Below are 120056 nucleotides of genomic sequence, written 5' to 3' on the forward strand. Positions count from 1 at the left end.
CATTCCTAAATTCAGTGCTTAATACAAACACAGCTGTGTTTTCAGCTACATGTTTTGGCCTATTTAGACATGATTAATATTGTCCGTGAAGGCTCACTCTTCAGTATTAGACATATGTGACACTCTTCAGTCACATATTAGACATGATGTCATAATATGTGACTGCGAACGGATTTAATTCTTTTTCTAGTATTGTTTATTTATATCTTACAAATTATGTTAAAATTAAGCGATAAAAAATGAGCTAACAAAATACAATATATAGGAGCTTAAAATGCTAACTTTACGGAAAAATGAAAAACATACTTTAATTAAAATAAAAAAAAATTTTCAAAAATGGTGGCCGATAGAAAGATTCTGAGTTCATACTTAAAACAGATTAAAATCATGTTTTACATGTTAATACACAAAAATTATGTTTATCAGTGTAATCAAAGAGGAACTTCTATTGTTTCAGTCACTTATACTTAGAGAATAATAGAAGGGCACATCAATAAACAATTTGAATACATCAGGACGGTTTAGAAAGGGAAGTTAATGAACACAACAAATAGTTTGTATAAGATTAATAATCTGAGAAAGTATGGTGAAATATAAGAACTATATAATTATATTTTAAAAAGGTATGCGATTCTGCTGGTAGAAATGGACATAAATGTTAAACTTTTTAACTGAACAATTTCCACGCCTTTTCTAAAGTTAAATTTATTTTGAATTATCAGTACCATTAAATTAAAAAAATGCTTAAGGTAATGAGATTATGGTCCCTTTTAATTGTGTTCTAGATAGTAAAAAGAATGGAGGAAAACTAAATGCGGTAGGAAAAGTTTAGTTTAGAAAAAGGACAATCTAGAAATTAGTAAAATTATGAATTCAACAGTCATATGAAATCAACAGTTTCAAAAAATAAAGACTGTACCCCATTTTTTATATAAAATTTTGATTTCTTCAACTGCACAGATTATAAACTACATAAATTTCATTATTTTACGAATTTGTGTCATATATTTACTAAAATGGGCACCCTGTCAACTACTAAAAATAAATATGATATCCATAAATTAAAATTTACTTCGTCTAGACAGCAATTCGTTGCAACACCTAGATCGCTGTATGCCAGCAAGTACCTGTCCACCATATTAAATCGCTTGGAGCCTTAATTGGCTCCAAGCGATTTAATATGGTCAGCCATATACGTATACGGTCAGCCATATACGTCTCTAGGTTAGCTTCACACAACAGTGCGGTAGGAGCCTTTTCCCTTAGGTAAACTACTGATGTCGGTTCAACGTAGAAACCGCACCAAGGAACTTACACACAGTCCGACAATGCGGCTCTCGCCGCTTGTGAGTGGCCAATTTTACTCTTGACCTCTGAAGTTCCAGGGTGGCCCGGTCTCTGCCCTCCTCCCCTCCAACAAGAGCAGGGCAATCAAACATCAGGTGTTCATTTGACTGGACCTCCACGCAGACGCATAGATCATCAGCTTCAAGAAGCAACCGAAACAGATATTGGTTTAAATTAACATGGTTGGTGAGGACCCGGGCACCCGTTGTCCTTAAAAACGAGCTCCAGGGAAATCATCCCCCCAGATCCTGTATAAACTTATACAACGATCTACTCTTAGTCGTAGTGTGCCATTCCAGCTGCCATGCTTCCATCACGAGGCTAGCAGCTTCTTCCGCGGGCGGGAGACGGGTTTAAATGAACGAAATTTAGATCCGGTGCATTGTGATCACCGTTCCGCTCCGGTACAGGCCCGGATCGAAACCGCATCCAAGTACTTCTTGGCAATCCCGACCTCTTCGCAATCTCCACATAGCTGCCCGAACTTTACCACTAAATCGAGTGGAAGAGCCTTTCCTAATATAGTGGTAGCCTTGTAGGAGGTTGTTTTAAAAATACCAGTGCATACAATTAAGGCTCTGTGCTGGGCACTCCTTAAATTTCGACAAGTGCTTTATTCATATGCAACCTAAGCGCCCAAACTGGCGTCGCGTATGAGGTCATGCTTTCGAAGACTCCTCGGTACACCATGCCCAACAACCCATAGCGTTTCCGAGCAATCCTCCTAAGTTTGTGCATTATTGAGACGGCGTCCGCCGCTACTTGCCTAATGTGATTGCTAAACAGTAACTTTTCATCAAACAAAACACCTAGGTACTTATGAACTCTAACACGGCTGATTTCACAGTCTTTAATGTGAGGGTTACGACTGTACGATAATTTGTCTGCATCCTTGAGAAACATAAACAGTCTTGGGCACAGAAATCTTTAAATTTTAAATGTTCATCCAGCCCTCTGCGATTGACAAGGCCGCCTGCGCCCGGTCTTTCACCTGCGGTCGTGAATTACCACGAACTAAAAGAAGACAGTCATCAGCGAAAGACTGAGCCGTAACCCCTTCTGGAAATGTCAATCCCAGAAATCCATCGAATACCAGCTTCCACAGCAGGGTACCGAGAACGGAAACCTGCGGGCTTTCGCTGGTGACGGATTTTTCCACAACAAGGTACGCATACTTAAACAAGAGCCGTAAGGTTGACAAATAGTCACGTACCACGGACTGCAGGGCTACGGGAACATTGCGTTCCAACTCGTAGAGGACAGAACTCCAACACAAGGAAGGAAATGCTGCCTGTATGTCTATAAAAATTGCTAAAATATGTTTACAGTTAGCGCTTTCCACCTCGGAAATATAATTTAAGATGCAATCCTCGGTGCCAACCCCTTTCGTGAAGCCATACTGGCCTCGATTTAGAAAACAGTTCACCTCAATGGTTTCCCAGAGCTCCACGGGTTGAATATAGCTGATAAAACCGGTTGTAAGAGGAAATTTGAAATTTAAAAAGGAATTTTTTTTATTCGTGGACACACAATGAAGAGTTGTAATTACAGACCGGATACAATATTATTATTATTATTATTATTATTATAAGTTAACAATATCAAATGTAAAACTTAAAAATTGAACAACCATAATACAAAACAAATAAAATTAATAATTAAAACTTGCAATATCACAATGAAATAGCAATAGTAAAAATCTAGATTAAAACAAAATTACAATCTGGTATACGCCAAATAACATAAATATACAAAACACTACAATAACAAAGTATTCGAATACAGATGCAAGGTCTTAAGAAATTACAACGCAATCTATAAAACTGACATATTATTACCTGAAATATTTCTAAATATTTTATTTAGTTAGCCCTAATTTAAATTTCCGATGCAATGCTGCATAACAAACACAGCCATAAGGGATGTGGTATCCCTTACTGTTCTTAACTGGGTGAAGTTTATTGCTGATGGTAGCATTCCACTCACTTTCCCTACACTCATCATGAACCATCCTCTTCAGAAAACAGACAAGATCATTCAAAACAATGCGATCAGTGAAAGCAGCCTGCAAACAAGCTGCTGTTGTGGGCTATCAACGTGCCCGTTGGCTGAACTTGTGTTATGGCTAGGGAAGCAGCAGTAGCTCACACTTGTATTACATTAAATCATCCCAGAAATAACAGACTGAATCTCACAGGGAACAGGTAGTTGAAAGTACAAGTTACTAATTGCCTGAAAGGAACTCATGGAATCTGAACAGAAAAGTACGTGACGATATGTTTGTAATTATATTTAAGCCTTATTAATAGCACAGCTCCACAACAAAACACTGACGATGCTGGTAAGGCCAAACATTTATGTTCTATGTCAATAGACATGCTTTCATAGTTTGACAACTACAAAAGCATTACCGTGTTTAGAGCGATCTGTATAAACTATAGCATCCGGATTCATATTATTTAAAATAATATAAAATTCTTGTTGTAAAATAACCTGATTCATATAACTTTTTATGATATTGACAAAAACTAAAGCAGTAATTTATAAAAAAAGAAGAGAGAGAGAGAGAGAGAGCTGCCAAAGATAATAATATTGAGATCTGTAGATAATTATATATCTACAGAAACCTAGGCGGTAAGCTCTGATGCCTAGCAGGGCACTAGTCTGGGGTGTTCCTCATATTGATTACGATGTGGGATGGAGAACACCATGTCAAAGGGGTTGGACAAGCCATATAGGAGCACATCATTTAGTTTGTCTATACCAAAGAGTTGGCTTACTACTGTTCACTAAGAGACATACAACAGTGCTTGAACGAAACGCACCAGTAGCAAGATGGGCAAATGAATGATGGACTGCCGTGAGCATCCTCGTTCGAGTGGGGGCTTGTGTAGACAAATAAGCCACACAAACATACTCCAAGAAGGAACGGACCAGAGCTTGGTAGTATCGTAACATTCATACTTGATCAGCCACCCAACAAGTATTAGACAGAAACCTCAGCATGTCTAGCATTTTTAGATATTTTACCTTCAGCTCCTTTATGTGACAATCACTGGTCAAAACAAAATCTTAAAATTCTAATCTGGATGCATGGTTCAAATAGTTCACCACATAAAAACAGATGAGGTCAACATCTTCACTCAACCGAGAAAAGCAGATGCATTTTGTTTTCTCTGGGAAAACAGGCAATGTTTTAATAGATCCCTTCACAGAGATCATTGTTGTTTGCTGTGTTAATTGGTGTATTGAATTTTATATAATAGCGATTGATTGAAGTGGTTTTTAGTAAACCAGTATTGGTCTTAGTAGCAGAAGTAACCATTCTCTCCTTGCCTGTGCTCAATGTTACATTAGCAGATGTGTGAGACTTTACTTAGTCTAAAAAACCCTTTACCATTCTGGTTAGTTTTTTGTACATTGTTAGAGAGAGCCTGGACAAGACTAACACCAGGTTGTACAAGATTTCTCATGGTGGGCGATTTTCTGTATTCCTGATGAGCCAGAATTTAGGAATGAATTAATTTTGTTCAGTCTTATTGATGTCTTAAGTTTATTAATAGTGCAGTGTCATAATGCCTCGAAATTGTGTATATGATGGGGGTGGCCTTTGTTATGTATGTGGCGAGTTTACCGTAAAATCAAATAGAAAAAAACATTTACACGTTTAATTAAAAAAGCATGTCAATTGAACTTTCGGTGTAAAATTGATCAGGATAAGATGCAGGCTCCTCATATAGTATGTATTAATTGTTCTGTATGTTTAATAGGATGGCTGAAAGGTACACAAAAGGCTTTGCCATTTGGTGTACCTATGGTTTGGTGTGAACGATAGGATCATGTAACCGATTGTTACTTTTTTTTAACAAGTGTGTCTGGAATTTGTAAAAAATTCTAAACATACTGACTGTAAAATACCCTTCATTGCAATCTACAATCAGGCCTGTACCTATAGTGAAATTATTCTGGTTCCTGAGCCATCTGAGAATGTATGTTTGGAAAGCAGCGATGAAGAATCAGGCAGTACTGAAGAAAACAACAATGATTTTGATTTTGAATTATCTTCCAATAAGACACATCTTATATCACAACGTGAATTAAATGACTTGATTTGGGATTTAAATTTATGAAAAGATGAAGCTGAACTGTTAGGATCAAGACTACAAGGTTGGAATTTACTTTAAAAAAATACAAAAATTTTAGGCTTTTGAAGCCGACAAAAAGAACTTTCTCAGTACTTCATTGATGTACTTTCTGTTAGGTTAAAACACTTGTAAAAACTTGTGTAAAAACAACACATGTAAACAAGAAACGAACTGAAAAAAAGAGAATGAAAATGAGTCAAAAATAAAAAATAAAAAAAATGCTGGAACAAATTATCTTTAAATTATTATCCATAACAAGAAAATAAAGTAACATTACAATAATGATAAATAAAAGATTTGCCCTGAGGTAGGTAATCCCCACGTCTGGAACACAACATCTACATTCCACGTCCAGGGCGGCAACAGCTGTACTTATGTACAATACGTATAGCTGGCTAACGGGGCTAACGAGTAAATTCCTCGGATGTATTACTTTATTGGCCATGTCTCACAACAATGATAGAAAGAATCATCGATTCCAAGATCGAGTCGACTCATCAGACACAACTAAGTAAACATGAGAAGGCTCATTCCCGGAATGACATCGTTGACATAAGACCCGTACCAGCGCAGTTTAAAAAACTGGCAAAACCTTCGATTATAACGCCATCAATAGACGTAATGAAGAAAAGTCTTGATTTATCTGACAAAGATCAAAAGATCACTCTGACGACGAGTCAAAGTGATACTGTGACAAGAGTACAAGAAAAATCTGAGTCAACCAAAATGAAGGTGCAAGTAATTATTGAAAAAGCACCAGACGATAATAAAACTGTACGTACAGAGGCTCCAAAAGCTCAGAGAACAGCTGTGGCGAGAGCATCTGTATCAGCCGGCCCAAGCACAGCCTTAGACATTGAATCAAGTTCATCAGCCGCCAAAAGTGCATCGCTTGCGAGTTTAGATTCAATTGCAACGATGCTTACAGCACCAATGAAGCTTTCATCACCTGATGTAAGCCGGCAGAACGTCATTGGCATCAGAAAGAGAAGACGATGCCATGTCCGAAGCCTCAGACACACTGTCATCGGAAGTTGAGGCCGTTCGCAGAATGGAAAAACGCAAGAAAGGTTGGCTGAAAGGAAAGCCTAGGCGGTAACTTTTGGATTTGAAATTATAGAAGAATGTGAAATTTTGATCATTTTTTCATGAGAATGTGTTTATTGAACCTTTTTTTAATTTTTTTTTTTGAAGTGGGATGGGGCTAATGACCGAAGTATTCGATGCCCCTAAAAACCTCTAATTATGCCCCTAAAGACACTTAATTACTATTTGATCACTAAAGATAAAAAAATGATATTTTTATAAATGCTGCATCTCAAAACAATCCATTTTTTGATAAGATGCCACCAAAATCAGAACTCCACAGTTGGAACACTAAACATTTAAAATGGAAAGGTTAAGGTTACAGAAATCCAAGGACCTGGATGTACACATACTTTAGTAACACTTTCACCATATGTAGGTTGGGCAAAAAGGGTAGCTTAATTTAGTTTTAATGATCATAACACAAAATATTTTTAATAAACTTGCATTCAGTCACACTAATACAATCTATTTATTTTTATAAAAAGGAATGTTTTAAATAAAAAAACAATCTGTTTTCTGTAAAACTTTGTTTATTAGATTAAAAAATGAACCACGTGGAATGTACATTTGAAAATTAATCGATAATACAACTTTTAAAATTAAATAAACATATATAAATTATCATTTAATCCATAAGTTTCAATTTCACAGATATATTAAAAAATCAAAATACATAATTCTGAAATATTTTATATTATAAACAAAATATTATTATCATCACATAAGAATTACAATTATATTTTATACGTGTATTTCTAAAACTGAAATTTAAATAAATTGAGATTTTCATTACAATAAAATAAGTCTACTACTCACAAAGAAAATTAATTTCTAAAAAATTAATTGCAGATAAAATTTAAGTAAAAATATTTTTAATTAAGTCGAATAAACTTGTGATAGAAAAACTTTAGCAAATTATTATGAAAAACTATTGAAACAGCTAAGAACCCCAAAGAAAAGCTCAACTGTTTGAAACCAGTAACTTAACTAAAAAACTCAAATCCCCCAAATAAACAAAAAATAAAGAATATATAATCATATTTCTAAAAAATAATAAAGCATCTGGTGAGAATAACAATGCAATGTTTAAAATTATGAATATTAGATAATTAATATATGATCTATTAGAGAAATTATTTTTAGAACATTTGGGACACAGAAAAAAGAGACAAAATGGAAGTTAATAATTTCAAAGGAATTTCTCTTCTTTCAGTAATCTATAAAATCTTACAAAAGTTGTAGAGAATACACATTGCACATCAATAAACAACTTTGAGAATACATCAGGGTGGTTTAGAAAGGGAAGATCTTGTGCGGAACAAATAGTATGTGTAAAATTAATAAGCTGGATAAATTATAATCTTTTAAACTGAACAAACAATTTCTATTGCCTTTTCTAAAGTTTAATTTATTTTGAATTTTCAGAACCATTAAAATTAAACGATGGTATTCATAAAAGCATGGAGGAAAACAGTGAAACTAGTTGCGGCACAGATATCAGATAAGTTAACTTTAATATAAAATCACAATGAGGCTTTAAATTCATTCATGTCACTGTTATTTGTGAAAATGCACTTGAGGAAAAAATGTTCAAGAAAAACACATGTAACTTGTGATTTGTATAACAAGTCTCACTTAAGAACTTTACACACACCTCTTTACACAAAATTTTCTGATTGCCATGGTTCTGGACTTAAAATGTTCATAAACATACCCACACATTATAAAATACAGTAATATATAAATTGAAACCTCTCCACCTTTAGTTGCAACATATAAAAGTGAGAAAAATGTAATGTTAAATAAATTATAAACATTAAATAAATTTTGTTATCCGAATCTTAAATTACACACACTTGAAAGAATGCTATTAATTTTTTCTTAATCAATTTTCTTACTATAAGAATTTTAAAGGTCATAACGATTCTCTAATAAGAATAACGTTAAGATGTCTTTCTAAAATATAACTCTATTAAAAGATTTTTTATGTATAAAAATATTACATACCAATGTGCCATGCTTAAAAAACTTAAAAGATTTTTGATAAATGTTACAAGCATTAATTTTTTTATTTAGAGTGGAAATAAATGTGTTTTTTAAAATCACAAATGCGATAAAACAACTTTTGGCAGAAGTTACAAGTAAAATCGTCCTCTTTTGTATGAATATTACGATGTCTCTTTAAATGATTTTTATTATTAAACGACTTTTGACAAAAATTATAAATATATTTTTTCCCCTAGTATGAATTCTTAAATGTGATTTTAAAGTAGAATTTTGATTAAAAGACTACTGACAAAAGTTACAAACATAATTTTTCTCTTTTCTGTGAATATTTAAATGTACTTTTAAAGCATAACTTTCCCTGAAAGACTTCTGACAAAAGTTGCAAACATTATTTTTATTCTTTTGTATGAATATTTACATGTCTCTAAATTGCTTCTGGCATTAAATGATTTTTGACAAAATTTACATACATAATTTTTCAAATATAATTACGTTACAAATATAATTTTTCTCCTTAGTATGAATATTTAAATTAGAAATTTCATAAAAACACTTCTGACAAAAATTACAAATATAATTTTTCTCTTTTGTATGAATATTAATATGCGTGTCGAAACAAGTTTTATTATTAAATGACTTTTGACAAAAGTTACAAATATAACTTTTCTCCTTAGTATGAATATTTAAATGCGATTTTAAATTAGAACTTTGATTAAAAGACTTCTGACAGAATGTACAAACATAATTTATCTCTTTTGTATGAATATTTAAATGTAATTTAAATATTATATTTTATGTATTTAAATATATTTAAAATAGAACTTTGATTAAAAGACTTCTCACAAAATGTACAAACATAATTTTTCTCTTTTGTATGATCATTAAGATGTCTCTTTAAATAGCTTTTACAATTAAATGACATTTGACAAAAGTTGCAAACATAATTTCTCTCATTTTTATGAATATTAAGATGTGTCGTTAAATTGCTTTTAATATTAAATGACTTTTGACAAAATTTACATACATAATTTTTCTCCTTGGTGTGTAAATTAATATGCATCTTTAATTAAGAAACATCACTAAAACATTTTTGGCAGAAATTACAATCATAATTTTTCGTTTTTGTATGAATATTTAAATGTGATTTTGAATTATAACTTTGATTATATTCAATGGATTTTTCTTTCATAATTCCATCATATACTGAATTATTTATTTACACATCTCTTTTGAGTAATGCGATTCTTGGTACTTCCCTTGGAGGTTCCTGTAAATAAAAAATTACTAATAATTCAAAGGTAATTATGAATAACGTAAAACTATTTGAATTACAATAACATTAACACGTATAAAAAAATTGAATATTTTAAAGATATATTCATAATCAAAGTGGTTTTGGATATTAATTAATTATAAATGAATTAACTTTATTATAATAAGGTACTTTACTTATCTTATATTTACACATTTGGTTGAAACTTTATTATCACAAGTATGTTTTAGGAAAACAAAACTATTTTGCAAATTTATAACAGGTAAATATATTTATTATATACGTTTTATCAATATGCATGTATCAGACCTACCCATGTGTTTTATATACAGGAAGTCTGGGCTGAAAGCATCCAAAACTAATTGCCTACATTTAAGAAAACGGTCATAGTAATCTCTTAAATGTAGGGTCAAATGACAGAATGTATCTCAAAAATTTGTTCAGTATACTCTTAGAGTCAGCAGCATATACAAACCGAATTGAATGCAATTGTAGTAGTCCATCAAGATGCAGACCCCCACAAAAAATATTCAGTTCATGCTTTGCTTTCAATCAGTTATGCATTTGTATGAACTGAATTGAATGTCAATTCTCCTACATCCAAATCTATTGTATTCCAAGGATATGAACTGGAGACTAGAAGATGGGTTTCACAAACTGGAAATCATCAGAAGGTTTCAGTTAGTTAAGAGACTGTGCATAAAGTAAGCGATATGTTCACTGCCCGATAAGTCTATTACGCGATCTAGTTACGGACTGAAGATTCCTTTTTCTACTGTTCACGACATCGGTCATAAGCACTCCATTTGGAAGTGTACATTACAACTGATTCTTCACATTAAACCAAATGATTACCACCAATTATATCAGTTTGCTGCAGAGATAATTATAGAGGTATTAAAAAGAATCTTAATAATATTTTATTTAGTGATGAGGATACTTTTCATACATTTGGGATAATTAAAGACAACTGTCAAATTTGTTGTACCGAAAACAAACCCCATACAGTAATCAAGAATGAAAGGAACATACTGAAAGTAAGTGTCGGCTATGATGGGGAAAAAATGGTGTCGGAGAAGTGTTTTTTTCATAGAGTCCACTGTGACAGGGCACACATGCGTCTACATGTTTCAGATGTTTGCTGTTTCTAAGATTCCTGGAAGATTCAGTTTTCAACAAAATGGTGCTCCACAACACTTATCATGACAAAACACTTCTCCAGATATTGGATCAGACGAAGTCCAACTGCATGGCCACCTACATCTCTCAGATATCACTTCTCTGGACGTTTTTGCTTGGGGTTTTATTGAAAGTTACAGCAAAGATAAGTTTGAGATTTGAATGATTTAATACAAAAAATTTTAAAGGTGGTTGGTCTAATACCTCCTCTATGAATCATGAGACCTTGCCGTTGGTGAGCGGATTCAGTGCTCAGGGATACAGAGTAGCTGGACCGAAGGTGCAACTATATCGGAGAGGTATCTGTTGAGAGCCAGACTAAGGAATGATTCCTGAAAGAGGGCAGCAGCTCTTTCAGTAGTTGTTAGGGGCGTGAGTCACAATGACTTAAACGGCCAAATCAACATCACTCAGTCCTCTGAGTACTGCGCAGCTGAAAGCAATGGAAAACTACAGCTGTTTTTTTTCCAAGAAAATGTGGCTCTCTGCATTTTCAAAAGCAATAATGGAGGCGCCTTCCTTGGTAAAATAGTCCCCCGTTCGGATCTCTGGGTGAGGACTACTAAGGAAGGGATCACCAGAAAAGTAAAAAATAACATTCTACGAGTCGGAGTGTGGAATGTTAGAAGCTTAAAAAAAGTTGGTAGGGTAGAAAATTTAAAAAGGGAAATGGATAGGGTAAATGTGGATATAGTAGGAATTAGTGAGGTTCGGTGGGAAGAGGAAGGAGACTTTTGGTCAGGCGATTTTAGAGTAATTAACTCAGCGTCAAATAATGGGCAGGCAGGAGTAGGTATCGTGATGAACAAGAAGATAGGGAGGAGAGTGGAGTATTTCAAGACGCATAGCGATAGAATCATTGTAATAAGGATAAAATCAAAACCTAAACCAACAACGATTGTTAACGTCTATATGCCTACAAGCGCCCATGATGATGATGAGGTAGAATGTGTATACAAAGAGATTGATGAAGCAATTAAACACGTAAAAGGAGATGAAAATTTAATAATAGTTGGAGATTGGAATGCAACCATTGGAAAAGGCAAGGAAGGAAATATAGTGCGTGAATACGGGCTGGGCAAAAGGAATGAAAGAGGGGGCCGACTTATAGAATTTTGTACAAAGTATAATTTAGTAATTGCCAACACTCAATTTAAAAATCATAATAGAAGAATATACACTTGGAAAAAGCCAGGCGATACTGCAAGGTATCAGATAGATTATATCATGGTTAAGCAAAGATTTAGAAATCAACTCGTCGACTGCAAAACTTACCCTGGAGCAGACATTGATAGCAACCATAATTTGGTGATAATGAAATGTAGATTGGGGTTTAAAAACCTGAAGAAAAGGTGTCAGATGAATCGGTGTAATTTGAGGAAGAGGAGGTAAAGAAGATTTTTGAGGAGGACATCGCAAGAGGTCTGAGTAAAAAAGATAAGGTAGAAAATGTAGAAGAAGAATGGGAGAATGTTAAAAAGGAAATTCTTAAATCAGCAGAAGCAAACTTAGGCGGAATAAAGATAACCGGTAGAAAACCTTGGGTTTCAGACGATATATTGCAACTGATGGATGAACGTAGAAAATATAAGAATGCTAGTGATGAAGAAAGTAAAAGGAACTATCGGCAATTAAGAAATGCTATAAACAGGAAGTGAAAACTGGCGAAATAAGAGTGGATTAAAGAAAAGTGTTCAGAAATGGAAAGAGAAATGAACATTGGTAAAATAGACGGAGCATACAGGAAAGTTAAGGAAAATTTTGGGGTACATAAATTAAAATCTAATAATGTGTTAAACAAAGATGGTACACCAATATATAATACGAAAGGTAAAGTCGATAGATGGGTGGAATATATTGAAGAGTTATACGGAGGAAATGAATTAGAAAATGGTGTTATAGAGGAAGAAGAGGAAGTTGAGGAGGATGAAATGGGAGAAACAATACTGAGATCTGAATTTAAGAGAGCATTAAAAGATTTAAATGGCAGAAAGGCTCCTGGAATAGACGGAATACCTGTAGAATTACTGCGCAGTGCAGGTGAGGAAGCGATTGATAGATTATACAAACTGGTGTGTAATATTTATGAAAAAGCGGAATTTCCGTCAGACTACAAAAAAAATGTTATAGTAATGATACCAAAGAAAGCAGGGGCAGATAAACGTGAAGAATAAAGAACAATTAGTTTAACTAGTCATGCATCAAAAATCTGAACTAGAATTCTATACAGAAGAATTGAGAGGAGAGTGGAGGAAGTGTTAGGAGAAGACAGATTTGGTTTCAGGAAAAGTATAGGGACAAGGGAAGCAATTTTAGCATTCAGATTAACAGTAGAAGGAAGATTAAAGAAAAACAAACCTGCATACGTGGCATTTATAGACTTGGAAAAGGCATTTGATAACATAAACTGGAATAAAATGTTCTGCATTTTAAAAAATTTAGGTTTCAATTACAGAGATAGAAGAAAAATTGCTAACATTTATAGGAACCAAACAACAACAGTAATAATTGAAGAACAAAAGAAAGAAGCTGTAATAAAAAAGGGAGTTCGACAAGTATGTTCCCTATTCCTGTTACTTTTTAATCTTTACATAGAACTAGCAGTAAATGATATTAAAGAACAATTTAGATCCGAAGTAACAGTACAAGGTGAAAAGATAAAAATGCTACGATTTGTTGATGATATGGTAATTATGGCCGAGAGTAAAAAAGATTTAGAAGAAACATTGAAAGATTTGGAAGAAGTTTTACACAAGAACTAGCACATGAACATAACAAGAGCAAAACAAAAGTAATGAAATGTAGTAGAAATATTGTAGATTGGCCGCTGAATATAAAAATTGGAAGAGAAAAGATTATGGATGTAGAAGAATTTTGTTATCTGGGAAGTAGAATTACTAAAGATGGGCAAAGTAGGAGCGATATAAAATGCAGAATAGCACAGGTGAAATGAGCCTTTATTCAGAAATATAATTTTTTTACATCAAAAATTAATTAAACGTCAGGAAAACATTTTTGAAAGTTATACTTTCAAGTGAAACTTGGACAATTGGAGTACCTGAAAAGAAAAGATTAGAAGATTTTGAAATGTGCTATAGGAGAATGTTAAAAATCATATGGGTGGATAAGTGACAAATGAAAAGGTTTTGCGACAAATTGATGAAGAAAGAAGCATTTGGAAAAATTTAATTAAAAGAAGAGACATATATATATATATATATAATTTTTTATGACCACATAATATCATTTTGGTCAGCCATTATCAAAGTCTCTTTGATAGGACTGTTTGAGCCTTGCGTTCTTGCCAGAACTTTTTAAGTATAGAACAGTACAGAAGAGTAATAAGATCGGTTTATAATTTTTATTAGATTTTCATCCTATGGAAGAATTGAATGAAATGAAAAATAAGATTGGATCAGTAAAGAAATATGAGTGAAGTGGTAGGCCATCAGTACTTATGAAGACATATCGACTACTATGTGATGTAGTCTTAACAAATTCGTACAAAAGTTAGTTTAACAGAAAAACAACTGCAACAAGGGAATTTGTAATACGCTCAGTCTTGTCCCATATAAAGCGATTCAAAAGTTATTGGCCAGAGACTGTGCAAAGAGAATTCAATACTGGGAATGGTTTCAACAGTTTCTAGACGATGTTTGTGAGCTGCCAACAATTTAAGCACAAATTTAATTTATTCTACCGTTTAAATATGAATTCGATTCTCTGTGAAAAGAAACTCTAAGAAATTAAATCATTGGCCTTCTTGGTTAAATGTCATCTTCAATTGATGATCACTTTTAAATTGTGAAAACCATTCATAACAGTCCAATCGATCCAGACCATCATCTGCGTAAACTTGTTACAAAAGTTGAAACGTCTCTGTGAAAGTTTTCCCAGTTTCACACAAAATTTTATGTTGCATCGTCGCTCCTGAAAATCACTCATCACAAAAATGCGGAACACAATTCTGCCAACTGCACTCAATTAAATTTCTCCATTGGCATGTAATTTAAAATGTTCAATTTTTCTGAACAGACCTAATATTTATAATATAAAAATATACATTGTTCAAGGAATACAAACACCAGCTATAGCATGTTATTACTGATGACAGCATATTAGTAATAATGATATTACTACTAAGAGATGGATGAAAGCAATAGCCTCCAGATCTTAAGTCTTCAACTGTCAGTCCTGATGTCCTCTACAAACTATAGCAAGAAGTGGACTACACCACACTGGTGTATGAAATATGACTCACGCAGCTCACACTGAATTTTACTGAACACAACATGAAATCTTAAAATGTTTATCCTTAATTTGCCCTTGTTTCATGTCTCCCTCTTTTTTTTTCTAAATTGCAATAATTTAAAACTGCACCAGACTTTACGAATGTAAGCTAAAGACAATGAACAAACTTTGCCAGTGAATTCTTGGCAAAACTCAAACCCATCTAGTAATGTTCAGTCATGTGATGCAAAATTTCAGGGAAAAGCTTGAATTACATAGCATGTTATTATATATAATAATCCAAGAATGTAAACCATTCGAATGACATAATTTATTTACAGTAAATGATCAAAAATTATTTATGGACAAAAAGAATAAATAATTTTTTTGGCTATGAAATAAAAATTTAAATAATATCTATAAATGTTTTTGTTGTGGGAGATAATTCTCTTGGACCCTATTTATGAAATAGCGAGGTTTTATAAAAAGGTGTTTGTATCAGTGTAAATGAAATATATGTATATATAAAATTATATTTTAATATTATTGTCTATTATTGTGAGGATATTTATATAGGTAAAACCAACAATCATTTAAAGCCAGATTTTATGAACATTTTAGGCTGCATTTTAGACTGCAGCACTTTCATAGATATTATATAGAAATTTCATTTACTTAAATAGAATCAGTATTGTATTTGGCTGACCACATGCATGTTACCTAATTGACTCCATATACCTTGCATATATGTTTGTATTTTAATCTATTATTTTTTAACTTTTTAATCTTTAATTTTAATATTTTTTTACGTTTAATATGTAATTATACAAAAGGTACTTTTTTTAAGTACAACTGATGATATGGGATTCTATAAAAGTACAACAAAATAAGGTAAGATATCTCTTAATTCTGTTCTTGGGTGGATCGAGTTGATTTACATTATATAATTATTAGTACACAGGTGACACGGGTTTTGAAAGGATTGATTTTTAAAAAATAAATATATATATATATATATGCCAAAGACAAAAGTATAAAACAATTTACCAGGAAGAGTACAGAATTTATAGACAAATACAATAACAAATATATATATATATATATATATATATATATATATAAAATAAATACATACAATTGAATTCAGTCACAAAATCTTCATCATCATCATCATCAGTTTCAATGCCAGGTTTAATAGTGACAGCATTACGTTTCCCTTGAAATGATATAAATACTTTTCTACGAGCGGGTAACATAGAAGCTGCTTCTTCCCAAACATCACCACCAGGTGCCCCAAGCACAGGTGGTACTATAATATCAAATCCTCTTCTAAAATTATTAAATAAAAATGTAGATTGGACAACAATAGCTCTTGAAGTTAATTCTGGTGATACAGGTACATATTTTAATGAAAGATCCTGCCTTGAGAAATAAAGTAGTAAATGATTTCTTCCTGCAATACAAAAAAAAAAAAAACATTTTAAATGAAGTGATAAATATATTCTTATCTAAAATATAACATATATTTGCAAGATATATTATCCTCAGAATGAGTTTTCATAACATAAAAGCAGTGACCAGATCAAAGCCTGGTGTAGACAAATTTAGACCACATAGACGAAATTAGAAATTCTAACTTTTTCATTATTACAATGTACTACCATTTCAAAAAATTACACTAAAACCTAAAAAAATATCCTTTTACAGTACTCTTTATATTTTGACTTTAAGAAGTTAAAGTCAAATTTAAAAAGCTGACAACACAGTTGTAGAACTTTCCCGGAACATGGCGCCATGTTCCGACAAAGTCCTACATCTGTGTGATTTTGCAAAAAAACGTTTTTTGCAAATATTGTTATTTTTTAATTGTTAATAAACAACGTTCCTAAGAAAAAATATGACCTTCATTAAGCAAAATCTCGAGATATTGAGAATGACCTTGTTCTACAGCCTCACTCTCTTGACCTTTTAAGTTGAAAATTTAATAGCATCAATGCATTATACGCAGAAGTAATCTGACCAAGTTTGGTCAAATTATTTATGAAAATCATAGCAATATTAACCTAAACCTTATTATTTATAATTCAATACTGCTTAATCATAAAAAAAATATATTCTTCAATCAGAAGATTAAAAATTAAGCCAATTTTTGACAAAAACTTTTTCCCTTTAAACTATCAAAATTTTATTTTTTCATTAAATAATTAAAGATAAACCATATAAATCATTCTATCTGGTGAACAGTAATATTTAATATTCATTAAAAAAAAAGTATAATATGGACCTTCTCCTTTTATTGAAGTCAGTTGAAAAAAATTATCCTAAAAAATGGCTTCACTCAAATAAAGCTACTAAACAGAACTACTTATATAATAGATAGTACAAAGTTTGATAAAAAAATAACAAGAACTTTTGAAGTGCATGCGATATCTTGTGAATCTTTATTCTATATACTGATAATACTGTCAGTGATGTACATGTCAATTTTTAGCCAGCTGTAACATTCAGTTTGTGTTTGGTAAGCAAAAAAACAAGATGTACGTTATTGTGTTTGGTGATTTTTTGTGTGGCGAAATGATGGATCAGAGAATTTATCTGAAATTTTGCATTAAACATTTAATTAAGTGCAGCAAAGCATTTAAAAGGTTTAAGGTCTTTGGTGACAATGCTACGTCACAACCATAAGTTTATGAGCAGTACAAACACATTCATGAAGCGCAAAAAGACATGTTGGATGACACGAGGTCTGGGCACCTTAGCACATCAATCACTGATGAAAATGTCAAAAACATTAATGATACTGTGCTTGCTAATGACAGAATCACCATTAGAGAAGTTGCTGAAGAAATAGGAATTTATATTGCTCAAGCAAAGCGATTTCTACTAAAGTTTTTAACATGAAACAGATGGAAGCCAAATCTGTACCAAAACTGTTAAATTTTCAACAAAAAAACACTGTGTAATCACCACTGAACAAATACATACTGACATAGCTGATGCCCCAGACTCGGTCAAATGCATCGTAACTGGAGATGAAATGTGGGTATAAGTGTAGGACATCGAGACGAAGGCTCAACTGTCTAAATGGAAGTTTTCTGAGGAGCCAAAACCAAAATAGGACTCAAGTTTAGTTAAATATGAAGATCCTTTTAACATTTCCTACAATAAAATAAAATTCTCCACATGAATTCCTTACTACAAGGACGTAGAGTCAACAAGGAGTTCTACCTATTAGTTTTACACAATCTGCATGAACCAACTTTGGAGGTGAGGTGACCCAAACTTTGGAGGGACAACTAGTGGATTTTGCACGACACCGTGTAACACTTTACTTATCCAACAGTTCTTGGTAAGATATAACACTGTTGTTGTGATGCCACAACCACCCAATTTTCCAGCCCTCCCTGTGTTGTTTTCTTATTTCCCAAAATTAAAAGGTCAACACTTTCAACACTAGATGAGATAACGGTAAAATTGCAAGCTGAGTTCAAGATGATAAAGAAAGAGCATTTTCACCAGTGTTTTTTAAACTGGAAGTTAAGTTGACATAAATGTATAAAACAGGGGACTACTTTGAAGGGAAAAGCATAAATTGAAGAAAGAACAAATACTTTTGGAGAAAATAAAAAATTCTTGTTACTTTTTGATTAAACCTCATAAACATTTAAAAAAAAACAATGCCATTACGCTTCCACTGTTACTGAAAAAAAATTAACAAATTAATTAAAAATTTAATGATCAAAAACATCTAAAAATATTTCAAGGATGAATTTTTAAATAACAGTAATTAAACAGAAATACAATTTAACAGAACATTTTAAAAATTCAACAGAATTTTTTTGTTTCTTTACAATTACTTAAACTTAAATCTTTCAATTAACATTTTCTAAATTTCTATGTTATAAATAATATTATACTTTATTAATTAAACTAATTTTATTCAACTTCACATAACTGCATCACTATTATTTCACACAATTGATATTTAAAAAAAATTAAATACAGGCTATACTAGTAACTTCTTTCTTTTACAGAAAGTACGATATTACTTTCAGTAACATGGTGTGAACAGGAGGTGAAAATGAATCTTCTTTATGTTTTTAGGTATAAATAATATGAACAAAACCATTCAGTTGAATTATGGTTTAAACACGTTAAATATGTATGTTTAAAAACATTCATATATATATATATATATATATGCACACACTTATAGGCTTATTTATAAAATTTTGTGGCTTGAAAATCTCCAAAAGTAGTAGTTCAATTTCTAGGTATGCTGTACTAGTTAGTGTATGTAAAGTTGGGCATGGACATCTAAAAATTTGATGAAGATTAGTTAAGTAATTTTTGAGTTAAGTTCAATTTAAGGTCAAAAAACATTTGAGGTTATGTTGATTGTGTTTTTCATACGAGCTAACGCAATGAGTAGTGGTGAGCGAGTTGAAACTTAATGCTTGTATGTTGGGTCTAGTGGTTAATTGAACTTATGTAATGTATTGTACTCTGAAAAATCAGTGCGTTTCTTACTGTTAAATAGAACAGCATCAGAAACAAAAATTGTTCTTCTGGCACAGTATTGCGCAGTTTTTTTTTCATTAATCTTATATTTTGTGAAGCTGCTCTGACCAAGGTTTCGCCACAATTTTCTTTGATTACTCAGTGTGTAAAAATATTGGAGTAATTCCTTTTTCAATCATTAGATTAGCACACTTATCAAATGTTGATTAGAGCTACACAATGTAAAATTATAGACTACCTGAATAAGTATTTATTTATAAATTTGCCAATTGACAAACCTCAATTTTCGAAAACATTTATTGGTAATAATTTAATCAGAGCCAACTTTTATCAATTCAACTATACTAATTTAATTTACTAATTTTTAGCAAGAAATTATTATTTAAAAACTTACCATCACCACCCCAATACGGTAATTTCTTAAGATGACTTAAATTAACTGAGCCTTCACCTTCACCAATAAGTACAATATAAATACATGCTTCTTTAGGATTAGATGTATAATGAGGATTATAACCGACAGTCTGCAATATACCAGTACGTAGAAATGAAGAAATTGGTAACACATCATCATATTCATACAAATAAACTGGTAATCCAGATGTTAATGCACATCTTGAGTGATCAAAGCACGATGATAGATGACATGGCGATGATTTAGTTAGCGGTGGAACATTGTATGATGGTGGTGAAGAGGCAAATATTGCTAAAGGCGGTGAAAGATCAGGTGTATTCCATTGTATTGCTTCTCTATATGCCATTTGAGCCTGTAAATAAATAAAAAATTAAAAAAAAAATACTTTTTCATAAAAAGAAAGAAATGTCATTTTTATTAGTTTCCTCCTTCCTTTTTTATATTATATAATTTCAGCATAAGTATTAGGTTTTAATTGTGAAACAAGACTGAAGATGGTCTAAGGACAAAAAGGGATTTCTCCATTGGTGAATTCTGTTTTTTATTAATCCAACAAAAAATTAATTTATTAATATTGATACCCAATAAAATAAAAAGAGTATTATGTTGAGATAATTTTGAAAATTTTGAAATATGTTAACATACATGATTATTCCATTAGTTTATAATCAACCAAGTCTTTTTCACAAATCTAAATGAGGGATTGCAATAAATAGAAAATGTTAAAAAAACACATATTTTACAATATTTATGCCCCCTAAAAAAAATTTAAAACATGCTTTTAGAAAATGGATTACCCAGTAAAGACAAATAAAAGATAATTTTCTTTACAACAAAGTAATATATATAAAAAGTAGTCTATTTTCACAACCACAATGTAAAGCATGGGTCACGTACTCACTTCTATTTTGCACCTTAACTTTTTTAGTTCATCCAAAGAGATTTACTAGACATTGTATACTGAAGCTATCATTTCCATTTTGCATCAAATCCTTTATCAAATTTGAAGAATTTATCAAATACAAATCACAGCAGAAAATTGAAAAATAAGCAATATTTATAAACAAATATTACATGCATTTCTAAAAATATGATGAAATCTTTAAATATAATAGAATTCTGTAGAAAAATAACTTTTTTTTTGTTCACTCATTTGACTGGTTTGATGCAGCTCTCCAAGATTCCCTATTTAGCGCTAGTTGTTTCATTTTAGTATACTCCTACATCCTACATCCCTAACATTTTGTTTTACATATTCCAAACATTGCCTCCCTGCACAATTTTTCCCATCTACCTGTCCCTCCAATATTAAAGCGACTAGTCTAGGATGCCTTAATATGTGGTCTATAAGTTTGTCTCTTCTTTTAACTATACTTTTCCAACTGCTTCTTTCTTCATCAATTTGCCGCAACACCTTTTCATTTGTTACTTTATCCACCCATCCGATTTTTAACATTTTCCTATAGCACCACATTTCAGAAACTTCTAATATTTTCTTCTCAGGTACTCTGATCACTCATGTTTCGCTTCCATGTACAACTACGCTCCAAACATATACTTTCAAAAATGTTTTCCCGACATTTAAGTTAATTTTTAACATAAGCAAATTACATTTCTGACTGAAAGCTCATTTCCCCTGTGCTATTCGGCATTTTATATCGCTCCTGCTTTGTCCATCTTTAGTAATTCTACTTCTCAAATAACAAAACTCTTCTACCTCCATAATTTTTTTCTTCCTATTTTTATACTAAGTGGTCCATCTACATTAATTCCACTACAATTCATTATGTTCTTGTTTATTTTCATGTGATAGTTCTTGTGTAGGACTTCATGCCATTCATTGTTGCTTCTAAATCGTTTTTACTCTCAGCTAAAATTACTATATCATTAGCAAATAGTAGCATCTTTATCTTTTCACCTCGCACTGATACTCCAGATCTAAATTGTTCTTTAACATCATTAACTGCTAGTTTTACGTAAAGATTGAATGGCAGGATCTAGCAATTATTGGAGAAACATCTGCAAATCTTCTTTTGATATACTTTGAGTCACTCCACGATAGATGTCTATAACATCATGAAGAAGATACTCTTTCAATGATAACTTTAATTTTAAAAATAAGAAATAATCGCAGTGAGACAAATCTGGAGTAGATTGTTGAGACTAATACTATTTTTTTCATTTCAAAAATTCCTGGACAAATATATCCAGGAATTATGTGAATTTACGAACTGTCATTAAAATGAAATCAATCACTTGATGCCCTTAATTTGAACCCAACAAATTTTTTTTCAATAAGTGTTCCAGAGTTCTTATAGAAATGTCCATTGACGGTGTAGTATGGACAACAAGGATAATTAAAATTGAAAATACTGAAGGAGTCAAACTGTAGGTAATACAAATTATGCTTTTTTTCTATTTCTGCTGTGTACTAGTAATTAATAGTACAATTGCTTCCAAAGGTTTATCCCTTAGTGAAGTATTTTTTCCTTTACTGTATTTACCAGAATTGCTAAATGGTGACATCCATTTAGCACTGATGTTTAGTATAAAATTATACTGAAAATACAAAGTTTCATCTTCCATCACGATCAAATTCAAATAGTTTTATTTCTAAGAATTTTTATTTCATAGATAATATCTGTAAAATGTATAGTCATCTTTGATCATCTTATAATGAATATTGCACAAACTGGAAAAAAACAGTCTTTTTGCATAAATTTTATTTTCTAAACTAAGATTTGTCAATTAACAACAAAATCAGTTGTAATCATTTTAATAGTCGCACAAGAATCCTCTTAAACTCATATTTTTAGTTTTGTACCTTGTTCCTTGTTACAAACAGAAGTTGGATGTCATCATCTTCTAAAAAAAGATAAAGACATCCACGTGAGAAGATGAAGAGGATTTAAGTTTTCCTTAATCTTCTAAAAACTTAAAATTCACGAACAATATTTTATATACCGGGATATTCAACATCATTCATTTCTTAAATTTTTTTTCTATCGATCCATCATATTTTTGTAATTTATCATTGAAAGAACAAGTGGTATGAACCCTAAAATTACATCCAGTATACAAATACCTGGACTCAGTCTTTCCCTTTTTTGTCACACATTATTTAGAAATACCTCTTCCTATTGAGAAAATTGTTGACCCTAGAAGGGTGTTTGCAGTATCAGCTATTACTTTTTGTACGCATTCATTCATATTTTGGACAATACATGAATTCATCATAAAAAAAGTAACTCAAAATATTTTATAGAAGAATTTAGCCAAACCTAATGACTGTTTCTGAGGAGATACTCATTTTGATAGGTATGCAATGTTTTGATGGACAAATAATATTCTGCTGATGTGATGCAATTACCCTCATGCTCAAAAGAAATAAAAAAACTGATACGTGGGCATATATATAAAAATTGAGTTCATCCACTCTAGTGTACAATAGATTATCATTTTCATCAGTGAAGTCAGCTTCAAAAGTGAATTGTTCTTCATTATTTTCCAAAAAAATGTTTCATGTATTCATGTAATTGTTTAAGATAATTTAATATAAGATAATGAGAAAAAAACTATAATAAAAATAAGACAAACTACTCACAACAAACCAAGCATGAAAACATAAATAAGACGACTTAAACATAACTAAATAAACAAATACGTTGGAATTTACTAGGATAAAAAAATAAAAATTAAAATAAAAGCTATTGTAAAACAATAAAAAATTTCCCTGTTAGTTTCTAAACTACTTTACTATCAAGCAATGTGATCAAGATGGTAAAAAAAAGTGGAGTATTACAAAAAGCCACTTAGCAAAGCTGATTAGTTGCACTGCTAGTGATCAACAGGTTCCAATGTGACTAAATTAATGATTGCCAGTTCTAGGGTTAAGAGAAATAGTTGAAACCAAATAAAAAAAATAAAAAAAAGGTATAAATTAAGATACCTGTTCAACTGATAGTTTTAATCTATCCAATTCAGTCTGTTGATGTAGAAGATCTAATTTCAGTTGATCTATTTTATGATCATAAGCAGCTACTTCTGCTTGTTATCGTTGCCTTTTATTCTCTAAATCTCTCAACTCACTGCTTACTGAACCTGTAAAAAAAGATTCAATTTATATATTTGTAGATTTAATTTGGTAAGCATATAGTTTAATTAATAAAAAAGAAAAATTATAATTTTTTTACAGACCATTATAATAATAGATAGTCTAAAAAGTATTGAGCCTTTTGTACATGTATTTCCATGCCTTTTCCAGCATTAGCATATGCTGGAAAAAATTGAGGAAGACCAGCATGTAAGCTGTCATGACAATGATAAGGACCTAAATATCTATCACCAAACAGCATTAAACCATTCTGAGAAAGCTGGATAAAAAAAGAAGCTCGACATTTGGGTGCCGCATGATTTGACTCCGAAAAATTTATTCTATTGAATTTCTTCCTGCAAATCTCTACTGAAACTTAACAAAATCAAGGTGTTTCTGAAGCAGTTGATCACAAGTGATGAAAAGTGGATAACCTTCAACAAAAATGTGCAAAAAAGATCATGGTCTAAGTGAGGAGAAGGTTCACAGTATGTGGAAAAGCCACAATGATGCCCAGGTAGGTTATGCTGTGCATTTGGTGGAATTGGAAGGGTATCATGCATCACCAGCTGCTGCCTCCAGGCAAAACAATAGACTCAAACCTGTACTGTCAACAATTAGGGCAACTGCAACTGGTCAATAGAAAGGGTTTCGTATAGCATGCTGACAATACCAGACCACATACATCTCTAACAACCCGTCAGAGATCGAGAGAACTTGAGTGGGAGGTTTTAATGTAACCATCGTGTAGCCTGGACCTGGACCTAGCACCATCAGACTATCATTTTTTCAGTCTCTGCAGAACTCCCAGAATGGTATTACATTAGTTTCAAAAGAGGTCTGTAAAAACTGTGTCACAATTTTTTAACCGGAAACCACAGTAGTTCTACAGTGACGGGATTATGGTGTTGCCAGAAAATTGGCAAAAGTCATTGAAAAAAAATAATGCAAATGTGGTCTCATGATGTTTATTTCCCAATATCTATGGAACACACTTATTAAAACTAGAAACCACTGAAGAAACTTCACAATTTGTTAGAGTTATATCACTAAGACAGTCATTATAATTAAAATCTACTTTTGTATAATTCAAATTGTTAGAAGTGTAGACAAATCTAAATTTCTTAGCAAAAACGTTAAAAATATCTTGTCCGTTATCAGCAGATTCATTATTACAGTATAAGGTCAAGGTATAAATCTATAATTATTTTTCTAGAATTAATCCATTCAAGATCCATATCAGCTCTGCACTAATAATATAAATTCAAATATATATGATTCAACTTAACCCACCCAAGTACATATATAAGACAACTCTTACCTTATTTGTATATTTATAATTTTTCATGAAAGTACTTCCATGGAATCCGATATCATCAGTTGAGTGATATTTATAAATTTTATAAAATTACATATTAAACAATTAAAATTGCAATTACATACAAGAGTATATATAGTCATGTAATAAAATATATTAAAAACAAAGTAAAAACATGTATGTGGCCACCTATTGCAGCATTTATGAGTGTGTCTCCTTCAAAATCTGTCTGTAAGTTGATCTGTTTATATTTATATTTTTTTCAAAATATCCAGATTTTTTTTTCAATTTCTAATATTTCTAAATTATTATTAACATCTGTAATGGAATATTTACTGTTTATTGATAAACTTACAGACAGATTTTGAAGGAGACACACTCATAAAAGCTACAATAGATAGCAGCACTTTCACAGATATTACATAAGATATTTATTTAAATAATTCAGTACTGTAGTATTTGGCTGGCCACATTCATGTTTAAACATTTGTTTTTAATATATTTTATTATATAACTTCATATACTTTTGTATATAATCGCAATTTTAATCTTTTAATCGTTTAATATGTAATTCTATAAAATTTATAAATATCACATGACTGATGATGCAAGATTCTCCAAAAGTACTATTGTGAAAAATTATAAATATAGAAATAAGGTAGAAGTTGTCTTTTAACTGCACTTGGGTGGATTAAGTTGAATTATATATAAATGGATTTAGATCTATAATTATCAATATTTTTTACATACCAAAAGAAATTTTTAAATTTTTTGGTAACAGATTCTTCAACCTAATCTCAATACGTTGATTTACAAACTTACATAAATTACGTTCTTTTGTGAACAAACTAAAATAAAAACTTGAGCTTTAAATCTTATACAATCTTTGACACTGACATATCCTTTTGTTAATAATGGTGTTTATAAGTTTTCTTTGCTGAACCAGTTTGGAAACTTAGCATGTTTAATGACCATTTTCAGTACATAATTGATAATTATGTGTTTAGAGTAGTAGTTTGGATAAGACTCCTATGCTAATTAAGATCATTATTATTGAAAAATCAATATTAAATAATTAACAAATATTTTATATAAATATATTATTTTACCATATAAAAAGAATAAAAAATAAATATTACATAATTATATATTATAATTTTATATATTAAAAATAATAATAAATTATTTTTCCATATATATATATATATATATATATATAGTATCTTTCATAAATTTAAGGACAAGTTAAAAATAAAAAATAAAAATAAGAGATAATGCTACATCATTTTTTAAATGTTTAGTATTTTGTACGACCTCCATACGATTTTAGGTATGCTGCTACTCTATCAGGCATTGGTTCAATCAATTCCAGGCATTTTTCTTTCGTCACCTGTTGCCACAGACTTGCGATTTGAAGTCATAACTCGCCTTATTTTTAGGTTTTCTTTTAGGAAGTTACAGTGCCATCCAATTTAATAAATTCTCAATTGGATTTTGTTCAGAACTACGAGCAGGCCAGTCCAAAAGTGCCACATCATTTGCATCAAACCGTGCCTTGGTAACTCGTGATTTATGACAAGGTGCATTGTCTTGCTGGAAGATGAAATTCTCAACCAACAGGTTATGGACACTAGGAAGCATGAATTCTTCCATTGTTTTTTATGTATTGTATGCTGTTCATTGTCCCATCCATTATTCTAAGGTGTCCAGCGCCCTCTGAAGGTATGCAACCACACACCAAGACGGCATCTCCACCTTGCACAGCAGGAATGATGCAGGTTGGTAGAAACTTTTCAGTTTTTGTTCGCCTGACCCTAATTTTTCTGTTTGAATACAACTGGAATCTGCTTGCATCAGAAAAGGCAACCCTTCGTCAAGCTTCTTTCAACCAGTTCTTCGTTTGCTTGCAAAACTGACATTTTAACTTGTGGACAGCGCTGGAAGGAGGCTTTGCTAATGCGAAATGTGATTCCATTCCAGATTCTTTTAAACGTCTAGAAAGAGTGGCAGTACTAACCTGAATTCCATGATTTTGTGCTACTTCTGTCGCTATATCAGGCAAACTAGCAGACTGATTAAGTTTTGATACCTTTATAATTGCTCTGTCTTGCCTCATTGACGTTTTTCGTGGTCGACCAGATCGTAAAAGATCAACAACAGTTTCTTGAACTTGCTGTACATATGTTTTTGATATTTTTAATTGTTCAGCAATGTCTCTATATGTTTTATTTGTTTTCCAGAGACCGATTACTTGCCATTTTACTTCTACACTAACACTTTTCGTACCCATTGTAAAACTTTTCACCAACAAAAACCACCAATAAAAAAAACTTTTCACCAACCTAACCTCAAAGAAACAAATGCTAATTCATCATCGTTTTGGTGGGAAACAGCTGATAATAGTACCAACTTGACATTTTTAATTACTGTTGGTATGCCTGACACTCTAGGTTGGTGTACCTGACACTTTTAAGTGATTTGTACATTTTTGAACATTACTCTCTTAAAAACAAAAATTTCATGAAAATTTTAAAATCATTTAAGCTTTTTTAATTCAATAAATAATTTTTTTAGAATTTTTCTTATTACTCTATTGAAAAACTCTAAAACATAGCTTTAAAATGATATCACACTCATTAGACTAGGTTACATATTTTACGAGAAATAGTAATTTATTTATACAAAAATGGGCTAATTTTAGCTCATTTAAAATATTTAAATGACTCCATAAAATTTGAAGCATCAAACTTAGAAGATTGCGGTTTTCGCCAAAAGATGTATTTTTTAAAGCTGTTACTCACAGACATATAAGATTTGTATGTAGTTCATAAGTTTAGACAAACTGACATAAACAGTTTTTCTAAGGTGTCCTTAAACTTATGAAAGATACTGTATATATAATATTTCAGTCGCCATCCATTGAAATACATTTTTCATACCGCTGTGCTAGCTTTATAATTCCATCTTTGAAAAAAGTTTCCCACTGCTGATTTAAACCAACAAATTACTTCAACAACTAATTTAGTTCATCATTTTCAACCTCTGTGATGCTATTTTAAATGGAAAAAGCAATAACAGCTAGGTTGGGACTGTGTATTAAATGTTCGCGGATTTTCCAGTAAAGTCATTTTAATTCTTCAACTATTTTTATTGCAGTATGGTCAAGCAGTGATGATGAGTTTCACTACTGCATCAACTGGTGCTTATATTAATGTACGATATCCATGTCTCTTTTCTACTTACAATGTAGTTAAGCAGTTCATCTCCTTCATTTTGGTAGTGCAGTATAAATATTTTTCCTCATGTTTTTTTGCACCTGGCTGATATACAACTTTTTCCATTGAAATTTGTAAATTACTTAACACAAAAAGTTGGAATTCATTTTATAGATGTGTATTAAAAAGTTTTTTTTTAAATATTTTACAAAGGTAATTTAGTTATTATTTAATGTTTTATCAAGAATACATTTTAACAAGGTAATTGTAAATAAAACAATTCCTGATCAATAAATGAAGATAGATGATCTAGAACAGGACATGTCCCCAATATAGTGTTGAAATTTTGTACACCCTAAATTTGATTAAAGACCAAGATCAAATCAACCAGCAAATATAACTAAAACAGGTTCACCGTAGAGGAATATTTTACACATATGAAGAAGTTTTGTAATATACTAAATGATAAATTAAAAATATAGAATAAACAATATTAACAATATTAAAACAATAGAATAACAATAGAATTAACAATATTAAAACTGACCATAAACTATATACCACCATAATAGGTGCCACCAAAATTATGCAGAAACTGCTTCTACAGTATGCTAAAAGTTACAGCTATTAAATGCCAAATGAAAAAAAAACCATAACATTTGACTGAAGTCTTGAAAACAAATGTAAAGCTAAAACTGAAATTACTTTCTTGCCAACTCCAATATATAGCCTAAAAATACCAGCTTTTGTATTAGATTGCCTAAATTTTGGAAACCATGAGGCTCAGTGCACTGCTAACACCTCCTTACATACATATTCCCATACAAATACTTCATTTTACCTTAACAAAATAAAGATACATGGACAGACAGACTTATCTGTTCTACCAACGCAATGCATATGTCAATAATTCTTTCTCTTCATTTGTTTATATATTCTGTATTTCTCTAATAATAATTATTATTATAAATAACTTGTATTTCACAATCTAAAAACTATAATTATTATAAAATATATGTCACAAAGAGTACACCATTATAAAAAGTAATCTCTTAATTAATAATCTGTTTAGATAATAAACAAGGAAAACTTAGATTCTGCTACTTTAAAAAAAACCTTAAATCTTATACAACCGCCTTTGAAAGAGTAAAGTAATATGTACAACAGTACTTCAAAATTTGAAATATTATGTTTTGTAAAGATAAACAGATATTAAAGTAAATATTACTTGAATTATGCAGTAATGTTCTTTTAATGAAAAAGTTCCCAAAGTAAGGTTGAAACAATGAAAACAAGTGTAAATGTTGTAGAGTGAGATTGTTTACCGTCAAAATGAAAGATAATCATACTAAAAAAAATTTAAGATAAAGGCTGTACCTTAAATTTGGATAGTCTCATGGTATAACAAATTTTCTAACATAAAAAAATTCATACAAACTAAAGTGGAATGGGGAAATACACTAAACCAGTAAAATTAATAATTATTAAAAAAAATATCAATACTTACATTTGAAAGATAATAATGAGTAAATATTGGCACTACAACTAGCGTCAATGTAACTAGAATGATGATACGAGATAATTTAATATTTGCCAACCAATGGCAACTCAGTTCTTTTATGTATGTCATATTTATAAAATTTTCCTGTAATTAATTTTAATCGAACATTCAACCCATTACTATAATTTAATCATATTAACATTATATGCGAAGATTTAAGTGGTGATATACTTAATACACAAACCATCAATGATCATTACATCCAAATGATATGCACAAATAGATCTGAAAGAAAGGAAAATGTAATTGTAATTTATAGTTTAAAATTTATAATTAACATAAAAAAATTAGGTAGAAACAACATATAGTCCCACCTCTTTAATGTGAATCACCCAATAATAGAAAATAATTTTTTTTTTAGGAAAAACTAAAATAAAAAAATTACTATGCTTAGTTATTATAAAAGATAAAACACTGCAATCAATAAAATCATGGAAAAATGTACGGGCAGAAATGGATTTCATAAATATGAAAGTTAAACTATTATAATGAAAAATGAAAACAGAATTGATAATACAGGTTATAGATGAAATTAAATAAAATGAAAAAGGAATAGATTCAAAAGAAATGAAACTAGAATATGAAGGGTAAAAAAATCGAATAATACTTTTCTACTAAGTTGTTATCAGTAGTAAAGCAGATGTAATTGTATTCTGATACTGTCTCCTTACAAGAAAGACAAATAATAGAAATTTGTATAATGACTACAGAGGATTCAGCAACTTGATTTGTCTACTTCATAAAACCATTTTCCATTAATCATGAAATTCTCCTGCATAAAAATGTCATCATTACTTAACAACTATGGTTGATCCTTTCTTTTTCTATAAAACAAAGGAAATAAATTAATGTATAACAAAATCACAGGTAATATTTAAAGAACTTTACATGCAATTCAAATCAATCAGAAATTATACCATTCATTATACACTTCCACCATTACAATATAATTTTTCAGGTTTTTATTTCTCTTCTTGATGGAATACATTAGCAAAAAGAATACAATGATTGTAGTAAGTGTAGAATGAAGTATAACCTAACTTAAGTAAAAACCTGATTCAAAAACAGTAAGGTAAATTAATATTAACGAATGCAGGTACTCAATCACAAAATATATATATTTGGCGATATTATGCATATATTTATATATATTTATTATTATGCCGAATTTATACATATATTTGGCGATCTCCGTGGAGTGGTAGCGTCCTCTACCTTTCATCCGGTAGTTCTGGGATTGAATCCTGGTCAAGCATGGAATTTTTAATACGCTACAAAATCCCGTTTCCTGCTTACAAGCTTCTTTGTAAGTTTCTGTTGTAAATCAATTCATAAAAAGGTAAATAAGATAACTTTAAGGCAATTCCAAATACTCTCGCTCATTACAATACATAACCGAAAAAAACATGATTAAAACAAAACTGCAAACCCATGAAAATAATCACTAATACAATAAAATAAAACACTAAATATGGCAATTCATAAAAATGAAAAGAAACAGCTAAATAATAAATTTTATAATCATAAACTCTTTTATAACCTCAATTTCATACATAACCTAAACAATTTTTAACAATAAAGAATATTAACGTGTTTGATATATTGATAAATTATTCACAATGAAATACATACTACGAACACATTGTAATAATATTTTTCACATTTTACAATAAAATTAAATACACTATAACGTGTAAAAAAACAGTATTTAATAAAACTACACTACTCGGAGTTGAAATTAACTTGATGTCAATATGAAAACTTCCAACGCATTTTGACCAACCTAAAATCTTCAAGATAAAAGTATAAAAATTAATATATTTTAAATTACCAAAATTAATTTTTTTAAAAAGGTAAAAATCATAATTTTAAAAAAGATTAAGGACTTAGAATAGTGCTGACGATAAGTATGGCACTTTTTTGTGACGAATACTTCTTTGATATAGATTTTCCTTAAAAGTATTAAACTTGGTGGAAATTATGCGTTTAATTTACTGAAGTGCATATACCTTGTAACAAACTAACTAGAATTTGAAAATAAAACATTTTATTGTAATAATTAATTGTAATAAGAACTTTCTAGTTTCTTATCATTACTGTGCACATGGCGCCAACTATTGAACAGTGTTATAAACTGTTAACACAAGATAATATTTTTCTCTTTTAATTTTGGTGGATATAGTGTGAATTTTAGCACTGAAAATCATTCATTTATATATGTACTAGCTCCCCGTCACAGCTTCGTCCGCGCTATATGGTTAAATACGTTTCCCATAGCGGTCAATATTTTTATTATGTTCATTAGTCAAATAACCAGAGGCAGGTGCAGCCAGTCACACAGACATACAGTAACAGTGGCAATGGCTGTGGTCGTTGAGCCACAGCGCCGTATACCTTACCACTCATTAAAAAATCAGAATAAAAAAAAACCGAATATGGTTTTTAAATATTCATCTGAAGAGTATTTACAAGCCAAAATCTACTGAATACCTCGTTTACGATGATCGGAATTGGGAAAATTTACTATTAGTGTTCAAAAATTTTTTTTCTTCATCTCCTTTCAAGGTCGAATTTAGAAATCTAGAAGTTGGTGTACTGACATAAAGATTACACACCAAAAATCAGGTTGATTTCTTCAGTAGTTACAAATAATTAAAAAAATAACAGGGTTTCAAAAAACTTCAAAACTCAATAACCCATGAAACTAAAAAAATGTATAAATTGGTTTTTAGATGTTCATAATCAATCAGTTCAAACCCAGCTCACATAGTGATTAACTCTCACAGCTCACAAATCATTAAAGTTTATGGTTCAAAGGCAAATCTCCACTACTACATTATATATAGATTTTTTAGAGATTTTTCGAGATGAAATATATCAAAAAAACTTCTCAGTTATGCTAGAAACAGGGGTAAAAATTTAGTTGTGAAGGATGGGGTAGTTTTTTGTTTACCCCAAACAAGCATAAACCCTCTTAATATTTATATAATAGTAAAAATATAGATTTAGTTCTATTATTATGTAAATTTAGTAAAATTAGGAAATGGTGTTAGGGAGGAAGAAGAGGAAGTTGAAGGGGATGAAAGGGGAGAAACAATACTGAAATCTGAATTTAGGAGAGCATTAAAAGATTTGAATGGCAAAAAGGCTCCTGGAATAGATGGAATACCTGTATAATTATTGAGTAGAGTAGGTGAGGAAGCAATTGACAGATTATACAAACTGGCGTGTAATATTTATGAAAAAGGGAAAGAACAATTAGCTTAACTAGCCATGCATCCAAAATTTTAACTAGAATTCTGTACAGAAGAATTGAGAGAGTGGAAGAAGTGCTAGGAGAAGACCGATTTGGTTTCAGGAAATGTATAGGGACAAGGGAAGCAATTTAAGGGCTCAAATTAATAGTAGAAGGATGATTAAAGAAAAACAAACCAACATACTTGGCATTTATAGACCTAGAAAAGGCATTCCATAACATAGACTGGAATAAAATGTTCAGCATTTTAAGAAAATTATGGTTCAAATACAGAGATAGAAGAACAATTGCTAACATTTACAGGAACCACACAGCAACAGTAATAATTGAAAAACATAAGAAAGAAGCTGTAATAAGACAGGGAGTCTGACAAGGATGTTCCCTATCCCCGTTACTTTTTAATCTTTACATAGAAATAGCAGTTAATGATGTTAAAGAACAATTTACATCCGGAGTAACAGTACAAGGTGAAAAGATAAAGATGCGACGATTTGCTGATGATATAGTAATTCTAGCCAAGTGTAAAAAAGATTTAGAAGGAACAATGAACAACATGGATGAAGTCCTACACAAAAACTACCGCATGAAAATAAACAATAACAAAACGAAAGCAATGAAATGTAGTAGAAATAACAAAGATGGACAACTGAATGTGAAAATAGGAGGGAAAAGATTATGGGGGTAGAAGAATTTTGTTATTTGGGAACTAGAATTACTAAAGATAGATGAAGCAGGAGTGATATAAAATGCCAAACAGCACAGGCGAAATGAGCCTTCAGTTAGAAATATAATTTGTTTACATCGAAAATTAATGTAAACATCAGAAAATGATTTTTGAAAGTATATGTTTGCAGTGTAGCTTTAGATGGAAGTGAAACTTGGACGATCGGAGTATCTGAGAAGAAAAGGTTAGAAGCTTTTGAAATGTGGTGCTATAGGAGAATGTTAAAAATTACATGGATAGATAAAGTGACAAATGAAGAGGTGTTGCAGCAAATAGATGAAGAAAGAAGCATTTGGAAAAATATACTTAAAAGAAGAGACAGACTTACAGGCCACATATTAAGCCATCCAGGAATAGTCGTTTTAATATTGGAGGGACAGGTAGAACGGAAAAATTGTGCAGGCAGGCAACATTTGGAATGTGTAGAACAAATTGTTAGGGATGTAGGATGTAGGGGGTATACCGAAATGAAACAACTAACACTAGATAGGGAATCTTGGAGAACTGCTTCAAACCAGTCAAATGACTGAAGGCAAAAAAAATTGTGTAAAATATTCATTTAAATTTATATTTATTATTCATTCGATTGTTTTGAATAATTCAGTTTTTTAATTATTAACAGTTAATTAACTGTTCACAGTTCATCAATTCAATTTATTAAAGATTTTGCTTCAACTGCCAAACCTCCACTACTACATATAAACATATACAACACATATTTTTTTTTTTTTTGAGATGAAACAAATCCAAAAACCTTCTCAGTTATGCCAAGAAATATGGATAAAAATTTAGTAGCAATAGATTGAGAATTTTTTTCATTTATCCCAAACAAAAAACTCTCTTCCTCTTTATATAATAGTACAGTTTAATTAATAAATACAAAAAATTACTCAGAAAAAAGTAATGTTAGAAAAAATGAAAAAAAAAAATTCATTATTTTACGATATTACCGATCTCCATGGTGGAATGGTAGTGTCTCTGTTTTTCATCTGGAGGATCTGAGTTCAAGTTCCGGTCGTACAGCATTTTTTCATACCCTATAAAAAAAATTATTCATTTTATTATATTCATCAGCAGTTGTTTGAAGGGTGTAAACCAGAATAAAGAAGAGTAATTGTTAACAGACTTTCTCTTTTTCAAATCCATTATAGACATTCTGCACATTTATTCACTGTTATGAAGAAACAGATTTTAGATATGTAATTGAATTAAAAAAAAATATGTTAAAATATTTGCCTAACTGATGTTATAATGCTGTTTTTACTGGTTCGTTTTTTCAATGATGGAGAATCTTAAAACCCATACTTTTAACAAGAACAAACGATTTCAGACCTAATTCTTTGGGTCAGTAACACTACACCCCCACCATAACCTAAAAAAACCACATTTTTAATCATAACTTCAATACCAGTGAACCAATTTGTATTTTATTTGTACTAAATTACTTGTCATTCAAAGACCCTTCCAGTGAGTTGTTACAAGCTACATCGTCTCATTTAAAATAAAATAAGTTTTCAACCCTTGAAAATTTACAAAACATTTAAGGGCGAAATGTTGTGCTGGTAATTTAAAAAGTAATTTTCACAGTTTTAATACACGAATTAAGATTATTTCAAACGGTTTAAGAAGTAATATCATGAAATTTTACAGTTATTTTTGTTGAATTTAAAAAAAAGTAATACCTCAAATGTTATTTTGCACGTACCCCGAGTGAATAAGTGGATTTTAAATTTCTTTTCACTAAAATTCATTATTTTTTCGGGTTGTCAATTAATGTAATTAATTGTTACCATTGCCATTTATGATTTCGGAGTAGGTGTATCCGAGAGGGTGGGTTCCTCCTCTTTGAAAATAATTTTAAAAAGATTCCCCCAAGAATGGAATACGTACCTGCAAACAAAAAAAACGATGGGACTGATAGCTGGTGGTAACTATTGAAATGATCATATTATATATATATATTCCTATACCTTTTTTCTTTTCCTGTTTAGCCTCCAGGAATTACCGTTCAGATATTACTTCAGAGGATGATATGTATGAGTGTAAATGAAGTGTAGTCTTGTACAGTCTCAGTTTGACCATTTCTGAGATGTGTGGTTAATTGAAACCCAACCACCAAAGAACATGGGTATCCACGATCTAGTATTCAAATACCTATAAAAGCCTTCCTATACCTATAAGAAGGCAGCTCTTTTACTCCGCGTATTTATGGAACGTTCCTTGTTCGTTCCCTTTTCTAGTTTAGACGGTAAAAAATATATGAAACTGGTTTAGTTGTTTTTTCAGTGGTGGTCAGAAGATGGCGGCAAGCAAGGGCTCTCAGATAACCTCATCTGTCCAAAAACACACTGGAAAGGCTAAAGAGAAGCTAATTAGTACAAACTAATTATATATTTGTTTCCACCGAAATTTAAATCAATGGTGTTTTAAAGCGGACATTTTATTATTTTTTTTTTTTGTCTTCAGTCATTTGACTCGTTTGATACAGCTCTCCAAGTTTCCCTATCTAGTGCTAGTCGTTTCATTTCAGTATACCCTCTACATCCTACATCCCTAACAATTTGTTTTACATATTGCAAACGTGGCCTGCCTACACAATTTTTCCCTTCTACCTGTCCTTCCAATATTAAAGCGACTATTCCAGGATGCCTTAGTATGTGGCCTATAAGTCTGTCTCTTCTTTTAACTATATTTTTCCAAATGCTTCTTTCTTCATCTATTTGCTGCAATACCTCCTCATTTGTCACTTTATCCACCCATCTGAGTTTTAACATTCTCGAACAGCACCACATTTCAAAAGCTTCTAATCTTATCTTCTCAGATACTCCGATTGTCCAAGTTTCACTTCCATATAAAGCGACACTCCAAACATACACTTTCAAAAATCTTTTCCTGACATTTAAATTAATTTTTGATGTAAACAAATTATATTTCTTACTTAAGGCTTGTTTAGCTTGTGCTATTCGGCATTTTATATCGCTCCTGCTTCGTCCATGTTTAGTAATTCTATTTCCCAAATAACAAAATTCTTCTACCTCCATAATCTTTTCTCCTCCTATTTTCACATTCACTGGTCCATCTTTGTTATTTCTACTACATTTCATTACTTTTGTTTTCTTCTTGTTTATTTTCATGCGATAGTTCTTGCGTAGGACTTCATCTATGCCGTTCATTGTTTCTTCTAAATCCTTTTTACTCTCGGCTAGAATTACTATATCATCAGCAAATCGTAGCATCTTTATTTTTTCACCTTGTACTGTTACTCCGAATCTAAATTGTTCTTTAACATCATTAACTGCTAGTTCCATGTAAAGATTAAAAAGTAACGGAGATAGGGAACATCCTTGTCGGACTCCCTTTCTTATTAGGGCTTCTTTCTTATGTTCTTCAATTGTTATTGTTGCTGTTTGGTTCCTGTACATGTTAGCAATTGTTCTTCTATCTCTGTATTTGAACCCTAATTTTTTTAAAATGCTGCACATTTTATTCCAGCCTACGTTATCGAATGCCTTTTCTAGGTCTATAAACGCCAAGTATGTTGGTTTGTTTTTCTTTAATCTTCCTTCTACTATTAATCTGAGGCCTAAAATTGCTTCCCTTGTCGCTATACTTTTCCTGAAACCAAATTGGTCTTCTCCTAACACTTCCTCCACTCTCCTCTCAATTCTTCCGTATAGAATTCTAGTTAAGATTTTTGATGCATGACTAGTTAAACTAATTGTTCTGTATTCTTCACATTTATCTGCCCCTGCTTTCTTTGGTATCATTACTATAGCACTTTTTTTGAAATCTGACGGAAATTCCCCTTTTTCCTAAATATTACACACCAGTTTGTATAATCTATCAATCGCTTCCTCACCTGCACTGAGCAGTAATTCTACAGGTATTCCGTCTATTCCAGGAGCCTTTCTACCATTTAAATCTTTTAATGTTCTCTTAAATTCAGATCTCAGTATTGTTTCTCCCATTTCATCCTGCTTAACTTTCTCTTCTTCCTCTATAACACCATTTTCTAATTCATTTCCTCCGTATAACTCTTCAATATATTCCACCCATCTATCGACTTTACCTTTCGTATTATATATTGATATACCATCTTTGTTTAACACATAAGATTTTAATTTATGTACCCCAAAATTTTCCTTAAGTTTCCTGTATGCTCCGTCTATTTTACCAATGTTCATTTCTCTTTCCACTTCTGAACACTTTTCTTTAATCCACTCTTCTTTCGCCAGTTTGCACTTCCTGTTTATAGCATTTCTTAATTGCCGATAGTTCCTTTTACTTTCTTCATCACTAGCATTCTTATATTTTCTACGTTCATCCATCAGCTGCAATATATCGTCTGAAACCCAAGGTTTTCTACCGGTTCTCTTTATTCCGCCTAAGTTTGCTTCTGCTGATTTAAGAATTTCCTTTTTATCATTCTCCCATTCTTCTTCTACATTTTCTACCTTATCTTTTTTACTCAGACCTCTTGCGATGTCCTCCTCAAAAATCTTCTTTACCTCCTCTTCCTCAAGCTTCTCTAAATTCCACCAATTCATCTGACACCTTTTCTTCAGGTTTTTAAACCCCAATCTACATTTCATTATCACCAAATTACGGTCGCTATCAATGTCTGCTCCAGGGTAAGTTTTGCAGTCAACGAGTTGATTTCTAAATCTTTGCTTAACCATGATATAATCCATCTGATACCTTGCAGTATCGCCTGGCTTTTTCCAAGTGTATATTCTTCTATTATGATTTTTAAATTGGGTGTTGGCAATTTCTAAATTATACTTCGTGCAAAACTCTGTAAGTCGGTCCCCTCTTTCATTCCTTTTGCCCAGCCCGTATTCACCCACTATATTTCCTTCCTTGCCTTTTCCAATGCTTGCATTCCAATCTCCAACTATTATTAAATTTTCATCTCCTTTTACGTGTTTAATTGCTTCATCAATCTCTTCGTATACACATTCTACCTCATCATCATGGGCGCTTGTAGGCATGTAGACGTTAACAATTGTTGTCGGTTTAGGTTTTGATTTTATCCTTATTACAATGACTCTATCGCTATGTGTCTTGAAATACTCCACTCCCCTCCCTATCTTCTTGTTCATCACGAAACCTACTCCTGCCTGCCCATTATTTGACGCTGAGTTAATTACTCTAAAATCACCCGACCAAAAGTCGCCTTCCTCTTCCCACCGAACCTCACTAATTCCTACTATATCCACGTTTACTCTTTATTAAGTTATTATCTTATAATTCTAAAAATATTATCCGTATTGACATTTTATTATTTATTCGGTTAAACCGTGTACCATATTGTTGAATGTGATAAAGTGTAGAAATAATTGGGTGAAAAATATTAGTATTATTGATACTAATATTTTTCACCCATTATAATAAAGAATCCTAGGTTCAATTATCAAATATATTTTGAAAAATTTATTATGACCTAATTTTTTGATATGATTTAAAATAGATAAAAATAAAATTAATATTTAATAGAAATGTTAATATAGAATAGTATTAAAATAATTAAATGAATTGTATATGATCCAAACAAATCTGGATTAATATTTCAATATTAGATTAAGCAGTTTAAAAAAAATATTCTTAATTCCAGTTCTAAGAAGTCCGAATTAACAGGGTTCTAACGTTTAAGTATTAGTGAATATTTATATTATAAATTTATTTTCCTTTTTAAATACAAATATTCTAAAATGAAAAAAAAATTGTAAATAGTTATAAAAAATACGAATAATTTACTTAAATAAAATAATAAAACTGAAAAAAAAATTCAAATCGCAAATTCATAAATATTTTGAATTTATTATTATTTATTAATACTAATTTTTTTAATATTGTATAGTATTTATTAATATAAAAATGTTTTACTCAATTCAGTTCAGTCTAGAAATTAAATTTATAAATTTATTGTTTTTCATAATATGAAAAAAAATAAACAGTGAAATTCACCAAACATTAACATTACTCTGCCGAATTATATAAAGGTAGTTACTATACTTTGTATATGGAAGATTCTAGGTTCTAATCCTGGTCAAGCTTGACTTTTTTTTTAATAAATCAAAAAAATTACAGCTTACTATAAAAAAGTTGATAATTGGGCCTACGCCTATAGTTCAGTGAATTAATATATAAATAAATTACAAAAAAAAAAAAAAAAAAAAATTAATAAATAAAATAAACAGGCAAAATTCAGTAGAGAAATAAATGCATGTTAAACAGATTCACAAAGATATTTTGTAAATATTTCTAATTATTTAGGTTTTATGACTTAAATTTAGACTCTTTTGTCTCCTTAGTTCAGAAAAATCTACTGATTATAATTTTTTACTAATTATTAAAACTTAATTACAATTATATTATCTAACAAAAGCCATAAGATGTTTTATAACATCAGTCTGAAGTCATACAGCTTGAGGATATGAAAATAAATTTTATGGGCAGATTTTATATGCTGTGTCATTATCTCGTTAAGTACCTTTCCTATTTATTACTACTTATCCTATACATAAAGTTAACCAGCAGTTTAAAATATCTGTTTAGCAAGGAAAATATCACGATCGTTAAAAAGGGAAAATGACAAGAGGAGAAAATCGGTTCAAAAGAAGAATTTTTAAATCAAGGAGTAATGTGTATTATTATATCAATACTTTAAATATACTATCATAAGATCTCTGTGGTAGAATGGTAGCATCTCAGCATTTCATCCAGAGGTCTTGGGTTTGAATCCCAATCAGACATGGCATTTTTCATATGCCACAAAATTCCATTTTTTATTCCATCTATATCTTTGTAAATTTCTGTTTAATTTCATCAATCAAAAAGTAGATAAGAGAAAAAAGTGAATTCCTATTCTATAAAATAAAAAAATTATATATATACCCGTATATTATATATATGTGATTTGCTGTGCAAACAAAACATACATTTATTGATGTAAGGTCATAGTCATTTATGATGTAAGGCAATGTAAGGTCATAGTCATTTTGACTCCTGTCAACATATCAGGGTTGCCAACTTATTTTGGTTTAAAAATTGTCAGATTCTTGTGACTCATCCTAGAGTGCCTCTCAGCTACAAATCTGGTGGATTTTAATTTATAAAAAATTATGGTATGGTGATCCAAAAATGAAAAAAGCTATATGTGTATTTACTTCATGAACCAAGGATGATAAAAACCGCTGACCAGTTCAAATTCAACAATGATTTCTGAAGACTTGACAGAATATCATAAAAGCTGGTAAAGTATTACATGACTTTCCCTGATGTACCTGCCATTTTTAACTAGATACTTTATAAAATAAAGTATAACTTCTAAATAGTCTGGTTTGTTTATCGATGAAAAAAAATATCAGTTAGTTACAAATTATTGTACAAGAAAAACCCAAAATGGTGGCCTAGAGATCTTGAAATGTAAATGACTTGAAATCTTGATTTGATAGTTTTAAATGCATATCAATTAACTGGTAATAATTTAAAATTACACACAAACTTAATCATATTACTGTCAAAATTTATCTTTTCACAATCTTGTAATAAGATTTCTCTTTGAAAGAACACATACATGCAGTTACGATCACAGGTAATTTTAAATAAATATAAAACAAGTGTAAACACTCAATATAAATGATAAATTGTAAAAAACAGAAAAAATGTAATTTCTTTTTTATTTGACAACAACATACATATCACAACAAACACATTAAATATAATGCCAACTGATTTCATAAATCTGTTATATCAACATTCTTAAATATTACAATAATAATAATCTAAACAAATAGGTGTCCTGTATTAAAAAAAAAAAAATTTCAACACATAAAATTACCTTTTGTTTTTATTCACCAACTATTTCTACAATTCTACTATTTATTAGTATATAAAATAGATTTCATTATGTATATTTTTAATCATAGTTAAATGAGTTATATAAAAATATTAATCATTATATTCATTAAGAAAAATAAAGTTTTGGAAGAGTGACTTTGTATTTATTTTTTTCAACAACCATCACAGAAATATTTCTTACAAATTTATTTGAAATACATAAAAATATGTCTCGTACATATAATGTATAAAATATTACCTATAATATAAACATTTTTAATTATCAAATTTCAATTTTGGGATAAAATTTAAACCTACCGGTAAAAAATTTAGAAATATACTTTTATATAATTTTTCAATAGTTCAAAAATTACTCAGGTGAACCGTTATTAAAACCTGAACAACAGTCAATGATTATCATTGTCCATTGCATAATACTGTAGGATGTGGCTCAAAGTTTGTTTATAAATCATTATAACTGGATAATAAAACCTAAAAATCAATAAAAATACAAAATAAAAAGGAAGAGTGTAATCAGGAAGCCCAAATTGGTTTGTATATTCTATTTTCAGGAATCGATTAACTCATGTACATCTACGTACCTGTAGTAAAACCGTTTTTAATAAAGTTATAAAATTTTGTCTAAATTAGTCTGAAATTACTATATTCTCTGACCAATTTAGATAAAAACATTATCTTTATTTTATGATTAAATCAAAAACGAAGTCAAAAAATTATCTTTGACTTATTTTTTTAAACTGTAAAATAATACTATCTTTGATAATGTCTTAAATTAATTTAAATTTAGTCTATTCCGCTACTATAAGACAAAATTTACAGCCAAAAACTTTTTATTTGTTCGATAATTTTCACATATTTCATCCTACACTAAGCATTGGGAAAATAAATTTGACTACACCTATTAGCACACATTTCCCAGAATATTACGATTTGCTTACCATAGGTATGTTTCATATTTTAATAAAAAAAAATAAAAAACCAATTTATAGAAAAAAATTTATATTAATAAAGTATCTTTTATTTATATAAATATAGTAAAACCCTGTTCATCCAGACTAAATGAAACGAGACACGGTCTGGATGAAAGTAATTCTGGATATTTATGAAATATAACTTAACGTGTAATGATTACAAGTAAAACAGAATAATTTATTTGAAATGTTTTTTAATATATGTATTAATAATAATTTATAACTTATGTTAAAATTTAAACTTGTTTTTTCCCTCTAAAATTAGTACAGTAAATTCAATCTGATACTTGAAATAAGACAGACCAAAATAAAAAAAAAGAAGAGATTCGGAAGTTTCATAAAAAAAATAAATAATGAATTTATTTAAAATAATGCGATTGATTCATATAAAATGGATTTTACAGTAATTATTTTAATGCCAATAAAAAATTTGTATAATTTTCTATGCACGATTATGGAAAATTTTTATATTTATTTGACTTTATTTGTTACTTCTATGAGATAGTAATGTTTAAATTCTTACTAAGTAAAGAAAACAAGGACCAGTAATTTGTAAAATTAGTAAAAAATATTAAAAAAATAGTGTTCGGTTATTTTCTGAACAGACCTGTTATGTTTTTTTTATCCCCCCTGAAGCCAGACCCAAAACCAAGCATGAACACAACTCCAGGGGTGCCATCGCCTCAAACTCCCTAGCCGAGAACTGACGTTCCCCCCAGGCAGCCGGGACTCTGTCTTTAATTAATCGCTATGCCTCTAATGAGGGGACCTCATAGAGATCCCCCCACCGGGAATCCGGTCTTGACACCACACCTAAAATGAGAAACCCCAAAGGGATCCCTCACCGGGATAACAATCTTAATTTGACCCCTCATCAAATTTCCATCGGAACTAAGGTAGTTCCTACCCAATCACCGGCAGCGGGATACCTAAGCGGCCCACCCCTCCTGGAAGACCTCGTAATGTTAAAAGTTCTATACTTAACCATAACGATTGTATGCAATCTGAAATGAGTCACAACCAAAAGCATAACTATTCTCATAAAACAACAAGAATATCATGCCAGGTTCACAAGGAAAATGAGGGATTAAGAGATATCATATTATCTTCTTTACTAAGTCAAATGTATCTGGTTATATAATAAAACAACATTATTGTTAGAAAAAGCAACTCTATACCTTAGGTTTTTTATTTGTTACCGCCATATGAGTGAAGTCATACAGAAGTATTAAAACATACTTGGTTGTAAAAAACTTATATAGTAAGGGGTTTTACTGTATATGAAAATAAATACTTTTTTTAATTACAGAAAAAATATATATAATATATACATCTAACATTTGTATATTATGTACATACAAATAAACAAATAAATAAGAAAAAAAAATTAGCCGTATTTTTATAAATACAAAAGTTGACGTAAAACAATATACATTTATTGCATGCATCACACAATACATAAATCTGAATTTATTCAGGTTTTAAACTACATAATTAAGTTGTCACTTTTCCAAAACTTAAAAACTCTTTTTTTCAAATTATTGTAACTAAACACAAAATAAAAGTAAAGATAAATTACACTTTATTGTTATTACTTTTTTAATTTTTTCATGAGTAATTAGATACAAAATGTGAAAATACATATCAAATGAAATTTTGCCATAAAACATTCAATATATTTTTTTCTAGTACGATCGATATAAAACTTTATATTTAAAAACAAACCAAAGTAAATTTAATTAACTATTTTTTTTTATTTTCACATTAATTTTGTCATTAAAAATTAATAATTTTGTTAAAATTTTCAATGAACTTTTAAAATGTTTTCTCTCTCAATAAAAATAACTTATAACTGCTTCACTATAACAGTATTGTTATTCTTATTTTTATAAGCACATTTATAATATAAGAAAGCAATGTTTTTTTTATTTTTCTTTAATTTAAGATAATTAAAAAATTAAATATAAATTTAATATAATCCGTTGTAATTTTAATGGTAATTGAACTATCAAAGTGTTTTATAATGGTTACATGAAAAAATCTGCAAAAAGATACCAGAGTTGTGGTGAGACAACCATGGTTCTTTCACCACGACAATGCACCTGCACATTCAGCTTTGCCAATTCATCAGTTTTGTGCCAAAAATCAGATAACTGTTCTCCCACAGTCGCTCTACTCACCAGATCTAGATCCTTGTGTTTTTTTCTTATTTCCAAAATTAGAATCAGTGATGAAAGCTGATTTGAGACTGTTGATGACACTAAAGCAAATTCGTCACAGACCTTAAAGGCCATTTCAAATGAAACTATCCTGGACTGCTTCACAAAGTGGAAATACTGCTGGGAAAAATGTGTGAATAGTGGAGGGGAATACTTTGAAGGAGGACCAATAATCTGTAAAATTAATAAAGGGTAAAAAAAATCAATTATTCTCTGAACAGACCTCATACAAACAGTTTAATTGGCAGGGTTATTGGGATTTGAAGACTATATTAGTGAGCCTTAAAGTTGGGTAAACAGATATTGCTGTTCTTTTTATGTTTATGGTACAGCAGAGCAACACACAGCATTCTGTTTAAATAAAAAACAAAATAAATAAAAGCTAAGAGGGGATATAAACGCTTCAAACATTTAAAAGACCTTTTTCACAATTAAGTAAAGCCAAACTTAAAGAGGGTGTATTTACTGGATCTGACATAAATAACCGATTCAAGACCTAGCTTTTGAAGGAACACTAAACTACAAGGAGTTAACAACATGGAAATTGTTTGTGAAAATGGTAAAAGAATTTTTAGGTAATAAAAAAGAAAAAAAAACACAGAAACAATTGTTATGTTGTAATAAGTCACAGGATATCAGTTTTACTAAAAAATGCATTTTCTACATTTGTATACAGATTTCTTTTGAAGAAATTTTGGTACAGTTAGCAGTGAACATGGAGAGACATTTCATAAGAACATTATGGACTAAATACTGGGCAGAAGGGATTCAGTATTATAGCTGACTACTGCTGGTTTGTAAAACAAAGATTTGATTCCACATTAAAGGAAAACATAAGAAAATGTTAACACATTTAATTATGCTTGTTTAAAACTGTTATTTTCTTTTTATAAAGCCCAATACAGGCTTACGTTGTTGTTTAAAATGATATTTCATGAAAAAAAAATTCTTAATAACACCAAAGTTCATTTATTGGTTTTATTCATTCTTCATGACATATAATATTGTTCAAAATGAAAATGAACTACACAGTTTTTTACAATTATTTTTTTAAATTTTCAGCTGTAAAATCAATTACAACTTCATTGTTGCAAAAAAAATATTTTTTTTAATACATCAGTAGTTATTTGCGCAAATTCCTATTATACAAACTAGTGTTATTTGTTGTAATTCCTAAATTATTTCTTTAAATAAATTTCAACTCTCAAGGTTAATACATAAAAGACAAAGTTTAATATAATATATGAGGAAAAAGGTGGGCCTAAGACCTGCCATGGAAATGATTTATTACAATTTTTTGTTAAATATTTTTTCCAATTGCAACTAAATAACGTTCATTAATTTAGCGTACTAACAACAACAAAAACTTTTGTAACAAAAAGCTTTAAAATCCTGAACATTTTTAGCCGTTTCTTGACTTGTGATTTTTTAACACAGCTCTAACACAAGTGTTTTTGTTTTTTATCCCCAAAACACAAATATAATTTTAGATAAATCGTTTGAATGAATGAATCGTTCGAGCCACCTGGTGCACTACCATCGGTCCACTCTGCACAAATAGAAGCTAAAATAAAAATGTAAGCAAATACAACAAACAAACCCACGCAAAATCCTTTTTTACAGGGACTGAAAATTGAATTTTTAAACTCTTCAAAGAAAAGATTTTTCTTTTGTGATGAGTTAATGAATTATTTACAAAACCATTATCGTATTACTTAAATTATGGTAGCAAATCGTGTATTTTGTTGTTTAGAGATGGGGACAGAATTTGAAATCTAAGAATTACATCCATATAACTTAAATTCAAAAATTACAGATTAAAAATGAATTATAAACAACATATGGCTAAAAAAAATAATAATTTGTTTAGTTGGGAAACAGAATAATATCAACCAAAATGACAGAGGAGTGCGAGAAAACTTAAGATGCTGAAACGAGCTAAAATCACAAATTTTATAGTATTCTGATATTTTTCATCCATAAAGCAAATTAAACAATATCTAATTACTCTTTTTAATTACATACATTAATTAGTAATTATTACTATACAATACATGTACAAAAATAACACACATACCTATCATTGTAAACAAACACAAAAAATGCGTATTATATAAAAAATTAAAAAAAAAAAAATGTAACATAGATTTTACAAACTAGTTTACAGAAAGCAACACATACATACATAATACACATAACACATAATACATAACACATAATACATAATAACACATACATAATATTACATATAAGAACACAAATATGAATACAACAACACAAGGACAAACAAACACATCAACAGAGAAATTCAGTCAATTTCCCTTGGCAGCATTCAAAACATTATCTATCGATCTACAGATCATTACAAACATATTAATTACAATAAACTTTGATAAAAAAAAAGTCTGTACTTTTATAAAGAAGTTAATGAACTGAGATATTCTTTTACAATTAAAAAATAAAAACTTTAAAATTAAAACATCAAATTATATCTGTCGATCTACGTGGCAGATTGGTAGCACCTCGATCTTCCATCAAGAGGTCCTGAGTTAAAATCCTGCCATCAGGAATGGCATTTTTTATACACTACAAAAAACTCCAGTTCCCACGCACAATCTTCAAACTTATATGGTGAAATCATACAAAAAAAAACTATATATATAAAAAATAGTATAAACATAATTAAATACATCCTCCTCCCTGAATAAAATGTAATGTAAAATCAAAAGTTTGTTTAAACAAACATAATGCATTTATGGTTACATGGTTATTTTTAGAGGTGTTTTTATAAAAAATATTAAAATTATGAAAAAAAAACACTTGACAACAGTAAAAGATCACATATTTCGGGTGATTTTTATTAAATTATATCAACAAATCCATGAAAATAATAAATTCACTATGAAATAAGAGAAGAAAATAATATAATTTCGAACAATATCTATACAGATTATGAAAAAAATATTTAATTTCTTAAAACTGGTTCATATAAGGTCCCCCTTTTATTTCTTATTTATATTAACGACGTAAAAAAAAGAAACACAGGAGTGTTGTTACCATATATATATATATATATATATATATATATATATACGACATTAAGATGAAAGTAAACATTCCCTTACTAAATACTGTAAAAGATTTATAATCGCTTCATGAATATCTAAATCAAAGAAAATTAATACTTTAATGAATTTCAGGTAATTATATTCAAGAATTAGATAAACATAACCTTCAAATAGTGAGATTAAATAATTGTATAAAGTTAAACAAATTATCAGTTACACTGTGTGTTTCAAAATGAATTTTGAAAGGTTTTAAAGTTATGTATTATTAATTAAGTTTTACTTACTTTGATAAATTATACATGAAATGAAAGAGCACTCAAAGGTTTTTCCTATAAATTTTCAATGTAAGCACAATTCATCACATAGCACACATCCAGACAACAGAATTCATCCCATACTTTAATCAGCAAGTCTGAAGTAATTGATGTGAGACAGCTGCTTCAATTCTGTGTCTCAAGTCAGGTAGGTCAGCTAGTAACACGGTGACATGGCACATAAAGTTGATCCTTTATAAAAACCCAAGAATCAAATTGCACAGAGTCGGATTGGGCAAACGTGAAGGCCACGGCAAACAATGCCATCTGGTCCCTTGTGACCACTCCAGCAGTCAGGGAAAATTTCATTCAACCAATCACGTAAGTTATGCTAGCGAGATTTGTACCATCTTGACAAATAAAATTCTGCAGTTCTGCAGTTCATACTGCAGTTGTGGAAAGAGAAAAGTTTGTGAAAAATTAAGATAGATTCCAGACAACTTGCTTCCTCAAAAAACAATGGCCCATAAACTTCCTGTCGGGATACAGCATTAAAAACATTCAATTTTGTTTACAAATACAGGATTGTTGCCACACTCAGGAGAATCACAACGGAACTTCACATGGAAACACGTTGAACAGTAATTATAGATTCACACTTTACAAACTGTAAAACACAGAACACTATCTGTTGGGGTTGCAATCTTTGCTACTAGCACTTTCAAGCAGAAGGTACAAGAAAACGTTTATGGGTTGCTTTTTCATTTCAAGTATAATTAATCAACATATGTGAAACTTAACAGATTATTACATTGCTTTAAAATACCGATATTCATTTGAAACACACAGTACTTTAAATTTAATTTAAATAGTTACTTAAGAAACTAATTAACATAAAATGTTTAGTATTGAAATTGATAACTTAAACATTATGATATTAAAACCAACAAATGTCCGTCTAGTTTGTTAACAGACATTTGTTGAAAATTCTTTTCAAATCACTTTTGCACTTGCAAACAATCTCCTGTTTTAAAGTTACTTTTTTCTGCTTGACTATAATGCAAACAGTTTAATTTATGCCGATCAGATAGTTTAGATAAAAAATGGAAATAAACATTTTTCTAGCAATATTGTTACGTTTTCACCCCCTCTTACCGTTGGGTGCTGAAAACTAGTGGTGGCTAGGGTGCCCATGGCAAACTACTGACCGTAGTTTGCCAGACTATCACGCCACAAGCTGCTCTCTCGAGCACTGTACATAGCGTCTTCTATCAGTCTGCACTCATACCTGACCCAAGGCGGTTACATCTGGATGGACTCTCAATTCTTGTTCATTACTTTAAGTTTTATTTAATTTATGTTTGCTATCTTTAACGTTAAGTTATAAGTTACAAGTGTTATGTTACAAAATTATTTTAAACCGCCAAGACGGTGTACAGTTAAACAATCCTTCAGTAATCAACAAGGTGTTGTCTTCATTCATCACCTACAAACACATACAGTCCACTCTCACTCAAATCTACCATAACAAGGTTGTCCCAAAGGTGTCCCGTCAACGTCACAACACATTTTTTGGTCCTTCTATTATGTTAAATAATCATAATATATATATATATATATGTTACATTATTGGAACATTCTTTAACTGTAGCCGTGGGCACCCATAATATATATGTTACATTATTGGAAAATTCTTTAACTGTTGCCGTGGACACCCTAGCCACCCCTAAATTTCAGCAAACCTTGACTGACGTCAAGAGGGGGTGAAAACGTAACAACTATATTACATAAATAACATGAATCAAAACGCAATATACTTACATTCCACATATATATTCTATGATTTAATAAAAGATCTTATGTTCAAATAAATAATAAAATTGTAATTTTTTTAATATACTGCAAAAAGTACAAACAATTTTTTTTTCTTAGTAAAAGAAGTCGATTTAATGTAACAATAACATAATGCGATACCAAATAATTACAGTTTTATTTTTAATACACATGTAGGTAACTATGTACACATAAATTATATACAAATGGCAACTCTATATCGTGTCATATTTATGCATATACATATATATATATAACTTAACTATATTATAAATGGTGTTTAAATTCCCATCAATGGTAAATGGTAATAACATGTATAGTAGTTAGTATATACTATACATCTAGGATGACAAAAATATTGTATTCAAAATATAACTTAAAATACTATTACCAAAATTACTAAATCAAAGTTCCTTAATTAAAATAACAATAAAAAATACATTTTGAATACTAATCACGATTAAACAAAAAATAAAACAATACAAAATAACATTAACTACTAAATATTTTGTTTGGAAAAAAAATATACTTCGCTAATGTTAAATAATCATAACAAAATTGGTGGCTAATAAAATAAAATGAAATATATATATATATATATATATATATATATATATATGGAACATTCTTTAACTGTAGAAATTAACTGTCACTTCCAAGTAGTCAGATGAACTATCATGGGTCATTGCAGAAAGATTTTGAGATAAATAAGCTAATCAAGCACTGTACACAAAATTTTTATTATATAATTTTGTAACAAATGTTAGATTATTTATCTATAATCTGGACGTAACATTGGAGCAAAGTTCCTGTTGTATCCAAGAAACCTACTGTATGTAATCTATAATAAAAATCATATTCCTATCTAGGAATTTGTCCTAGTTAAGTTACATTAAGTACAGGTACTTGGCTCATTACCAGATACACACCTTGTAGTCATAGGAAAGAAAGAATAGATATAGTTCGAGATCAGCAAAACCATTAATAAGAATTCCAATTAGGACGAAACTAGCCCTAAATATCGGTTAAAAAAATAATCCATTCTTTTACACAGTACTACAGAGTGATTGTAAAGTCATGAAACCCAAAATTTTCTGCTTTGTAAATTAAATTTGTAAAAGATATTTTAATTAAGGTAATCTTTTGTGTGACAGAATAGTATATGTTAGCACTGCTACATCACGCCTCCACGCAAGAGAGGGCATGGCACCAAGCAGTTAGTTTGAGCGGCAATGTCTTTACGCAAGAACATTTCTTTATTTTTGCGAGTTACTGCAAATCAAAATCGTACACGGAAGATTTTTTAAATGCTTTTCCAGATGCTAATGTGCCACTCAAATCCACTATATATTGTTTATTTAATTGTTTTCAGGATACAGGTTGTAGTATGCATGACCATAAGCGTAACAGCCGTCCAAGTGTTGATAGTTTGCAGACCATAAATTAAACACTTCTTTGTTCTCAAAAAAACTCTTCAAAAACTTTCTAACCAGATTGGGCTAGTTTACAGAAGTGTTCATAAGGCTACTAAAGTTCTAAAATTACATCCATACCTGATTAACCTGTTATCAGGTCCAAGAACCAGAAAAGGAGAAACGAATGCAGTATTGTTTGTTGTTTAGAAGTTACATTTGAATGACATATCTGTTCTAGACAAGGATCATTCCAGATCAGATCAACGAAAATAAATGCACTTCTCAGATTCATGTCCAGTAATTTAAATAGAATTTACAAGTTTGGCGCTACCCATGAAGTCATGCAAAAAAAATTTTTTTTCAGATTTTTTACACTCATTTTTTTTGTATAAGACCCCATAAAAAAATTTGCAAAAAGCAAGGTTTGGGTAATTACAAAAGAATAAATTTCTTAGCTCCTATAAGAGGTAGAGAGCTCATTTTGGTATCACTTTAAAGCTCTTGGAATGGGTTTTTATACGATATCATTTGGCAAGGTTTTGTGATATTAATAGTTCAAGGTCACCAAAAACATTATTTGAACTTGAATATATCCAGTAGTGTACTTTTTAAAAATTTGAAAAAATATATTTTTTGCTTCCTTACATGTTGTGCATGTGGTAAACATTTCATAATGGGACTGCAATGGGATCATGTAAAAAAATAATTTTGTAATAATTAGTACAGCAGAATATTCCAATTGTTCCCCCTATATGACAACTGCTAATTGAGATTCAATCAATGAAAACCCTCCCTTCCAGTCTTCCAAACTGGGTCACTTGATGAGGCAGAAAAGTAGCATGTCATGACATGCACTCCTACTACCAGAAAAAGAATGTACATGTTTCATCCTGTTGAGACAAGTAAAATAATCTTCAGCGTGGATCACCTTTTGGAACAGTAAGTTCAGTGGTGTACTCCCCAACAGGATTGATCATATCTATAAAGTGATGCAAAAAATATATTTTTTTTAAAGATTTTTCAGTCACTCTTTGTTAACTGAGCTTGCCTTTCTCCACAGGTTTGGAGTTTTATGACTAATTGATCACAGCCTTGAATCAGAATACAGTGATCAGCATGGAACTATCAACTTCTACAGCTTCAAGTAAAATGAACTGTTGCAATCAATTTGAAAAGTCAAGACATAATTCCTGTAAATAAAACCTGAGAAGCATAAGAAAGAACTTGGTGCAAACATTTACACTTCTTAAACAAGGTTACAAAATTTGTGACTGTTAAATTTGACTGTTTTAAATAAATCACCTATTCAGAAAAAAACATTATGTGAGAGAAAATACCACCAGGAAAAGCTTAAGAAAGCGGAAATAGTATTGAAAAGCCAAATATTGAACATGGATTCAGATTTTGAACATCAAGAAAAAATTAAATACTACAGATGATAAGAGCATCAGGATGCAAATATTAACAACGATCCCTAAAAGCTGGACTTTAAAGGACATTCAAGATGAATCTGGAGTATCAGAGTACACTTCAAGGAAAGCTAAAGGGTTAAAGAAAAAGGTGTCACGTTATGTCCTGATCCTAAACCTGGTAGAACTTTAGATTTTGAAACTGCAGAAAGTAAGTGATCTGTAAGAAAGTGAGGAAATAAGTCGAATGATGCCTGGAAAAAGAGATTTTATTTCTTTTAAGATAAATGGAAGACGAGAACATGTTCAGAAAAAATTAATTCTGTGTAATCTCTGTGAAGATTTTGCATTGTTTAAACAAAGGCATATATTGCTGAAAATAGAATTTTCAAAGTTCTGTGAACTCAGGCCTAAGAACTGTGTTCTTACAAGTGTAAGTAGAAACCACAGTGTTTGTGTATGTACAACACACTAAAATGTAAAACTTATGGACTCCATTGCAGAATGAAAGAACTGATAGAAGGTAATAAACTAATATGTAAATTTACATATTTTTGTTTCATATTCTCATGCACAAGCTTCCAGCCTATATGGTGAATTAATCTTAAAAAAGAAAAAAAAACCACTACCTCATTATACCAAACTGACTGAAATAAATTTTGAAATTGTAGTTTAAAGGCTGTGATTTTCTGGCTATCAATAAGAACAATTTTACCAGTTTATCTGGCCAGATCATTATAATTTTAATACATTACAATTTACATTACATTTTAATCATTTCAATAACAAGTATAGATCATCTATACACTTAAATAAACTTCATCTATAAACTTTAATAAACAAACCTTCCAGATCTAACTGCAACACTGATAACATTACTAGCTTGATTAAAGCCTTCAGCAGAACCAATAGCGATACTAGCGATTTGTTTCCCCTTTTCTGCAGCAAGATCGTCGTCACTGAACTAGCATCATAACCAGGTACTGAACACAATAATGTAGGGACGTTAGCTGCCAATTCAGTTTCAACAATTGATCCTAGATCTAATTCACGTTCAGCAGATGCCGTAAAACTTTCTCCTAGAACTGTACTAACCAGTATGTGGCTAGCAGCGATCACTCTGTCAGGTCTGAATGCCTAAAAACATCAAAATAATCTCTTAACTAATATCTTAACTAAAAGCTGAAGAATAAACTTATTAACTAAAATTTATTAATCGGTAAAAACCCAAATAATATTTATTCATATAATAGGTAAGTCTCTACAGTAAACTAAAAATGTTCTATTACAAATGGTAACAATAAAAATAGCTACTGTCTCAACTCTCCTGTAAAGTCATACAAATATTATATGAGGTGTGTTCACAAAAAACCAAACATGAAGAGAATTATATGAATATAGTATATCATCTTCCTTGTAATACTATATAGTAGAGTCCTTTAGCAATCTTTTCACAATGTCATATAACACAAATATTCTTAATTTACTTAATCTTTACTTTAATGTAGAACTGAATAATATTATTCAATGTTCAATTCAATTTTCTTGAAAAAATGAAGCACATCAAAGAAAAATGCTTTAATAAGTACTAGGGTTGTCCATAATGAAATCAAACCATGAAAAAATAAAACTAAATATAGAATAGCGAATACATAAATATATAAACATAAATTCTATTAAATAAACCACCTACTACAGAATATTGAGTTAAGACATATCTTAGGAGGATATGAATCCTAAAAAGTTTAATTTTAGTAAAATTATATATATATATATATATATATATATAAAACTTCATTTGTATTTGGTAACATACATGTTATTCTGGCTTAACTCTTTAAAAGTACTCCTTATTTTTCGTTAAAATAGTTCTTGCAATTCTGAAAAGGATGAACGAGTCCCTTCTTGTCAAACAATATGATTGTACTGGAGTGAGCGTCATCATTTTTTTCCATCATAGTAATGTTTCCCACTCATTGTAGTGATTGTATTTATTTAAGTTTAAATTTTTACACAATTAAATGGTGTATCCATGTTCCATCAGCTGAAACATGGGCGAGAAGTGAAAGAATGTATAAATAAGAAAATATTTAGATTAAGGAACTTTGGTTATCAGCAAAGAATAAAGAAAGTCAAAGAAACAAAAGCAATGCTTTAAGTTAAGGTTGACAAGGTAAAAGCTCAAAAGACAGATGAAGAGGTATCAGAATAGAGTTGTGGAGTGAAAGACAATAAGAGGTCATTGTTCCATAAACTCTTGATCCAAAATCTATTTTATAAAAAGAAAGAAAATGATTACTGTTGGGAGAATTAAAAGTATCATAACAGCAGAGATATACCTGGATCAACAACAATTGATACATAGCAGAACCAATTGGGCTAAGAGGCTTTTCTTCTTCCCATAATCGTGGTACACAATTTTCAGGAGTACTTTGTTGAAGCCATGCACTGAATTCTGGCATATCTTGAATTTTCTTTGTCAAATTTTTAAATATAGACAATCTGAAATAATAAAAACAAACAGGAATAAATCAAATTGGTTTTAAGTAGAAAAACAGCATTACATATAAATATAAAATACAACTCAGGTCTTGTCATCCTTCATAACTCTTTTACTGACAGCTGATTTGTAATTGAAATTACAAATCTGCACGTACTGTATAGTGTTAAAATACACAGTTTAGAAGAAAAAAAAACTCCTAATTTAACTGACAGCCGAAACAGCAATTACAGAAAAAAATGAACTGTTGGAAAAATTGTTTAAATACTTTTGACTAAAATTTCATTCTTAATTATATTAGATGAGCTAGCTCTAACTGCAGTTATTTGGTATTGTCTTTAATGCTGGTACTGATACTATTGCTGCTATAACTAGCATTACTATTGGTTGTGTATGTTATTATTCTTGTCTACTGTTGCCAGTTGTAAACTGTTCATGCTTCGGTGCAATATAGTTTTGTACTTTGTAGCTGGTTTTTCTAAAATACTTTATTCAATTGAAGAAAAAGGATTGCTTATTGGATTGCTAAAGGATTGCTTAAGTGGAAGCTTATATGTGTTCTGGATCCTTTCAAGAAACATATCAAATGTTCACAGAAAGATTTACTAATGTCAGTATCTCAGCAAAGAGTAATGCGCATCATTTTTTACCATTTGGGTTCGGTTTCAAAAACAAAACAAAATAAGCAACCGCCTGCTAGGACTCCATAGGCCTTAGCCAATATTTAAGAATTTTTGCCAGTCAAAAAAATTTATATGTAAGTTACTGCAACAAAGTGATGTAAAATAACATTTTGCCAAAAAAAATTCTTTATGATTTAAATTTGAAACCATTATTGTAGAACAAGAGAATTGAACTCTGAATGTCTTATATTGCGACTGGTTTTTCAAAACCATTTTTGGTGGACAGATTGATCTGCTGCCATATTTCATGTTTACTTGTTAAATATATTTTGTCAAATAAATTGCAATCCAAGAAGAAAGAAAAGGAAAAAGTTTTTTAATGTCATAAAAATAAATTTCTACCAACTGGTTTATAACTCTTCAGACACAATTTTTTTTATGATTTATTTTTATCAGTTACTTATTCACAATAGATATACAATCATTACACAACAACTAGTACATTTAAAGATAACAAAGCAATTATCCTAATTCTTATAGATATAAGTCAAATTAATATTAAACATATAGTAAAGGGTCAATCAATTTGAAATGTCCCAAAAATAACATAAGCTGGTTGCTTGACAAATTAAAATAAAAATGAAACATACCCTCTTGTTTCATTCATGTCTCAGGACCTTAAAACTAATTTTTTTAAATTTTTTATTTAAGCTGTTTACTGGTGACGGCCATTTTTGTTATGGTGTGCACACCTATTTTGCGATTGTAAGGGTTTACAGAAAAAAACATAACTAAACAACTAACTATTGGTTCTGGAAGGATAAAACAAAAATCAATTTATTTAAATTTTCTCAAGGTAAAAGATTGGTCTAGTGGTTTATTTACCCATCTTTCTTCTTTCTATAAGAAAATTACCAATAAAGTTGAACATAAAAATGGTGAAATTTCACTTTTGGTAATTTTTTTCAAGAGGCAGGGTTGGCATACACAGTTTGAATTATTTTTTTATATGTAATATACGATAGTAGTTTTACCGTAAATAATATTAATGGTGCTATACTTACCACTAAATTTTTACAAATTTTTTGAAAACTAATTTTTTTTTTAATTTAATTTTGGCTTCAAATAACTCTGATGGGGCTGGTGATAAAAATCTCAAATTTGCAAAACTTGCAGTGTTTTTGTAGATATTTATGGCCTATAAAAAACTTTCTTGTATGTAATACTAATTAAAAAGTTATAACTTCTCAAAAATCGTGAAAAATCTCTTAAAAGTGATATCACTTTGACTTGCTAAATAAGTGCTCCAAGGGGAGCACTTGTCTTCTTTGCACTTTACACTTTTTATATTTAGTCCCTATGTTGTTGAAGTTGACATTTTCAATATTTATAAAATAGTTTTTTTTAAATTATTAATGATAGATCATAATTTAATGTTAACTTAACCAATAAGAGGACCTAATACAATTTTGATTCAAAAATGCCTACATCTTTTTTCAAGAATTCATTTTTATTTTTATATTGGTCTATTTTTGTAAACACTAACAAAGAAAAAATAAATTATAAAAGAAAAATAACAAAATAAAAATAAATAAAATTTTATTTATTCGTTAATGAAGTAGCCTGGTTTTATACCGAAGAAAGTTTATTATTTAGTGTGGTTAACCAACAGCTATGATATCTCTTCTGATAATTCTCTTGAAATTGTGTGAGAATGACCTGTCACTGTAGTTAGTTCAAGTGATGTTAACTTTCTTAGGACTTCGGAGATCGGTACCCATGCTTATCCTGTTGAGACTTTTGAAATGTGGTACATGGCCCAGGTAGGTGGAAAAAATGAACCTTCACATCATCATTTTTGAGGCCAATATCTACTTCTCCTATCCACCGCTGATCATCATACATACAAGCAATAGAATCTTTTTCCTTAAGTGAAAGTGGTACAATACTTGGACTTCAGAGTCCTTGGAGTCTGAAGTAAAGTAACATCTTACAATGCCTTCTGACACAGGAACATACTTGTGATAGCTTCTAGTATCAACAACTCTTTCACAGTAGTCAAAATGGTTTTTTAGAGTTTCTGAAATCTTAGCTATCTCATCTGATTTAACAAAAAAATACTCGATGTTTTTCAGCTTGCAATTACTAAATGAATACATTTCATCAATGTTTAGTATCAGACAGTTTAATAGGGTATGCAGGCTTGCTTTTGCCAACTGTTATGAAATAGCCACCTGAAATGGAAAGTTTTCTGCGAAGTCTGCCAACACCAAATATTTTTCTTCACCTAATTCTTCTTGTAAAACTGAGCTTGAGATTTTGACACGAAATGGTGGGTTTTCAGCTTTTCCAATTTTGCCACTAATGATTAAAAAAACTCATCTTTGGTCTGAAGAACAGTAATAATCTCTGCTCTATCAGTTGTTATCCACTGTTTATTGTATCACATTATTTTATGTTTATTGTATCCACATTATTGTATCTGGCAACATATATTCTTCGGAAAAGTTGAGCATGTCAAACACTGCCTGTTTACCTGGACATTTGGTACAGACATTAATCATACAGCTGTAGTTATCCTTGTCACAAACAAAGCTGTCTACTGAAATTTGTGTCAAACAGAATTGAAGATTCTTTTTTAATTTTTTAGATACCTTATTTATTTTAAAATTTAATCTTATAATCAACATTAAGTTTGGGACCATCAATCTTGCGTTTGATATTCTGGTGGTGGGGACAGACACAAACTGTATCAGTCTCAGATGCAACTGCCAAGATACACCATTTTGGATGGAGTTCGCAAAACTTTGATTTTCCAATTTTTTTCTCAGGATTTTCACTTTAAAGGAGACATACAATTCATTCAACTTTATCAGAACAAGGCGCTTTTGCTTATGCACTTTGACACCATCAACACGTGTGCTAACGCAATCCTTTTTACCAGGACATAGCCTGCTATTATTGTCATCTTCATAAAATAATGCAACTTTTTTAATTGTGTCATTACTAATTCCTGTTTTATGACTTTTACCTACCTCTGGTAGAATGCTTTGCTCATTAACTAATTCTCTAGTAAATCTAACCAAACACTCACACATATTGAACTCTGATATTATTCTAGATCTAGTCCAAGATTGGCGAAGTAAACTGATAATTTTAACCTTATCTTCTTTAAAGCAAGAACACATTTTTCTTTTAGTTATAAAATAAGATCATCATATTCATGTGAAGAAGATTGAGCTGGATTTTCAATTTCAGAAATTTGTGTCAAACAGAATTGAAGATTCTTTTTTAATTTTTTTGATACCTTATTTATTTTAAAATTTAATGCTGATGGCCTTTGATCTGTACTTCAATTTTTTCAATTTTGATGGAGGCAATAACCCAAAATGCTACAAGCAGCATCCAATTGTTCAATATTGTGATGTGGGGCAATGTATTGTTCTTGGTCTTCGCATTCATATAGTTAGTTCTTTGTTCTGCTGAGAAAAAATACTTTGAAACAGCTAACACAAAGAGACTTTTAGGAACTAAATTTAAATAAATGTGTTCTTTAAGAGCTTGCATTAATGTTATTTTTCTAAGTTTTTTTTAACTGTTTTTTTATGAGTTCTCAAAGGGTCACAACAAAACTGTCCATACAAGTGACTGAATTTTGACAATAACTTTTTTCATGATATTTACAAACACTAGTGATATCTGAATTAACATGTAAAAAAATAAGTTGTTGATTTTCATCACTAAATTCACAAATTTTAATGAGTTCTTTTGGCATTGTACCACTGTTTTACTTCATAAAATAACACAACTTTTTTAATTGTCTCATTACTAATTCCTGTTTTTTGTCTTTTACTAACTCCGGTAGAATGCCTTGCTCATTAACTAATTCTCTAGTATGTCTAACCAAATGCTCAGACACACTGAACTCTGATATTATTTTAGATCTGGTCAAGTTATTTTTGACTTGGCTGGGCAAAGATGAAAGTGAAACAAGTGAGCTGTAGTCTATTGCCACAGTCACTTTTAACAGTTATCAGCTTAGCTCAATAATATTATGTATCAGAAGAATATAAATTTCTATGGAACATTGTTCTTCCATTGTTTTACGTGAAATTACTTGAAAATAATGTAAAAATTTAACAGATTTTAAAATTTGCAAATATAATATTATTAAGTAAAACTTATTTATTTAATAAACACTTTCAAAAGCAGGATGAAATTTGAGACATTCGGTAAAGATGTGTACAAGTCACTGACTAATGTCAGACTGATCAGTCTAATGCAATGCTAAATGATACAAAAGGCACAAATGAGCATGTTGCAACATGAATTTTCCTGATGACTGGAAATGACTTCAAGTGCCTGTGACATGAAGCCTACAGTTGAATGGTTCAAACAAGTCTATTTCAACTACAGTAATAAGTATAAAAATATTAAAGTGCCAAGAAGAAAAGAAACCCCCATGGAACAATTATTTAGTGAGTCAAAATATCACTTTTAATAGGTTTTTCATTATTTTTGAGAAGTTATAACTTTTTTTTATTGGTTCAATATACAAGAAACTTTTTTATCTGCCATAAACATCTACAAAAACACTAAGTTGTGTAAATTTGAATTTAAAAAAAAAAAAATTAGTTTTCAAAAATTCATAAAAATTTAGGGGTAAGTATATTCATCATTGTATACCATAAAACATACTACTATGGTAAAACTACCAACATATACCTACATATAAAAAAATAATTTAAACTGTGCATGCTAGCCCTGCCTCTTGAATGGACTGATCCCAAAACAATATTGAAAAAAAAATAATAGAAATCTTACCGAGTAGTTAGTCTTAACATAGCATCTAACTGTTCCTGTGAAAGACCTCCAATAGCTGGTGCTCTAGCAATTAGTACACCTTCTTTACCACATAAGAAAAACTGAAATTCTTGATCTAAAGATGGTTCGCTAGGTACTCCCTTTAGATGAATACGACATAGTAGTATAGCCAATGTCAATCTATCGGTATGTAACATACCTCTGGCAACTCGTTCATAACAAACCTAAGAGTAACAGAAAATGAAAGAGTGAAAAGTAAGGTATATGTAAAAATGGAAAACAATATATGTTCAGATAATTATAATTAACATCAATAGAATCTTGCTTATTTGGATTTAAAGATTATTCAGATAATTATTTATTTTTGAAAATTTAAATTTTTGGCATTGCCTTTGCAAAATTGATTTGGAAATGTTAAAAATCAACTAAAATCAGGTTTTTCTTACATAGAAAAAAAATATATATATGTACATATATATTGAAGGGTGAATGCTTTCACTCCCAAGTGAGCTGGAGAAAAGAGATAATAGTACATGTCAGGTTCTAACTAATATGTTATAAACATATTTATGTTCAACCAAAATTATAAATTGATGTCCAATTATGACTGCCTTTTTTTTTTTTTTTAGAAGGGATGAAAACTTTGTAAAATATGAAAAATGCTAAGTCTTACCAGGATTTCACCTTAGACCATTCTAGATGAAATGCAGACAATGTCACTCTGTCAATGAGGTTGGCATATATGAGATGTGGCTACTAAATAATGAGACTAATGCTGTTAAATATTTTATTTTGAATTTATACATATTTAGTTATTATTCCCTTCAATATACACCCCTCCTGTAACCCTACAACGCTCCATGTGAATTTTCCATTGTTCAAAACAGTGTTGGAAGTCTTCTTCTGCAAGCTCTTTCATGACACATGCTGCATTTTCTTTGACAGCTTTAACGGTCTGAAATCTTGTTCCTCTTAATGCAGATTTGACCTTGGGGAATAGATAAAGTCACATGGTGCCAGATCAGGTGAATAAGGCGAATGGTCTAACACTGGCATGTTAATACTTGGCTAGAAACATCTTGACAGAGTGCAGTGTGAGCTGGTGCATTATCCTGATGAAAAACCCATGACGTGTTCTACAACTCAGGTTGTTATTCATAGAGTTGAGCAACGACCTGAAGGTAGTAATGTTGATTAATAGTTTGACCTTCAGGAACCCAGTAAAGGTAAACAATCCCATGAAAATAGAAAAAAACAATCATCATTGCTTTGAATTATCATTTGCTCATTCGAGCTTTTTTAGCTCTTGGTGAAGTTGGGGCCTTCCAATGCATAGATTGATGCTGGATCAGAAGTGAAAAACCAAGATTCATCACATGTTATCACTCTTTCCAGGAAGTTTAGGTCATTGTCAATGGCATTCAAAGTGTCAGAATAAACATTTTCACAAGCTTCTCTTTGTTCGATTACGAGAATTTTAGGCAAGAATTTTGCGCACACTTTTTGCCTGTTAAAATTGTTACGTAAAATTTGCCTTGCAGATTCTTTGTCAATTCCTACAGTTTCAGCAATCGCATGAATAGTTAACAGACAGTCAGATTGGATCAGATTACCAATTTTTTCAATATTTTCATCCAGTTTTGACGTGGAAGGGCGGCCTAGGTGAACATCATCTTTCAATGTCTTCTCGCCATCTTGGAAATTCTTAAACCACTAAAAACCCACCCATGCACATTATAAATGTTCATTGCCATATACTTTTTTTAATAAAAGATAAGTTTCAGTAGCAGTTTTTCCAAGTTTCATATGAAATTTTCCGACAATCCTTTGCTCTAATAAAACACTTTTCATTTCAAAACTCATTTTTTCCGCAAAACAAAAAAACAGATGTTATCTAAACGAAGGCCATGGCCAGACTAATGTGTCTACAGAAACTGGGGTGGCAACAATCGAAAGAGAAGGCTTCATGCTAAACAGCTGTCGGTTGTACAAATTTGGCTTGTGCGCAGTTCTTCTGTAGCAGCATTAGTCATGTTATTTAATAGCCACAGCTTGTATACTATAGCAATTCAGACAGCAGTATACCTTAGTATTGTGATCTTTTTAATGAAGGAACTAGAAAAAGTCTGATTGGCAGCAAACAAAATGAAAAACTTTTTATTTAAATGCAGTCATAACTGACTGCAATGGCAAATTCAATAAACACATCCTGCAACTGATCAAATATGATGATCACAATGAAACAGGTTATTAGCATGAATCTAGTATGTAAACAATATTTAAAACAAGTATGATTAATTTTGTAGATTAATTGGTTAATTTAAGCACTGAAAATTTTACCAATTCATCTGAGTCAAACATCTGATAATTAAAAAAAATTTTACAGATAAAAAAACATTCATATTACTTACAGCAAACAGATCTTTTGTTATTGTAGTTAGACGGGTGTTATAATCTGACAATGAATCCAGTTTAGGATTATTTAACAATACAGAACTAAATATATCCAAAAAGAACTGCAATGAGTAATGATACAGAAAATGTATCTGATTTAAACTATCCATTGTAAAGTACATATTACTGCAAGCCTGAAAAAATTAAACACAAAGCGTATAAATTTTTGATGAACAATTGTTTCAGCATGAGTGACACTTACCAATCCAACATAAAAATTACATTGGTTCGGTGAAAGAAAGCACACAAAAAACTAATTCATTCTTCACATTCTCTATTTTTTAAAAATTATATTTTAATTCATACAAACTTTTAGAAATAGTTTCTGTGACTAATAAGAAAACAAAGTATGGAATGAAAAACAAATTACTTAATTAAATTAATGGTATCATTTTAAAATTAAAAAAAAAAAAAAAAGTCACTTTCAAGAGCAATCCGACAATTCAATTGGCATTCTAACTTCTCCAGACAGTAGATGAAATAAATTGGTCAAAAAACTAAAAAAAAAAAAAACTGTAAATAATCTGTGAAGAAATTTTTATTCTATTGCTCCCAAGTCAACAAAAATCGATTTTTGTCAGATGCATGTTTGTGCAAAGTATGTTGGCATGTATTTGGTTTTATAACTCTATACCCTGTTGAATGATTTTCTTCAAACTTTGTAACAGGTATCACCTTCAGGGAAAATAATGCATTATATTTTTGCAAAAATTGGATAAAGAAGTAGGGGTATTTTAGCAAAATTAAAATTTCAAAACTTTTTGGGGTATTTTAGCAAACAATTTTTCTTACAAAAATTGACATTTTTTTTAATCAGGATCACAAATTAGCAAAACTTTATAATTAATATTCACCACTTCCCAAAAAATGACTAATATTTTTTTCATTTTTTAGCTATATCTTGCTTCAGCCAAAAATTGCAATCGCCTTACTAGAAATTTACAATTTTATTTATTTAGAATTATTACTGTATCTGTCTTTTTTAAACATTTAAACATTTTTTTAAATTTATTATCAGCACTTAAAATTATTTTCTTCAAAATTAATTTTACCCCAACGCTTGCCCTAGAGTAAGAGTCCTCGAAACGAAAAAGTCTTCTTTTCGCATTTAAAATTTTTAATGCTCAAAACCTATTTTTCAAACAATAAATCACTAAAAAAAAAACTGAACAATTTTTCCATTAAATTTTTATTTTAGTTTATTTAAAATCAATTTTAGTGAATATTTAATCTTTAGAAAAGCTCCCTGATGCATGAGCCAAAAGTCGAAAACATATTTCTTTGAAATTGTGATGCTAATATATTAATATTTAAACTTCAAAAATGAACTGCATAACTTGACTGCCATCATCAGGTAAATTATGTAATTTTCTGCCAGCTTTTTTTGTACATGTTTTATCCTACATTTCACCACTGTGGAAATATTTAAAAAGCAATATTTACTAATATCTCAAAACTAGGTCAATGAGTAAACATAATTAATAAGGCATTATGTAATCTTATGGAGCATTAATATTTTTTTAAGGAAGTACTCATATACACACACATTTTTCTGTTGAATTACACCAACTATTATTGTCATTATCCACATGTCAATGGCATGCAGAAGGAATTTCCAGAAGAGAGGTAGGTACATCCAGTGTTCTTTAACGTGTTTTAATTAAGGAAGTATATTAAATGTGCAATCAATTATTACTACTCCCTTTAAATCTATTCCACATCCTTTTATTTTCTAAGTTCAACTCTTTGACACATTTTACTTAAGAGTGGATCATTAGACTTAGGCTTCCATATTTTTTTGGGTCCAACCCAGGACATATTTTTGAAATTACTTAAAAGTCTTACCAGTTTACTAAAACATTAAAAACTTTATATATTCAGTTGTATTTTTCACTAGACATAACTTTTTTCAGAAATGGTTTGTTTGTTTTAATTACATCATAAAATTCACAACAAGAAAGTTCTGAATTAATTTTTAACATTTAGCAGATGTTTAACAGTAGATACTGAAAGTTTACTCCTTTATGCAAATCAAATGTTCCCTGTAATTGAAAAAACTCTCTTAACTGGAGTAGATAACCCAGGCAAAGACATCGCAAACTCAAACATTTTAGAAATATTGCAACATGAAATATCAGTCTTTTGAAACACCTTAAAAATTGCTTTCCACTTCTCTTCAATAATAGCTGGTACTTTTTCAGAACTTGAACCACAACTTAGTTTAATCCTTTAGTTTTGAATTACTTGGTTTAATAATGTACATTCATCAAATAGGTAATCAATATTTAAGATATCTTTTATTATTTTATTAACTTGTGCACTCGCTTCTAAATCAGACCAGACAATTTCAGTTTGTAAATTTATTCATTAAAACTTACTAACTATCAAAACTGGTTCTCCACAATTCTAAAGTATTGGATACTAGAATTATAAAAATTGTCTACGCTTGAGAAGAATTTTTGTTCCTGAATGTCATTATTTTCTTTTAGAGTGCATAGCAATTCTTTGGGAGAAGATGGTATAAATTTGTGAGTTTTTCTTTCCTGAAGTTGACAAATTAATTCAGACTATGTCTGAAATGCTTGTTGCTGTGATCGAATTAGCTTCCAATTTCAGAACTACATTATTAAATAATTGTAGAGTACCATATAAAAATTTCAAAAACAATTTACTTTCTAGATTTTCATAAAATCCAATAATTTTGGGCATTTGTCACAATAAGAAGTATGATTTTAAGTAATCAACAATGGAAAGAATTTTTTCTATTGCAGGTAACAAACTAAGAAACCTTGTGCTGCTATGAGATAATACTTTTTTGTAATGTGTTTCCACAAATTCACAGAACTCTGAAGTTTTGTTACTCTTACTGTAAATATGTGAAAATAATTATGAATTTTTATAACAATAACTTCTATGTCCAGGAGTAGAGAAGCACTCCTCACACAATGCTGTTTATACTGAATTGTGTACAATGTGGGTTGAACAACCAATTCCTAAAATAGGTCTATCTAAATCAGTTTGAACTTTCCTGAATACATTTTCATTCCCCTTTTTCCTCACACCACCAAAATTACTGTTAGTGTTATCAGCAGTATAACAAACCAACTTTTCTTCAAGTTTGTATTTTTTCAAACACTGCAAAAGATAGAGTTAAAACTTCAGCAGTTTCACAGACACTCCATCAAAATTTAAAAGTTGAACTTGAATTCCCTCCTCCAGGCTGAAATAACTTACAACAATTGCAGTAAGTTTTACTTCACTTCTGTTTGAGGTATCCATCATGTTGTTATATAATTAATATTTTCCAAAGAACGCAACACATTATCAAATATAAATGGCGATATAATGTTATATCACCCTTTCCTTTATAAGCAACAGAAAATTCTCCAGTACATAGTATGCAATAAACACGTTCATTTAACTGTCATTTCACAATTTCAAAAATTTGTATTCCTATGCAGGTTAACATTAAACATACATTTTCTTTTGTCCATTGCTAAACGATGAGATAAAAAACAAATAGAGATAAAATGATCAAAAACATGCAGACGAGTTACTTCACAGATGAAAACAACAAAAACACATTGCCCCTGTTGTTTGCCAAATGACTAATTAAAAGTTGTGGTGAGGCCGGTAGCTACACCTCCGTCAAAATCAACATCAATACTTGCTTCAAGGATGGCTAAAAGACGCACGGCTGTAAGAAAATGTTTAAAAACATGAAGTCAAACTTATAGGTCTAAAATTTAAAAAAATCATTGCCAATCATAAAATTCTCAAACCCCGGACAGAATTAAAAAACAGGACGGTCCAGGCTAATCCCACCAGACGTATGGTAAGCCTAATTGGATTGCAAGGTATCAGTATAGGAGAAAAATTATTATTATTACATTCAAAAGATACAAAATTAAAAAAAAAAATGTTTGACATACACAAACAGCAATCTGAAAATACTTCTGCAGGTTTTACAGGATGTAGGTTATACGTCAGTTTAAATAGATCTCAGATTAAAACTATCTGCATTTTCTTTAGAACAAAAGCAAATATAATTTATGAGTATGAATATATTTATATACACATATATACCATTGAATTAGATACACTCACCTGCGATAATGGTTTATATTGCTGAGATACAGTTTCAATTTCGGCAATGACCTTATCAGTTTCTTCAACTTTCTTGCTGATGTCAGCTGCCTCTTGTTTCAATGTCTCCAATGTTGTTATAACAGAATCATCATCTAATATTTTACCCTTAGCTTCATTTAAAGCTTGCAACAATTGTTTTCCCAATTGTCTCAATCTCAAGTGGAATTCACCTTGTAATTTAAGAAGATCTGAACGTTTTTCATCGATATCAGGACGTTCAGATTTTAATACTTGATTAAGACATTGGGACTGAAGTGAACAACGAGTAACAGTAAAATTAACGAACGTCACTCGTGGTGGGAACTCTACAGTAGGATCTCTGGTAGACAAAAATATAACAAATGATGGTGATAAATCAATATCTTGATCTCCAAGTGTAATTAAAACTCGACCTCCAGTTCGACGCAGTTCTCTGTTTAATACTGGATTCAATATTGGATCATAATTTTCAACATCCTGCAAAAAATTTATTGTAATTAATTTTTTAAATCATTTTTAATAAACTCAAATATTATGACTGGAATGTAATAAAAGTCAAAAGCATATATAAAATAAAAAGTGAAACTATGTAAAAGCTTGCGTATTAAAGAGTTATTTCTTCTAAGAAGTAAGATTATTCTCTTAGACATAGAAAGTGGATACAAAAAACTGGTTGAAAAAATTAATTAATTCACAGGATAAGAGAGTTGATATGCACTTACGTACAAAGTTGTAAGCCTTAGTATTATGGTTGAATTGGCCAGATATATGATGAACTAATTTCTGAATTGCATCTTGATATTATCATTTTTTGCACTAAGTGAGATGGATAATCTTTCAAACTTGCTACAGCTGCAAGTCAGCAATCTCAAATATTTCTTGTTCTGACAATTTTGGAGCATAAAGACAATTTTTGATGCTTTAGTTGTTACAATTCAGCAATCAGTTTCAATTTTAATTACAGTGAAGTTTCTTTTTTTGTTTTTATTTAGTTTTCCCCACTTTTTTTGCAAAGAAAGTTAATATTGCTTGATCAGGCAAGTGTATTTTTTTATTATTTTTAAGACTATTTAGAAGTTAAAATTATCATTAATTTTTTTAAACATCACCTTTATATATTTTTCTTATGAGAAGCATTTTCTCCAGTTTTGTTATCAAGCTTTTCCATCAACCAACATATTTACTTTTCCATACTTTCTGATTTTACTTTTATAAACTTCTTGATTAAAAAATTTTTGTTTATTTATATATTTTAAATTTAACAATTAAATTTTAATAAATGGTAATTATACTGTAAAATGAACACAAAAATCTTTTCAGAGATTAGTTTTTACTGTTGTGTGGTGTGATACTTTTAAGATTAGAAAAGCCATATGAAAACAATACAGTTTTAGAAAACTACACACATCAATACACAATAGAAAATAAGTTTTTATGTAAATGGAACGAACAAAAGTTACCAACAAAAATCACATCATAACATCATGTTATACAAACATCATTGATGTCAGAAATATGTACAATAGTTAATGAATCTGATATCCAAAAACTCCTAAAAATGGTAAACCTGAAATAGAATTTCTCAATAATACTGGGTTACAATTTAAATAACATTTTAATAGGTTTATTGTTGATGGGGTGATTAAAGTTTGGGACATATTATTAACAACTTCAAGTTATTTTTCAAATTTATGGAAATAAATATTTTGGTTGAAAATACTTCACAGATGCCAGTTTAGATAAAATGATCAGGATTTTTTTTATTAATTTAATATTATGTTTTTACTAAAATAATCAAGCAATTTACTAAAACAACATTAAAAATGTCTACACGAGTGGATAATACAATCTCCCTAATATATGAAGGTTTAATTCCTTTTATATCTTCTACTTTTAATAGAAATCTAACTTTTATATCTACTTTTAGAAGGTTTCAACTACTATTATTTACTTTAACCTACTTTTATTGTTTTAAAATGTTCATCTAAAATGTCAGTTTTGAAGGAAGAACCATTTATGATGATCTCATAATTATTAGGCCCTTCTTTTTCCAAGTAGCAATACCAAAAGAGATTTTATGAAACAATAAACACAATAAAACATAAATCATAATTTTTGGTTTTAATTCAATCACCAACTCCTATTTTAAATTCAAGAGGAAACATTAATAAATGTAAAAAAAATGTGTATAAATATGTATATTCAATTACCTGAACAAGAAGAGGATTACCAAAGCGAAGGGCTGATTCCAAATTCTTTCTAAATGAATCATCCAGAAAACTAGTTTTTGTAATTTTACGATCACGGAATTCATTTAATATAAATTCTGTAGCTTGACCAGATGGATCAATTATCAAAGGATAACGATTGAATCTCTGTAATTAAATAATAAATAATATTACTATATAAAATAATAATAAATATAAATAATCAGTAATAATTTACCGCTATTGCATCCTTGATTAAATAACTTACACATCAAACTAAGTATAAATTCAACATTGATTTGAATATGTATTTAAATCTATGAATAATTTTGATAAAATATTTTATCAAAACTACTACTGGAGTAGTTCTCATTTCCTATTTTTGTATTTTTTAACACAATACTAATTGTATTACTACTTCATAAAAAAAAAAGTGAAATATATTAAGTATTGAAAATTGTTTCGAGACCGTAAATATGGACTCTCAATAATAATTGATTAAAATCTTTTTTCTTTTTAAATAGTTATATCACACACAGATTTAGAGAATATATCTCTATTCTTTTGTGCAATTTTATAACTTATAATAATTTTTAATACATAATGTGTAACTCAATTATTGAAAAAAAAGGAGCAAAAGTAATACATAATAGAAGTGAATATTACTTAAATATACAAGCTTGCATAATAAGCTTAGCTTATTTTATTAAACTTCAAATCAAAACAATACAGCTTGATTTTGTTAAAACAAGATTAAACTGATCCTCCCACAACTTGTCATCTGATAAAATACCCAGAAATTTCACTTTATGGGTAACAGAAAAATTATAGTTATCATTAACAGGTATTCTAACTACGCAATCAGAAATCTTATGTCTACCTAAGAAGCACAATGCACAGTTTATCCAAATACAAAGAGGATGGTTACAATCCACCCAGTGAATAACAATTATCGTAGAATTTTCAATTATTTTTAAATAATTATCTTCAGATGTAGATACAGCGTGTTGTCTGCAAAGAGAGTTACAATGATTACGTCAAGATTTTGAAGAAGGTATTAAAAAAAAGCATGAGACACTTTCACATTTCACATCTTGAAGTGGGGACCTAAATTTTACAAGCATATTCTTATCAAAAGATGAAATTTCAACTGCTTGTTAATTGTTAATAAGGGATGACTTAAACCAATTAATGCAGTTCCATGACAAAATTTTGTTATCAGTAAAAAATGTGGAACTAAATTGAATGTTTTACTGAGATTGTGCACAAGGTGAAAATGGAATTGTTTTATTATCTATATTTAAAATATTTTTTAAAAGTTGGGAAATTCTGGGTCATTAGACAACTTTTCCTTAGAACCATGCTGAAAGTAAATGTTTGCTTAAAGTTTGTAAAATCAATTTTTCACACTTTTTCAAATACTTTAGGAAATATGGAAAAAACAAAATTGCCCTGTAATTTCAAAATAAAAGCGCCAAACCTTTCTTAAGAAGGGGGTAATAACGAAGTGGACGTTTTTAGGCAATTGGGAACTTGTATGCCATCAAACCACACTGCTCAATAGATCTTGTATATTTTGTGTAACCTATCTCCAAGCCTTCTTTCTTATCTTTTATTTCAGTGATATTTTGTGACCAGCTTGCTTCAGCAATAAATGCATCACTGACTTTTTTAATAGGGGTACCTTAAAAGTTGAGTTTTTTCCACTTGAAATCACGTGATAAATGAACTGAAAAAAAAATTCCACCATAAAATTAATAATACCAAATCTGATATTCTTCAGAGAGTTACGGACAATTTTGTGCATCATCAGAATCAATATAGGAGGAAATTTACAAATACAAATATTAATGATAAATAATAAAATTTCCCAAAATCGCTCTTTCAAATTATGGAAATATAAATTTAATTATAAAATAAAGAACTATTGCTAGTTCTTTTTGACAGAGGCTCTGTCAAAAATATTAATTAATAAATATAATTGATGCTGTTATGGACCATTTTTGCCATTTTCCCAGTTTTGTCATTTCAAAACAGCATTTTATGCATTAAATAATTACTATATTTTTGATTAATAACAAAAATTAAAAAAAAAATTACTACAAGTCCATTAATTTTTTCCTTATTTTTAAAACTAAACATTTTTACAGATTTTATATAATTTTTTACTCTGACAACTTTTCAATGTATTTAATATAATTACATTTATATTTTAGTCCTTATGAAAAGAAAAAATTACATAAAAACAAGACAAATTTCTAAAATTACTTCAACAAGCAAAAGTAGACCAATCTAACAGAATATTTACATTAAATGTAAATCTTCATCTAGATTATGAATAAACCATAAAATAATAAGCAACATAACTAATAAAATTTATGGATGATAATTTTAACACAATTTATCAAATAGAAAAACAAGTTAATTAAATTTCTATGATAATAACATGTTCTGATATTAACAGCCAACTTTCAAAAGGATCTCTAAATGTAGGACATAAGAAAAGCAAAACAAGTACAGACAAAGTGATAGCAACCATGTTTTAGGATTGAAAGGACATCCTATTGGTTGACTTCATGCTAAGAGGTCAGAAAATAAACTCAGAGGCATATGTCAGATACTCCATTGCCTCTGATATGGCATGCAATGCAAACAGTGCAATATGTTGTCCAGCAGCATTGTCTTCTTCCATGATAATGGTTGCTTATACTCAGCTGCAACAACTAGAGCTTTGCTTCAATGTTTTGACTGGAATGTTTTTCAGGATCCATCCTACAAATTTAGCTTGGACCTGGCGACTATCATTTATTCTGTAAAATTTTTAGGAGGCAGGCATTTTCATGATTATAATGAACTGAAAGAAGTTGTTAGTAAATGGTTGAAGAACTTTATGGCAGAAGTGTACAGTAAAAGTATACAAAAAACATGATACCACACTCTGACAAGTGTTTGAATTTGTGTGTGACTATGTTGAAACATAGTTTAAGTATTCCAGTAAATATAAAATAAAAATTGTTTAATTAATTCTTCTTACCTTGATTTCCTATTATCAAAACATTCTTTACTTTTTAGACTACCCTTGTTACTGAATACTTTTATCTAATTTAAAAATTCATCATCTTAGTATAAATCTAATATAATATACAGTGTATTCTGTGCAGATATCCATTTAGAATTCAAGAACTGCTGGGCTAGTCTGAATGATTTTTAATAAATTTTTGAACTTCTAGAATGGTTTTAAGCATAAATTTATCCACATAACTCTAGATATTTAGTGAATGTAGCTAAAACAGGAGCATGTCATATTTCAGAATTATTTCTCATGTGATATTTTGAATCGCTGAATAATTATGTTCACATTAAATTTTATTATGCAATAGTTTTTATAATTAGGCAAATAATGCAGTTTTTAATTATTATTGAAGTACAAACAAGATGAAGTAAACGATTTGAAGTTTCTTTGAATAATTACTATAATAATGTTCAATACAACAATATTATAATTACTATAATAATTTTATAATGTTCAATACAAAACTAAAGTAAAAGAAATTTAATAGCTTTCTTTATATCAATTGTACCTATCATCTTGAATTCTGGTTACAAAAACTATACAGCCTATTTCAAAACGAGGGCTTTACCTTGGCACATTATTACTTCTGAGAAAAATTAAGAGGAAATTAAAATATATAAATATGCAAGTAAAGAATTACATAAAGAAAATTATTCTCCCCATTCCCTTGACCAAATATAATCAAAATTAAAAGGCACCATACAAAACTTCATAAAAAGCCAAACTGACATAATAATGAAATGGAATCATCTAATCAGTACAAGAATAAAGGCCAAAGATGAAAAAAGGGCTTTTGCCTCTACCTCTTTATGGGATTTGAATGAAACAAAACACAATCAGAAAATATTTTAGCTACATAATGTGCATTAAACTATGAGAAAAATATTTCCAACCTTTGAGTGAAATTTTAAAATACAGGACCTAAAGTCCATATCAACCTTTCTGTCCCCTTGTCTGATTGTGATCAAAATTAAACAGCATTAATCTCCCATATACAGAAATCATCATGCAAAACTTCAACCTAATTGGTCCAACCAGTCTGGAGGTAAAAGCAAAATATAGGCATATATATATGTGTATCTACATATATCTAGAATTTTTCAATGTCAATCTTCAATTTTTGGTTAGGCAAGATCATGAAATCATAAGATCTACAAAAACACTGACAAGTAAAATTTGACCTGATAAGTGTATTGTTCCTCATATTGTATCCTGTGCAGCTATACAGTATGACAAGCAGATATGAAAGTAAAAATAAAAAAGAAATAATATAAAAATTAAACTTTCTCTCTTTTTAATACAACTTTTTCAATTTAAATGTTACAATGAATATAAGTAAAAAATTTTCTAGTATGAAATCTAATGTGTTTGAGAAAGCATTCTGGGGGTAAGGATTAAAAAAAGTGAAATTTTAAATAATATTTGTATGAAGTATTTTGTCTGTTAACTTTTTTTAAAAATAATACCATGATCTAGAAAACACTACATAGTTTAGCTTGTTTAAGACAAGAAGGAATGTAATATATATTATTACAATGTGGTTACATAACATTACTATGTGGTTGAAAAATGCTCTCGTGCAACTAGATGGGACTACTCATAACACACGAGCTAGCTCAGCTAATACACGCAATAGGCTTTTAACTGCCATAAATATTGCACCTTACTACTTGCTTAAATTAAATGAAACATGTTGTAAAACTAAGATGGTTTCCCTAAATTATTTTAATTCTTATGATGCACATTTAATACAATTATACATAATAAATAAACTAGGAAAGAAATAAAAAATAATTTTCAACAAATAAGAAAAATTAGTAAATGAGGTTAAACAAAGTAGTATTAATAATATAAAGATACAGAAATTTGTAAAAGTATGAGATAATACAAACCTTAGCTTGTACATTTTCTAAATCTGCCTTAATTGCTTGTGCTTGTGAGATTAATTGAGCGTATTCTTCTTTATAAGCAGCAATAATACGTTCCAATTGTGCAATAAGAGCTTTCATTTCTTCACCTTTCTTTTTATTTTCATCGGCTTGTACTTCAAGACTGTGTAATTCTTCTCTCAATGGTTCAACTTTCTTCAACATATCGGCATAACTAACCTGATTAAAAAAATAAAAGTATATTAAAAAAAAGATAAACAGTAAATACAATAATAAATGTTAAAAAAGGTACAATGAAACATCTCTTAAATAGGTGTGGGATATCAAGAAGATCTATTTTGGCACATTACAACTTAAAAGAGTAGTTTCTTCCATTACAGAAAGATCACTGGGTCAACATCTATCACTGGTCTTACTGCAAAGTTGATTCCATAAGCTATGTCATTTTTTAAACACGCACTAAATGTTTAAACACAAGTTTATTTGACATTCTTGCCATTTGAAAAACTAAGGCTTGAATAATTATCTTTAAGTAGGCCCTTCTTTTAACTCAAGAACTTACTAATCACTTCCAAATAGTTCAGTTATTTTTATGTAATTAGAAATGATACACTTTTGTTATTTCTTCATTCAACTGTTACATTACCCTTTTTTCTTCTTTTTTTTTACATTGTGTTTTTCTGGTAAAACTGTACAATATATTAATTACAATCCACTAATACGACCTCTTATTAGTGTTTTATTGCTACCTCAAGGCATTTTAAGAAATAAAAACCAAAATAACAAAAATTATAAAATTAAATAAGATTCAAATGAAAATTATATAAATTAAACATTTTATATAAAACAATTAAAAATTGTTCAATAGCTTCTTTAAACCATACTTTAAAGTTGTAATAATAATTTCTGGTACACTATTTTTTCCTAACAATTGAGCACCAAAACTATACTTGTAAAAGATGAGTTTTAGGTCACCAATTTAAAATGGTAAAAAAAAAAAAAAATGGTTTACGTGGAAATACATCTTAAGAAAAATTCTTTAAATCATATTTAAAGAATTATAACTCATATTTCTATTTGTATCCTTAATAATACAATTAACCACCCCTTTCCATTCTTAACAGGATGGAAAATTCCTTTCGATTTATTGATAAAATATTGTACATCAAAACAATGACAATCTTTCCTTTTACTATATACTTATAAAAATAATATGAATACCACATATGCGAGTCTTGTGGAAAATTCTTATTGATTACATTAAATAACGTGTACTAAAGGATTTTTACAACAACGTACTGACCTGAGCGACAGCCCACTTCACCATAGGACCACATGCCATACTAGCTCGGTTTACTTTTTCAAATGTATATTCAGGATTGCTCAAATATCTGCTATGCATCTTTTCTCGAACTTCATCACTAAAATATAAAAATTATTTTTTTATTATTATTATTAACTGATTTATTTAATTTAAAACAACCTCCATGATGCACGTGAGGTTAATAAATTAGCAAGTTGGCTTTTGAAACAGCTATCCAATGAATCTGTTAAAATTCTATTGAAGTTTTAATTAATTATGTATGGATATAAATATTCACAATGCCAAGTATTATAACAACTGGATTAATAGATGGCACCATCATTATTGGTCAGAATGTACCCAGGAACATCCTTCTGTGAATCTATAAATCAGTGCTATAGTTTAAAAATGTTGAAATTAATTAGTGATAAGAAAAAAATAAATACATAATACAAAAGTATATAATATGATAACATATCTAAATGATACAAAAAATTCCATATGCATTCTTTAGATATTTACTACTTTACTAAGATTAAAATGAAAATAAAAATCGAAATGTATTGCTTAAGTAATTTATTCGATGAATCTAGAAAATGGTCTAAATTATAATTTCTTTTTTTTTTAAAGAAATAAACAATGGTCTTTATATAACCCCAGAAAATCTTCCAATAGAACAAGATCTGTAATTCATTCCATGATAGGCTCACTTCTACAAATTCACTGACTGGAACAACTTCTGCTGAGGACATTTCTTATCTTCCAAATAAGTATGGAAGCACACCATCCTGTTGCACAACATGATTGACTGTATTCTTTAACTTTATCAGTTTGTAAGCAAAAGAACAACTGAAGGATGTCTGGATAGTTGGTAGTTGTGGTGTTTTCCAAAAAGTAAAAAAAAGCCTACAAAATTTTTGTATACATGTTACACCAAACTTTTCTCTCTTAAAAAAATCTTAAACAAATTCAACCACCTAATTTGATTGCTCTTACCCCTCTCCCCATCGGTGAATTCAGCAACCAAACTGATACAGATGATTATCATAAAAAGTTGCTCATATGTAAAATAAACATGTATCAAGAAATTTTCATGTCGTTAAGCAATTGTTACTTAAATAATTGAAACCAAAGCAGATTTGAAACAAACATTAGTTTTGATTTTATGTCTTGCTTGATGTCAACACATTTGCAATCATAATCTCTTCTACACAGTATCACTTACAGTGACAAGTTTTAAATTACAGTGCAGACTTTTGTCTTTGGAATCCTGAAAAACTATCAAATGTGGCTGACATCTTCACTAGTACAAGAGCTTCCGAGAAATTTATCATTTTCTATACTACTCATTTCAACCAGAAAAAAAATGCTACATGGGTAAAAACACAGCATTACCGAAATAAAATTGATAATTTTTCTTCATAACAATCAAATATCTTGTGCTAGCTCTGTTGAATTGTAATCATACAGCTGAAATATGTATGCATATATATATATATATATTTTTTTTTTGAGATTAAATTCAAAATAGAATATATATCAATAAAAGCTTACATCATGTTTTATATACATAAAAATATAAAGAACAATAAAGTGTAAAATTACATGCATCATAACATAAGCAAGTCTAAATCAGTAACAACTTCAATAAAAATATAAATCATAAGCGATATACTGTTTATAATATAAATTTAAATGAATAAGAAACCAGCTATAAAAATATAATAGATTAGAATTAAGATACATATGAATAATCTTTTTAACATTAAAAAAAGACAAATAGAAAAATTAGATAAAGCACATTAAATTTATAAGCCTTTAGATTACAGCACTATACTTATACAATAGTAATCAACATATTACTTCCATACTTTTCACCTAACTGTACCACTTCAACTTGAAAGTGACATAATTTCAAGCAACTCTAATCCTTACATTCATTTCATGTCTTGTGCGATGCAATCTATCTTGACACAAGTATATTAATTTTTGCACTACACTATCTATCCAAACCTTAATTTTGGATCTGATGCATGTGAAGCATCTCAAAGTACAGTTAGCATAAGAGTTAATTTCTCAGTCTGTAATTTTTACAGTTAATAAGAGTTGATTTCTCTTGAAGTAATGACATTGAATATTCAATCCATCACTTCGAGAACACAGTAAAGAAGTCACTACTAGTTTTGCATATATACATTTTTGTGGTCTTTGTATCCCATGTAAATGATTTAGGGAACCATTTACCTTCCTTAATAAGCGCAACATGATATAGTTTTAAATCTTTATTCACTTAATCAAATTTTTATATATAACAAGACACGTTTATAAATAATTTTGAATTTTTAAAATTTATGATAAATTTAATATCTCCAACCATGAAGAGCAAAATAATAAATGCAGGAATGTGAAGTGTTCTTTAAAATTAATAAGAATGATTTAGAAATGGTCTTCCTTTTGATTAAAAAATACATTCTTTTGAAAAAAAAAAAGATTTTAATCCTTATTAGCATAGATACTTTTACTTTCCATTATCATGACTTACAATATGTGTAAATGAATGACAATATGACAGTATGAGAGAGCATGTAACAGAACGTTGTACAGTATTGGCTTCATTGTTACAATTTTTCATCTATTTCTATGCTCACATATGTATAGGCACATATAATTAATACGTCTTATACATCTAAAATAATCGAATAATAAAGACGTTTAATCTTCATTCATTAATTAATTAACGCTGGTTACCATATTGTAGAATATGATACTAGTAACAGTATTACACTCTTTTATAAAAAAAAGTTTTATTCTATAAATACACATAATACATGCACACACATACAATACCAATACTCTCTTAATTTTTCTCTCTCAATTAATTTCAATAAACAAGTCTTGCATATATCAATTAATATGCATGCATATATATTAACTGCATGCTTGCATAATAAATTTTTTTTTTTCAAAATGAAATAAGTTTTATTCAATGAACAATTATAATTAAAAATAAAATAAAAAATAATTATCTTATTAATAAATAAATAATTTATGAGATACAAAAATTTGATGATGGCAATAAATATACCAAGATGAAGTATGTGCTGGATAATCACACACATAATAGTTACTTTTTGGAAGTACTGCACATTTAGACTTATATTTTCTGATGATTTACATACATTGATTAAAAATTTAAATAAAAAACAATAAACTTAAAGATCATGCAACAAACCATACAGATCTAAAAATACCATGCATTATTTTTATTGTTTAAAGAAGATGAATGAGAAAATAATTAATTATGATGAAATTAATAGGCTAAGATAGAAAATGAATTATGAATTTCTGTTCAGTAAAATAAACTCACAACAATAATATTACCATTTTTGAGTAAATTGTAGTTTAAAATTTAAATGGAAACTAGATAAGTATAATGAAGTAACGTAAATATAAACATGATATGATGTTAAAATAAAATCAGTAAAAGATGATCAATATGGTGAGGTGACTCAATAAGTAAGTTGTACTAAACAATTTTTCTGGTTTTACACAACATATGATGTTGCTTTGTAGTCCAATCAAATTATACTTAAAGAAAAAAAATTGTTACCTGAACTTTTATAAGTGGAAATGGTAAAGGGGCTAATAATAAACATAAAATAAAAAAAATGCATGAGTGGATGTGGTGAAGAGGTGATTTGAAGGCGGCGGTGGGGGGGGGTTTAAGGGATTAAGGAAAAAATTTCCAATACAAAAGTTGTAGATTTTTGCATGATCTACAACTTTTGTAGAGGTCACTTTATAACATAACCTCAAAATTTCTGAGAAAAATGCGAAAAATCTTTTATTTTCTTATTTTTCATTTCCGCAAAAATAATTTAATTTTGACGAAACTTGGTGAAAGTATACCTTTCTATGTCTTAAATAACCACAAATTTCTTTGACGTCAACTTTCATTGGAAATCACATTAATATCATTTTTCACCCCTATTCAACCCCCCTCCCAAATCAACCCTCCATCACCACGCTCATACATTTATTTTTTTTACGTTTATTATAAGCCCCTTTACCAATTTTTAACAATTTTAAGCCCCTTTAACAATTTTTTTCTTTTCGATCTGTCTATTGTATACTTTTAATAATTTAAAATCTTAATTGAACCAAGGCAGATTTCAACTTGCCAAGTTTTAAAAATTCTGGTGAAGTGATAGCATTTCAGTCTTTCATCTGGGGGTCCCAGGTTCGAATCCTGGTCAGACATGGCATTTTTTATATGCTACAAAATCCCATTACCATATTCCCATGTACAAGCTTCAAAGCTTCAGTGGGGAATTAATGAATTATTAATTCACCAAGAAAAGCAAAATTATTACTAAAGATTTGTTAAAAATATAATTGCACGCTGAAATTTATCAGATAAAATAATTAATGCTTAATTCATTAAATGTCGTGTTAGATATCATTACCAGTTAAGAAAAATAAATGTAGAGACAAACACCAATACTAATATTGGACAAAATTTAAATAAGGGATTTTAATTTAGTTCAATTGTGGACATAAAAATCAATTCATCTGACATTCAATCCATTGAAATGAAAGACGATTGATTTAAGATAGTTAGATTTATTTAATGGTGGCACTAAAATTAAATTTAGTAAGAAATCGGTTCACCAAAATTGGGGATTTTTTATTAGCATACTATAAAAAATCAGTGATTAAACACAACAACTTTCTAAACGTAGGAGAAAGTCAACTAATTTTACACATTAAAATTGTTTCTTTTTACTTAAGAATACTGTTATAATCTTTTTATAGGTTTATATAAAAGTCAACTTACATTTTAACTCACAAATTTTAATTAATGTGATTCAGATATGGAACGTTAAACGGATGAATGAAAAAAAGTTATTTTAATAAAATCATTGAACACATATTAAAAAATTAATTAACTGGACAGTTCTTACGTGATATTTTCAGTACTGAAGTTAGAAACAATTGAATTGATGAAATTCTCTCTCATAACGACAGTTCTAATAGCTTTCCAATCGCTAGCACTTTCACCAAGAAGAAGACAAATAGATTCTAAAGTTAATTTAACAATCGGAGGAGGATTTGCCATAGACCTAACCTCAACGAGTTGCTGATTCTTGATCTCTTTCACAGCTACATGCAACATGACAAAAATATAGAACTAATATGAACAATAAATAAAATACATACATAAATAAAAACAAAAATATAATAAACAAAATATTAACATGCTTAGGCTGATTTAATTTGCAAATGCAATACATTAGAAAACATTATATAACAAGGGAAAAACATTAAAATTAACTGTGATTTATTGATCCATTTTCATTTTTCAGTGATCTGAATGAATTTTTAGATCAGAATAATATATTATTTACAACACCTGAAATTAATCTTTGATCAGAATTTAACTGGCCATGTTGTGTATTAGATAGTAAACTGCATCCTTTATAAAGTAATCTTTTCCACAACATCTGGAATATACTACAACAGACAATAGTAGCTAGGCAAATACAGGAAATGGAGTAAAGATAACATTTTTAAGATTACAGCTGTATTTAAAAAACAAATTTCCAATGATGCTGCACATAGTTTTACTTCACAGTTCATGACTAACAATCATAGTACAAAATGGGATTAAAAAAAAAAAAATAGTTACTTCAGGTCAAAGTGGTACAAAATGTATACAGGGAGTAAGTATTAAATAAATTAAATAATGAATTGTACTTACTATGAAACTAAGAAAAATAAAATTAATATGAAAATGTTCTTCAATAAACTACTTTCAACAGGCTACAACATATATTATTTATCATTAGAAAGTAATGGAAATTATTTTAAAATTTGTGAACCATTTTTATAAATAAGGAAACATGTATAAATAAAATTGCTTGTTTTTTTAACATAGCATGTTGTTCTGATACCTGTATTATGATGAAAATACTTTAAAGAAATATAAAAAGTTGAATTCACATCTTGTGCAGAAGCTAACAATTGACAATTAAGAGTAATAGAATGTATGTCTATGGAATTTGAATGACATTAAAATCTAAATCACAAAAATACATGTCTTTCTTTGTTTAAACTTTAAAAACATACCTCATCATGATAAATTACCATATATTCCTAAACATTACAATAAACCCAAAAAAATGTGCACTAATAAGGGCATTAAAAAAATATAAATAAAATTAAATAATTTCATGCTACATTGAGCACAAAATTAACAGCTTTAAAAATTCTATAATTAAATGAAGCATTCATTACATTCCTCAAAAAATACTTAAGTAAATATTTATGAAAATCCTTTTTTTAACTTTTTAGGCAAAAATGTATAAAAGTATATAAATACACTTCTAAATATAAGCAAAGGGTAAATACTATTAATTACTATTTCTTTTATTGCCAATAAAAATATGAAAAACTAACCATTAACTAAACATATACTAATTAAATATAAAATGAAGCTAACTACAATACAATCAGAAAATGATTCCAAAAAGTAGTTAAGTAAGTATTGAAATGTAATTAATTAAATTATTAAATCTTTGTCTAATTTTGCAATTAAATGCATTTTGTAAAAATGTTTATTAGTTTTAAAATTTAAAATTTATGTAAAGAATTACTTAAAACAAAAGAATATTCTTTACAGTAAAACTTTTGGAATCATGTACGTATATACACCGAATATATTATAGCTAGGAGGATGAGGTGACTACAGCCTAACATGCAGCAGCTTAGAAACATATATATCTGAGAAGGGAGGAGTGTAAAATAAATTAAGTATATTTATTATCTATCTAATAAAACAGGCGTTATGATTAAAAAACACACTTAAGATCTTCAGTATTAAAGTTGACGATAGTAGAAATGAAGTTTTCACGCATGATGACAGATCTTATTGTTTTCCAAACCGGAGATGTAGTACCTTCCCCGAGTAGAAGACATATCGACTCTAATGTCACTTTCACTATTGCTGGCGGGTTCGCCATCGAACGAACCTCTACCAGATGTTGTTTCTTTATTGACTTGACAGCTGTCAATAATATGTACAAAACCAAAATTTAATTTAAAAAAATTATTAATTTAAATTTATTGAGAATGCTCAATGTAAAGGCAGGCTCTTTCAATTCTTTTAATGAGTAGATATTTCAAAAAATTAAAATTAAATTATTATGCAAATACCACAAAATAAAGAAATCCAGTTATGTTTAACTATGACTGAATTAAAAAAGTTTAGTCTTAAATTATATGAAGGGTAACAACCTGCCTGTATAAAACATATTTTAATTTATACTGATATACAAAAAATTAAATAAAATTTTTAAATTGCTGCCTACAAATGGTTTAGATATATCAGAATATATATATATATATATATATATAAATTAAAAGTGAAATATATAATGAGGTATTAGGCACGTACATCTAACAACAAGTTAAAAAACATACGTCAACTTGTTGTACAGGATCATACTTGTTGTACGTCAACTTGTTATAAGAGTAAACGGATAAAACTGAAGGTTGAATGCACAGAGGAATGAAGAAAGTATTGTCTAATATAAAGAAAAGGCTACTACTGGAGGACTGTCTATTAACTTGCAACAACAAAAAATAGTGTCACTGAAAATCTACAGAAGTTTAATCCTGGAAGCAGCAACTGCTGATATTTTGAGATATAATGCATTTCAAACAGCGAAGTCAAAAAACTGACACTGGTTATTTCTACTAATATAAGTATTAGCACTTCAGTAAATGTTCATATTTTTTTTGTTAATTTTTGTCTTGACTGAACCAACTACTATTGATATCTGTGTTCTTATGAATGTATTAATATTTTGAAAATGTTACCATAACAGCTGCTCATTATACAAATTAATTTCCATTTCTGTACATTTCACTGTTTTTTTTTAACTTTTAGTTATGAAAATATAAAATTAATATTTAAAAGCCAATGAAGATGCATTTATATTACATGAATTTAGAAACATACATATTGAAATAATTCAGATTTCTAGTATTAGTGAAGTTGAGGATGGTAACTCAAATTATGGATTAGCTATAACATCTGCAAGAATTTCAGGTTATTTACTAAATAACAATAAGAATCTATGGGCTCACTTTTTAAATTTCCTTGTTACAACTACTCAGTTTAATTCTAAAAACAAATTTTTGATTTGCCATATTTTTATCGCTTATCTTTGTACTTTCTCAAATTTAACAGAACTGATATTAAAATTTATAGCTATTATTAAAGGATAATACATAAATTATTAATAAATGATATGTAGACTATCTACACAGAACTTTGCCACCGCTGCTTCTAGAATTAAGGTAAAAACATTTAGGTGGATCAAAGATGAAAGAAAAAAAAAACTGTCTGAAAACATGATATAACTAAGAGAAAGTCCTTGTTCAGATCTCAAAATCCAGTGAGGAAGTAAAGGTACAATCATTTATAGCTCCAAGTATAAATGTTTAGAAACCTAATTAAAATTAAGATAAACTACTACTGTGAGAATCTAGAGATGAAGGAATGTTTTTAGGGGTTTTGAATTATTTCTCTTCAGTCCTTTTTGACTGTTACATATTAATTGACTGTTACATATCAGGAAGGTATGTAATATGCTATAACTGTGGCATTAAGATTGATAAGCAGTATAAGGTCATGGGAAGAGAACAAAATTCCTCATTACTGATGCACTTCACGTAAACTTACCTTTTAAAAGCCGAAATCTATATATGATAAAATTTAAAAGTTCACACTCAATCTAAGCCTGCCTTAACACCTATGTGGCTTAATTAAATGGATTTAACAGTAAAAATATACAAAGAACAATAATTATAGCAACTGATCAAGTTATAAAATTAATTACATTTAAATCACCTAGTACAGAATAACATGATAAGACATACTCTCATATCTTACATTAATTCTTCATGAAAGTACTTTCGTGGAATCCCACATCCTGTCATGATTAAAATAATTTTATGGCATAGTAAAAATTTAAAAATAAAAATACTAAATAATGAGAATTGCATATTAATTTATATGAGTGCTGTTATCTGTTGCAGTTTTTATAGGACTGTCTTCCTCAAACACTGTCTGATGGTATATCAAATTGAAATTTTGTTTGTATTTATATATGTAATTTTCATTGTAAAGTTTAGGATTGAACTTTTTTAACTTTTCTCCAAAATAACAACTTTAACAAAAGTCAGATTGAGCCTCCATGAGGTGCGCCTGGATATATCCGAAACAAATAGGAGAAATTTGTCCTGTGAACTGAATCTAAACAAATTTCATACCTTCATTTATCATCAAGACATACCTCACTAGATCACATCTAGAGTTGTAACTCAGCATCAAGTCCTACCACAGGTGACCTTTTGACAGTCAACCGTGAATATATATTTCAGGAATACACCACTGGCTGAATCAAGCAACACTAGAATTTCGAGAAGGCAGCACTTGGATACAGTAGGCTGCTACTTAAAAGATAACATGCAATGAGAGACATTGGAAAGCCCTAACCTAACATCCCACACGTGAACAAGAACAATAAAAAAATCCAAAATCAAATCAAAGCAAATCACCTACTCTCCACAAACAAGGTAAACTCACTCATGCAGACTGGTAAACTAAAAATAATAACCGACCTAATGGACCAACACAAAATTTTTTCTTCCACCTCAATGAACAATCTAAGACTGACAGAGTCCTGATAATCAAAAGAATTGGAAGAACCTGCATAACAAAAAGTACCAGAAAGACAGGCAGTGGTGGAGCGGGCTTAACTAAGTCATGTTTAAGAGGTAGAATTCATCACTGATACCATGTGTAAAAGAATACTATGATTCTTTGAACACATCATGAGGATGCCAGATTCAAGACTTCTGAAACAACACTCAAAAATACCAACACAGAATGCAAATGGATTAGAGAAATAAGAGAGGATCTGAAGGAAATTGGCCTTAAAGCAGAAGATACCAAAGACAACATAAATTTAAACAAAAAAATCAAGACACAAACACTCGCATCACAATTATAAGAAAGAAACTGACAACATGAACATTTTCAACATCAGAAAGGGCACAGATATTACAACATATGAAAAAGTACTGGGAGGACCATAAGGCCCAAGCAGTCCAATCAAACAGACTTGGATAATGGACTGGCTAAAAAAATCCATGCCGTCATAAAAGATGAGGAAAAAGAAGTAATATTTTTCTATTATAATTAATTTTTATGTAACCTTTATTAATTTCTAATATTTCTAAATTTGAGTTAATTTCAGAAATAGAATGTTTATGGTTTATTAGATGGTTTGCCATATTAGATAAGCCTAATTTAATACTTTTGTAATTTCTAAAATATTCAAGAAATTTAGTTTTAAAGGATCTATTTGTTTTTTATATATAAATATCATCATAATCATTACATTTCATTTTATAAATTCCACACAGATTGTATAATTTATTATTATTTGGTTATTAGGTTTCTATGCTAGTTTAAATACAGGATCATTGAAAAAGGTTGCAACAAAAAAAAACATATGTAATTGAAATAAAGTATTAATTGGAACTGCAAAATAATCGGGATATCATCCAAGTGTTTTTAGATGTGGCCGACCGTTTTTAGATGTGGCGATGCACACAAGAGCACAACTAACAACACCTCTGTGCCACTGTTGGTCAGTGCAATGGGGACAGTTCAGCAGTAAGCACAATGTGTTTTATGGTTAGCGTTTTGTGAGTATAAGTTAGTTATAACTGTTCAATGGACTTTTCAGTATGTTTATGGCAATGATTCCCCTCAAACATCAAACAAACATCATTAGACAATGGTACGAGCGGTTAAAGGAATCTGGCAATGTGGAATGAAAGTCCCCTGGACAGCACAAAACAAGTGATGAAGCAGTTGAGCATAGACAATCTACAACTGTACATTTCCCCACAAGTTGACCAAACTGATCAAGAAAGTAATGCTGCTGTAATGTTTCAACAAGATAGTGCGCCCCCACACTTTAGCCTAGGTGTTTGATGCACTCCCAGTGAATAACCTAATTGTTGGAATTGATCAGGGCTGGTCCTTTGCTTTTGCCTCCAAGAAGCCCATAATTTATATCCCTAGACTTTTTTCTATGGGGATAAGTAAAAACATTGTCTAGAGTGAAAAAATCAGGGATGTACAACATTTAAGACAACAGATCACAACTCTTATTGCCACAGTTACAGCTGCGATGAACCAGCAGAGCTGGGCAGAAGTCGATTATTATGAGTAACCAAAGGAGCTCATATTGAAACATTTTAAGGTATGTATAAAAACTTTTTGACTTGGTGAATTTTTAAAAAATACTAGTTTTATTATTTCTAGTAGTTTCTGAGATAGATGATATTTTTAAACTGCTGCAACCTTTTCAATAACCCTGTATTTAAGTTTTAATAATGCTATCAGTGATGTTATTAGTGTATAAATACTTCTGTATATTTCATCTTTTGTATCATATATTGGTTGTAGATAGTTATTTCGTTTTTTTATAAAAATTATTAAAGTAGTATCATGTCCATTTTCAACCACAATATGTTTTATGATATTTATTTCCTTATTTAACTTTTATATATATATTTGATTGCCTAATTAATCATATTCGTATAAATGTTAATTTTATAAGAACTAGGATAATTTGATTTTTGATGAATATTATTAGAAGTAGGTTTCCTATATACTGATTGTTTCAGTTTGGTTATCCTTGTTTATTTCAATACTAACATCTAAATAATTTAACATTCTATTATTTATCTATTTCAAATGTGAATTTTGAACTCTTATTATCTAAATTTAATTTGTTTAATATTATTAGATGTTCACTGTTTATTACAGGGTTATATGTTATGAGAATATCATCAACATACCATGCCCATATTATAACTAAATGTGTACGAGTGAAGTCATGTACTACTAATTTACTCTCAAAATTATGTAAATATATTTCTGACATAATTGCTGATAGTGGACATCCCATAGGTAAGGTATTTCTTTGTATATAATATTTTTTATTAAATTCAATAACTATATTATTAAAAAAATTTAAATAAAAAAAATATGAATTATTATTATTACTTATGTTATAACGAGCCCTTCTAGTGTCTTTACTTACATTTAAGCTACCTAATTTATTCATTAATTTGTAACCATTTTGAACATAAAAAATAACCTTTTTTTTAAACACCCAAATAAAGGAAGATCAAGAATATTGAACCAACCAAAAAATTGTTATTTCTATAACAAAAAGTAACCTTAGGATGTTATAGTCTGAAAGTATATATACATTCCTGCCTTGATGAAACCAGTTAAAAAAAATTATGAGTAGATAATATTCTGAATTGTCTAAGTCCTTTTTTTTATTAAACTTAAAAAAGAATGAGCCTATCATGTCAGCAGATTAACTATACCCCAGCCACTTGTTCCATTCATTCATGCAATTGTCAAGAATTTTTCAACTTTTATGATTCAGAATTTTAAATAGATGAGAATATAAATCTTAATAAGAAAAACTTATCTTTATCTTAGATGCAGAAACGGATTAGTGCTATTGAATGGTGTTTAGTTGAATGCATTAGATTATGCAAATTATTAGACTAACAGCACCAATGTACTCTGGATTATATAAGTTCTTTCATCTGTGGAATGAGCATTATGGATGATGACACTATCGTCATTCTGGTCTAGATCCAAATATCTACCTAGCAGCCTTGTAATAGCAAAACTGTACAGTAACCATGATGACTAATTGTTTTGCATCAGGAAAATAGCAAGCTTACACATGGAGACACATAGTACAATCTCTTTTCTTCCAATATAACTGAATACTGCATGTTCTAAAATCACTTGTCCCAAAGTAAATTCTGAATTACAGTAATTGAGTTATGTACCACATTTTATATAGTTTAACTAAAGCACACAAATACTGAATTGAAATCATATGAAAGAATATTTGGCAATGAAAATATGGGAAATATAGGTTATTCCAGATAATAAGTAATCAAGACAATTACTTTATTCCTGATTTAAAAATCCATCTCTTCAAAATGCAAAGGTCAATTTAAAAAATAATGGGTCGTAGGTTGACACATTACTATTCGAATAAAACATCACTAAATGTTAAAACAACAAAACAGATGGAGAACAATAATAATTATATCAGAATAGATCTATAAGCAGACATGTTTCAATGGTTGTTTTGGATATACATATAACACTTACTGCATTATAATAAACTACAGAAAATGGTTAAAATGGGAATAAGTATTTGATAAAATATATTGTATTAAAATATAGCAATACCTTGCTGAGCTTCAATAACAGCTGGCTCAACTTTATCAAGATCAGCCATAACATCTTCTCTTTTTTGTGCAATCTGTATGGTTTGCTTTTCTATTTCAGGCTGTATTTCTTGACTTTGAACTTTTTTCTTTTCAGCTTCTTGCTGATCTTGAAGCATCTGACGTAATTTTGCATTAGCAGCTTCATTTTTAGCTTGTAATTCCTAAATTAAAAATAAACAAAATTATTTTTTAATATAAAAATAATACAAAAATTTAACAGATAAGAATTAAAAATAAATAAATAGAATTCACAGTAATTCATAAACATAAATCGTAAAATAAAACTGACAGCAGGTGAATGAAAATTTTTAAATAAACTCCTTTCCTCATAGCTCATCAATAACTTGGAATATTTTTCATTGTTATTCTGCATTCTATATATAAAATATCAATGATATATTTAAAAATAAAGTAAGATTACTACGAGGAAATGAGGGTACAAGGAAAATTAAGGTATAACTAATGCCAAAAAATATAACAGATACCTATCACAAATTACCATCTTTTTATATTGCTTTAAATTAATGAAACAAGTAAATAACATTTACTTACATAACTACATATAAATGGTACAGTCCATTTATAAAAAATGAAGAAGCAAAGCACTTTTCTTTGGTGGTAGATCCTTTGTTTTTGTTGGTTTTCTCTTGTTGAGGGAGGAAGTACAGTTGAATACAATACTAAGTAATAAAATTAAATCTAAAATGAAAACAATTACCTTCTACAGAAAATACAATTACCTGAGATTTTACGGCTAATGATTTTTGCATTTCTTCAACCTGTTCAACAGTCTCTGCAATTTTACCAAGACCAACATTGAGATGCAACTGCTGTTCCTCCATTTCAGAACATTTTTCACGATGCAATTTTACAAAATGATTTATAAAGTCCAAATAATGACTGAAAACAAAAGTAAAATTTTATTTTTTAATCTGTAAACACAAAAATATATGATACCAAACTTAACCTTGAAAGCCAAAAAAATTTATAATAAATGAATAAATATTACCACAGTAGTTTGTCAAAGAACACTGGTATCATAAACTGAAATAATACAATTTTTAAACAAGACACCAAAATAATTTGCATTTCTTTTGAGAGGCTATGCTTTACGTATGATAAAGAAACTTCACAAAAATTCATATGAAGTAGGATTTTTATTATTATTTTCTTTTATGATATCCACATAGATCACTTAGTGAATTATCCAAGTCTCTTCGATGGGACTGTTTGGGCCTTGCAGTTCTTCCAGTACTTTTTCATATGTCCCTATCTTTGTGCTCTTTCTGGTGTTGAAAATGTTCACATTATGAGTTTCTTTCTTGTGAGTGTGAAGCGAGTGTTTTTGTCCTTGATTTTTTCATTTAATTTTATCTTGTCTTATCTTTGTCTGGTAGTAAGTCATTACCAAGATAAAAGTCCGTGATCTTTTTGTCTTCAGATCCTCTCTTATTTCTCTGAACTATCTGGATCCTGTCTTGGTGTTTTTTGACACAAGATTGTACTGTAACAGCTGTTTCAGAAGTCTTGAATCTTACATCCTAATGATACTTCCAAAGAATCCTAGTCTCATCTTACACACAATATCTGTGATAGATTTTAACTCTTTGTACACGACTTTGTTGGTCACAATCCATCATTGCTCGTTTTTCTGGTACTTTTTATTGATGCAAGTTCTTCCAATTCTTCTTTTGATTTTCTGGAGTCTGTTTGTTTTTGATTGTTCATTCAGGTGGAAGGATGTTTTTGTGCATAAGTAGCATTTAAAATTATAATTAAATTAAAAAAATATTTTATTGCAGGAATCATTATTAAATTACAATTCATATTAAGACTATGCTTAAGATCATAAGTCCTTATTTACATCATAAAAAATGATATGATTTTTATTTATTCAATTCTATACAAAATAAAATTTTGCTGATTTAAACAGATCATTAAAAAATGCATGCATATAATAATTTATAGTCATTTTAGACAAAATCATTTTTTTTAATTTGGTAATTTAATTTCTAATAAGTAAATTGCTAATTAAAAAAAATAACTTTTTTCAACTCTAACTATAGCTTTCTTCTAATAATAATTTTGTAAAACTGGTGGCTCCTGCGTATTATAAACTACTCATTTACAAATTTTATCATATCCATTATGAGACACGTAGTACAAATATATTTGAAAGATTTTTTTACTTAATGATTTTAATATACATCAGCAAGATTGTTCAAACTGCATTCAACTAAATACCATTCAATAGATATTTGTAAATGACAATGGTCTTAGGATAAGTTGAATTGGAACAGTGGAAAATACAAAAATACAATTGCAGAAGTTTAGTATGTATAGTGGTACAGAATAGTAGGGTATTGACAGTTGGATGGAAAGAGTAAGTGTAACAACAGAAGAGCCTAAGGAGATAAATCTTTAAACATTTGTGCGTTACAACACACGCAATTCAAACATGTTAATATACAAAAAAACTCCTATAATGTATACGAACACTAATGTATCACAGACAAAATAACCTATGATGTGAAAGTACTTTCAAAAGCAAAATTAAAAGTACTTTCAGCAAAATTCAAGCTGGTGAAAAAAAAATTCTGCAAATTTCACACAATGAGTATATGTGAAGAGGGAACAAAATAATAAATTTGAAAATAAGATAGAAACTAAAAATGAACATGTTGAGAAAGAGACAGAATTTTACAAAAATTTACTGTAGTGATACAGTCATTAAAATATTGGAGAGTTTTTTATTTTATTTTCACTTTAGAACATGTCCTGAAATTCTTTCTTTGTGAGACACCTGTATTACCTAATATTTCTAATATTATATTATCTAATTTAAATTATATTATCTAATATTTCTATTTCTGTTAAAATACATATATAAACATAGAAAACAATAAAAATATAACTGGTTTTAGAGTACCAGGTATAAAAAAAATCTGTATAATCGTCAAACCATGTTTTTCAATAAATATATTTATCATGAAAAATTTATTTACAAGTTTAAAAAAAACACTGAGCATTTACTAAAATCATTAATTAAAATAGAATAATAATTTACCGTGGTGTGATAGCCATTGTACGTCCACCCCATTTAGCAAGACGAGCATTAGCTTTATGTAATGTCTGATGAACATAAACGCAAGCATTGATAACAGCATCACGATGAGTCGGTGTTGAAGGTAAACCAGCATAAGCAGCTGGAAAGAAATCGGGAGCTTTCTAATTTGGAGGACCATCGAGATCCAATTTGTTTGTAAATTCACTTCCCACCTGTAAATATTATAAAAATTAATACAAATTAATAAACTAAATTCAATAAGGCTAAATAGAAGACTAATCGTTTGAAATGTAGATACAATTGAAAAATATATCTGTTGCATCACTGTATTTATCAATACATTACTAATATTTAATTTTTTAAAAAACATATTTGATTAATCGTACACTTAAAAGATTAAAAATAAACACACCTGGTACAAAGCACCATCAGACCAATCGCCAAACCAATTAAGTACGCATCTGTTAAACAGTGCTGAAGATGGATTCATAGTGAACACGACATGTAAATTTTTCATAACTTGGCCGGTAAACCATTTATACAATTCTTCATTTGAATCCAACATTAAACCTTCACGTTGAGCACCTTCTTTGCACTGTGTCATCAAAGTAGTATACTCATCACCTTTAAAACTAAATAATTATTAAATAAATTTCTTATTTCACACACAAGCATGGCATTCCAGAAAACACAAATTTAAGTAAATAATTTAATAAGTATAAAAAAACCAGTATTAATGCACCTTATGCTGTTGAGAGAGCTTCTTAGCCTGTGCCACAACCTCCATTATATGCAGTAAGTACAGCAAATCTGGTAAATCTATGCATTTGTTTATTCATCAAACAAAACCTAAATATTTATAACAATATTGTATATATTACAAAGACAAACATTATTCTATAATATGAATAGAAGAAATTAATAAACAGGTAACTAGTAGTAAGGTACATGGATCTTCCAAATATTACAGCATGGGTCCACAACATAACATATAACAGTTTATGTAATATGAGTTATATGACAATATTTGACTCACATTATTTCTTCAAGATACTTATTAAAAAAGAAGAATAAAATATTTGTTTAAATGATCCTAACAATAAAAAAGGTATTAAAAAAATATTTTAAGCAAAAGAAATTTACCTTCAAATAATCCAGGTACTTCACCATTAGCAAGTAATGTATTCATTCTTTCAAGGAAGCCAGATTCAAGAACGTTAGATTCATCCAATATAAAAGCTATTTTCTCATTTTTACAGCCGGATCTTCTTAAAACTGAACATAAATCTTCATCAAAGTCTTCTCCAGTATATTTATTATGTACCTAATATAAAAATAAAATAAAAATTATATAATTGATACTGACAAATATTACAATGGAGATAAAGTTAAAATATAAAATTAAAATGTTTTGTTAACAAAAGACAATTAACAAATTAAGAAGTAAATAATAAAAAATAGACTTAATTTTATTGAACACATTATTATTATTATTATTGTTACCATTGATTTGTATAAGACGTTTAATGAATTTACTTAACCAGAAAAAATTAAAAAAGAAATTCTTATATTAATAATAAATTGTTGATAAGTGTAGAACATGTTTTGGAAGTACCTCAACAAATTTTTCTTTTCTGTTTAGACTCTGGATCCACCATAAGGTATTACTTCAGAGGATGATATGTATGAATGTAAATGAAGTGTAGCCTTGTACAGTCTCAGGTCGACCATTCTTGTTATGTGTGATTATGTGATTAACTGAAACCCAACCACCAAAGAACACCATCTCGATTCCCCCCTGAGGGGAGCAGAGATCCCGCCTCATAGCGTGTCCGGTCACTACACCACCCCCTCTGTTCCTAGCCAGTAGTGGCTTTAACGGAGGACCAAAGAACACCACTATCCACGATGTAGTAGTATTCAAATCTGTATTAAAGTAACTGCCTTCACTAGGATTTGAACCTTAGAACTTTCGACTTTCAAATCAGCTGATTTGTTCCTTGCATCAACAGTTCTTTCATAGAAAAGAACTATTAAGTCTATGAGTCAATAAAATAAGGTATTTAAAAAAATAGAATAGCCACATTACTTTATCAAAAGTTCACGTACAACTATGTTAAACTATTGGCATTTATTAAACAGTGTAACCAGATCTTTTATCATGGTCATAGATTTTACAGTCTTCCCCTTAGTCTGCCTGTAAATTCAACATTCAAATTAAGATTTATTTTTAAATCTACAAATATAATACTCATCTAACAGTTCTAATTTATTAATAATATTACAATTTCTTTCCCTCTACACTCATTATATATGGAAAATTTACAGACAAAAAAATTCTGAAACATTGTGTAAGCCGTAATGAATAACATATATACCATTAATAAAAAAAATTCATCTGTTACTAGAAAAAAAAACTTACCCTAATTTGAAATACAGATAATCCATTCATAGATGCAACAAATCTTGACAATGTTGTTTTACCAGCACCAGATACTCCAATAAGCAACAAATGCCCCTGAGGCTGTCGGAAGATACGATCAATACGCAAAACATGATCAAGCACCTCATCAAATAGAACTAATGGTACATCAAGTTCTTCATCATAAAATACCTATATTAACCATAAATCATTACCTATATTCATCATAAATTATTATTAATCAAAATTATCTCTCTCTAAAATTAAAAGTTTAAGAATAGATGAAGGGATATCAGTTTCGCAAATGGTTTAAATAATATAAGCAAAGAAAATAAAATCATTTAAATTTAATAAAATTTTGGTATGAGGGTTTCTTATAAATTAACCTCCAGTTAAGTAATAAAAAAAAAAAAAAAAATGAAAATGAATTTACTATAAGTTAGGTACACACTTATGTGTGTACACTTTATATCCAAATTCAAGCACTTTTATCATGACACCAGCTTGTATATTTCTTTTTAAAAGAATGGTGCTGCCAAAGTACTCATCCGTTCAAGAGTTCATCACTGTGTTGAGTAGCCAGCCAATTCTTCAATTTTGTAAAAAGATATAAATCAGATGGTGTCAAATCACGATTGTAAGGGGGATGGTCAAAAATTTGCCACTTAAACTTGTTAGTACATCCTTAGTGCTAGTGGCGGTATGAAGTTATGCAATGTCATGGAAAAAAATGAACCCCTTTGTTAGCTTCTCTAGTTGTTTATTCTGTACCACTCTAAAGCTTTATCAGCATTTCATAATAATTATTTGTGGTTATTGTTATATCCACCATTATATTATTCTAACAAAATCACTTTACAATCAAAAAACAGTAGCCAATCACTTTTTTGGTTTGAATTTTTTGGGCTTGTTCAATGTGTGTGCATGTTTGGATGGCTCTTTAAGCCTCAATATTAATGATCCAAATCCATGTCTTGTCCCAAGAACCAATTCTATCTCTTTATTCTGGTATTGTTAAAATATAAATGCCACCTTTTTTTTTTTGTGGACATCTGTAAGTTGTTCTGATACCCATTGTGCACAGTACTTACAAAAACCCAATCGCCCTTTAATAATTCCAAGAAAGGGTAGATGATGAAATATGAGGAAAATTATCACAATGTTCAATATTTATGAAGTGACATTTATCACATATGCTGTTTAATTTTTTTAACAATTCATAAATCAATGGAATGTACAGCATTCTTTCACAGAACCATCACTCATTACTATCAACTATACACAGCCAATGGTGGATCTTGGTTGCAAATGTTCTTCTGCTTGCAAAAAGATGAATCACACCAAGTTCCTTGCAACTGAAGGGAAATTTAATAATGGCCTCCATATTTCACATGTATTACTCGAGCGGTACAAAACGGAATGGTGACTGACTGTGTTTAACAATAAGCATAGGTGATTGATGTCTACTGTACATGCACTATGTTGCTATGAAAAGGATGTCCAAAGGCTAATCTATTAACAGTCTAAGTAAATAAACTACATTAATTCTGAATTTTATACAACTTGTTATTGGAGGAGGGAGAGATTGTAATTTAAATGTATCAACCTATTAAAAATAACAGGAGGAATCAATCCATAACTGATACAGATTTCAGTTTTCAATCCTAAAAAGAACAGTGACAAAATCAATGTGAACTCTAAAACCATAATATAAACAAAATACGCACATTAAGTCTTAAACAATAAATTTTTCACCTGCCATAAATTAATACAGGTCATGTCTTAAAAAATAACTATATTTTTTTGTTTAAAAAAAATGTAAAAAATTTTTAAAATACACATACCTTTAGTCTTGCTTTAACATAGTCTCTTAGTTCATTGCGATCCACTGGAACATAATCTTTTGATAACCAATTGCTATATAATATAGGTCTAGATAAAGCGGATTGTTTATCTACAGTAAGGAAATATTTCATTGCAACCAAATCAATGTTTTCATTTGTCCATCTTCTTTCAGATTCCTCAACCAACCTGTCTTGAAATAATCTAAGAGCTTCATGGGCCCACAAACGAACCAAACCTTCTACTGTAAGTGTTTCTAATGGCCTAAAAAAAAAGAAATAATTATACTAACAGTTATAAATATATAAAATTGTACATATAAATACATAACTCATCATAATTGCTGCCAAAATGAACTGACTAAGCAAAAATTCTATGAGATATATTAAAATGTTATAGTTAATCTTTAGTTATAGAATGTCACTTAATTTTATTTTTATAAAATATATAAAGGTTGAAGAGAATTGATGGTATTAATTAATTTACAAAGTAACATTATTACTCATTATTTGCTAGCCAAACGCTACTGCAGGAATAACAAAAAAACACAGATTTTAAACAAAAATAAATACCATCTCTGTTTCATTAGTAATGGGAAAATAAATATACAAAAATACTCTAGTATATAATAAAACAACACACAATCAACAGGTTGTTGTGCATATCTAAGAATAATAAAAGAACTTGTCACAGTATTTGCCTAGATCAGGCAATGGAAACTGTGATAAAATTTTGGTTAGAGTACTTGTCACAAAATACACAATTTAATTATAAAAAATAATGTAGAAGTAGTTAAGCACATACTAATATCAAAAATAATAAATTCATTAAATAATAGTTATGCAATCACTATGTAATAATTATAAAATTAAATTAAATATATAATGAAATAATTACAAAATAATAACAATTTGTATACAGAATTGTAAGGGTACATATTACTTATGCATTTAAAATAGTTGGCAATGAACTGCATTATACTTTCACAGTTGCAAGATGTATTATACTTGCAAGATGAAATAATATTTAAAATTTTAAACAATTTTTTTTTTAATTTACAAAAATATTTTTTGTTACCACATACCACTGGAATGGGATGGGCTTATATTTTTTATAGCAGTTTACAGGGCTATTGAAGCAGAAAATTTGGATCTAAAATAACTCCCATTAACTTCTTTTCAGAAGCAAGATATAGCAAAAAAAAATACAATGTTTTTTTGGAGAGGGGGTGAATATTAAATAAATGTTTTTGGTAATTTGTGATCTTTATTTTAATTTTATTTATTTTCTAATGTGTATGTTGTAAATCTGTTCAACTAGTGAACAATGTAAACCAACCACGGCCCAATGAAACGAGTATGTATAACATAAATGTGGTGTAGAGTCTTGTACAAACTCAGGCTGATAATTTCTGAGACATGTGGTTAATTGATCCCCAACCACCAAGTACATCGGTATCCACTGTCTAGTGTTCAAATCCATATAAAAGCAACTACTTTTTACAACGATTTGAACCTCAGAACCTTCAATTTCCAAAAATCAGTTGTTAAACAACTGATTTGGGATAATGATATAACCACTAATCCAGCCCAGTGGGACTGAGATCTTGATAAATAAAAAGTTCTTTTTAAAAAAAAAAAAAATACGACTTAAAAAAAATAGCCAAGGTAGCATAATTGTAACTACACAAGTGAAGCAAATATCCAACTATTTAGGTGGATTACCATAAATAATGTACAACACAAATGATAATGTAATAAACTATGAAAGATTTACCAAAAAAAATACAACCAAAGGTATTTATTTTATGCAGTTTTTATGAAAAATCATAACATTATATCAAGCATAGTATTATGTAATTTTTATGCTCCAAAAGAAGTATTTTTATACGATTACACACAAACCATAATTTTTTCTAGAAATTATTAAAAAAAAATTATTTAAGAAATACAAATTAATAAGTTACCTAATAGCCTCACAGATGCCGCGTACCCAACGTGTCATTTCTCTTGGAGAATATACATAATGCGGTTGCATATCTTGTGTAAATCTTTCTTGTGATGCAAGATAAAATTCAACCATAGCATTAGTTAATGGTTCAGCATAACCTCGTAATGGTGGCATTAATCTCAACATAGCTCTACTGAAGGTACCATAAATCTAGAAAACACATATATAAAAAGAAATCAGCAACAAATCGCGTAAGTTTCCCCAAAAAAATTATAATGAAATATATATATATATGCAAACTATGCTACTATAAAATACCTGTAATGATTACTTAAATATCTATATAAAATATTATTCATAAAATAAAATATGTAACATTTTAATAATCTTATTAATACATTAATAATGTAATATGTTTAAAATATGCCAAAACATTTTTGGCCAACTTTTGTAGATCACTTGATACACCCCTAACCCCCAAACCACTTCCTTCACCTCTTGTATCATTACAAAAAATAAAAATAAATATATTATTTATTTTAAGGATAGGGTTGATTATTTATTTGAAAACTAATTTGGGTAACTGTGAATGTTTAGACTAGTATTCAAAATGTACTGCAGTAAGCTTTTCATCAAATTTTTCTCAAGATATGACCCCCTCCCCAACCATCTGGAATTTCTTCACCCACTTAAGATAGTATCAAATTTTTATTTCATATATAAAGGCACCGTGCCAGATCCAGTTTTTTGGGGGATCTTCTGGTGTTGAGATAAAAATCAATTTCGGGAACAATACACATATATACATGCATTCCATATATGTGGGATTTTTCAAAAAAAAAATTTTAAAGTCCTCATTTTGATACCTAGAGCTCAAAATATGAATACCTGAAAAGGGTTTTCTTTTCTTTTCTTTTTTTTGACCAAAAGCAATACATTTTCTCTTGTAATACAATATGTGTTTGAAATGTGTTAAGGTGTATTTTTATACACCTGTACAAACACAATTATATATTGTGAGTTTGAATTCTGTGGGCTACAATTAATGGTTCTGCAAATGTTGGTGGTAATCCTGCAATGTATGCATGCAGTTTGCTTCCATGAACCAGTCAGGCTGGTGATATTGACAAATCAAGATAAGTCTGCCTCTATGTTGTTCACTGTTGTGTTCGACACCTTAAATGATTGACACCATGTCTTACTGAGTGTGCTCAGAATGGTGGTAACTTTAGAATATTGTATATTTCTTGTTGAATACATCTTCTTGAGCATACTGAGTATACATAGACAGTGAAAGACCAGTTTTCTGTTAGTTTACCAGGCACACCAGTTCTCTCCCCATCGACATAGTGTAACAGGGCTACTAAAAAAATTTAAGGAGACAGAATCTGTAATGGATTGTAAGTAAAGCGGTAGACCATCAATACTTGATGAAGAAAAACTTCAAGACATATAAGCTGCTACTTAAAATTGGGACTAAGTTGTTGCTGCTGCAACTTAGTCCCAACAAGTCCATGTGAATGAGCTGGCCTGACAGAAAAACATTGGTGTTGGAACTACAAACAAGACAGTTCATAAGAAGCTATCAACATACTAATTTTAATAAAAGAAAATAGATTTTATTTCCCTGCAACATTTAATGATGAGATTTACAGTAGCATATGTAAATAAAGATGAGTAAATTCTTCTTAATGATGTTTTTGCTTATAATGGTCAATAAATAGCTGTAACAGGATGAGATGTGAGTAAAGACAAAAGAAAGGCGTATGATAACGCATCTCAAGTTGAATTGGCAGTTTCTTTACATTTATTTAACTGTCAATTTATGCTAACTTCAATAAACACACAGAATAATATAATTTATTGATTCTTTAATTCAATAAATATTATTATTGTTTACCTGTTTTAATGATGTCTCTCCAGGATAATCAACATAAATAACAGGTACATGTCGAAGAAAACGATGTGAAAGCGGTTTTCTTCCAGGGTCAGTCGGCGGATTACATGCTCCAACGAACTGTATATGTTCTAACGTAACCCAGGCTTGATCTGATGTACGATAGAAGCCACGATGTTCAACTAATTGACGTAGAAATTATATAACTCTCTGAGTACCGTACTGATCCATATCAGTTAAATTAATCTCATCACAGAATAGGACTAACCACTTTCCAAGCTATATAGATTAAATAAAAAAAATTCATAAGACATACATTAATTATAAACTAATCATGTGATTAGTTTAGATGACATGGTGAAATCAGAAAACATGTTCAAGATGAATTCTAAGACAGTTGACTTAAGCCTATTAAAACACCTGGATTCATATTTGTTCTAAGATCAAAGAACGGTTCGAAGTAGAAGGTAACTTTCTAGATCGTACATGAAACATGGATACACCATTTCGAACACAAATCCAAACGGCAAAGTCCTGAGCAAAAACATCCGGATTTGCCCACCAAAAAAAATTCAAAACTCACACATCAGCCAGTAAAGTGATGTTGATGTTCTGGGACTCGCAAGGCACAATTTTTAGTAATTATTTAGGACATCATACGATGAACAGCGAGTACTTTTCTAACATGCTCTAACAGAAAGTGAAATCTGCGATAAGGCAAAAACATTAGGGTACACTCAAAAAGTGTGATTCTCTTGCATGACTCACTTGCATGACTTGTGTGATTCTCTGCACTCCCACATCACTCAGAAAACAGGAGAAACATTCAAAAAGTTGGGTTGGGAGGTGTTGTCACATCCTCCTTACAGCCCAGACCTCGCCCCATCCAATTTTCATTTGTTCGGCCTGCTTAAAAACATTTTACATGGTAAGAAGTTTGACAACAACCAACGAAGCAATCAAAAAAGCGGTACATGAATGGTTCAAACAGCAAGGTAAACTTCTACACTGCGGAAATCAGAAAGCTTAGAGAACAGTGGGACAAGGGTCTAAAAATTGTTGGAGACTATGTTGAAAAGAAGCAATTTTCATTGTCATTGAATAAATAGTTTTTTCTCTACATCAATTTGTCTTGTTAATTAATGAATGTCCCTCGTATGTTATAGAAAATGTTAATACTAACTTGCTGTTTAAACAAGTTCAAACTTTATTGTTTGTAAATTATTACAACTCAAACTCTGGTATCTTTGTTAATCAGATGTTAGAGAACTGATTTTGTGTAAAGTCAAGAATTGATAAGTTAATTGATGTTTGAATTAAAATTCGGGAATACTTATTCAGTTCCTATATCTCAGCTGGTCAGTTCAACATCTGATTCATTTCAATTTAACAAAAATTGATTCATAAAAATATAATAATTAACAAAATACATACCTAAAGGTTTATGTTCAGCAAGCCAAGTATACAACGATTCATGTCGTACAGTATCCAATGTTGGTACAACCACATCAGGAGCAGCTACTTTGTGTGTTTCTACTTTTATCTGAGGTACTTTATTTGACCATAAACTCCACTCTTCATTTATGCTTACCTTTAAAAAAAAATTAATTTTAATTTAATAAAATTAAACAAGACATGATTACATGTTTCTAATAAAATATTATAAATCAAAATTTAGTGTTGTAGCTTAGTTGGTAGTAATACTGACTGGTTAACAATAGTTCCACAGTTTAATTTTCAGTTCAAACTTTACAAATTTTAATTTATTATTTCATTACCTCAATAGCAAAATGAGTCTAAATGTTTAGATTTTCTGCCAAAGTTCTCTAAAACTTTGAAGATCCTACAGATCCTAAAAAGTGAAAGCCAACAGCATACATTTTTAAAGCCCAGCCAAAACAAATAAGACAATGCAGGTTTGTCCACCTATCTGCTCTAAGTTTTTGTCAAGAAGAGATCTCTATTTTCAAATAACTACATTTATTTGATATAACAAGTATAAAAGTCAATGGAAAAAATGAAATCTACATAGTGTTTTCAATCTTCTACATAAACTGAGAAAGCATCACTCTGAATTGGTGAAATTTAAAAACACGGGATGTTTAAAATCACTATTTAACTAAGAAATCTGGACAAACATTTCTGGTGGCAGATTTGAGATAGACATTACTTTTTAAATATCTCTTGTACATTGCTATTTTCAGGTAGATAGTATGAAGACAAAATTCCATTGTTATCATTAAGCGATAACAGTAATACAGAATTCAGATTACATCATTATGAGTCTAATATTATTTTATCATAATACAAAGTCTTTAAAAGACCTTTAACCAATGTATAAAAAAAATGTATTAAAATATATTCATATAAATTACATATAGATAACAGCATTCAATTGTTCAGTTAGGACTTAGTTACATCTTTTCATTTCATTTATAAGTAGTTATAGATCATATTCCTATTTCTCATAAATGAAATAATGGTAAAATTGCAAAATATTTTTATGTTGCTATAATCCAAAACACTGGGTGATTCAAAAAGGACTTCACAACTTTAAAAGCATATACAAATTAGTGAGATAACTTACAAATTCAGTTGAGGTTTCATTTCATAGAAAAACAAAATCAAATTTGTCACCCAACATTTACTTTGATTCGATATGGCTTCCATTAATAATCCAACATACATACCACCTGAAGTCAATTTCAATTACGCAAGCATTTCTCAACCTTTCAGTATTTGCGACCCAATTTTCGATCATAATTTTCATCGTGCCCCCCTCTCTCACATAATAACAATGTATACAATAATAATGTATTTTGAAGCTAAAGCTACACTATGACCTTAATTACAAACCTTAAAAATTACCAAGAATAAGTCAATTTATTAATATTTGGCAACATCAACCCGCTGCAAAGAACCCGCTGTAGAGAGAATCGCTGTCTCTCTATTGCTCTCTGTCTTGTGTCTACCATATTGGACATTCTCATGGTTTCGCGAGAAGTTACGATTTGTCTCAAACATTCTGGACCATCTGTACAAATGTGTATAAATCCTGCACTTCATTCAATTCCAGCCAGTCTCAGTCAAGTCGATCCTTCTATTGCTATCGAATCTATCATGAATGTGTATGTTGTAATTTGCGTGTTAGTTGCATGTTAATTACAATTCACAAAATTAAATATTACGGCAGTAGGTTTATACAGAATCATGGATAAATATTTAAGTGGGTGTAAGCGAGCATTAGACAATAGTGAAACATCAACAAGTGCACAGACAAGCATGGTTCCAAAAATAAAATCAAGAAAATATTCTCAACAATACTTAAATTTTGGGTTTACCAGAACTGAAGTAAATGAAGAAGAAAGGTCTCTGTGGGTCATTTGCTCAAAAATTTTGGCAGCAGACAGCATGAAACCTAATAAACTTAAACGACATTTGGAAACGCTTTATAATGAGTACGTTAACAAACCCTAACAACTCTTCGAATTAAAATTAAAATTAAAATTATATGAAAAGCAAACACCATTTTTAAAAAACCTTTGCCTGCAAATGAAACAGCTTTACTTGCCTCCTATAAAGTTTCATATAAAATAACCAGATGTAGAAGTTTCACACCATTGGTGAAGAGCTTATTTTGCCAGTTACAATTGAGATTGTAGAAACTATGTTTGCAGATAATTTTGTCAAACAATTGCATTCCATACCTCTATCAAATGATAATGTTGCCTGTCAAATTGGTGATATGGCTGAAGATGTACAGCATCAGCTTTTACGGAAGTTGCGTGACAAATTGTTTTCAATTCAGCTTAATGAGGCGACAGGTAACAATAAAGATGCTCATTTCATTTCCTATGTTCAATTTTGTGATGGTATGTCAGCAATAGAAGAACTACTTTTCTGCAAACCAACAGAACTCAAAGCAACAGCACTCACATTATTTGCTATCTTAAATGATTTTATAAACCCCTAAAATCAAGAATCTTTTCTGTACTTTGTAAAGACATGGATGCATCATATTTGGCGTTATTACTTTATTGCGAGGCAAGATGGTTATCACATGGGAAATTTTTGCAATATGTTTATGAATTAAGAGATGAAATTACCATTTTTCTAGAAGAGGAAAAACAACCGGAAGCACAGAAGTTTTGAGATGGTTTATTTGTGATGGAAATGAGCTACTTAGTCAATATATTACTAAAATTAAGTACCTTGAATCTTCAACTCCAAGGAGCAAATACACATTTGTTGGATATGAGGGAAATTAAACATTAAGCTTTTTTCTACAAAATGTTTAATGCTTTTTGTAGAAAACTAGAATTGTGGAGCAGAAATTTAAAGCAAAAAACCTACAAATGTGTTAAAACTTACAAGGCTGAAGAACAACATGTGAAAGTTGTTTTTATAACCATTGAATATCATTTAGCCTTGTTGGCAAACAATTTTAAAAAGTATTTTCTTGCTGATGACAACTTGGTAGAATTGAATAGGGGTGGATGATGAATTTTCTGCACAGAAAAAAGAGAATATGAAATACTATACCATTTATTAGCATATTACCATTTCTATTATACCATTACCTTTGCGAAACTGGATTTTCTGTGATGGCTGCTTTGAAGACAAAATATAGATTTCAGCTAAAAATAGAAAAAAGAACTCAAGAGTGTCTATTTCTAATATCAAACCTTTCTTTGAAAAACTTTGCTCTGCTAGACAGGCCGAAGGGAGTCACTAATAATAATTAAACTTACTTTTAATTTAGTATTGATAAATTAATTATTAATAAATACATTGTGCAGAACTGACACAAACCTCTTTAGAAGTGTATTATATCAGTATAAATGTGTATTTTATTATTTATTATGTCAGAATGTATTCTGTTTTGCTTTCCTTTAAGTAAATAAATTATTTTAATAATACTTTCTTTTCAATATTTTCACACCCCTCATTTAGTGTTATCATAGCCCCTAGGAGGGGGCACCGCACAGGTTGAAAAACACTGATTTTGACTGTATTTAGCAAGTCAGGAGTTACCTCTGCAGCTGTGGTGTTAATTTGAAGTCAGCTCACCAAGATGAGTAAGCAAAGGTGGTACACATAAACCTGATCTTTAATGAAACCCCACAATAAAAAATTTGGCAGAGTCAAATCTGGGAACAAGGTGGCCACGCATTGGATCATCATGAATACTCCACAGATCTGGGAATCGAGTATCTAGAAAATCTTGGAATTCTAGGCAGTAGCGTGGTGGTGCCTCATCTTGTTAATAGTAATGGCTTTCATCTTGGTCATCATCTAACTGAAGCATGTCCAGAAAAACATTACCATTTACGGTTGCCTCTGGGAAGAATGGGCCTTACAATCTTTATTTACAAAAAAACCACTGACCTTAGGATACAAATATGCTGCAAAGTTTCATGAGGGTTTTTGCTACCTCATAATTGGCTGTTACACCTTGCCACTAATGTGAAACACTGACTCATCACTAAAAATTACATTGTCTAAAGATGTATTGTTGTCTGCAATTCTATCCATCATTTCCACACAAAACTGTAGCCAGGTAACTTTGTCATCATCTGTAATGTGTTGAAACATGGTTAGTTTGTTTGGCTTCAAGTGCTATCATTTGTATGATATGTACCAAACATTTGTTTCTGGAATGCCAGTCTCATGTGATGCATGTCAAGGTGATTTTTTTGGATAATGTGCAAAGCTTTCTCTGAGTTATATAGCAGCTTCAGGGACATATGAGCATCCTGATGATTTTGTATGTTTAACAGAACAACCAAGAAAGGTTTAGTGCCAAGAGTAAACTATATGCCTACTAGGAGGCTCCCTATCATACTTTCTATGAAAATTATGCTGAACTGTAGTTGCCGAGTGCAAATCGTGAAACAAAAACACACAGCAACAACCACATTCTGCACCAGTAAATGTAGCCATTTTAAACAACACTAGTGACAGTGCTGGTGGCCAGATTCAGTACTAATGAACTACATGAATCAAAACTTGTTAAATTTTGCTATGAAATGAGACCTCACCCGAATCTGTAAGTTTATCTAAATAAATTTTTATATGCTTTTAAATTTGTAAGTCCTTCCTGAATCACTGATATTATGATTAAAATACTAAAAATTGTAAAATACATAAGATCTAAAACTGAGGAAAACTTTATAAAATAGTAAATGAGAAAAACAAAACAAACATCTCATAAGTATTATAAGACATATAAACTTAAGCAGTACAGAAAGAAAGAATTATATACCTAATCAACATGTTGATATAACGATGGATGTAAAAAAAATTCAACTATAACAATGATGGGAGAAAAACTTGAGGCTGTGTTAAAAAAATTTGGATGTCTTACAAACCTATTTTTAGACAGAAGTACCATTTTCTTCACTGAAAATTAAAATGATGTATAACAATTTCATTAAAACCTCACCTTAAATTTTTTTTGATGTCTATCATAACTCAGGTGATTTTAGGGGTACAGAATTTTTCTTGGATGAAATCAAGGAATAAATCAAATGATAATTAAATTTCAGTACATTTTTTATTGTAAGTCACTAACTTACAATTTGACAAATTTTTTGATGATCTGATGTTCTTATGTGGTCCTTACCAAGTTCTAATTATCCAAGTTTCACAGTAATTAATTTCTGGATTAATACATCGACTTAATTGTTCAAGATTTTTTCTAAATATATTCATCAATGTATACATGATGTTAGATGACACCTCGATGTAAATATATAACTATAAAAACTGAAATAAATAATTTTATTGTTACCTGTCATTTCTGCTCTTGTGTACTGAACTTGAGGGAAAACATCATTAAGCAATGAAAATAATAACTGTATCTCTTCAGCAACCAATTTAGGTACCATTGTTTCACAGACTGACTGTATCAAAATCTGAAATAAAAGAAGATACTCACAAATATAATTAATAATTAAACAAACACACGTAAGAAAAACCTTGACTAGTAAAATTTTATTATTAAAAACTACACAGTAAAACTTATATGAGTAAGATCACAGCCAGTATTGATTTCTCATAAAAAAATTATAAATTATACTTTTTAAAAAAATCCCATAAGAATCAATCAGTTTTTTGCTGTAACCTTTAATTTACTTTATTTCTATAAATTTGTTATGAATTTAATTTTCTTCATATTTAATATAAAACAAGTTTTTATTTATTATTTTTTGACAATTTTACAGTAATTCAATTTTAAAATAACAATATTTTTTTGTAGTTGTTTTTCAATAAAAATTGGTATTTCTTAACGTAATTTCAGCTCATATTAAAATTAAAATTTAATATTTAATAATTATAAATAAAAAACAAAGAAACTTTCAGACCTGCACATTATTATTTTCCTACACACTACCCATTTAATAGTGCAGAAACATAAATTTAAATAATATATCAAATTAATATAAAGACAACCAATAATGATACAAATAATACAAACTAATAATAACACTGTAATAATACTATTTCCACTGAAAAAATAATTATAAATAGCATAATTAAGAAGAAATTCACAATTAATTAGATCCTCCGTAAATTTTTATCACAAATTCATAAAATTCAGATGATTAATAAAATAAAAGTAATGACAGCAAACAATGAAGTAATAATGCAACAACCGCATAATTTATAAAAACAAAAATATAACTTAAACTTTTTATGAATAGATACTAGATAAAAATAAAGTACATGATTATTTACTTCTGAGCTTATTTATTAAAAAATAAGAATTGCATACAGCTTATTTTCAATCAAGTCTTCAAAGGATTAATTATTTCTTATATATCATTGTTTTTACTTCCTTGTATGAAGTAAAAGAAGTATAATCGCGAAAAAAATTTTAGTTTTCAGATTTCAACAGAAATATCCATTTTCACCATCCCTGAATCCACTGACTATTTTCAGTGTGACATCTGTACACATATACGTACGTACCAATATATCTCGCATAACTCAAAAACGATTAACCATAGAATGTTTTAATTTTGGATTTAGGACTGTTGTAACATCTAGTTGTGATCCCTTCCTTTTTGATTGCAATCAACGACCAAAAATGTCCAAAAAAGCCGAAAATCAAAAAATTTGGATTTTGGACTTTTTCTTACCTGCAGTAATTTCCTCATTGAGAGCTTTTCAATTATATATCATAAGTGGTACTTATTTTCAATGATTCCAGAGTTATAGCCAAATAAAATTTTAATTAATGAAATATTTAGATCTTACAAGGGGAAGGCACATTGGTTCGAATCGGGCTTAATTTTCTTTTCTCTCTTTTTAATTTAAATATATTAGTTTATTAATAATTATTAACCTCTAACTGTAAAAAGTCTTAAGTCTTTTACAATAGATATAATCCAATAAAAAAAAAAAAAATATGAAAAGAATCTGAAGTTATTAGTGAAATAAAATTTTATGTACTTTTCATTTTAAAAAAAATTGTATTTGTAATTTAATTGGCATACAAGGAAGTCATGTGGTGTCTGTATCAGATTACTTACTACTGAGTATGGTTTCTCTACACATAGACAATCACAATCTGTGCATCATGATCAATCTGTCGATCATGATCGTACCAGCTAATCCTATTTAAGAAGAAAAATTATAATTGCTAGTTATTACCTCTTGTTCAGGTAGATTTTCAGCAATAGATGCTTCATCAATGAATTCACCGCTGTTCTTTTTATGTTCCTTTATACGCTGTATACGATCACGTTTAACATTACCATCTGACACAAGCACAGATTTCAGAGCTCGTAAACCGAAGTCATAATGAGACTGGTTTGATAACTGTTCATCACATAACCTATGTAAAGTATTTTAGAAATATCAGCATCATATATGTAACAAAACTAATAATAAATCAATGAAATAACAGAATAATAATATAAATTTAAAAATAAATTACATAACAAAGACAATAAAACTGCATCTTTATGATAAAGATGTTATGTTACAAAACCCAGACTGTCCTCAGCAATAACATCCTGGAAGTTGATATATGATGCAAGATAAAATACTAAAAATCAAAGCCTGTTAGTTCAAAAAATGAGTTTCTAATACAATTGATTATATCTCAAATTAAGAATGTTGGATGCAGTTAGTTCCATGATTTTTCAGCATTTTTTTAAATCATTTATTAATCACAGTAGTTGATGCCACTTAAAACAAAATAGAAAAAGAAAAAATACTAATTTCTGAAGAAGTTACATAGATAAATGCTAAAATATTCTAAATTCTATTAATATAAACTACCTAGTATATAATAAAGAAATATGACATACCTTATCTTAATTTTACCATATGTACTTTCATGGGATCCCACATCCTGAGTCATGATTGAAATATTTAATTAAACTCCTCATTAAAAATAGTAAAATAATAAAAACTGCTTATTAATTTAAAATATGAGTGCTGCTATCTGTTGCAGTTTTTATAAGACTGTCCCCTCAAGCACTGTCTGTTTATCAAATTGAAATTTTGTTTGTAGTTATAAATATATAGTATCTTTCTAATATATTTCATTTTATGCCATCTTCATTAATTTCTAATATTTCTAAAATTGTGCTAACATCAGAAATAGAATTTTTACTGTTTATTATATGGTCTGCTGTATTAGATAAATCTAATTTATTATGTTTGTAATTTTTATAAAGATCAAAAATCTAGTTTTAAAGGATCTGTTTGTTTTTCCTATATAAATACAGTCACAATCATTATATTTAATTTCATAAATTCCACACAGATTGTTTATTTTACTATTCTGTTTTTTAAATATGCTATTATTTTATTTTAATAATAATAAAATAAACAATCTGTGTAGAATTTGTAAAATATATCAAGGTTCAATTTGATAAACCATCAGAGCATGTTTGAGAACACAGTATTACAAAAACTACAACAGACAGAACTTGTATAATAAATTAATGCACAATTCTCATTATTTTTGGATTTTTAATTTTCAATATCAGTTTAATTAAATATTTCATTCATAACTGAGAATGTGGGATCCCTGAAAGTATTTTAATGGTAAAATTAACTTAAGATATATCTTATCTTAATATTCTGTACTAGGTGGTTTATATTAATAAAATTTAAAATATCATTTAACAGTACAGAGGAATAATGCTAACCTTGAAAAAATTAATTTCATTAAAATAATAATAAATAAAAAGCTAAACTATATATTTAGGATGACAACCCTACAGAATAAATTGAAATATGAAAATCTAACGAGTCATGTATGCTAACATCAGCCACTGGTATGTAAAAACAGAACTGACAAAACAAGGGAAATGAACAGCTTGAATAAAACTTAATGCAACTTACATATTATGTTATAACATATCCATTAGAAATTTTGCAACAGTAAAAAAGTACATAATAAATAATATTAATCCTGCCACCTTGATTATAAAGTTGTGCACCTTCTTAACCTAAATGTAATAAGTAAGCTTATTGCCTTGTACCTATATTTTAAATGCACTACCTTTTTTTTGTGTAAGATGAGCTAGCTATACAGTATTTATATATACATTTTCTTAACAACAAAAAGCTGTTTAAATTTATTGAAACACTACTTAAAACCAGTAGCAAGATTAATGATACTTTCTGTAACATGTCAGTAGTGTTAATGACTGTAATAAGATTAATATGAACTGTTATAAAAAGAGATTTTTGTAAATTGATTGCTTAAATTGAGTAAAACATAAGTTTTTAAAGAGCCAAATCAATTTAAACCATGACAATAGTCCATGTAGTGAAAAAATATGTAACTCTTCATGACAAAGGATGCTCAGTATAGCACTAAAAATAAACCAAGATTATTTTTTGTATCAACGTTCAATTATTTTAAATATTATCTAATTAGTAACCTTACCATTTCTATGTCTTGAATTATAACCATTAAACAAATTAATAATAATAATAAAATATCAATTACAGTTACATACACAATGCTTATTTTAAAAATGTTAAAAAATTTTAATTACCTTCAATCCCAATTAGTTTATATTACTGATATATTTCAATTTAAGTTATAACTTACTTGAAAAATGGTACAATTTTGCACGCCAACTTTTCAGCAGATCTGAAGCCCTGAGAAAACAAGTTAACCTCTGCAATAAGCTGTCTATCAGGTTTTGTCATAGCAAGTGAACGGAACAGCTTTTTCAAATTATCTGGCAGATGAGAACGACCAGCATAACCAGGATTCATTGTAATAAATATGGCCATATCTGTTGATACTTTAACTTGTTTACCCACAAGTTTGACTGTAATCGCTGTAATTATAAAAATATAATAAATTAATGACAAATCTTTATACTGTCGCTTAACTACAATCTAAAAAATTGAAAAATTTAACAATAGTTGTGGTAGCTTTACAATAAATATTCTCAAATTTATTTGTATTATTACACTAAAAAAATATTTTTTTTAAAATTCACACATCAACCAGAAAAAAAGTCTAATAAAAATAACAAATTTTATAGATCATCATTTATTTAGTTTAAATTTCACAAAAATAAAATTATTTATAAAAATATGTAAAAGAGAAAAACTTAGAACCGTCTCTTGCAATCAGTTTGAGATTTTAAAGCCTCTTGAATAGTCTGAACTTGTTGTGAAACAGCAGACAGCATTCTTTCTTCCAGTCTATTGAATTCATCAAAGCAACCCCAAGTACCAACCTAATTCAAACAGATATTTAAAAAAAAAATTTTATGTAGAAAAAAAATCATATCTATATATTTCTGATAAAAATTTATAATATAGTAAAATAAATGATATACAATAGGATAGAAACAATGTGTTTCCAAAAAAAAATATTTTCAAGTTTTGATTTTATGTAAAATTATGCATGATATATATATATTATAAAATTATGAGCATCAATAAAAACCACAGAAAAAACATTAAATAATGAGACTTTTAAAGTACACAAAAAAAATTGTTTTTAAAGATAAAATACATCTCAGAATATAATAAAAAAATAGACTTCATATATAAAAACTTACTGGATATGTGAGTGTATTATACGCTTACTACACCACCTGGTGTCACAAAGGAAAATAACTAAATATTGTTTAATAGTAACAAATTGCTGTTCTGCAGTCTTAAACAATAAAGAATTTAGCAATTATTTTTTTTTTTTTATAAATGCAAATATTATTTCACTTTTTAACACTACAAATACACAAAATAAGTCTGACAGTAACACTAATCCATATATAAAACAAAAGTTTAATATAGTTTGGTGAAACAAAATTTTGAATTTTTTTAACCCAATAATCTTCAAAACAAATAAAACTTAATACTTAATCCCAAATATAAGTCATAAAAAAGTAATTATAACACAGAAATACATCTATAAATGTACTTTATTTTACCTGACATAAACCAACGAATATTCTTCCCATCGCTTGGAAATCAAATGTTTCATTACAATTGAATACTAAAACAAATCTACCCATCTGCTGACCCAGTGCTTTAACAGATTCTATTTTACCGGTACCAGCAGGGCCTAAAAAATAACAAAAAATGTATTAATAACAAACAACATAATATAACTTCAATAACAATATTTTAGAGACAAAAATGTAATAAAATACAATTGTAAATTTAAGAAAACCTCACACTGTATATACAGATTTATATATAAAACATCTGCTTTTATAATGTCATTAAGCTCATTTTTTGTTTTATAACATCTATTTTTAAGTCTATTACTGAACACCTTTCCAACTAGTCTGCACAACGAATGAAATAAACAATAACCAACAATTTTACATATATTAACAGGATAAGGTAAGCAAATAACTGATTTCTTCTATCTTTATTTTAATTTTTGGATATTTATTTTCTTATGAGGAATATATATCCAATAAAACCTTTAGCTCAAAATCAATGAAGTTTTGTTACGAAACTTCATTTGAAAAATAGTAATAATAATAATAATAATGTACAGAAAAATTTCAATGTGACAACCAGTATAATTTAATCCTGGTTGAAAAATAAGTTTTCTAATGTCTATTTTTATCACACTTTAACATTTCTTTTGTAAATTGTAAAAATAGTACAGGTGGTAATGATAGGTGCAGCTACTACAAATGATATTAAAAAAGGGCATTATGATTCAGTGTGCATACACACACGCATGCACACGCATGTGCATGTGCATGTGTGTATGTGTGCACATGTGTGTGTATGTAAGAAGAAAATTTTCCTCTAGTTATTTCAACTCTCTCTAAAAACAAAAAATTTGAAATTATATAAAAAAAAGAAAAGAAACACTTTCAAATATTTAGGTTTTAAAATGGTGTAATTATTATAAAATAAAATATAAACCACAATCAGTGATAAAGGTAAACAAACTTAGCAAACATTTTTGTGACTTCAGTCCAAATTAGATGTCATTGAAAAAAATAAAATTTTGTTATGCAACTTCTTCATAGAATAAAATTATGTATTACTTTTTCAATTTTTTTTTTAATAAATTAATTACAACCAAAGAGGATGTATAAATTTTAATTTTTTCCAAATTCAGCTAGCGTAGAGGCAGGCAGTCAGTCATACTCTAGTTAACTGAGAAATTTATTAGTTATAATTGTTAAAATATATTACATATATATTATTTTATTGAAATTAATCTTTCTAAGATTCATATTAGCCCTCTGTACTGTTATATGTTAAATTCTATTAAATAAATCACCTAGTACAGAATATTGAGGTATCATATATCTTACCTTAATTTTATCACATAGCTATTTTCACACAAACACACATGAGTGATGATGAAATGTTAAATTCAAAACCACAAAAACTCCCATACCAATTTTCTGTTTTTTTTTTATGTCAAACAGCTATTGGATTTGTCATCTGTAACCCCCCCAAAAACCCTACGTAGCTGTTTTGCAATTTTTTACACCCCGTACCCTTAATTTACCCCAGTACAGAGGATGTTTGCTAAAGTAATGATGAAATATTGTACTGTCATCTGAACTTAGTAACTGTGCAAAATTTCATCAATAGGCCATGTCAGGAAGTATGTTAAATTAAAGATACAAATTTGAGGACAAACATGAATAAAGCATCTAGTTAAAGAAAAGCAAGTAAAAAAAGAACTCCCAGCTCTGTTACATAATTCAAACATTTTTTAATGTAATAGTTTCTCATAATTTACTTTACAGAAAAACGTTAAAAAATTAGAACTTAAAAAAAGCTTACAATACAATTGTAGGACTTAAGTTCTACAACTGTGGGTTGTTTCTGATGCACGGTTTACACACACAATTTAATTAAAAATATTTATCATTTTATTTTAACATAATATTTTATTCATTTATATTTAATTCAATGATTTCAAGTAAAGTGTGCACCCATACCGTATTTAATTCGTGTGAATGTGGCGGTACTAACGGCGACAGTCAGCACTAAATAAAGTAATGTAATTTCACAACTTAAGTACAACAGATTTTGCTTGTATATTGTACGGTCGGCAGCTGGTGTAGCCACAAGGTTTAATGCACCAGCTACCAACTTGATCGCACTGGTGATTGAGCTCAACAAGACTTACTTTTTTACACTTAAAATATTATTCATTTATTTAATTCTCCCACTCGCCTGTGACGTCACAGCATAACAGACTACTACAACAGCATTTTTTGGAGTGGGGGTGCGATTTTGCAAAAATTTTTGTTTTGCGAAAATTGTTATTTTTTAATTGTTAAAAAATGCGGTTAAGAAAAATATGACTTTACTTAGCCAAAATCTCAAAGTACTGAGACTTTGCTCTACAAATTTATCTGGGCGATGATAATATGGAAGCATTTCATGCTCAAAAAAAGATTTAAAAAAACAGTCTCACCCCCATGGCCTTTTAAGTTGAAAGTTTAACGGCATCAATACCCCATATATAGAAGTAATCTGACCAAGTTTGGTCAAAATTAGTTAGGTAGTTCTGATAGTATAAGGTGATTTAGAGACCTATACTGAACACACATACACATACACGCGTGTGCACTTACATACATATATTAACATCTGGAAAATCTTCATCCGGTTTTTAAGTTTCCTTAGGTGTCAAAATGTCAAGATCTGGTGATAATCATGCCCAAATTAAACCGATTACAATACTTTCCGTTCTAGAGCTATAGTGCTATCTAGATGGAAAAGTAAAAGGAAAAAGAAGGCTACAACATTTTCATGTTATGTAAGGTCTGTCGACCGGTTCTGTCTTCTAAAACTACTTCTACCTAATAATTTAATCTAATAGCGTTTTGTGGCAGTCACTTTGGAATATATGCAGTACATTGCTTATCTTAATTTCACTGAGATGCTGATAAAGTGTATGTGTTCTTTGAAAATCTGGTTACATGTGATAACTTCTCATTCGATCAGATGGAATAACATTACTAAAGGTTCTTATGAATTTCATTTCCATTATTTCTAATTATCTAAAGATATATCTTCCTGGAGTCAACAACCAGAACTATGTAGTAATTTTGCTATTGTCATTACTTTGTAACATTTTGATACGATTCATATTATTTTATTAATAACACAAGTTGAACAATTTCACACCAATTTTAGCTGTTCTTTCAATCAATCTTAAAGACTGGGATGGCTATTCTCATCCTCGCATCGGTTTACATTATTGCTATTAGTTTTTAAAGTTAGAGAGAAATGTACGTAGAATTATAATTGGAGTATATAATGGACTTGAATTTATAAACCTTTTATTCTGATCGGTAGGTTTTATACATTATATATGTCTCTACAGATAAAAAAATGAAATGCTCAGTGTTTGCCTAGATGGATCAAGGAATCTATGGTAAAAACTTGTATTTCAGCTCCAAAATTATTCTTTTAATTTACAGACCAGTATAAAGACTATTCTTTTGATTCAGATACAATAAAATATTTTTACTAAAAAAAATATATATAAATTTTTTTAAACATTTAGTAGAAAAAAGTTTCATTAATGCTAAAATTTCACTGTAGTTAATGAAAACTGAAGAGATCAGTGTATTGCAATAAAATTTTGTTATCTTTGTAGGATCTAAACAAAAAAGAAGATTGCAAATCTAAGAAAAGTAGAATACCAGAGAGAGATGCAAAAAAAATTGATAATTGACACGACAAGAAAGAAATTGGATTACAAATTAGGCTTAAGTCCTATCACCGTGTTAATAAATATTCATTTAAAACAGGAGTTTTTCCAGATTATTTCAAATATAGTAAAATTATTCCAGTTTTTAAAAATAAAGATTCTCTTTTCGAATTTAACAATTATGACTCTGCATCAATTTTATCATCATTTTCTAAAAGTTTTGAAAGAGCAGCAATCGGAACAGTCGAAAACTTTTGAGGGCGATAAACTATTATCAGATAGCCAATTTGGTTTTCATAAAAATAGAAATACCACCGGAGAGATTAATGAATCAAAATCTTGCACTATTAGTGCCTTGGATAGATCGTTATTGTTTTCTATGAGATTGATCTCATCAGTCGTCACTTAAATCATTTCACTGGATTGCTTGTAGATCTGGATTTGGTACCACAGATTTTCTTCATCGGTATCGTAGATGAATGACTGACATGGAAGGAACATACAGATCGACTTTGAGAGACTGAATAACGTTTATTTTGCAATCTGATTGAGTATTAATTCCTTATTAATGGTATATTTTGGTTTTATAAATATATTATACAAACATATTCACTGCTGACTTATGGAGTAATTTTTGAGAGCTCATCGACCAACAAGAGTATAAAAAAAATTGTTCGTATCATTAATTATGTTCATCCATAATATTTATGCAAGTACAGATTCAGATATTTAAATATTTTAACATTTTTTTATATAATATAATTATATACTTAATATTAATATACTGTGTGTCCCATGAAGAGGCTTACGCTTTTGATTTGATTTCACTCGTCCATTTCTCCACAGATTCTATTGAAATTTACAGACCTTTTAACAAAGGTTCTAAAAATGTTGTGTGAAAATTTTAATCTTCTAGAATTTATAGAAGCAAAATGGCACTTTCCAAATAAAAACGTACATTTCAGATAAACTACATTTTTTATTCATTACAAACAGCTGGTAAAAGTGATTAAAAGCAGGTGATTTATTGTTAAACGGCCGTTCAAAATGAATAAAACAAGTTAATAGTTAGTCATAGCCATGACTAATTATCAAACTGTTTTTAATTATTCTAGTTCTAATTATCATCTGTTTTTAATCATTTTTAACAGCTATTTTGTAATGAATAAAAAATGTAGTTTATCTCAAATGTATGTTTTTATTTGGAAGGTGCCATTTTGCTTCTATAAATTCTAGAAGATTAAAATTTTCACACAACATTTTTAGAACCTTCGTTAAAAGGTCTGCAAAGTTTCAATAGAATCGGTGGAGGAATGGGTGAGTGATACTAAATTAAAAGCAATACCTCTTTGTGGGACACACAGTATATCTAGTTACATTTTGACGTAGAAAGTATGACCAGCAGTGATCTTGTGACCTACCTATGAGTCATTTGGTGTGTCATGATTTTTCATGTAAAATGATTGTATTTTAAAATATTTTTTTTTGTATTTTGTTGTTTATGTTTATTTGATTTTTATTGTAGGTACTTTATTTTATGTATTGCATTTAAATTTTGTGTATACTTTTATATACTTATGACATGGTGCCTACCGCCCTTTGGGACCAAAGGTTTTCTGTGACAACAGAAATAAAATAAATCAATATTAATTATTAAAATTAATCTCACCTACAGTAAAAATTACTTTTTATATTTTTTTCTGGAGGTTTTAAATTTCTACAACCGATCTCATTCTGGTGTAGAAACATCTCTGTTTTTCACCTGGAAAGGTCTGACTTTAAATTCTACAACGCATAGAAAAAGCCTGATTGCTCCAAATGCCCGGAAGACAGCTTGGCATCTTTTTGTGCTATATTTTTTATATACTGGGTGAACAATTTAAATCCAAACTGCTACAGACTACACACATGTAACATTTTATGTCATGTAATATTTTATGAATGAAATGAAAACAAATTAAATTACATTCTGTTTTTAGATTAGCAAAAGTTTATATGTTTACCATATACTTACAAAAGATGTTCAAAGTGAGTGCCTGCACTTTTGTCTCAAATGATCATATTGAGAGTCGACTGATTCGACTAAACAAATCTGTGAAATGGAGAGGCCACCACCAGTCGCTTTCAATTCATTATTTTGTGAAAGCTGCATGAATACGTGCTAGACATTTGATGTGTGACGTGTTGCTCTCTCTTGTTGGAAAAAACATACTCTCTTTCACAATGGAGTGTAAAATGTTTTGAAAATTATTTGGTACTTTTGAATTGACAGTCTGGTCAAAAAATATCAATCCCGCTATAAAATTACCAGAAACAGCACACCATACACAAATTCTTTTAATGTTAAATGAATGCTCAAATATCTGGTGACGATTTTCAGTCGTATGATACCTAGTGTGAGAATTAACAAGCCCAAATAAATGACCCCGTGCCTTGTCTGATGTAAAATACAGCATCCATCGGCAATGTTTTTGAGAAGACGGTTGCAATAATTAAGATGTTTCAGTTTTTCTGTTCTCTTAAGTTGTTGCATAGTTTTCAAATTTAAATCGTAAACAATCTTATAGAAAGATGTATATTTTACATTACATTTTATGATAACTTATGTATAGATTTTTTCAGACCGGTAGAAATTCTTCTTTGAATATCGACTAGACTATAGTGAGTTCTCTGTTTCGTTTTGTGTTTGAAACCGACTGTGTTATATACCATTTTTTAACTGATTTGTGTATGCTGCGCTTTGCTACTGGTACTGGTAAATTATGCCTGGAATACTTGATGCATTTCTTTAAAGAATCTGGATAATAAGTTTCCACTGTAGGAACCCTTTCCTCAAGTGAATAAGGCGTAACTGAATAAGACTGAATAACTACAAAGAATGAAACTATTCTGCACTGCAGTATGGA

General features: G+C 29.4%; 1 protein-coding gene and 1 pseudogene across 1 annotated transcript; both read right to left on the reverse strand.

Annotated features, from left to right (window-relative positions):
* Positions 1–24160: 24160 nt before the first annotated feature.
* On the reverse strand, positions 24161–112490 carry LOC142330942 (dynein heavy chain, cytoplasmic-like; annotated as a pseudogene).
* Positions 112491–112523: 33 nt separating this feature from the next.
* LOC142330944 (dynein heavy chain, cytoplasmic-like) lies at positions 112524–118899 on the reverse strand. The gene is made up of 3 exons (XM_075376409.1): positions 118836–118899; positions 113429–113562; positions 112524–112729 (listed from the first exon to the last, which is right to left on the reverse strand). Exons 1-3 carry the CDS (start codon positions 118897–118899, stop codon positions 112601–112603), a joined length of 327 nt encoding a protein of 108 aa, XP_075232524.1. The 3' UTR covers positions 112524–112600.
* Between the last annotated feature and the right edge of the window lie 1157 nt (positions 118900–120056).

This window comes from Lycorma delicatula, chromosome 10, assembly GCF_047948215.1.
Source record: "Lycorma delicatula isolate Av1 chromosome 10, ASM4794821v1, whole genome shotgun sequence".
Classification (NCBI taxonomy): domain Eukaryota; kingdom Metazoa; phylum Arthropoda; class Insecta; order Hemiptera; family Fulgoridae; genus Lycorma; species Lycorma delicatula.

Coding starts and splice junctions, on each gene's coding strand:
- LOC142330944 (XM_075376409.1), bottom strand. CDS start 118,899: ATGTTTCTACACCAGAATGAGATCGGTTGTAGAAATTTAAAACCTCCA. Junction 113,563..118,835: donor TCCAGAAAAAAATATAAAAA/GTAATTTTTACT, acceptor GTTATTTTTTAG/GCCCTGCTGGTACCGGTAAA. Junction 112,730..113,428: donor TATTCGTTGGTTTATGTCAG/GTAAAATAAAGT, acceptor TGTTTGAATTAG/GTTGGTACTTGGGGTTGCTT.